General features: G+C 40.0%; 4 protein-coding genes and 1 long non-coding RNA gene across 37 annotated transcripts in view; 2 read left to right on the top strand and 3 right to left on the bottom strand.

Annotated features, from left to right (window-relative positions):
* Sox102F (transcription factor Sox102F) overlaps positions 1-42,906 on the top strand; it is a 43,028-nt gene extending 122 nt beyond the window's left edge. The window contains exons 1-6 of one of the 5 annotated variants that reach the window (XM_015188922.2): positions 1-735; positions 17,414-17,786; positions 17,841-18,355; positions 19,481-19,595; positions 39,398-40,315; positions 40,736-42,906. The exon at positions 1-735 is cut by the window's left edge and continues 122 nt beyond it. In XM_015188922.2, coding sequence (XP_015044408.1) covers positions 704-735; positions 17,414-17,786; positions 17,841-18,355; positions 19,481-19,595; positions 39,398-40,315; positions 40,736-41,632 — 2,850 coding nt within the window. In that variant the 5' untranslated portion in view covers positions 1-703 and the 3' untranslated portion in view covers positions 41,633-42,906. Of the gene's footprint in view, positions 736-10,169; positions 10,402-17,413; positions 17,787-17,840; positions 18,356-19,480; positions 19,596-37,976; positions 38,862-39,397; positions 40,316-40,735 lie in introns of those variants that run through there. The other 4 variants (XM_015188923.2, XM_001352320.4, XM_015188926.2 and 1 more) reach the window with 4 other exon arrangements.
* Positions 42,907-43,107: 201 nt separating this feature from the next.
* LOC26533272 (uncharacterized) lies at positions 43,108-46,993 on the bottom strand. 3 transcript variants are annotated; one of them, XR_004469622.1, is made up of 3 exons: positions 46,079-46,993; positions 44,722-46,008; positions 43,108-44,540 (listed from the first exon to the last, which is right to left on the bottom strand). It is a non-coding gene; the product is annotated as an uncharacterized lncRNA (long non-coding RNA). The 3 variants fall into 3 exon arrangements; XR_004469624.1 differs by having other exon boundaries at positions 44,722-45,914; positions 46,079-46,990; XR_004469623.1 differs by having other exon boundaries at positions 44,722-46,502; positions 46,593-46,607.
* Positions 46,994-62,192: 15,199 nt separating this feature from the next.
* On the top strand, positions 62,193-68,321 carry MED26 (mediator complex subunit 26). Of its 2 annotated transcripts, XM_001352339.4 has the most exons (6): positions 62,193-62,386; positions 62,727-62,898; positions 62,959-63,865; positions 64,027-64,719; positions 64,782-64,871; positions 65,081-68,321. In XM_001352339.4, the coding sequence occupies exons 2-6, from the start codon at positions 62,833-62,835 to the stop codon at positions 68,131-68,133; spliced, it is 4,809 nt and encodes a 1,602-aa protein (XP_001352375.2). In that variant the 5' UTR covers positions 62,193-62,386; positions 62,727-62,832; the 3' UTR covers positions 68,134-68,321. The 2 variants fall into 2 exon arrangements, with proteins under 2 accessions (XP_001352375.2, XP_033237200.1); XM_033381309.1 differs by lacking the exon at positions 62,193-62,386 and having other exon boundaries at positions 62,714-62,898.
* Positions 68,322-69,013: 692 nt separating this feature from the next.
* bt (projectin protein bent) lies at positions 69,014-123,515 on the bottom strand. Of its 19 annotated transcripts, XM_033381291.1 has the most exons (48): positions 123,376-123,496; positions 123,259-123,263; positions 119,958-120,320; positions 118,700-118,730; positions 118,224-118,386; positions 117,975-118,116; positions 116,860-117,001; positions 116,422-116,622; positions 116,045-116,346; positions 115,052-115,275; positions 114,569-114,971; positions 113,792-114,477; positions 113,513-113,731; positions 111,545-112,096; positions 111,244-111,288; positions 110,923-111,045; positions 110,770-110,829; positions 110,488-110,586; positions 109,452-109,766; positions 109,222-109,347; positions 109,037-109,075; positions 108,484-108,660; positions 107,862-108,086; positions 106,768-106,941; positions 105,687-105,722; positions 103,974-104,006; positions 101,536-101,683; positions 100,999-101,372; positions 98,958-99,083; positions 98,138-98,837; positions 97,703-98,056; positions 95,810-97,519; positions 90,735-91,634; positions 89,886-90,649; positions 89,639-89,774; positions 88,570-89,460; positions 85,785-88,457; positions 85,402-85,683; positions 85,043-85,342; positions 75,510-84,980; positions 74,442-75,420; positions 74,041-74,382; positions 72,936-73,978; positions 72,212-72,268; positions 71,409-71,503; positions 71,192-71,333; positions 70,814-71,116; positions 69,014-70,335 (listed from the first exon to the last, which is right to left on the bottom strand). In XM_033381291.1, the coding sequence occupies exons 3-48, from the start codon at positions 120,268-120,270 to the stop codon at positions 69,704-69,706; spliced, it is 27,252 nt and encodes a 9,083-aa protein (XP_033237182.1). In that variant the 5' UTR covers positions 120,271-120,320; positions 123,259-123,263; positions 123,376-123,496; the 3' UTR covers positions 69,014-69,703. The 19 variants fall into 19 exon arrangements, with proteins under 19 accessions (XP_033237182.1, XP_033237185.1, XP_033237181.1 ...); XM_033381294.1 differs by lacking the exons at positions 118,700-118,730; positions 123,259-123,263 and adding an exon at positions 119,575-119,596 and having other exon boundaries at positions 123,376-123,515; XM_033381290.1 differs by lacking the exon at positions 123,259-123,263 and having other exon boundaries at positions 123,376-123,515.
* Positions 123,516-125,795: 2,280 nt separating this feature from the next.
* Positions 125,796-140,287, bottom strand: ey (eyeless). 8 transcript variants are annotated; one of them, XM_015188708.2, is made up of 10 exons: positions 139,590-140,286; positions 139,407-139,523; positions 138,664-138,834; positions 135,528-135,693; positions 134,968-135,148; positions 132,692-133,349; positions 127,992-128,165; positions 127,312-127,581; positions 126,870-127,245; positions 126,012-126,597 (listed from the first exon to the last, which is right to left on the bottom strand). In XM_015188708.2, exons 2-10 carry the CDS (start codon positions 139,513-139,515, stop codon positions 126,012-126,014), a joined length of 2,691 nt encoding a protein of 896 aa, XP_015044194.1. In that variant the 5' UTR covers positions 139,516-139,523; positions 139,590-140,286. The 8 variants fall into 8 exon arrangements, with proteins under 8 accessions (XP_001352371.2, XP_015044194.1, XP_015044192.1 ...); XM_015188706.2 differs by having other exon boundaries at positions 139,599-140,286; XM_033381334.1 differs by having other exon boundaries at positions 139,629-140,286.
* Between the last annotated feature and the right edge of the window lie 3,892 nt (positions 140,288-144,179).

Below are 144,179 nucleotides of genomic sequence, written 5' to 3'. Positions count from 1 at the left end.
GTTACAGTTGTCGTTGGCTCATTGTGCGTGGTTTCGCGCGTGCGAGATCACTGAAATCTGAATTCAAAAATCCCTGACTAGCCCTCATACTTTAATTGGATATAGAAGGATAGAAAAAAATAAGCTCAGATAAATAACGAAATTATTCGTTTTATTTGGAGACGAGTAACTAGTGTTCTGTTAAAATGCAATAAATGAACAAATTTTGAGATACTGAATTGAACTGTCGAAATGCCTCGATCGATTACAAACAAAAACATGCACAAACAACTAAATTTGAACTGGCAATATAGAGGTCAAACACTTATCAATTAAAAAAAAAAATGAATAAACGTAGTGATTGGGAGCGCCGATTTTATTTGCTTATGTACATAAGTATAATTGCTGTCGTTGCTAATGATATTGACTGTCTCGACACAAATACATTCAAAGATATAGATAAAATAAATATTACCGAAAATAAATAAATATTCTCTACATACGGCTATCGTGATATTATTTATTTCCAATGCGTTCTAAAACTTATAGCAAAGAGTTAAATGTGACGCAATACCAATGTGAATATGCAAAAGTGCCATAAAACAACTGTACAATTAAATGTATGTATGCAAGTACTTATAGGAATATATAGGTATGATTGCATATATGTACTATGTACGACCAATGAACCTAGTCAGAGAAGGGATACTCATCACAATAATTAATGGAACTCTACCCTTTAGGTAGATTGCATAGGTGAGTGCTTTATACTTACTGTAACTAATCAAATGAAGCACACCTTTTTCTCATGCTTCCATAAGTTCCTTGAAATTTTAGCAAATCCGTCTTTAATCGAACGATGAAGACATTACGAAATATATAACCTTAAATATGAAAGCCGGTAAAAGTTTACTTCTCTGAACTCTTATAACATGCTAATTGTATCGGACCTGCAGTGCTAAAATCTGGTCTGGCTTCGTCTGGACTTTCTGCACACAAGCATTGGTCGCGACAGGTGCACTTGCCACGCGAGAAGATCTTTGATGGTGTTGCTGGGACTGGGGCTGGGACAGGGAACTGGAATTGAAGCTCGCGCTGTGGTGGCAAAGGGGCCAACAGATCTCGTCAGTAGCGGCTCCAAGGAGTTGCAGATCGTGTATTCGATGGTTCAGACTGGTTTGTTGCATATACATACATGCATACATATGTACCTCTGTAGGTATACATACATACATACTTATATATGTCCATAGATATATCAGTGTATGCATGCAATTGCAATCGCACGAAAATTGAGTACGATTTTTGAATTAATCGTTCACTGACATTGTGTGATTTGCGGTGTTATCGTTCTTAATTTCAGTTCCGTTCCTGTTTAGAGCGACACTGCGCATGCGCTTCATACGATTTTATGTTTAAGATCGAACCACGACGTATGTACATCTAAAATTTACCTGCTGTCAGCTCCAGCTCTTCCCATCCCCGTGTTGTTGAATTGATGCTAATGCTGCTAGTACTCTTAACTGTTCTGTTGCTCAAAGAGAGGCTTAATAATATTGGTACATCTGTCAAATTATTTGTTTTTGTTGCCGCTTGTCGATTGTTTGTTGGGTTTGTTTGTGTTGTCCAGGGGTGTCAGCGTGGAACGCCATAAATTCTGGCGACTCGCGACTGGAGGCACAGGCATAGCGTTTATAATAAGGTCCACTCCACGGTTACATCAAAGAGATAATCAAAGGCGAAACAATGATACAAGCAAACATTTAAGAAGAAATCCTCGATGGACTTCCAACTTCCCCTCCGCACAGTATTTCTACCGCATAATGATGCAACAACAAAGAGAATATGCGGCCATCTAAAAATGTCTTAGACAATTTGCTTACAGCCACGGGAAATACTCCCATATGTTATGTGGTGGGGAGCATATCCAAGGAACATCTCAACATCTACCTGACAGTGTAACAAGAAAGAACGCTATATAGTCAGCTATCCATATTTTTGGAGTTAAAAGGAAAGCGACCAAATATTCCTCTAAAATTTAGAGGGAAAAAGATTTCAATACTGTCGAAGTTTGGCTGGCAATAATAACGTATTTATGCTGGGTGTAATAGTTACCCGATCGCGACAATTCGAATTTGATTAATCGTAAACATAAATAAAAGTGGGCCGCAACGGAGTTTTCCCGTTTGCGGTAGGGATGTGAATGCGCATTATTTACTAAAAACATTTAAATGAATTAGATTTTGATTTAATCCTTAAAATCCATTTTTACCACTCTGAAATATTTTCTTTGTGCAATAAATTACTCTTTTCGTCTGTATCCAAAAACGTCATTCCGTCGAAGGTATACCCGTATGTAGATTCCAAAGAGGTGCACTCACACGATTGCACGCACTATCATTAGACTTAACTTGAAGAGTTCGTTCCGAGGCAGAATGACAGGTTTTTTATCCAGTTCCAAGCTCGGCTAGTTAATCGAGCCGACCGGAAAACCTGGCAGCATACGCAAAGAACTAGAAATTGAATAGTATAATTTTTCTGAATTTACTTACTCACGCATTTTCGTGCTTGCTTTAGTCGCGGAAATTTTGATTTCAAATAGAATTAGAAACGTGTAAGTTTTAAGACTGGCTAACTATTTCTATATTTCTATATAGGCAGCTAGTAGTAGGGTAACGTCTCGGAGTGAAATAACTTAGACGAAGATTTATTTAAGTATCTAAACTACGAGTAGAGTACTGCTTAATGTGATAACAGATTTGCATCGTACTGAAACATTTCTTATTTCTTTAGATTTGGTTTTTGCAAATGGTAAGGCGAAAATTTTAGTGATAAGTTGACTGGACTGGAGCCTGGTTTTGTTACGCATAATGCATAAATATCCGCGCATGTGTACAACTTCATACATAAACACACACTTGCATTTATACGTACAAACATTTATATGTACATAGCTAAATACTCGTATGCGAAAGAGCTTGGAGCTTGCATGTGTCAGTCTATTGAGAAAATGCAGCGAAAAACGTGTTTTGGGTTATATAGATAAAGTCCGAATCCGAATTGCGACGCCACGAACAGCGTCGATCCGCCGGGACGACATGAGACGACAGTCGACCGGAATGCACATGGAAAACTAGTTGTATTGTCGATGTTGATGCTGTTTTTTTCCGTCGACGCAAAAATAAACACACTCAAAATAACAACAGGTGAATGCGAATACAAGAAATCAATAAAATAAAACAAGAAAGACGGCATAGGTTCAGAGACACGAAGCCTGCACACCCTGGAAAACTAATGGGTATTTGCAGTTTTTCCAGGTAAACTACACAGGGAAGCTCCCATAGTATCTTATGGCGTACTACAGTCCCTCCAAGGGATAAAATGAATTGCAGAGTTTTTAACATTGCTGATTGCTAAGATTCAAGCACAAATTAATTACTTATGCACCTATGACGATTTGGCAAGTCCAATATACTCATAGGGCTACCTCCGATAAAAACTTACAATGTTGTTTCCTGTTTTTGCCGGACGAAGCCAAAGCCAAAGCTCAAACCATCTAGAGATTGAAGTATAGGTGTCTTTATCTTTCGAGAAATATCGGGCGCAGAAGCAAACGATGACGACAACCAGATCGAGGATGTTGTTCAATTTATGTCCAGACACAGACAGATCCACTTGTCTCTGTTTCTGTCCGCGCATATCTTTTTGTTGGCCTGTTTTTCTTATCAGAGTTATGCAAATGAGACTTAGTTTGAAGTAGGAATTAAAAACAGCGGTTCATAGTATTTCAGTTCCGGACCGTCTGGGTAGTTTCAAATAAAATAATGTTGTATCTATAGTATAGCAACGTACTATAATATAGCACTATGATCGGGTGGGGTGGGAAATTAGATACTATTAGAGCCTTAACGAAGAAAAAATTTCCATCCCACTAGACGTGTAGAATCGAGCGGTAACGTTGAGGGCCCCGGTCAGTGCAGCGACTCTACTTTTATATCAGATAGGCAGTCAGTATATATCTTATGTTATCTTATGATGAGGAATCACACATACACACCCATCACAAATGTAATATATCCCTACTCTTTGAGTATCGTATCGTATCGGATATAAAAGGTCAATATTTTTAACTACTGTATGGGACTAAGATGAAATATTTAAAGAATACAATTTCAAAGTTTCTAAAATACGAATGAACGTCCACCCTAGATTACTATCAAGTGAGTCAGTATTGCGTCGAGAACAAAAGCTGTATTGTTTGTTAAGATGAGAACTGCTTTACTTTAGGTTCGGTCTACAAACGATGCGTTTGTCTTGGTTTTCTACGAGTGCAGGAAAACAGCGACAGCGAAAGCGTTCAAAGAAACAATGACATTTGGCCTCTGAGTTTTGATATGAATATGGTTGATTAGTGCTTCAAAAGTACACTTATATATATATATATGTATATATATATATATAAATATATGTATCTTTATGTATGTATGTATGTATGTATGTATAGGGATCTTTAGTGAGTTCGCTACAAGTAAGTAAAAATCCGCTCTAGAAAGTCTGTAAGAAAATATACTAAAAGTCGTCGGATTACTTAATTGGTGGTAATGTTTATTCTTCGTGATTACTGTTTTTAACTAAAGTTTCTTCATTATTTTTTGCAACATGCACTCACACGTCGTCTCTCTTCCGAAGATCTAATTTGTGCTAATTGGAAAAAATACGTAGATATTAAAATAGACGGTTAGTTTATGATGATAACTAAACAAACTTTAGAGAATGAAATTTCATCTGGAGGTCTATAACTCAACAACAAATTGAATTGTATAAAAATACTATGACTATGTACATCTTAAAGCTGTTATATAGTCCTATGAATATAGTAAAATTCACTTCCCTTGTTATGTACATATGTATGTTGTTTTCTTATTTCAAATTATGTAGTATAGCATATGCATATAAAAAAAATATTAGTATTCAAATTATTTTTTTGTGCAGAAGCTTGAAACGCAGAAAAGGACATAAGTGTGGGGGGACTTGTACGAATCGCGTATACATAGTCCCGGATGAAGTAAGTTCGAAGCAGGGCGTCTCGCATTTATGTATATTTTTACTGGATGAATTTATTCAAATGGTTTTATTTATATTATTAAATTCAATCGTTTTATGTTTAGTGAACTTCGATCTTTCTCAATTTTTCCATTCTCTTCATGTTCTTTTATTTTGGCACAGAACACTCAGAATTGAACGCAAACGGCGATTACTCGATCCTCACTTAATTCGATTACTCGCTCATTTCATATTATGTTTGCAGGATTTGTACAATAATACCTTGCCTATATTCATACTGATGTACTGTCGATCCCTTAAAGTTAGTTTCGAAGCTATATGCCAAACTATTTTATATAATACTACAGGGAAAGCTCCTGTCCAAGTGCAACCCCACGACGACGACGATGACAGAAAACTTGTTTATATATATAATAGTGAGATTAAGGGCCAAGTACCAATGCCTATATATGAATAAATATATACGTTATATATGTACGTTAGGAACATAGCGGTAAGGGTATCTAAAGCTTCGGCCCCCAAGACGTGGTATTTTTTCTTGTGTTTGCTTTGTTCTTGTTCACATGGAATGCCGCAATACAATACAAAGAAACAAGTGAAAATCAGAAAACTGGCTTTGCGAAATTTCGCCCTGCGTCCTCGACTTCACACTTGTCCCAATCTTTAACTGGCCAAAGGCAACCGGTAACGCAGCATATCAATGGTTGCAAGGCAATTGATTATAACTAAGAGCATAGAACAAAATATTAATAATAATAATAATGGTGGGACAAAGATAACGATTTGTATGCATAAAAATATATAAATATGTACACGTATTGTAGATACATATGTATATTGGCACATCGTCGAGTACGCAAGCTTTCTGCTTACATACATAAACAAATACTATTCGTATGTGAACAAGTCACATATGTATGAACGTTCTCCTCGTTTTATGGCATGCCTATACATACATTCATATATATGTACATCTATACGTACATGCCGTATACATATGCAACGAAGAAAACACAAAACGAAAGAAGCGAAAAAATAACTGCAAGTCCAAGTCAACGACTTGCGACTGCGACTGCGACTTTGGCAAACGCAACATGATGTATTGCCATTGCCCAAACGAGAGGAAGAGAAGGGGAAAGGAAACCACTTTACGCTGGAGTCTCCGTCTCCATCTCAGCCGCAGTCTCAGTCACAGTCCTTGTCTCAATCTAGTTGCCGATCGTCACACGCTCTCCTTTGCTGCTTTTTGTTGTTTAGTTACATGCATACATACATACATATGTACGTACCATAACAACCTTACCAACGACCAGAGTTGGTGTTGCACGCACTTTTCACCAGCCAGTTCTTCTTAGCCATCTCAACTATTCTCTGAGTATTGCCTCTGATATTCTAGTAGGTATGATAGAACCGTACTTGATTTTCGGTGCTCTATTGTAGTTCTAATCATCTAAGACCTACCTACTACGTAGATTAAGATACAAAAAACCCTCCTGTGTGGCATCCAACAATTTAAAGATACAATAAGGCAGAATAAATAATGATCTTGTCTACTCGATTCCCAAAAATCCGCTTTCGATCGGATTATTATTGTAGTGGGAACTAGGAAATCAAGCTTTCAGGCACCGCTCTCTCTTTCACCTCTTTCTTCTGTCTAACTCTCGCTCATTTAGTGGGCCGATTTGTATCCAAATGGATTATATACATACATATCTACAAAAGAAACTTCAAGAAAAACGAATAAATGTGAAATGAACGCAATCGCAATTCACACTCTGATGCCTTGATATAATTTCAGCTTCAAAGCTCCTGTAGTACGATACCTGGTATCTCATTGTTGAGTCACTGGATTATAGGCTTCTCTGATATTTTTGCAGTGTATGCATCATATACAATTATATTTATGCCAGATGGACTCCAGATGCGCTTCAGATGTTGCTTGTATAATTACTTCATTGTCAAACGTTTTTATAGTATTCGTTTCTGCGGGAAAGAATAAGGTCTCAGTCACTTCCTTATATTTTCATTTCATTGTTTTATATTGTTTCAGACGGTAAAAAAGTTCCAAATATTAAAGTCAACTCAAGTCGTGGAAAGGAATTTATTCAAAACAAGAAACTCCGAAACATAACCGGATATAATATCGAAGTACTTCTCCTAGTATATACTGACCTGACTGGGAATTCAGTGCGAAGAGCAATTGGCCAGGCTACAAAATTTGCAAGGTCGCAATCGTATGTTGAAAGATCTTATCAATCGGCTGTATAGAGAACTAACAAACTCCCATTAAACGTCTGGAATCCAATCCACCCCCAATGTTTATTTAAAAAGACTACAATACTGAACTCATCTACGCACTGGGACTATATTTCGAGCTGGGCGCCTGAGACCAACAAAGGTTTTCATGATAAAGTTTCGATTTGTGGTCACTGATGTCGACATACCGAGACCTACAGCTACAATACACCCGAACTCGCATATAATATTTATTGACTGGGCAAGTGGTCATATTTCGAGTAATTTAAGAGCAATAAAAACCTGATTCGTTTTAGACGACACAGCACCATATGCGAGGTCTCATTCATAAGGCTCTGGGATTTAAATAAGTATACTGCCTGAATAAAAAAGGGTTTCTGCAAGTTTTCGTCCTTTCGTAAAGGATTTTATCGTTCGCTCACATTACATTTATAGGAAAACCTCTCTTTTATTCCATTGTATGAATGTTTTCGGATATAACCCTGTTTGAACTTTTCTATATGTACATAAATATAGGATTCAGCCAACTTGTTGTCGGTTTTTTCTTATCTTCAAAATTTGGGATGCTATAGATTTTCGCCGTTTGAGGTGACTTATTATGAGTTATGAGCTTGACAAAATTTTTAAAATATTTTAAGTTTTATGTATAGACGTACACAAAATTTGTTTGCTCTAGCACCTCGAGGTGCCTCCGATGACTAAATGTAAGCGGGACGGACAGATAGGCATGTACATAATATGTATGTATATATCCTATGAGTTCGGAAACGCTTCCTTCTGTCTGTTACAAATATCTACCCAATCTAATATACCCCTGTATTCTTTCAGTACCGTCCATAAAAATCATTTGATTCCCTAATTCTGTCAAATATGTCAGTACGATATTAGAAAAAGTCTTATCCTCCATCGTACAGTATTATATAGAATTGGATGAGAAAACCTGCAAAAATCATCAGACACCCATTACATACGCGTATTTCCGTCACGTTCTGTCCAACAATAAGTTGACATAATAAGTAGAGGAAAATTTAGGATGGGGTCTGCTGATGGCGGTCCGCCGCATTCCCAGAGGCTGCTAATGGACTGCTACAAGTAAACCGATGAGACTAAGCTCAATGTGCTGCGACAAGTGTAATAATCACCAGCGTATTTGATGGAGTGTGCCACAGGTCAGACTGACCCTTCGGATAACATGTATATTTTATTTCATTCATACATTTTTTGGTGGAGGTATTGGTATTCCATTTAAGGCTGAACGACCATTACATTTTATAAGGTTTAAATGTATGTACATATATCGAGGAAGGAATAATTATCGGTAATCCCTCCGTCTGATGTAATCTCTTCTGCAACAAAATTAAGTCAAATTTGTAAGAATTTAACGTTCTTACATTTTTGTTATATCTTTGTAAATTTCAAACTTCGCTTGAAAATATTTCATAAATATAACTTATTAGATGCATATTTAAATATGCATTTTCAGAGATAGACTCTGAAATCGATAGACCATTTGAGAAGTAAGTTTTCAAATTGTTATACCGTTTTTAAACTGGCGAAAAATATACAGAACTAACTGTAGTAGAAGCTTTATATAAGGATCGTCCATATGGGTGCTGTGTGATGTAGTGATAGGATCTTTATTTAATTCGAGTATTCAAGTTCAAGTTGTTGTGGCAAATAGTTACATTGACTCGGCTGTTCGGCTGATGATCTCCTTCATCAGAATGTACTCTGATTTCAGATTACTATGACAATATCATATATGAAAATAGCAGGAAAGTATTTCTCTGCTTGGGGCCCTTGCATTCATATTAAGTATATCATTGATATTTCTATGGAATTTCGACGTAAAATGTGTAAACGTAAGTTTTCCTGAGTTAAACTATAGATCACAATTTCACTATACTTAGTAATGTTTGGTTTCATTCCGTTCACTAACAAAATATTTTGTGTACATACTAGACTTGTAACTGCTGACTTGGCTTAATCGACTTAGCTTTCGTTCGACATTATAATAATCTCGTCACATCGAAACACACTTCCGAAAAGTCAGCATTGTATATTCAAATTGTCATCTGAATGGATCCTACATGCTTAAAAGATTTTTGATGCCCGGATAAGCCAACAGATAATTGTTTTGCTTTACCCAGAGCTTACTTCTAAGTCAGTACCAAATGTCCGCTGGAATTGAAATTCGACTGGGTCCGAGGAAATAGAGGGTGTGCTAAGCTTACAACGAAATATATACAAGTATTTGGACATAAAAGGGCATAAGAGGGCAATTGTTTAGCCTTTCTTTGAATAGCGAAACAAATTTGAGATGTGGCAAAGTGTAAGGCAAAAATGAACAAATATAAGCAGGCATAAATAATACATACATAGAGCCGTCGACAGACAGGGGTGACGTGACGGATGGCAAGTATAGACTGTTGTCCTTCGTAAGCTGAACGCGGTCCAGTCGGCTCTTTGTTTGCAGCTTTTTGACCAAACAAGTGCACCAGCAACAAACAACAAACAAATAACACTCACAAACACAAAGCGCATCCAACAAAAAAAAAAAAGCCAGTGATACAAAAGCAAAGCTCTCTTTGAACTACGATTGTAAGTGCCCGTTCACAGACCAGAGCAGAGCATAAGGGTCAGAGGAAGGGTCGTTGTCGGCCTATTGTGCGCCAAATATGCAAATGAAAGTCCCATTGCCTGCGTAAGTATGTATGTACATATGTAAATGTTCTTGTGAAACATATGTACGAGTACATTTATAAGTAAGTGTGAGCCAAAAGTAGTCTTTTCTAATGAGTTTGTGATATTTTTTTTATTTATTTAGACGTTCTTTAAAAAATACTAAACGCAATGTTGTTTAGATTTGGATTTGCGTTTTGATATGAAATTGATGGTAATTCGATCGGTACATCTCATCAGCACGAAGCAGGCGATCGGAAACGACTTATCATCCATTCGTTCTTTTTCTTCCAATTTGTAAAGTGGAAAGCACTTTTTTAACAGCCCCTCATTGGATTCCACCACCATAGTGTTGGTCCTTTTGGGTTCAACCAAATTCATTTTTAATGCCAGCACGTGCGTTTGCCGCATCAATTTAAGGTAAGGTACAAATACAATAAAAATACTATTAATAATTGCATAAAAACTTTTTTTTATATAAACTGTTTCGGAAGAAACCACTCTTCCTCATCAGCGATCTTTTATTTTCCAAATATGTATGGGAAATGTGGTTGATCGTACAGTGCTATATTTTTTTCCAGTCCTTACATATTCTGGTTTGCTATACATTTTTCTAGTCTTTACATATTATGGTTTGCTATAAATTTTCCAGTCTTTCCATATTCTGGTTAGTTATAAACTTTCCAGTCCTTACATATTCTGGTTAGTTATAAATTTTCCAGTATTTACATATTCTGGTGTAACATAAATTTTCCAGTCAATAAATGATCTGATGAACCATAAATGTTCTTTATATGTCGTGAAGAACATCTTCCACAATTTTTTGCAAACTCCTTTGGAGTATTTTTGCATACTGCTTCATTCTCCAGTCTCATCTTTGGCGACTTCCTTTCCGATCTACCACAGTACTAGCATTTCCGCGTGGGATTTGCTTGTCCCGGAACCAAGCCTTCAGGGGCGAGAAAGCCCGGTGGTGCCCGGTAAGTACGGGTGCCATCCGATAAATCATAAATACATTGCCTTGGCATTGAATTTGCGATTGGGTGTTTCTTGTTGGCATCCTGGATACCTACTGCAAGTCTGCGATTTCTACATTTCCCCAGCACACATGAGGTGTTAGGCTTTGTATATACGCGAGACAAATCGAGATTTGCTTTGCAATGCCTTTTCGATAATGACTCCTTTAGCTACCTCCAAAGCATAGTTTTCTTCGGCATGCTTCAGGAGTGCCTCTGCCACAGGCACAGAGTCTACATGGCCATATCGCAACTTTTCCATCGTTTTTATACCCGATACTCAAAATGAGTATTGGGGTATATTAGATTTGTGGTAAAAGTGGATGTGTGTAACGTCCAGAAGGAATCGTTTTCGACCCCATATTCTTGATCAGCATCAATAGCCGAGTCGATTGAGCCCTGACTGTCTGTCCGTCCGTCCGTCTGTCCGTCCCCTTCAGCGCCTAGTGCTCAAAGACTATAAGAGCTAGAGCAACGATGTTTCGGATCCAGACTTCTGTGATATGTCACTGCTACAAAAATATTTCAAACCTTCGCCCCGCCCACTTCCGCCCCCACAAAGGACGAAAATCTGTGGCATCCACAATTTCAAAGATACGAGAAAACCAAAAACCAGAATCGTAGAGAATGACCATATCTTCTAGACTGCAGAATCTGAATTGGATCGAATAATTATTATTGCCAGCATCAAGAAAACAAGTTCATTTTTTCTCGCCCTGTCTCTCTCAAACACACACTTAGCATAGCCGGCTTTGCTTAGAGTAAAACATTAGCGCCTAGATCTCAGAGACTATAAAAGCTAGAGCAACCAAATTTGGTATCCACTTTCCTAATATATCGGACCGAGACGAGTTTGTTTCAAAATTTAGCCACACCCCCTTCCGACCCCGCAAAGGACGAAAGTCTGGGGATATTCATAAATCTCAGAGACTAATAACGCTAGAGTAACCAAATTTGGTATTCACTCCTTTTAGATCTCACTATAAAACTTATATCTCAAAATTTCGTCCCACCCACTTCCGCCCCCACAAAGGACGAAAATCTGTGGCATCCACAATATTGAGCATACAAGAAAACTAAAAACGCAGAATCATCGATAATGACCATATCTATCAGATTGCACGCACTCTTTGTCGTGTCGTTTAATATTAGCGGCGTCTGCCGGAGGAGAGCCATACTGACTAAGTATCGGGTATAAATGTAAAGTTGCGGTTTCCGCAGCAACTCACAACGTTCCCCCTCGTTTAATTTCACTTTTATTCGCACTTGTTAATTAGCATATGTAAAACACATAAAATGGCGATCTTAGCCCATTCAACCCCTGTGAGCGCAACATTTAACCCATTGCAATGTAACATAAAAAATATTATTGTATATCATATATGTATATATATGATTTTATATACACCATCATATTCTTTCCATTCGTCCAAATATTCACCCTGATCTACCTTTTCTCAAAGAAACGTGGACAAAGTTATATAGTTTATATTAGGAGGTATAATTGATCATGAATTTGTAAGACAATCCACAGTCACACTATTTTCAAGGCTCTTAGAAATCGTCAATGGACAAATACATACATATATAAATTTTGAAAATGGTAAAATATAAGGCATGGAATACATATATGTATTTCAGTGTTGCCATGTCCTCCTGCCGATAGCAGGATACCTTGCATTGGTAATTAAAATATTTTGGGAGAATGATATGTTTGGGGAGTACCGATATCTAGCGGAGAAGTTGATTTTCTTAACTTTGCATAATTTAAGTAAAAAAACCTGATCTCACTGTCGCACACATACTGATAAAGTTTACCGTTCTACGTAATCGTGATCAATAGTGAACATAAGTGAGAACATAAGTGAGTTTATGAAGAAGTGAAATAATGGATGAAATACGCTATTTTTTTGCACTTCATGCTAAGTTATTGGATAGACAGGCAGACGTCCGTTCTGCCATGGCATTAATTGCAAAAGGCAATCAATTTTGCCAAGCAGTGTTATCAATGCCTGTATTGCTATACGCATTTAAAGAGAAACTTGTCCTCTAAATACGGCTTCACCAAGAAGATCCTCTTTAAAATTGACGAGGTATATAATTCTTTACAGGGAATACCTGGAAGCAGGCAATCGATGAAGCCAACTCCAGAGTAGGCAAGCGCAAGGGCACAACTGCAACAGAAGTGAAAGAACTTCAAAGCGTGTTTGGAAAATATATCGGCTTGTGCAACAATGATGAGCTGGAAATATTCGGCTGATTATTGAAGGTTCATGTGAGGAGTGCAACAAACATGATTATGGGGACAGGCAGTGACGCTGAGCAAGCTGTACAATTCATTACAAAATTTTTCGGTGCTTACATGCACCTACTAAATATAGAGAGCCAGATCCCTACTTGACTGGAAAATTTATAGCAAACCAGAATATGTAAAGACTGGAAAATTTATAACTAACCAGAATATGTAAAGACTGGAAAATTGATAACTAACCAGAATATGTAAAGACTGGAAAATGTATAGCAAACCAGAATATGTAAAGACTGGAGAAATGTATAGCAAACCATAATATGTAAAGACTGAACAAATTTAAAACACTGTACGATCTACCACATTTCCCATATTTGGAAAATAAAAGGTCGCTGATGAGGAAGAGTGGTTTCTTCCGAAACAGTTTATACTAAAAAAGTTTTTATGCAATTATTAATAGCATTTTTATGTTATTGTATTAGTAGTTTATTAATATGTTAAACAAAACTTAACGTATTGAAACAAAACGAGGGGAACGTTGTGAGTTGCTCTACTCTACGGTTATACCCGATACTAAGTCAGTATGGCTCTCCTCCGGCAGACGCCGCTAATATTAAGCGACACGACGAAGAGTGCGTGCGAGAGAGACAGAAAATCAGTCTGAGCGTGACGTCGGGCGCTGCGTAGCCAGTGCAAATTGATTTGTTCCCTTTGGCTATCTATTTGATCTGATCTGATCCAGATTCAGAAACCTGATAGATATGATCATTATCTATGATTCTGCGTTTTTAGTTTTCTCGTATCTTCAAAGTTGTGGATGCCACAGATTTTTGTCCTTTGGGGGGGCGGAAGGGGGTATGGCGAAATTTTGAGATATACGTTTTGTAGTGAGATCTAACAGGAGTGCGGATACCAAATTTGGTTACTCTAGCGTGAATAGTCTCTGAGATTTGTGAATATCCCCAGATTTTCGTCCTTTGCGGGGTCGGAAGGGGGTGTGGCTAAATTTTGAAACAAATTCGTCTCGGTCCGATATCTTAGGAGTGTGGATACCAAATTTGGTTGCTCTAGCTTTTGTAGTCTCTGAGATCTAGGCGCTAATGTTTTACTCTAAACAAAGCCGCCTATGCTACCTGTGTCTTAGAGAGGGACAGGGCGAGAAAAAATGAAATTGTTTTCTTGATGCTGGCTAAACTAATAATACTATCCAATTCAGATTCTGCAGTCTAGAAGATATGGTCATTCTCTACGATTCTGCGTTTTTGGTTTTCTCATATTTTTAAAATTGTGGATGCCACAGATTTTCGTCCTTTGTGGGGGCGGAAGTGGGCGGGGCGAAGTTTTGAAATATTTTTGTAGCAGTGAAATATCACAGAAATCTGGATCCAAAACATCGTTGCTCTAGCTCTTATAGTCTTTGAGCACTAGGCGCTGAAGGGGACGGACAGACCGACGGACGGACAGACAGTCAGGGCTCAATCGACTCGGCTATTGATGCTGATATATATACTTTATGGGGTCGCTTTATGGTCAGACGACAAACTTTCACAATGAATAAAAAAAAAAGTTTATTGGAACAAATTTTATTTAATTTTTTTTTACAGATTGTTGAACTAATCTCACGTAAACTATGTACATATTTTCGTCCGCTATTATCAATAAATGCAAAAGTTTTGACAACTTATGCTGTTTATCGGTCACTCACGCTACAAAAGAAGATCAGATTAAAGATTAGACCAAATATGGTTAATTCGTGCTCTGTTGTCTCTCTTTGTAATTTTTACCATAACTTCACTTATCTAAGTACAATTAAAGCAGAGAAGCTCTACGGTAAGAGAACTCTAAATGTAAAAAATATTTTAACGAAATAGGCCTATAGGCCTATAGGCCCAGTTAATTATACATACAAACTCAACTTCGCTTACAATTATTTGTTACAATGAACTTATATTCACTATTTTAACTCAAAAACATAAAATTTCAATACTTCTTCGGTACTTTTTTTTGCGACTCTTGGTTGACCTTTTCGCGAAGAAGCCCATATTGCTCTTTAAAAAATACTAAACGCAATGTTGTTTAGATTCGAATTTGCGTTCTGATATGAAATTGATGGTAATTCGATCGGTACTTCTCATCAGCACTGAGCAGGCGATCGGGAACGACTTATCATCCATCCATTCTTTTTCTTCCAATTTGTAAAGTGGAAAGCAGCCTTTTTTAACAAACCCTCGTTGGATTCCACCACCATAGTGTTGGTGGTGGTCATGTTGGTCCTTTCGGGTTCAACCAAATTCATTTTTAATGCCAGCACGTGCGTTGGCCGCCGCATTAAGGCTACTGCCGAAGGCTCGTAAACAATGCTGGCCGCAGTCAATAGAATTGAGCAGTAGCCGCATGTCCTTTGGAGTGGTTAGGACTTAGGACCCCAATTGAAAATTCATTATTGCGCCAGGCGCTTTTCTTTTTATTTCTTTTTACACCACACACACGGTGTCCTGTTTGCAGATGATGTTTTGCGGTGCTTAAAAAAGGAAAGAATAATATTTATTGTATGCACCTTGAAACACACGCTCACACACACCAACCAATCAACCACGTGCCTACTTAGTGGAATCAGACTCAATTGCCATCCAGAGGGATACGATACCATTAAGCTACAAGCGCCCGCCGTTGTCGCGCGCCCCCTGAATATTCTACATACTTATCGGAAAGCTAAGGTATGAAAAATTGAGCATCGGATCGGATGATAAATGGACCAGAGGAATGGGATCAATTCGGAAATCATTTGAAAACAACAAACAAACAATATCTATGTGACTGTGGATCTACGCAATTTTATATGACAGAAGCACACTGAAAACAAAGAAAATCTATTGGTAAAAGTTAGATTCTAAGGTATGTATGTTAAGCTACACTGAAATATAAATAAGTGGTGTATTTGATTATTGAAAACGCTGATTTAACTCTGAATCTTACGAGTACGAAAATAATAATGATAGATCACCGATTAGTGCGGAGTCCATTACATATATATGTACCAATGATATTGCGATTAGCCATTTTTCTCAGTGTCTGTTGGTTGGCTGGTACGGGAATTTCCTCATGACTTTGCGACTCCAATTCTTACATTGACAATACTCCAAGCAGTCGCACTCTATATTTTCTCACATCCGGCAGCCAGAGAGTCGCAAAGGTGGGGGGCGGGAAAGACGCTTTTATTTGGACATGGCTATTATTGTTTCGCTCATTTATATGTTTGTATGTTTAGGCACTCACTGTAACTAATTTATTTATTTATTTATTTCGTATTTTCGGTTTTCTGTCACCACTACTCACGCATTCAACCCCCCTTCCGTCCACACCACACCAGTGTGTATTTTCGGAAATACGAATGTACTTAAACATTTGTACAAACTCACAGATGCTTATAATACATACGCTTTATATAATGTGTTGTTCGGGTATATGTATACATGTATTCATATATAAATATTGATATTTAAATACAACAACAACGACCACAACCCACAATACAGCTAAACCGAAAGCCCGACAAAAAGGAGAGAAATCCATTGAAGTGAATTTGCGGAAGCTATTTGTAAGTGTGCAAGTCAATATTTGTATTTCCCTGCGACGGTATGTGTACATATGTATGTATGTGCACACGTGCATACATCCATGATATATCTGTACTCGTACGAGTTGCAGTTGCCGAAAAGCAAGGGGAGCGGAGCACAGTACATCCTCGTCTGTATTGGAGTCGCAGTAGAGCGGAAGTCATCATTATAAATAAAATTTCAGTTCAAAGCGAATCGGGAAAACAATCATTTCTTCTTATGTATGGACCAATACGATACGTAAAGGGGAAAATGGGCTGAAAGTGGTGCTTGACTTCGAGCTCGCAGTCCATTTACACTTAGACCAGAACTGTCCCAACTGTTCCTCTTTGCCGGTCAGTAGTTTTTAGTTTAGTTTTAGATATGATTATCAGCCTCTTGCGTTGTTTATTGAACACAGGTAATCGTATGCAATCCTATGTATGTATGTACATGCTATTAGTATTAGTAAAGATAAACATATGTATGTTATAAAACTAGTACATAAGATGGATAGATATACGTCGACTAATTTATATGATACTAAAAGGCTACTTTTTGAATTGTTTCAGCATGTCAGGAAAGCGAAAATCGCACCCAAACAAATTTGATGCCAAGTCCAAGAGAAGTGTTAAAGGATTGGAATATCTACAGACTGAAGGGCAGTGTGGTATCACAAAAAACAGCCCATCGACTATTGGTAAAATGCAGCAGCAGCTACTCAACAGCAATGGAAACGAAGGATCAGTATCAACCGTTACCATAAGAAGAGGCAATGGGGCGAATGCGAACACAGTGAATAGGGATACGGATACGGAAATGGAAATGTGCTCGAGTATGGTGTCAACAAGTGATTACGAAAATACTGACCAGGATACCGATTCAAAGAGTTCCAGTACAACGGACAGTTCGAACGAGTCAGATGTTAATAGAAGGAGTACTCACGTAAGTTCCTAACGCCGTGGGCCTAACTGCAATGAATAATAAGATATTTTACAGTCAACTCGATACATATTAGCAAAAAAGTCGGATTCATGCGCAAGATACACTAAGAAGGCGAAGAAAGCTCGTCCGAGGAATGGAACTGACGATACAAAAATTATTATATGCCGCAAAGAGCAGGTTAACCTTTCGAACGGCTCCGACAGTGTTGATGTTGATTCTCAGCTAAGAGATAGAGTTGAAGGTGGAGTTACGGGCACCGGCTCCATCCAGCTGCTTGAAAATCCGATGCGAAAAGGCGATGACGTCGTGGCACCACAGCATAGAAAAGTGATTAAGCAAGAACATAATGTTGATATTAGTCCTGCGTCCGAGCTGTTGATTCCTGCCCAACAAAAAGAAGCTATGGAGATGGAAAAGTTCAATAAAATTTCACCGAGCCGAGAAGCTATTTCAGAAGAGAGATGTCCGCCTACGTCCTCGTCCTCAGCAACAACCTCATATTTTTCAATTTATGGAAGAGATCCTTCTTTAGAATACTCTGCTATACCTAAGCTAGGTTTTTCACAAAGGTAGGTCCGAACCGCCCCAAGCTGCTCTTTAGAATAGGACACCTTTAGAGAGAAAATAATACAAAAAAACAAAAATTAAGAAGTTGAAATATTTATTCATAAATTTGGCATGAAAAAGAGGCCGACACTTTCCTTTCCTGTCATCCGGTAAGCCTCAAAGTGCAAAATTAGCCTTCAATGAATGCCAGATTTCAATAGCTTCCTTTTTGGGAAATTGGCAAATTTTCCATTAAAAATGCACACCAAAACTAGCAAATAATTTTAGGGCAAGGATGGCAAACTGTAGCTTAATCGAACGACCCGCCGGCACGTCCGCTCTGAACGGCCATTCCATCGCCGCCATTCCATATAAGCTTACTCACTTGAATTGTTGCTTAATAATTGAATACCATGAACGGAAATAGAGAATAAAGTTACAGCAGCAAATTGTGAGCCTGACCGCAGGATCAATATCCGCACTGACAATCCGACGAAATTATATGAGCGGTACGGTACGTACTAGAACATATGTATGTTTGTGTTTATCCCAAATTGCACTCACTCAAAGCTATGCCACTTGGATAGATAACAAGATGAACCGAACTGGTTAGATATCTCTGTAGGATTGCCTACCGCATTAATAATGTAGTCGTAGATTTTGTACATCCGGCTGGTATTGATTTTGACAAACATTTTTCAACGGAGACCCCAATAGTTTCTTGAGCCGCCATTTTTTACGTGTCATAAAAAATGCATACATATGTATGTATGTATACTAGTAGCTGCCAAAGGAATAATTGTGGAAGATAAATCTTTTGTGTTTTAGTTACATGTGCATTTTAGGGCCATACCATACTAATCTTTCTTTCTTGTTGTTGATGCCTCTCATACTATTTCCAAACAATTCGGGAACATTGACGTCAGTCGATGTGTTATTCATGTTTATAATTCTCATTTTATCCATATAAGTGAAAATCTGTAGTTGATGAATAATTTATGTCTTAGTTTCGGCGACATTGATTCCTTTACACTTGTGGTGATAGTTGGATAGAGATGAACGATTAAATTGTTATATAAAAATTGGGCTAAACGTGGCTTAAATATCTTTTCTAATGAGTACCTAAACCTTATATTCGATCGTTTCAGAGAACAACCAGTGCTGTCTGGCTGTATCCGGGAGGACCGTACATATGAAAAGGATCACACGGTCTCCGAAATGATACGACAACTTCAACTGATTAGAAGTCGCTTGCTTACACAGGCAAGTAACAGCGCGATTATATACTTTTGTCAATCAAAATCTTAGTTATGAATGTATTGAAACTGAACCCGTCTAACCCTATTGGTGGACTCATCGGACTGCCTCTAGTAAAAAGCAGAAACTAAACTATGTACATTTATGAAAAAGTCACACGATTACATTTATTTATCGCATAATTCTCTAATAGGTTTTTTAGGACTAAAAAAGACCCTACCACTATTTTTAAAAAAGATTGCTATTATAAATGTATTTGTTTCGTTGCGCAGGAATTGTCAAAGCTTTTGTAGCGTCAATATGCAGATGAAATTTAAGGTCTTTTTATGTGGCACTCAGCCCCAGCGGGCAAAGAGTGAATCACGTATCTCCACTTCCTTGCAGGTAACAATTGCAAATTTGCATATACTCATACAAATTTAGGTAAGTAGTCACGTATACAGACTCGATTCTAGCAAGAAATGTTTCAAAAGGGGCCAAAACATTACATACATCCTTCGCCACGACTGATTGTTCTGACGATTCAGTACTCCGATTCGATTCCCCATATCCTGTATTTTGGCAAAAAGAAGAGTTTGGCAAACTTTCAGTTAGATAATTTTAACCTGAGTGCCTAGTTTGCATCTAAAACTTACCATAGGCGTATGTGTGTATGTACATATATATATATATATATATATGTATATATTTACTTACGAGTATATTTTTAGTGTGCAAGCGAAACCATTTCTTTCTTTAGCTTTCCATTCCTTTCATTTTTTGAATTTCCCCGGCTGTTGCATACAAATTTGTATTATTCTTTCTTACTTCCTTTATTCACAGCTTGTTTCATTGTGAAGGAGAGGACCTTTCTGTGTACATTCATTTTACTTTTTGTATATCCTTTGCGATTTTCTGTGCTATGTTAAATTTTCTTTTGAATCGCTTTTGTACTGTGCTTTCCATTCAAGCCCGGAACAATAAGCTTTCCTTTATTCTGCGGCCTCTACCTTCTCCCCCCCCCCCCCCCCCCCCCCATTCGCGTTTATGTAATGGCCGGCCGGCCACATAGCCATTGCCGGGGCCATAGAAATAGCAATAGCACATAGCCACGATACCACCATACCTGAGGAACCTCCCATTCTCATAGCAGCTTTTCTTCAAAACTTATGGGGCTTGGCTTGTTAGCTGTCAGGACATATATACATATGTACATACATATGTATATATGTAAATACATATATATTTATGTATCCATCCACTAAAGTTATGCTATTGTGCATACTTACGAGTACACATAATAGAAAAAAAAGAGTGCTTCTTTTTAGTTGTTTCTGCGTATACATATGTACATACACAAGTGTTAACACTCGGTTTATCATCAAAAAACAAAACAGATATTCCGTGTTATGCTCTTGTTATCCTTTTTTTCTGTATCGTTCAAATTAGTACCATCTTACCCCTACTCTGAAAGATATGTACATACATATATTATACATACATTCTCGTACTCTATGAATGTGAAGCGCAGCGATAAAAGACCAAATCACTTGATAACTGTAGCGTAAGCGTGAGGCAGCAAATCTGTAACGTGACAATGATCGCGCAACTTCAGCTGGGCTTAGGCTCAGCTTGGTCTTGGGCTTGGCTAATCGGCTTGGAATCACGCTAATGTGATGTTTATCTGCCAAATATTTTGCTAAGGAAAAGGGGATGATTGACGATGATGACGAACCGAACACTGATGATTACCATTGTCATTGCCCAAAAAATCTGCATTTTCCAGTTTCGTTTTCAGGGGTAGTTATTTAGTTGCTTGCTGAACTGACAATCACATCGCCGCCGCAATACATAATTCCAATGAGAGATACTATCTCTCTGTTAAGTACACAGTTCAAAAGGTTCCCATTAAAAGCACATTATCACACATGTGCTCAGCCCCTTAGCCCCCTCCCTTAGCAAGACATTTCTCACAAGGAGTTGCTTCTTTGTATACCCCGTACTCGTAAAGTAAAAGGGTAAAAGTACAGTACATACGCTCGTTCGAGTCTCAAAATCCCAAATTAATTCGAATTAAGAGACGAGTCCAGTCCATTCAGGCTTTGTAAAGAAATGGAAGTCCGATTTGGTCATATGTACATAAATACATACACATGTACTTAGATATTATCTGGTGAAAAATAGTTTTCGGATCGGTTCGGTATAAAAATAATAATATAATTTCAGTAGGTCTAATTCTAATACATATAGAAATTTGATTTTCTACTGTAGCGGCGCGCCTCTTGCTTCTCTTTTCTTAGACGGACTTGAAGATGTACACACATACATATGTATGTATGTACATAAATATTATATGCCCTCCAGTGAGTATCATGAACACCCCAATATCTCTGATACTCTCACGTACATACACGAATACATGCACATAGAGATAACATTAATTAATATCAAAAGCACCCGCAGTGGACATACATACCACTGTTAAATTTGCCCACACGAAGCATCTTCGATCTGTGTTGATGTCGATCTAGTCGTGGCAACTCAAGTTAATTAAAATCCCAAAGTGAAATTTACAAACATCTAAAGTATTTACGTATATATTTACGTATGTACGTATTTATGTATGTAAATACATACTTAGCACATATATGTAAATAAATACGAAAATGTGCCATCATACGGGCTGTCTCTACTTGCACTCCATGTGCATTGCAAATCACACCGGAAATGCATTTGAAAATTTGCCTGCAAATATTCTTATATTAATCAAAACGCGCTAACCTTGCAAAGCCACTGCATCATCATAGCATGACAGCCTCAACGCTCAACGTTGCACCAGCCTGACGTACAAATACGAAATGGAAGGAGAGGAGATATACGAGTATGTATGCATTTGCAGAAGGAGGCGGAATAAAAAGTAGCAAAAGACAGAGAGTTCTATTTTTAAAATAAAAATTTATGAATGAAAACAGAAATTCATACGATACATAGGATGTGTTTCATCCATTGCAAACTTTCTTCATCGGTTGCGCCACATTAAGCAGGGAAATATGTATGTACATATGTACATATACCTAGTATGTACAAATTTTACTTGATCGAGTCGTCGTTTCGCTTTCCTAATCAATTGCAAATGTCAATTATTTATAACATATAGTATACATATATACTTACACATATGTATATTTACATTATATGCATATATGATCGCATGCGTTATGAGAATGACCATTGGAGGGGTAGAATAGAATATACTATTTTCGATAAATTAATTCCATAAGGGAGTCGACGAATCGTATTGTCTATACGGTGAAAAATAAAATATACATATGAACATAATCGAGTATGTACATATGTATACTTCTATGTACATTTAGAAGAGAACACATAAAATATGAACAATATGCTGTTGAAATGTTTCATATTCTGTATAAATACATGTGTATTTATATACGTACAATCTGTGCATTTTGTTCCGTAGAGCCATTCCTTCCCCCATTCTCATCGCCATCCCATCCCATCCACGAGCCCATTCATGGTGTGAGTGTGGGTGGTGGCTGTGAGTGCGAGTGTAGCATATAGTGTGCGGCCGAGAACGCGGAACATCTCTCATATAAATTGATCGGCCAGTTCATATTTTATCCGCACGACAACGTCGAAATGCTCAACTCATCCATAAATGTCGTAAAATTCATAAATATTGCTGTAAAATGTTCATTGTCTCCTCCGACGATAAGAGTGATTTAGGTCATTTTAAATTTTGAATTCTTGCGTGGGTTCTGCGTAGTTTCACCCATAGCATAATTTCTCTCTGATCGTTCCCCCAAACGCCAAAATCAAACCTATCATACATACATTCATATGAATATATGCTGATATATGCATACATAAATTAATAAATATGTATGTATGTACGTGTGGATGGATTTGGTCAACTGAGCTATTGAATCACTGTTGATTGCCTCGCGCCTGAAAGAGGGATTATAAAAATAATATTTTAAGAAAAGATGTTCGTTAAAATTAGATATTAAATATTACATACATATGTGTTTAAAATTAACGTAAGGTAGAGCAATACCAATCCGAAATGGAATAATATTAATCTTTGCAACTTAGCATAACTCACTAGAACCATTTCTAGATGGCACATCTAACTTCTTTTAAATTATGATTTACGATACATCATACGATTCTCTTATTAGGTTGAGGCTAATTCATATTATCGATTAACTCCAGCTGTGGCTCCTCTATGGCTTCAGCAAGCCGTGTCCACCCATCAACTTTGTCACAGCCACATACGGGTCACGCGTATGCCACACGCCATACCTCAGATATCTCTCTCATCTCATATCCCCTCTCCTCTCCTTCGCTACCCCATCCGTGTGGCAAGTCTGATATTTATAAGACGTCTTAATGAAGTGAGAAATGTTTTAACAAAGAAAAACAGGAGCCGTCAATTCTTTGGCAGGCAGAGTCACCCATTCGTCGATGTCGATCATATCAATGAGTGGAAAAGCGGAAGATGTGGAGTGTAAGCTAGACAGAATGTGCACAAGTGTCCTATTTTTAGATCTCAAAAGAAGAAGAAACATAACTAAGTGCTGCATTTCTACATTATGGCATTTGATGTTGACGGGATCGGAATCGGATCTGTAGATTTCTACATCGGCCCAGAATCTATAACGAGTACTGTAACACGATTTCTGATAGCTGAGCAAGCAGCTCAAAGAACAACCCAATAAGGAATGCTATCCGGTATTCCAGCTAAATGATCAAAAAGTTAACCGAATGATTATTTTCGGCTTGAAAACCAATTGAAACTACTACAATCCTCCAATTACTATAATCCTCCTAGTTTTGGCTTAATTACTTTCAGAAAAAAATATTTTTCGCACAGATCACATATCAAAACAAGGGGGAACGATGTGAGTTGCTGCGGCGACCGCAACTCTACATTTATACCCGATACTTAGTCAGTATGGCTCTCCTCCGGCAGACGCCGCTAATATTAAATGACACGACAAATAGGAAATGGAAGTTTTGAAATATACTTGTAACAGTGACATATCACAGAAGTCCGGATATAAAAGGTCGTTGCTCTAGCTCTTATAGTCCTTGAGCACTAGGCACTAATAGGGACGGACAGACAGACAGTGCTAAATGAACTCGGCTATTGATGCTGATCAAGAATATATATACTTTATGGGGTCGAAAACGATTCCTTTTGGAATCATCCATTTTCACCACAAATCTAATATACCTTTATACTCATTTTGAGTATCGGGTATAATTAGATTTTACTTGGGGGACCAGATTTTTATTAGACTTGGGATATTCATTTGAATTGTAGAACGTATATTTAGATTTGTACTATTGCAACATAACGATGCACATCTGTAAAGAGGATATTGTAACTCAGCCAAGCTGCTTAAGGGTGTCGGTGTCGAATGGCTAAATTAACTTCTGCTGCTACCGCTCGTGTTGCTCCTTAGATGGAGCAATAGCACGTTCGATGACCCAACGGCCTGCCCAACATGATTGCAATTATTAGCAAATGGTTTTTAAGGCCTCGGGATAATGATTCTATAAGGATACGGTTCTACAGACGTCTTACCATGAAGCATGAGCATGTTCTTAATATAGGCAAAGTTTTTATGACATGACAAAATACAGAGCAAGGATTAGTGTTACGATAAGGGTGTGTAGCAAACGAAGTGGTCATGGGCTTTAGCTTTGGTCATCCATAGGCGGATAATTAGCCACCGAACTCACTCAAAAGCCGCTTCCGGACTAGAGCCGCAGGCTTTCAAGGCCTTCCTCATGCGCTGCGTGAGCAAGGGGAGGCAAAGGCGAGTTGGGGGTGGTGTAGATGTCCTTTACCTTTGCGTACTTAATGACTCCTAAAATGGCAAATAAATCTGTGGTTAAGTGCGTGTGAGTGTGTTCGCAAACAGCCTGAACAATGTGAGTGCATGCCATTGGCTCCTATATACATATGTATGTACTATACTCGTAAATTACATTGCAAATAGCTCCCACTTTAAACTTCTAGCTTGCCTGGACCGAATTCGGCCCTCTTACATTTACTTACGCACCTAAAGTATTTCGATACATCGGTTTAAGAAAATTGAAGTAGAATCGAAATTCCCCTTCCACTAACCTATGAACTTGCTGTCCATTTAATAGATCGATAATATAAACACTATACAAATTTACCCACATATCACATTTTTGGATGTACATACATACTTACATATAGTATGTACGTAATTATGGACCCGTGCGTATTTTAGACAACACATTACCTTATGAATTCGTTTCTGTTATACTTTTCATTTCCTATACTATCCCATCATAATGGTGGGATATTTTGTCAAAAAGTGTATAAATGATTTCTAGGGTGGAAATCATAAATGTTATATTTAGACATGAAGAAAATTTATAGTGGCATATTCTATGGCCAGGGAGCCACATGGAAACCAAAGTCAAAGTCGTCAGTGGATTTAAAGGTGAACTCGTGTTCATTCGTGACACAATAAAAGTTGAGAAATGTTTACTTCGCAGCCGATGGACAGTCAACTTTTCTGAAATTGATGTTTACATGGAACTTTGATCTACTTAATTCGTATTCTTACATATGGGGTGATGGTGATGCTAGCATCTCAGAAATCTAATCAGAATCGAATTATAGTTCCATCACGTTCGCAGTACATCTGACACATATGTAGATTTAAGCACTTGATTATGTTAGGTTGAATCGTAATAATAATAATACCATAATAATAATTTGTACAAATCATGTTTTCAAACTAAAAAGTGAACTAAACGGGTTTAATTGATTTTATTTATACTATATACCTCGGTACTACCATTCTGTCAGCAGTGCAGCAGCAGTACATACATTGGTTTTGTAACAGAAGGCGAGCAGCCAGCAGGTTTTCAGAAATGGCATTTAAAGATAGAAAAGAAACGGTCAGATGAAAATGCCTACAGCTACATATTTAAAGTACATCGAATCGACTGTCTAAGGTGATCAACAACATAATTATAAGTCGACAATGTTAATGCATGAGATCGGAAATGCACACAGTTGCTCATAATCATAATACACGAAAACAAAAAATTGTGAAATAGTAAGTTTCTCAGCTGTGAGAACTGTGAAATTTGATTGGGAACTGTTCGACCTGTGGAAACTTATTCCTGAATTTGTGAAACTAATCAGTCGTTTGTCCTTAGAAATCCTTCAGAAGGCTTCACTTCACAAAATCCTCCCCAATAGAAGCGAAGAAGTGGGAGTTAGGGATGGGGTTGGGACTGGGGCTGGGAGTGCGTTGCTCAATGCCTTCTAAATTTGTCTGGATCTACTTTTGCCGGGAAAAGTTTCTGTTCATGTCCCGTGTTAGAATTATTAGACATCATTGTTGTACTTGGTGGTAATGGATGAAGATTGATGATGGCGATTGATGATCGTTATTATCCATATCATTGGCGGGGATGAACATGGTCATACGTGTTGACAGACCGTGTCACACGCCATATGCATTGCTATAGTAGCCGTAACCGAAAGCCCTGGATCTGTGGCACCACTGATAGCTTATGTGGATGCAACCCCGCTCTTCATTTGTGACCCCATTGTCTGGCTGGAACAAAGGGCCTTGGCCGCCTGGCTCAATACATTCGCATTGGCGCTACTTTGGCAACAAAACATCGACAATGAGCTTCTAATTTGAATGCTATTTTTCCCTTTGTTGTCACAGATTTAATCATCTCCTTCTAGATTGCGTATAGCCGTCTGGCGATTTCCCATCATTAGAGCCCCCATTGTTTTCGACTATAAATACGTCGCTTTATTCTTATTGTGGATGATGGGCTCGCCAAAGATGGGACACACATATTTTAATATTGTAGCTACAAATATGACAACCAAAACGTCACAAAGGCAAAGCTAACATTGTATACATTATGAACTGTACTGCAACCCAGAATCGGATTTACGCTTAAAAGCTTACAAGCGTTTATCGGGCAAACTAACCGAACTGGCAATATGCGCATAGGCATAGAAAATAAGCTAAGATCACTCCGGAATACTACATTCCGCACCGCAACCGTAGAGTTGTTTTGTGTTCAGGATGTCGCTACTACATATAACCATAATAATAATTTGTACAAATCATGTTTTCAATTTGAATTTCAATTTCCCCAATCTATTTCTGAATTTCCTGAGCAAGAGTGGGGCGAAATGCGAACGACATGTGGATGGTTCGTGCGTGTACCGCTCGCAGTTTGAACGTGAAATAACTTGTAATTGAATTGACGCCGACGCAGGATGCAGGATGCAGTAGGATGCTAAGGGAAGAGTGGCAGAGTGGCAGAGGAGAATTACGAATTGTCGTGCAAAGAAAGAAAAAACAATTACCTTAAACACGCTGGGCGGTCCGGTACAAATTTCGATGTTTAGGCATGGCATGGGAAAAAGTGACTGCTCCTCACAGGCTCTTCTGTCACATGTCGCGACCTTAGCCTGCCCAAGAACAAGACCTTTGCACTTGACACAAGCCGTGCGGGTGGGCGTGGGCTGAGGGTTGTTTGAGGGTAATCGTAATTAGAATAAAGCCAGAAGTCGAGTGGCAGAGTCTCTGCAGCGTCGCGACGCCGCCTTTCCACCCCAACAAAGCTAAAATCATTTATTTATATTTCTCAACCCTGGTCATTCAATGACCTGCACGTGCTGCAGCAGCCTGGTTAGGACCGTGTAGATCAGAGCCAGCGAGTACAAGCATCTCCAGAGTGTTTTCCCTTTTTCTGTGCAGTTATTCGAGAGCCATCAGAGACTGGCGTTCAAGTTTTTATCCGCATGCCTTTTTTAAATCCAATTCATAGAGTTTGTGTTTTATAATAAAAGACAGGTGGATGTGAATATGAATGTGATTGGACAGCCGCAAGGCCAAATGACATTGCGGGAGTTATAAGGTCAATGAGTTAAACTTGGCTACGCAGAGAAAGAGCAATTCCGATCATAATAGGTCCTTCTGTATCTTGATATTTATACCCGATACTCAAAATGAGTATTGGGGTATATTAGATTTGTAGTGAAAATGGATGTGTGTAACATCCTGAAGGAATCGTTTCCGACACCATAAAGTATATATATTCTTGATCAGCATCAATAGCCGAGTCGATTGAGCCCTGTCTGTCTCTCCGTCTGTCCGTCCGTCCCCTTCAGCGCCTAGTGCTCAAAGACTATAAGAGCTAGAGCAACGATGTTTTAAATCCAAGCTTCTGTGATATGTCACTGCTACAAGAATATTTCAAAACTTCGCCCCGCCCACTTTCGCCCCCACAAAGGACGAAAATCTGTGGCATCCACATTTTTAAAGATACGATAAAACCAAAAACGCAGAATCGTAGAGGATGACTATATGTTCTAGATTGTAAAATCTTAACCAGATCGTATAATTATTATAGCCAGAAACAAGAAAACAATTTCATTCTTTCTCGCTCTGTCTCTCTCTAACACTCAGGTTTCATGGTCGGTTTTGCCAATTGAAAAATATGAGTTCAAGGATCTCAGAACCTATAAGAGCCAGAGCAACCAAATTTGGTATCCACACTCCTGTGATATCGGACCTTGACCGTTTCGTGTCCAAATTTCGCCACACCCCCTTCCGCCCTCGCAAAGGACGAAAATCTGGGGTATCCACAAATCTCAGAGACTATTAAGGCTAGAGTAACCAAATTTGGTATCCGCACTTCTGTTAGATCTCACTATAAAACGTATATCTCAAAATTTCGCCACACCCCCTTCCGCCCCCACAAAGGACGAAAATCTGTTGCATCCACAATATTGCAGATTCGAGAAAACTAAAAACGCAGAATCATAGATAGCGACCATATCTATCAGATTGCTGAATCTGGATCAGATCAGATCATTTTTATAGCGAAAGGAAACAAATCAATTTGCAGTGGCTACGCAGCGCGTTACGTCACGCTCAGACTGATTTTCTGTCTCTCTCGCACGCACTCTTTGTCGTGTCGTTTAATATTAGCGGCGTCTGCCGGAGGAGAGCCATACTGACTTAGTATCGGGTATAACCGTAGAGTTGCGGTGTCCGCAGCAACTCACAACGTTCCCCCTCGTTCTATATCTTTCACTGGGACCTGTACTGCAATAACTTTCCGTCGTCTAAACAGATATTTGTTTCACTTTGAAAGTTCCATTCTCCACTGTAAAGAAACTGTACAGGGAAGCTTCAATGATCGGCGCAATAGTCGATCTTGGGTGTCTTCAGTCATCAATAGCCGAGTCGATTGAGCCCTGTCTGTCTGTCCGTCTGTCCGTCCCCTTCAGCGCCTAGTGCTCAAAGATTATAAGAGCTAGAGCAACGATGTTTTGGATCCAGACTTCTGTGATATTTCACTGCTACAAAAATATTTCAAAACTTCGCCTCGCCCACTTCCGCCCCACAAAGGACGAAAATCTGTGGCATCCACATTTTTAAAGATACGATAAAACTAAAAACGCAGAATCGTAGAAAATGACTATATCTTCTAGAGTGCAAAATCTCAACCAGATCGTATAATTATTATAGCCAGAATCAGAAAAACAATTTCATTCTTTCTCGCTCTGTCTCTCTCTAACACACAGGTTTCATGGTCGGTTTTGCCAATTGCAAAATATGTGTTCAAGGATCTCAGAACCTATAAGAGCCAGAGCAACCAAATTCGGTATCCACACTCCTCTGATATCGGACCTTGACCGTTTTGTGTCAAAATTTCGCCACACCCCCTTCCGCCCACGCAAAGTACGAAAATCTGGGGCATCCACAAATCTCAGAGACTATTAACGCTAGAGTAACCAAATTTAGTATCCGCACTTCTGTTAGATCTCACTATAAAACATATATCTCAGAATTTTGCCCCACCCCCTTCCGCCCCCACAAAGGACGAAAATCTGTTGCTTCCACAATATTGCAGATTCGAGAAAACTAAAAACGCAGAATAGATAATGATCATATCTATCAGATTGCTGAATGTGGATCAGATCAGATAATTTTTATAGCCAAAGGGAACAAATCAATTTGCACTGGCTACGCAGCGTCTGATTTTCCGTCTCTCTCGCACGCACTCTTTGTCGTGTCGTTTAATTTTAGCGGCGTCTGCCGGAGGAGAGCCTACTGACTTAGTATCGGGTATAACTGTAGAGTTGCGGTGTCCGCAGCAACTCACAACGTTCCCCCTCGTTTTTTGTTTTAAACTGCGATGTAATTTTGATGAAGACTCCCACTTATAAAACTCCAGATGCGAGACTTTTTAAAGATATATAATGATTTCTCTATTACTGGAAGGATAGAAAAATGTGATGAATGCGTTACTAATTCTGTTTCTTAGCTCTTGTCGGATGTTTGGCGTTTAAGGATTAATTTTTAATAGGGGACCAAATTATTAACAAAATGAATATACCCAGCTTTGATTCAAAGTACGGCATACAAAACAAGAGTAACAACAATATGGCGACAGCGAAAGCAACAGCAGCAACATAAAACGAGCAGTTTATTATTATAATTGAGTTGAACTCATTTGAATTTCACGGCACTTTGGGTCTGAATGAAAATAAGAATAATAAGAATCAGAGTAATCAGTTTTATATTACATTTTATTATATTATTTCGTTTGAGGACACTGCGTCAGAACCGTGATTTGGATGGTAGGGATGGGGATTGGAATGGGACGGGACAGGATGGTGATTAATTACAATTGATGCCAAATGGGAGTATGGAGATAAAAACTTATTTTTGTGCTCAGAAAAAGTTTCTAACTGTCCAAGGAAACCACCCGTTGTGCCTAATTTCATAGAAATTGGTTTCCTATGGGTCCAAGAGTTTAAATATCCATTTTCGTGCTATCTCTACGGTAGATCTAATCTCAGATGCTTTACAGTAGGTATATTTTCAAGGCTATTGATTTTTCCCAAGTAGCGCAAAAAATCTGGAAGAATTCTGTTCGCCCTTCAAATACGTTATTGATAGCCACAGGCTCAGGCTTTGACAGCAACAACAAAAGGGCTACGAAACGCATTTTTTACAATGCCAAATTATTTAATAAAACGAGAGGAAAAAGTTGGTCAGAGAGCACGGAACTTTCCGGCAGTCATCCCCATCCCACTGCCTACACCTCGCTCACTGACAACTTGCGCCCAAGCCCAAGCCCAACCCGCCAACCACCACGTCGTAGTCACTCGAGCAAGTCAATGATGCGATGACACAGCGTGTCATCGGTGTAATTTGCAGCCCACAGCCTCTTTTCGATGGATTTGGCGTCTACTCCTACTTCTCATTCGTACTCGTACATGTACTTGTACCGAAGCTGATGCTGATTCTGATGCCACAGGGATTGTTGTAATATTAACGGTTTTTGTTACAGCTTTCGGGGACTGTAGCGGCCGTTTGGGAATTGGAATTTGACAACTACAGGTCTGAATGTCTCAGCTGGTGGTTGCGGTATTGTGGCATTGCGGTTTCCCTAAACCTTATCGGATTTGGCCTAGTTGGGAGTCGACAAACGAAGCGTGCCAATGAATTTTAATGGCAATCGCAATTTCAATCACAATCGCAATCTGAACGAAATCTTTTCTTTTCCCAATGTTGACAACTTGATACTAACAGACGCAATGCAATGAAATTTAAACAGTAAATGCCATATAAGTCCGATTTTGATTTGACGGTTTCGGAATATACTGATGGGGAATATTATTTTCATATGTAAGAAATAATTTATGTACCTGTACACATGTAAATGTTTATTGCGCACAAAATCGTTTAGGATTAATAAACAAATATGCGGCAGTCACTCAATGGCTATATATTCATAGACACACCCGTATCTCTGCAAATTCATACTTATGTTATGTACATTGTGCAAGCATTTTCGTTCATATTCATCATGTGGTTGGATGGTAAAGATGCGCACTACGTACACACGTCGATAAGTCCTGCTCTACGCTTGATTATGAATTTGGCGAAGCGTTCTCATCTCCATGGTTTGGGTCCCACGCCACGCTTCTATCAACCCGCTTTGATGTCTAGGCGCTAAGAAGCACTCTACAGACGCGAAATTACGGAAGCGTGTTTATACCCGGTATCTGGAGTGTACAAGCGTACATTTACCCTTGAAGAGGGTATATCGATTTAAGCAAGATGTTTGAAACTCACGAAGGGAAGACTCTCGAACCCGAATAAGATTTGTCTCTAGTCTCTCAGCCCTTAAGCTTTAACCTGTCATAGACCCTTCTCTTTGCTGCCAACAGTTTTGAAGTCAATATTTTAAGTCATAAGCTACAAATAGGTATGTATGTACATACGTAAGCTAGAATATGCTATTCGATATGTTTCGATTCATAACTATGTCAAAATTACAGCTGCTCTGTGGGAAATTTCAAATTATCTGGTTAAACTAACTTATATCTATCATAAATAGTAACAAAGACCAACGAAATTGTGCATTGAAAAGTAAAAACCATATGAGGGCTCCTTTCACCTGACAGAAGTCAAATCGCAATCGTCCATAGGCTTTTGTTCCTTGCTGATTCTTAGAAAGGTTTCTGTCTAAAGCGTAGTTTATTGAGATTTTCATGCTATACTTTGCTGTCAACACACCAATATATTGATGCAATATATATACACAACTAACTCTACAATACTATACATAGTGTATAAAAGAATGTTCCAGAATAGCTGCTTAGCTGTCCCTCAGTTGGAGTAATCGTAATCGTCCATTTAACCTTATGTCACACCGCTGCTTCATACTTTTCGCCAAGTACGCTTGTGTAGGTGTTGGCTTCTTTTATATTCGTTATTTATTTATCTGCTGGGCAGACGCTGTGACAATAATAATAAAAATAGAGAATTGCTGCTTGGCGCACCATCGGTCTTAAAAAAGAGCCTGGCCTGCGACAACGACAAAGATACCTCTTCCTCGACTGAAGTCCCTTTACTTGACGCTTAAATATTCTTCAGTGCTTAAGTGGCGTTGCGGTTGCGGTAGTAATCGCACATTAACAAAAGGAAGGCGCCGTGCCCTCTAGATTTATATCCTTATCCTTTGAGTTGGACTGATAGACTGATACGCAACCCAGTTATTCAGCCATTTTGTTTGGTTTGTTTACTACAAGCTCATTCTAAATTAATGTACACTTGGAGGGGGCATAGTTTTTTCTTCAAAAACAACGCATCGCAGAGAGGAACGCATATAAGCCATACAGATTCATGATTATTGGAATCCGAGTCGATCGTCAGAGCTAGAATTTGGATAGTGGTGCAGACCAATTTTCCTTTGGCAGTCTGTAAACTGTTACTTTTATCTGTTATATTATTTAAATTCTAGTTTAGTGGAGCTAGCAAAAAAGCCTTTGTCCCCAGCTCGTCATTTTACTCTCCCTGTGGTTCCTCAGTATGTAAATAAAATGTGAAAAAGTTATTGTTCTCTCGAGTCGTTACTCGTGCAAAGACAGACGTAAGGCGGCAGAAATTGCATTCTGCGGAAATTTACAGTTGCTCTGCGGATAAACCGAAATACGAGTAACTCGTCCCACTTGTCAGTGAATTTGGCATGAGCTGCTCTTAGGTCTCAGGGCTCGGGCTCCGGACGCCACAGAGACTTCAGTGGGGTTGCAACAATTGTTTATGAGAACACGAATTTGCAACAAAACAGACTCGACCCACACCTTTTCTCGATGAGCTGAGAAGTGAGTATCACTTGAAAGGTCGCTATTGTGTGAATTCGTTTCGTTGCGTTAATGAGGTGCCTGTGCCCGTGCGCCTGGGTATGCTCGTATTCTGGGATGGAAGCAGGAGAGCTCGAGAGCTGGAGCGCTGGAGAGCACATCTTGTCAGTGCGATCTGGGCCCCGTGCACTTTTAATTTTAATTGAAACAGAAGGTTTATCTAAAAGCCCTTTCACTCATGTTTTCTTTAGCCTCGCTTACCACACAGACAACGACAACCCTCCACCATCCACCACGCACTTTACGAGCATCTCAGCGTGGACCTGCCACATCTGGCGGCAATTACAAACACCAGCGGGATCATCATCATTACCTATAAGCACTTAATCAATTAAGAATCTGCTTTGAAGGCAGCAAATCCTAGTCTCTGTCGGGATCGTGATCAGGGATCCCTTCTTCAGTATCGCCTTTCCTCTGTACCATTTCAGAGGTGTACGAGTAGGTTTCCCTAACGCAAGCAAACGAGATGAAACAAAACGGAATATACAAATGAAGTACAATTTAATAATGAAAACAAACAAATAAATAAGTCTGACCCATGGTGGTGAGTGGTGGATGGTATATAACAAGGTTGGAACTGGAGGCTGGATGGGGGCGTTTGGGACTGAGTGACGGCGCCTGACAAAGTAAACGAATAGGATAAATAAGCAAAGACAACATACATACGTCCAAAAATCAACAAGAACAAAAAAATCCTACCTAGAACACAACGAATCGGAACGGAAAAGAACAGAACGCAAACCAAATAAAATAACGGAATAAAACAATCAGGAAATTGTCCTTTGATCTTTTTCCTCCCATGCCCATGCACCATACCCAATGAACCCCAGCTAACTATGCCAGCGTAATTTTCTACTGCTTATTTTCCGCTTTTGATGACATAACCAAAATAACAAGATATACAAATAAAAACACACAAACAGTGTCTATGTCACTTTCGATTACGGTGGCTCGTCAAAAGTTAAACACGCCTTCAATCAATACGAATGCAATGCCCAATAAAACGCTAGACACAAATATCTCTTTTGCTTGGTAGGATATTGCGCATGCCAAATAATGATTCCTAAACGGTGCTAACACTTGGAAGTTTGCAGTTTCAACTTAACAGTTTAACTGCACTGTTCGGAGAGTTAAGCTTTCAAAAACCAGTGCAGATAGAAAAACCGTCATCTTTTAAGGTTCGTTGGCTGACTGTACACTGGAGTACTTAAACTGCTGTCTCCGATTTTCATGTAGGAGACTGGGTTTGTTTCGACTTGTCTTTCATATAGAAGCTATATGATATAGAGGTCCAATACAGATAAAGTATCCGATGCTGCCGAGTTTAACGAATTATTGAAGACTATGTTTTATTATTGGTCATTTTATATATGATATAAAGCTTCGGTATCAAACATTATATTGAATTATCTTTAGAAACAAAACAGTACACATAGACGAACATGGCCATGGCTGTTAACGAATGAAAAACGAGGGGGAACGCTGTGAGTTTCTGCTGCGACCGCCACTCTACATTTATACCCGATACTTAGTCAGTATGGCTCTCCCCCCGGCAGACGGCACGTACATTGAACGACAAAAAGTGTGTGCGAGAAAGACAGAAAATTAGTCTGAACGTGTCGTCGGGCGCCGCGTAGCGACCGAAAATGAAAATCTTCAAAATTGTGGTGTGGATACCAAATTTGGTTGGTCTAGCTTTAATAGTCTCTGAGATCTGTGGATGCCACAGATGTTCGTCCTTTGTGGGGGCTGAACGGGCTAAACTTGTAACAGTGACATATTACAGAAGTCTGGATACAAAATGTCGTTCTAGCTTTTATAGTCTCTGAAATCGAGGCGCTCATAGGGACAGACATAAGGACGGACGGACAGACGGATAGCCGAAGAGACAGATAGATAGACATGGCTCTATCGACTCGGCTATTGATACTGATCAAGAATATACATACATATGTATATCCATCCACACATCCATTCTCATCACAAATCTAAAATACCCCTATACTCATTGTGAGTATCGGACTTACTTCCTATGCTACATCTAAGTACGTCTGAGCCTGCAAGCTGGGTCTTGCTCATAATTAAATCTAAAACTAATGCGATTCAAAAATAGCCCAAGTGTGTCCCGAGCTTTTTAAGTTTTTATTTTTGTACATACGAGTCCATGCAAGAAAGGATTTCGTCATGGATTTCTTCAACCTTCAATTCATTGTACGTACATATCACATATGTATGTATGCACATAATCCTACTTCTCAGCTCGCGATTAAAAGCATTAAATGGTGGAAGTTTATTATACAATTTATTAACAAAACGGCTTACACATTATTCTTTTTAGACGATTACGATAGTCTGAAACATAATAGTTTCTCAGTCGTCCACAGGTATCCAAGCTAAAATTGTTTCTTTTCTAGATATTGCGACGATTGAAAGGCGCGAACTATCGAAGAGCCCCATGCATTTCGTTTGCATTTCCGGCAATAGTAGTTGCATTTCACATTCATTAATATTCTCACTTTGTCTTAAAGTCTTAAGCTCTCACATGAACTGCCGAAACCGCAGCTGCACCCGCACACAGCGATGCGCACCAGTTTTGCATTGGGATCGTAGCATCGGCGATCCTCCACTTATTTTTTTGCTAGACTGCTTTTCCTGTGAGTCGAGCTAGTCGAAAATTCTAGAACCAACCGCACGCATGATTTTGAACTGCCGCCTAATGTACGATAAAACACGAGATCAAATATGGACCTATAGACCAGGAATATTAATTAGAAATAATATCGATATATTAAAAAGATATTACAGTCTACGCATTCGCAACCAATAATGCTCAAATAATGGTAGAACATACATACATACATATGTACATATGTACATGGTGGTGGTTGTGGTGTGGGTTTTATTCAAGACGCTTTTGTTCAAAAACATTCGTGTGCTTATGACTAGGTACATATTTATAAGTATGTACTATATGTACCCTCATGAACATAGTATTTATGTATCGAAATCATAAAGATGAACTGTAACTGTACGAACGTACATATGTACATTTGCTACGAAGGGACAAACAATCAAGAGGACGACATGTCTTATATTTGTACATACGTACAGGTGCATATCTGTATGTACATTTGTATGTGCATATACACATGTGGACTTACATATGTATGCCAGTCGTTACCGTCCGCCAACCGAAACGCAATACAGCAGTTACCTCATACAATGGCAAATAATTGACGAGACAATTGGCTAAGGCAAGCAGGCCGTGCATTAACCACCCACCACTACTGGCTTCGCTTCGTCCCTGAACGATAAGGGGAGGAGCTTCAAGTTTATACTCAGCTTCGTGTTCGTTACGTTTCGTATTCTTATTGTGTTGCACAATCAATTCAGTGCCCTTTTCCGTTTGCGTTGGCGTTGGCGTTGCCCTGTGTCTGGCTATCGATTTTTGTTTGAGCCATGCAAAAACAAAAAGGTTTTTGTTTTTCATCATTTATGTATATATCAGTACACATACATACCTATGTACTTATATATGTATAACATATACACAGATTTATATGTATATATGTATGTATGTATATATACGCCAGAGACAGATAGAGAGAGAGATAGAGAGAGAAATGCTTACCAATGGACGGATAGAAGCTGAAAAAAGACTACGAGTGTGTAAGAGAGAAAGATATGGAAAGAGCGAGAAAGACAATGCTTGTAATTCGTGCACAATATGTATGTGCAGAACAATTGAATACACGCCCACATCCACATCAATTCCCAGCCAACCCAACCGCTCTGTCTGTCGTGCTTTGCGACTAGGGGTGGGAGAGTAGAGGACAAAAAGCTGCGCGGCAGTGGAGAGAGCAAACGAATCGCAATATAGAGAAGCTAAAGAGAAGAGACGAACAAAACAAACCGATGGTGCTATACTGTGCTCTTAGCCGCTCTCGCAGCAATTCAATTGTTAGATTTTAAGCTCTTCTAATAAGAGAGCCAGTACTGCTTCGGGTCCAACCAAAGCCAGCGATGCGACAGTGACAGCGACGTCAACAGCGGTCGGCGTCTGTTTGAACGGGAAAATAGAAAAAAGTACTTCTACCTCAATCTTTCGGGCGCCGCGGACAAGGAAACAACAAAATAGTGTAGAATTTGTTTCTGAATTCAGAAAAGTCCGTTGAATATCCCATAAAAATATCCATATTAGCAGCAAAGAATTTATACATACATATAATGACGTTTGAAACAGTAAAAGGAAAGTGGAATATTGGTGCATGCCAATAACGGTCGCATGGAAATGCCAGCAAGCAATCAGTCCTGTTCGTTGGAATTCACATACTCACACGGATACGCGTCTCGTTGCGATTTGTCATTGTGTAAGGCAAGAAAAGGTGTCTGTTCCGCAACGCAGTGCCTCAGCCAATCAGGCAAAAAACATTTTTTGGCCATCCCACTCATTTCATATACACACCGACAGAATTGGCATTCAGCTTTCTTGCAGTGCAGTAATGGCAGTAATGGTGAGCCACCTGTCATTTTAAGTACAAATCCGAAACGATACACGTGCTTGCTGAGCCTGAGCTTGCTAAAAGCCTGAGGACTTTAAAAAATTATACTTCAGTATAGTGCTAAATGAGCTAACATGAAATGTAACTCTTCTTAGTGAAGAAAGTGCTTCATTTTCGATAGTTTTGCGGACAAAAGAACTAGCGTCAAAACAGAAAAAATATATTATTATTTCCAGGAAATGGAAGAAAGATGAAAATTCTAACAGTGGAAAAATTCTGAAATTGCTGATCACAGTCACAAACACTTAACACTGTACACTGTCGTAACACGTAACACGTAATACTGTCAACGACCGAAAAATTTTAAAATACTTGAATAATACTGGTCTGGCCAATATAGTTCATTTTTCTTTATCTTAAAAAAGTCCTTTCTGTCGTTTCGATTTGGAATGTTAAACAAGTACAAGTCAAAGTATAAACACTTAGCTTTTAAGTCAAATTATAGATCATTCGATTCTCAGAAATTTCGTTCTTTCATTTCGTTACAGACTCAGTTCGATAGCATGACTGACATTGATGCAAGTATTCAGCAGCAGCAGCAACTCCAAAATGTGCAGAGGCTGCAGCAAGAGAGTAGCCTGCAGGAGCTGCATCATCAGCTGAATACACAGTTCGGGGCAGGACGTTTTACAGCGCCGAATCCCCATCATCAACATCAAGCAACTGCTGTTAGTCCCGGCAATTTGGTACCGTTTCTTCCAGCTTTTCTGCGTCCACCAGTACCTGCACAGCAGCTGATACAACTAATGCCTGGCCATGCGAGTTCGCAGTCACAGCACAGTCATACTCATCATGGACCAACGAGCGCACACAAAATGGCTATGCAACCAATGTGGCCGACAGCTGCGGTCGCGGCGGCACACATTCAGGCCGCTTTGGCGGCAGCAGCAGTGGCCGCTTCCAATAATAATAACCACAGTTCTAGCAACAATAATCTTCTCGCAATATCGGCAAGTGTGAATAAGCCGACGGATAGCTCCGGTACACTACCAACGCTTGAGATTGGAGCTTTGAGAGGAAGCTGCAAGTCAAGACCAGAGTCTCCCGTTCAGGAGTGTCATAGCTATTCAATGCTTTCCTACAGCCACACGCCACCAGAGTCACCCCACGGTCGAACAGCCTTAGTCCAGAGTCAAAGTGTCCCAGAAGAGTGCTCCCTAACCTTCCCATCCTCGCCGGCCGATCATAGCGTAGCAAGTCTTTCGGAAGCAGTTCAAGACTCCGAAATGGAGGTTCCACTAAATCTAACCAAGCCGAAAGGATCGCCGGGTTCTTCTCCAACCAGTTGTTGCCCAAGAGACCAACGTGAAAGTCTTACTCCTGTCGTATCCAGTCCGCCATTAGGCTGGCATCATACAGTCCAACATCATTACACAGACATGGAAGCCCCACTTTTAAAAACTCGTGTAAGTAACATTTTTTTAAGGGTTGTCTTATAATTATAATCATAAGAGCTGTGACTTATGTCTGCCAGTTAAACTTTAAAACTGCCGGCGAATTCAGCATCGAGTCTCATATTGTACGTATATGGTATACGTATGTAATTTTAAAGGTTTGAAAAGCTCTATTCTGTTCGTTGCCAACATCTGGCAAGATAAACCTCAGGACACTGAGCACTCACCTCACACAACGCTTTTGAGAGAAAACCATCACTTCGGCCCACCACACCCCATACAGATGTCTAGGCGCGTATGTATGTACCTTATGCTGTGCGCAGAGGAATCAGTCGGAAAAACTATGTGTGCATGTAGAAATGCGAAATACTAAAGAGTACCAAAATCAATACAACACATTTATTTAGATTTTCTTTGTATTTTTATTTCAAGGGCCAAATATGGAATTCTGCTGGCGTTACGGGTGATTGTCCAACATTATGCCCCTCTGGTATTGGAGTTGGCGTATCACGGGCGGCACGGATCAGTCGCGATTCCACAAACAGTTGCGGCACGAATTCAGAACGCTCCGCAGCATTGGACCCAGACTGTTTTAACAAAAATCAAGTTAGCCCAGGTGCTCAGCCACCGTCATCAACTCATCCGCAGAGACATGGTAATGGACACGGACATGGCCATGGTCACAGTCATAGCAAGCCACACATCAAAAGACCCATGAACGCTTTCATGGTATGGGCAAAAGATGAGCGTAGGAAGATTTTAAAAGCTTGCCCTGACATGCATAATTCAAATATTTCGAAAATTTTGGGCGCCCGCTGGAAGGCTATGTCGAATGCAGACAAACAGCCGTACTATGAAGAGCAATCGCGTCTCTCAAAGCTCCACATGGAGCAGCATCCAGACTACCGCTACCGGCCGCGTCCCAAACGAACGTGTATCGTGGATGGAAAGAAGATGCGCATATCAGAGTATAAAGTATTGATGCGCAATCGCCGAGCAGAGATGAGGCAGCTCTGGTGCCGCACTGGTGGAGCTAGTACTGCGGGTCCGGGAAGTGCCTCTGCTGACTCCTGCTTAAATGGACAGGATGGTCCACCTCATGTGCACGCTGCGGCTGCCGCAGCTGTCTATCATTTGCAGGACATGACACAGGCTGTAGCAGCCGCCGCCGCGGCTGCAGCTCATGGGGATGAATGTGGAACTCCTCCTTCACAACCGTTGGGCTGTGCGACTTCTGGCACTTTCTATTATCCTGCAGAGAGCTTATCGCCCTCTGGCTTCTCATCAGAGGAAATGGAGATTTCATCCCAGCGTGAATTAGACGACTAAGATAGCCATCAGCAGACTTAAGCAAGGCATGCCATACAAACCAGCCACAGAATATCTAGTTATATGTATGACTTCTTGCCCTGCCCTATATGCCTATATAACGTAAGCCTCCATGTATGAAAATAAGAGAAAAGAAGATAATGCAACGCACCTTGGGGTTGTAAATAGAAAAAAATTCTAGGATAGTCCTTGTATAGTCATATAAGTTTCAGTTCAAGTGCCATTACATATGTATATTTTAAATAATTATTAACTAATATGTGAATCAATTGTTCGCAGGATGCTCCGTCTGAGTCGGCGAACCGGGACCAGCAGAGCATTCATGGGAACGTTGCAATTTTTGTGCCATTCATGCACCAATGCCGTAGCTATAGAAAAATATCCCAATTCACGCGTACATAAATAGATAGCTAGTAACGTTTAATATTTGTAAAATATGAATAACATAAATGCATACATACATAGTACATAATATATACAAATTATGAATGATGTTACTCGGGCATTGACGATTAGAACCCACTTATGCATTGGGACACATTCAACATAATATACATATACGCATATCTGTACGTTAACATTCACGTTGTTAAGATCATATGCTCTATATACATTCTCGTACGTACGAGTATATACGCCATAATCACACATAAGTATTCCTATTTTTTACCGGTACTTAGGCGAGCTGAACGGTTTTATGTAAGATTGTTCATCATTCTTTGTGCATATTATTGATTTTCTAAGATTCAATTTAAACTAATCAATAAACCATGCACATACGGAAATACATATATATATGTATGTATATTACAGTGTATGAAAATCTGACATGCATCCTACCAATCAGCCTGTATACCCATCCCACAAAAACAAAAGTAATAGTAGCGCATTAAGTAATAGACCAATTAAAAATTTATATTTGTCTAATATTATTTGCCTTTCATAGCATTGTCAAAACCAATCAAGAATGTAAATCTATAATTTGTATAAACTCATCAAGCCAGATAATCGCCATTTAAATGTCTTTTGCTGATCCAAAATTCATACCTAAACTACAAATTGAAATGTTAAAAAATCAGCTCATAATATACGTACACTCAAGTACAAGCTAAACGATTATTTAGACACTATATATGTACATGTAATTAATGGCAATATGATATGTTAGTGGACTACTCTCTTAGCTTTCTTTTGGCTATAAGCAAAGAGCACAAGCTATCCTTGTCTAGGTGTAGGCTACATAAAATACATACATAATTAAACACACACAAGCATACACATAAATCTAGTTTCTACATACACGTGCAATAAAATTTTACATTTCAGTTGGACAGTACCAAAAATATATAATAATTTTCTAAAAACAGCAGGGAATATAGAAAACATGTGGATGTACATGTACATACATATATACATATATACGTCCATATAACTTGAAAGTAAAATAGCAACCGTATTCTACTTGACTGGACTGAAAAACTAGACTGAGAGGACAGAGAACATATGCTTGGAGGTAGTTATTTTCAGAATCACCAACACGAAGAGTTGTCGTACAATTCTATTGCTTCTCTGCCACTGCAGAACCACAGAACCCTAGAGCTCTCTCTCTCTCCCTCTTTCAATCCGCCAGAGTGCGCCACACTGAACAAAGAAGAGAGAGAGAGAACGAGTCATCATTATAGTAAGTATGATAATTCTGTACATTAATCATTCCGGTATCTCATATATTCAAATTATGTATGCCACAGGAAAAAACATTTAATATCTACAGGTGTATAAACTAATACATATGTACATAAATATATGTAGAAGAGTTATTCAGGGTGGTGATGCGCGCCGGCCGCGGAGCGACCTCAGATCTCTCCAATTCCTGCCATCACCATTTGGACTAGTGTGTTTGAACCTTTTTTCATATACTATAGAACAATAAGTGAATATAATATGTAGTTGCTTATATTAAATAAGAAAATTACAGATTCACAACAAGACGAGGTAACGTTGTGAGTCGCAGCTGCGACCGCGACTCTACCACTTACCACTTACCACTTACTACCACCACTTATACCTGACACTCGATGAGTGTTTGAGAGATAGACAGAAAAAAAGTAAGCGCGTGGACGGCGTTGTGTAGCCACTACAAACTGATTTGTTCCTTCTCGCCATATTAATAATTTGAGCTTATATAGATTCGGCACCCTGGTGATCGACAATATATATATACACACACATATATGTATATATATATATATATATATATACTTTATGAGGTCGAAAACGCTTTCTTCTGGGCATTAGTTCAAGTCAAATTTGTATCGGCTGTGCTTTATAATGAAGCAAGACATGTAAAAAGTTATCGTCACTGTCAGCTGAGCTAATAGCCATTCATAGGGCTATTACCTTTGCCACTTCCGCAAACATTCGTATTAGCCGTTTATAAAATTGGTTTATTGATTTATACAAATCAATTGGGTTCTAAGTGGTCTTGGAATAGTCAAGTTTCGCTGGCTAGAATGAAAGTAACTTATGAAGAGAAAATTCTTCACATCTGATTTTCAAATGTCGCGATACCGATATCTACCGATTCTTTAAGAACGAACCTATCGAATTCTACAAATACATTTTTGACTTCATACACACCGCAAATGTTAATATAAATCAAGCACGGGCTAACAAAAAAAAAACATATATATATATATATATATATAACTATATAAAATATAACTAAAACAACCAATGAATATTAAAACAAGAAAATATAAGCCACCCTAAAATAACTTGTATATACTCGTACTTATACATATATATTAATATCGTATAGATTATACTGCTGATTTGCGAGGGTCCCTAAAAATTTCCGTTGGTGTCGACCAGCTCTAGTAGATGCAAATATTTTCATTTACTGCCGTTACTGGGGATATAAAGAATAGGATTAGTTATATGTATTAGTAAGGGAAAAGGGGATAAATAGGAGTGAAAATATTAGAAAACGTGGAGTGGATTGTGGAAATCGTAGAGCGATTAAAACAGAAATTTTGAAGTGAATACAAGAAAAAGGCAGGCGAGCAAATAATGCAAGAAATTTTACTCACAGCCGGAAGGGATATAGCCACCAGAACCGGGCCAGAAGGTTTCTGGAGAGGAACACTGGAGTTCGAGAAAGTCGACTGCAGAGAAGAAGACTGTCCAACGTGAACCTGAGTGAGTTTGTGCCAGTTGCGCGTGTGTGAACCAAGAAGCGCGAGACATGTGATGGGGGCGGACGACGATTTAGCTGGCAGGGCGATCCTAGCCACATCGCACGTTCGTTGCATCGCCTTCCAGTGCGTGCCACACATTTGGTCTCATGCACCACGTAAAAACCCCCAAACCCTATTCACACAGCTAGCCGGCGTTGCCCTCTGGGAAACAAGCCAAGTGTAACACATTTCTTTTCATTGTTTTTCGGGAAGAGTTTAGGATAGTGTGGCCGCGGTAATATTTTATAGTATTTTTCCGTAAAGTAAATATATATACCATACTATTTGGTATATTTCCGGAAAACGTTCGCAGCTCCGTTCTATTGTTAGGGTGCAGGTCGATGACGATTTTTCGTCCAATAATTTTCTCATTTCATTTTTGACTATTTTCATTGGCCGAAATGCATTGGTATCATGCATGCGCTTGACAATAGTGGGACCCAGGCAAACCAAGGCAGAGCCCTGCAGATTGACTACCAGCAACGCCATGTTCGGCGATGGGAAATGCTCCATAGCCAGCTGCACGAGCTTTTACGCCTGGTCCACTTGTTGGCTAACTCTGGCGTGAACAGACCATCTGCCAATATCTGCTCACACGACATTTCCATTAATTTCAGAACGTAAGCGTCGAACAGTTCAGTGCGAGAAGCCTCGTCCGCCTGCCTGTGGGCATATTTAATGGCGAACAGTAGCGGCAGCATATGGAAGAGGATTAACTGATTATAAAACGTCACGCGTTCCTGCTGGATGATGATCTCCTTGGGGGCACGATCGCCAGCTTCTTCCAAAGTATATGATGCAGTTCGGCCATTTTCACAAAGCCGTGCACATGCGTCTGTTGCAGAACGTACGAAAGCAGATCCAATTTGGCCGAGATCTTGGGCAACAGCTCATTGTCATCCACATTGATGTGAATGTGTGAGTGTGATCGTTATTCGATTCTCATGAATGCCAGACCCATACTGAAGCAAGCCACGGACTTCATCAGCCGTATTCCTCCGAGTTTGATTGACGGACAGTCTTCCGACTGCAGGAATCTGATGGTTCTGCAAGATAATTGCAGGAGATGGTTTAGAACGGAGCCAGTTATAGAGACTCGTTGGACGACAAGTAGCTGGAGAGCACATATGTACACATTCTCTGTGGTGGCAGGCACAATTAGATCTTTGATTAGTGGATAGTACATAAAGAAACACGCTCTCGCCCTCACCCTTAGCCTTTAGGTGCGTTAAAAGCTTCTCAATGTATCGCGCAGAAATATATTCAAGATCTGCCCAAGGAGCGATAGGACTTCTCTTGCTTAAAAATTTTGTTTTTTATGTAAACTGTTCGCGAATAATATGCTCGACGGATTTGATTTTAGTGGACTGTATTTATTTTGTTCTCGTACAGTTCAATGTCTATTTGGTAATGAAAAATTCCGTCGCAGCGGCGGTAAGAATACATATGTGTTTATACAAATTTTCGTCTCTTCCATTCTCTTCTTGTTCTCTTTTGGCGATGGTTCTTCGCTTAGCGATGGACTTGTTATACGTTCCTCAACATAAACTAATTATGTTTCTGAATATTTCCAGTACATACTTATCACGGCAAAGAATAATTGTTTTTGTACTTAGTGTTGGATAGCGCAGTTGCTGGTATATTTTGAAGACGTTGAAGGATTTATAATATATTTTGAAAATGAGATTAATTTTACACAATCAGTAATATTTGCCGCCATTTACCTCAAGTCGTTGAACTGTTTAAATAAAGGGGGCTTAAGTGGGCTAAGTAGGATTTCGTATCGATGTACGAGACGAAAATTGAGGCAAAAACAATCAAAGTAATCATATAGCAGGAAAACAAGCCAGTCATGTAGAAAACAGCTAAGATAAAACAGTATATTTATATAATATTCACGAAATATTTGATAAAAATACGTCCGCAAATACCAGCAATATTGACGTCACAACACTGCGACGGTTTTTTTTGTCGAAACCTTTTTTTTGTCAAAATATAATCCATGCTAGTACTTAAAAGTAGTTAATCTTGAACAAAATGAATTGGTCAATTAATTAGCGTTAAATGTAACCCACCGAACACCAATTTTGTTGTATATTTGCTTCATTGTTAATGAATCAAGAAACACGTATTCAAAGGTTAATTTTTTTTATATAAATTTACAGACGAGGGGGAACGTTGTGAGTTGCTGCGGACACCGCAACTCTACATTTATACCCGATACTTAGTCAGTATGGCTCTCCTCCGGCATACTCCGCGAATATTAAACAACACGACAAAGAGTGCGAGCGAGAGAGACAGGAAATCAGTCTGAGCGTGACGTCGGGCGCTGCGTAGCCACTGCAAATTGATTTGTTGCTTTTAGCCATAAAAATTATCCGATCTGATCCAGATTCCGCAACCGGATATATATGGTCATTCTCTATGATTGTGCGTTTTAGTTAGTTTAGTTTTCTCGAATCTGCAATATTGTGGATGCAACAGATTTTCTTCTTTTGTGGGGGCGGAAGGGGGTAGCGCGAAATTTAGAGATATACGTTTTATAGTGAGATCTAACAGGAGTGCGGATACTAAATTTGGTTACTCTAGCCTTAATAGTCTCTGAGATTTGTGGATGCCCCAGATTTTCGTCCTTTGCGGGGGCGGAAGGGGGTGTGTCGATTTTGACACAAAACGGTCAAGGTCCGATATCACAGGAGTGTGGATACCAAATTTGGTTGCTCTAGCTCTTATGGGTTCTCAGATCCTTGAACTCATATTTTGCAATTGGCAAAACCGACAATGAAACCTGTGTGTTAGAGTGAGACAGAGCGAGAAAGAGTGAAATTGTTTTCGTGATTCTGGCTGTAATAATTATACGATCTGGTTCAGATTTTGCACTCTAGAAGTTATAGTCATCTTCTACGATTCTGCGTTTTTAGTTTTCTCGTATCGTCGAAATTGTGGATGCCACAGATTTTCGCCCTTTGTGGGGGCGGAAGTGGGCGGGGCAAAGTTTTGAATAATTTTTGGACGGACGGACAGACGGACGGACGGACGGACAGACGGACGGACGGACAGACAGACATGGCTCAATCGACTCGGCTATTGATGCTGATCAAGAATATATATACTTTATGGGGTCGGAAACGATTCCTTCTGGACGTTACACACATCCACTTTTACCAAAAATCTAATATACCCCAAAACTCATTTTGAAATTGGTATTTACTCATTCCACACAACCCAAGAGGTAGAGTTTTTGGTGCGTTTTTTTTAGAGTTGTGTTCCCAATGGGCCTAATACACTATATTTGGGGTCCCCTCAATTTGTATTTACGAGCGTAAAGATACCAGAACTCCGACTATTGCCTACAATGAGTATGGCTATGGTTCTATCAACGCTTCGGGATGAGTAAGATTTAATTCTTTAATCACTTCCGCCAAATCCACTTTCAGGGATTTTCCGGCGGCCTCCAAAGCGTTGATTTTTCAATGTTTAAATGAAAATTGTCATTTATTGGTTTGAAATTTTCTTACCAGCACCGCATTTTACATCGCATTCAACTTCTTCTCGTAAGCAGCGCTTAAGTTTTTGGGAGGATTCACTTCCTCAATGATTGCGAACTGCATTAAACATGGTGTCGTAAGCTGTGTTCAGAATATTATCGTCATCAGGATAATATTTCTTGAACACATCTACCGCATGGCTATAATCCCATAGGACGGGTGTGTACGAGAGAGACGTGTCGTCGGGCGCTGCGTAGCGCCCGAAAATTGACCAAATTAATTTTCTTGTATCTTACAAATTGTGGACCAAATTGACCAAATTAATTTTCTTGTATCTTACAAATTGTGGATGCACAGATTATCGTCTCTTGTGGGCTCAATCGACTCGGCCATTGATATTCTTTATGAGGTCTGAAACGCTTCCTTCTGGACGTTGCACACAACCCATTCTTCCCACAAATCTAATATAACGGATGTAAAAATGTTCCTGCTATATTGGTCATTTCACCCACTGTGCTGGTTGTTCTTCTTCTCACACGCAAGTATTTATGAAAATAGGTACATATACATATTATACATACATATATGTATATATATCAGGATAAAATATATATCTTTATAAAATACATACATACGTAATATTTAACTTACCAGCACAAGTGTTCCGTCCACGCGCTGGACCTTGCTCACTGGCCTGAAATTTATGAAATATTTATTTGTATGGCAAAAACCCTCTAGCTGAACCCTCCACGAGGGTGCCGGCTGGGCAATGGACAGTGCATTATCCCGGGCGAGGATAATGCACTGTCGCTTGCCCTGCCCGGGGTAATGCAGTGTCTAGCTAAGGCTAGACTAAGGCTATGGTCCATCGTCTTCCCGATCTAAAGTCGGGGGAACTGAACCAAGGCCATGGCTAGAGGTGCCTGGCGGCCAGGCATAAAACGCTAGGGGGTGGTCCCCCCGAAAAACATTAACCGGTATGGACCTTCGAGCCAAATATGTAGGCAGATAAGGAGCAAGCACGGGTTGGGAAGTCAACCCAAACGTCGGTGGCCACCCCCCAGCCAAAGACGAGGATGCCGAGACAGAAGGCCATGAGCGAGGTGTCCAAGAGACATCTCATTGTGGCCTTGATCGATCGCAGCGACGAGAACGGGAAGATGACGGCGGCGCAGTGGAAGTTAGTCCACGCGCAGCTCGTCGAGGCACTGTTCTCGCGAATGGAGGAGGACCCTAGCGCTCCCATGCCCACATTCGATGGAGCGGGATGGCTGGACGAACCTCAAGGAATTCATCAAGATCGCCAAACAAGCGAACGAAGAGATTGTCAATGAGGAATATAAAATCCTACTTAGGAGCTACAAGAAGGAAATACGTAAGGCACAAAGGAACTCGTGGAGAAACTTCTGCTCCAACATTGAGAAAGTGCCCGAAACCGCTAGGCTCCGGAAGCTGCTCTGAAAGCAGCCCACAGTACAGAGCCAACTAAAACTAGACAACGGAGAGTAGACAGAGGGCAATAAAGAAGCCCTAACAGCACTAATGGAGGCGCACTTCCCTGGATGCACCGAGGTCACTGACGCCAAGGAGCATTAGGACATAGCAACTGAGTAACAGCACCCCCCAATAGGTCTGTTAACCACTAAGAGAATCCACTGGGCCATAGACTCCTTCGCGGGCATAAAAGCACCAGGACTGGACGGGATATAGACCCCCCCGAAAATTAACCAAACTAGGCTGACTCCAAAATCACAGGTGAAATACCTAGGCACAGTACTGGACAGCAAGCTGGCATGGAGGCCCAATGTAGTGGAAAGGATGAAGAAGGCTACCATTGCGCTTTATGCATCCAAGAAGATGCTCAGCAGCACATGGGGCCTGTCACCTGCTCTAATGCACTGGATCTACATCTCGGTGGTGCGACCAACTCTGCTGTATGGAGACTTAGTGTGGTGGCAGGCTACTGAAAAGAAGACATACCATAAGCTTATGGAAAAGACTCAGCGACAGGCTCTGCTCTCTATTACAGGGGCGCTGAGGTCAACCCCAACAAAAGCACTCGAAACTGTACTCGGAATCGACCCCCTAGACATTCACGCTCGCCTGATTGCGGGAAAGGCAGCACAACGCCTTATAGCATCAGGAAACCTATCGATACAAGGATACGGGCACAGTTCAATTGGCAGGGACATGACCAGATCAACTGATTACATGACCCCCTTGCCTTGACGTCAAAATAACCACATCTTTGGGGCCTGAAGATTGGAAAATTGGAAGGGACCAAACTGAGCACCTCAATATATACACAGACGGCTCCAAGATGGACGGAGGAGTAGGAGCGGGCCTATACTGTACAGACCCTGAGATAAGGCTGTCTTCCCGGCAGAAGTTTTTTCCATCGTTTTTTCCATTCCATTCCATGCAATGTATTGCACACAATATATCATTAAGGGACAAAGCATATAACAAATGGAAACGCTACAGAACGTCTGTTCAGTATCAAGAATTTAAAACTTTAAGGAAAAAAACCAACCTATTAATACTGACAGCTAAAAAATCTTTTTATTCTGTAAGGTTTCAAAGTGCAATATTAACAAGAAGGACATGGAGGGAGCTCAAAGACTTGGGAATAGGGAAGAGGACAAATAACACCAAAATTGATGTAGACATAGATGAATTAAATAGAAAATTTGTGATAAACGGGGTACCTGAAGTAGCATATAATCATTATCTTGACAATATACCGAATAGTTCCTGTGATAATAACTTTAGCTTCATGTGTGCCAGTCAGTGTGATGTCCTTGAATCTGTGCTTAAAATTAAGTCAAATGCAATCGGACTGGATGAAATACATCCAAAATTTCTAAAAATCTTACTTCCAAAAATATTACCACATGTGACTTATATTTGCAATACTGTCTTAACAAAATCAATATTTCCAAGTACATGGAAGCTTGCGAAAATAACACCGGTCCCTAAAGGAAAAAATGAATATAGACCTATATCAATTCTATCGTTTTTATCAAAAGTCCTTGAACAAGTAATGTCACAACAAATTCTAACTTTTCTAGATAACAATGCACTACTAAGTGACAAACAGTCAGGTTACAGAAGACAAAGAAGCTGTACTACGGCAATAGTAAATATAACGGAAGACATTAGATTAACACAAGATGAAGGAAATGTGACGCTATTAGTACTACTTGACTTCAGTAAAGCATTTGACACGGTTAACCACGAAATCTTATTAAGTAAATTAGTTAACTTTTTCAATTTTAGTAAGGTAGCTATAAAGCTATTAAAATCGTATTTAACGGATAGAAGACAGGTAGTGGTAAGTGGAAGTAGAATTTCTTCAATGATGAGCACTGCACGTGGTGTGCCTCAAGGTTCAGTTCTTGGGCCGCTTTTGTTCTCATTATATGTGAATGACCTGCCAGACGTCCTGTTAAATTGTAAAAGTCATATGTATGCGGATGACGTCCAAATGTATGTTAGTCGTCCATTGAGTAAAATTGATGAGTGTATAAGTGTGTGTAACAGTGATTTGCTCAATGTGAGTAGCTGGGCGAAGCGTAATGGTCTGGCACTTAATCCAGATAAATGTAAATGTGTAATTATATACAAGAAGCAACTAAATACGATGGCCTATCCAAAACTTGAAATTGAAGGAAAACAAATTAATTACGTAGATCAGGTGGAAAACTTAGGATTAAAATTTAACAATACGCTTTCTTGGAGTAGCCAAGTAGTGAAAGCTACTGGTAGAACATATAGTCTACTAAGAAAACTCGCACCAACACAAAAATACCTGCCAGATAAACTCAAACTAATGATAGCTAAGACATATTTGACACCCACCTTATTCTATGGTATTGAAATATTTGGAAATTGTGACGCTGAATCTCAAAAAAAACTAAAAGTAACATTTAACAACATTGCCCGCTACATATATAATAAGAGACGAACCGATCATATCTCAATCTTAGCAAGACAAATATTCAAAATGGATTTAAAGACATGGATACGGTACAGAACACTTATTTTTCTACATCGAATAATCTATACCAGACAGCCGAGCTACTTATATGATAAATTAACCTTTGCTTCATCAAATAGAACGTTGAATCTGGTAACCATAAGGTACAAACTTGCCAATTCAGGAAAACAATTTTTAACAAATGCTATTCGGTTATGGAATGAGTTACCTTTCAATATTAAAAATATTAGTAGAGCAACGCAATTTAGGGATAAACTAGAAAAACACTTGATAAACCCATAAAAAAAAAAAAAAATAAATAAATAAATAAATAAGTAAATAAAAATAAATAATAAAAATAATAATTAAAAAAATAAATAAATAAAAAAAAAAAAAAATAGGAAAAAAAACAACAAAAAAAAATTAGAATTAGTATTAGTATTAATAATACAAATATTAGTCATAATAATAAAAATATTAGTCATACCAAAAATGTTAGAATAAGAAAATCATTCTGCTTAAAGCATACAACTACATACATATGTGAACTCCATGTGACTAGCGCTTTAACATAAAGTAGGAATACTGTTGCGTTAGGAATATATATACAAATAAATACAAAATACAATTGGCAGGGACATGACCAGATCAACTGATTACATGACCCCCTTGCCTTGACGTCAAAATAACCACATCTTTGGGGCCTGAAGATTGGAAAATTGGAAGGGACCAAACTGAGCACCTCAATATATACACAGACGGCTCCAAGATGGACGGAGGAGTAGGAGCGGGCCTATACTGTACAGACCCTGAGATAAGGCTGTCTTCCCGGCAGAAGTTTTTTCCATCGGGAAAGCAGCGGAGGTCGCTCTCCTAACAGAACGAGCACACGATGCGGTCAACCTATTCGTCGACAGCCAAGCGGCGATAAGATCCATGCAGTCGTCCGCGGTCAGTTCCAAAAGTGTCTTGGCAGGGAGGCATTAGACATCCTAAGCACGACAAAGACAGTGCGGATCTATTGGGTTCCCAGCCACCAGGGCATCGAAGGAAACGAAGCGGCGGACGTACTAGCTAAGAAAGGCTGGAGGGCTGGAGAATAGGAGAACCGAGAACGTGCCTGTCTCCCTTAGAACGCTGCAATGCGATCTAGAGAAGCAGGCTAGAATACAGACTGAAAGCAGGTGGAACAGTACCACCACCTGCAGAACCTCGAAGATAATGTGCAAGGAACGCAACGAGAAACTTAGAAACTACCTACTGCACCTACCACGAAAGGACTGTAGATTGCTAGTGGGAATACTTACAGGTCACTGTCTGGCTGCTGCACATGCAGCTAAGCTAGGCATCACCAACAGAGATAGTTATAGGAAATGTGCTGAACCTGGGGCTATCGAAACCCTGAAACATTTCTTCTGCTACTGTCCGGCTCTCTCAAGGGCAAGGAGGAGAAACATGGGCGCCCCAGTGCTGGCATAACTGGAAGAAGCCTCCAAAAGGACTCCACAGGAACTGCTGGCCTATGCTAAAAACACCTCGATTCTCGGGGACTTTAAAACCACCTAAACACTCCCGCGACGGTTCATACATCCCCACTATCCGGATAACTAAGGGCCAGATTGGCCTATGCGTGGCCCCGCTGAGGGACGTCCGGGTTAACCTAACCTAACCTAACCTATTAATTTTGTGTATAATGATTATAAATATGCAGAACAGCTCTTTCTCATAGTATTTTAAATTCCCCATGAGGTTCACTTCTTCAAGCTTTAGACGCTCGGCGTAGACGTCCCGCTCGACGTATCTTAATTTTTCTCTTAAACGGCTCGCCTTCTTTCCATACTCTAAAATATATTTCTCAAATAAATTAATAATATTAGGCATTGTCATTGTCAAAAATATAATTACACTTATCCGCAAGATGGGTTTAACTTAAAATTTCTGCATTTGAAACTAGTAAGAAACTGTTAATATATAATGAATAGAATATATATTTTATTAACATTTATTCGCATTTTATTTATTCGCAGGCCTTGGGATCGCAAGATGGTCATGGGCAGGGATGCAATCTACAAAAGTGTCTCCATGGTGCTGGACAACATTGAGGCATATGGATATGGCCCGAGATTGATGGCCATCATCTCTGACGGATGCCCCACCAATTTGTTTGCAAAGATGGACGTCGCCTAGAAGTACCCTGTGCTCTGGGACGTCGCTCACCTGCTCAAACTTTTGGCGAAGGAAAAGGTTGTGAATTGGCGTTGCTCCTTCAAATGTCCAATAGTTCCAAATAAAGAAATTCAATATTTTTTCTTATTTTTGTTTCTTTTATTAAAAATATACGTAAAAGTCATAACATTTACAGCACAATCCAAAGAAAATACGAATTTGATTTTCTATTAAATCTTTATACAGTTTGGCTAAATTTTTAGAAAAACTAATGGTAATATTCATAAAAAGAGAGTAAGGAATCAAATTCAATTGAAATAACTCAAATTTCCGCTCTTCAAAAAAGCGACACTTGAATACAATACTCAGAATGCGGACATCGAAAAAATGTTAAAAATCAAAAAATCATCGAATTGAAATCCCAATTAAAAGAAAATAAATATGGCTTGAGATAAGTCCTGTTCAAAGGATGAAGCATTAAGGTATGTAGGTTCATTAATAGGTGAGTGCGCTTTCTGTCAAGGTGTACCTAAATTCCATTGCTCATAGTGCTGCTATGCATCCTGTCCCAAAAAAAATCCGTTCTCTTTCGTAGTGATCAGACGTGTTTTTGTTTTGCGCTCCGCATTTTTTCCTTTTGTTTTGAATAAACAGCCGGTGTTTTCCTAACTAAATTCTAATTATACTTCCTAACCAGACAACAATCTGGAAACCTATTCTATTACGCGAGTGCATGCCTTTTGATTTGTGTTAAAACATTATTTAACTTTTTATTTTTCGGCGTCGGCTTGTGTTTGTGTTGCAGTGAGTGAGTATTGCATTGCAGTCCGCTCTCGTCTGGTAGCTTTTGTTGTTTTATCACTCTCTCGCTATCACCTCAACTTCAATAACTGTTCTTTCTCTCTCGCTCTTTAAACTTTCTGAGCAATAGCGCTCTCTGTTTAGTAGCTCTCGCTATAACCGCTCTCCACTCTGCTCTCTTTTTTTTACCAATTCCGCTTTGAGCGTTCTCTGGCACATTGGTCTGATACCAATTTGTTTTGGAAATTTTAATTTTTTTTTCGTAAATTTTCTTGAGCAAATATATAAATAATAACGAGGGGGAACGTTGTGAGTTGCTGCGGACACCGCAACTCTACGGTTATACCCGATACTAAGTCAGTATGGCTATCCTCCGGCAGACGCCGCTAATATTAAACGACACGACAAAGAGTGCGTGCGAGAGAGACAGAAAATCAGTCTGAGCGTGACGTAACGCGCTGCGTAGCCACTGCAAATTGATTTGTTTCCTTTCGCTATAAAAATGATCTGATCTGATCCAGATTCAGCAATCTGATAGATATGGTCGCTATCTATGATTCTGCGTTTTTAGTTTTCTCGAATCTGCAATATTGTGGATGCAACAGATTTTCGTCCTTTGTGGGGGCGGAAGGGGGTGTGGCGAAATTTTGAGATATACGTTTTATAGTGAGATCTAACAGAAGTGCGGATACCAAATTTGGTTACTCTAGCTTTAATAGTCTCTGAGATTTGTGAATATCCCCAGATTTGCATCCTTTGCGGGGGCGGAAGGGGGTGTGGCGAAATTTTGAAACAAACTCGTCTCGGTCCGATATATTAGGAGTGTGGATACCAAATTTGGTTGCTCTAGCTTTTATAGTCTCTGAGATCTAGGCGCTAATGTTTTACTCTAAGCAAAGCCGCCTATGCTACCTGTGTGTTAGAGAGAGACAGGGCGAGAAAAAATGAAATTGTTTTCTTGTTGCTGGCTATAATAGTAATACGATCTAATTCAGATTCTGCCGTCTAAAAGATATGGTCATTCTCTACGATTCTGCGTTTTTGGTTTTCTTGTATCTTTAAAATTGTGGATGCCACAGATTTTCGCCCTTTGTGGGGGCGGAGGTGGGCGGGGCAAAGTTTTGAAATATTTTTGTAGCAGTGACATATCACAGAAGTCTGGATCCAAAACATCGTTGCTCTAGCTCTTATAGTCTTTGAGCATTAGGCGCTGAAGGGGACGGACAGACGGACAGACGGACGGACGGACAGACGGACAGACGGACAGACAGACATGGCTCAATCGACTCGGCTATTGATGCTGATCAAGAATATATATACTTTATGGGGTCGGAAACGATTCCTTCTGGACGTTACACACATCCACTTTTACCACAAATCTAATATACCCCAATACTCATTTTGAGTATCGGGTATAAAAATGGAATACGCTGTGGTCTGCGCAAAAAAAAACCTGTAAGAAGCAGATCACTCACGATCAGCCGAATGTCCCCTGCTGGCTCTGCGACAGCGTAGTCCACGCAAAATGCGCTGGATTTTCTGGCCTCGTGAATGATTCTATAGCCAAACGTAATGGCTTGCATTATAGTTGCGAGGCATGCCGTGCGGTGGAGAAGGACATGGTATCTTTCATGAGGCAGACGCGGAGTGGCTTTAAGGAGCTGACCGTTGGTTTCAAAAACCAATACGATCGGCTCCTAGCCATGGAGGCTCAGTTTAGCGGTTTAAAACTGCTGAATGAGTCTCCGAGGCGCAAAAAGGTCACTCCGCGGGAACTTCAAGTGCCAACCGTCACTCAGCCGTGCGCCGCCGAAAAACTGACTCCGACCACTCCAAGTGTGCAGCAGTTGATCTCGTTTGCCACTCCAAAGGCAACGACAGCTGCTGGCGATGCAGATTCGGTAGCCGAATTCATCGCCTCGGAGAATGTGCAGCCAAGTACGTCTGCAGCGTCCGTGTCCGTGGTGTCCGCAAGTTCACTAGTTGTCCCGTCCATCCCGATCCCACCAGTAAATAGACGTTCCGGACCTCCGGATAATGCCACCACAGGTACTAGACCTCCTCTTGGCACATTTTTTGATTCTTGTGTCCCGCTTTCTTATCCGATTAGATCTGGAAAACCCCCTTGGTTTACCAAAGAGTTATCCAGTCTAAAAAACTTAAAATCAAGACTTTATAAAAAATTTCAAGAAGTGGGCTCTCCTACTTCTCACTCTCGTTATGTAATAGCTCGGTCAAACTTTTCAGTTCTTAATGCTCAATGCGAGGAGAACTACCTATCTCGTTGCAGGATAGGTTTTTCTCAGGACCCTAAACAGTTTTACTGCTTCGTAAACAGTAAGCGTAGAACGTCCGCACACCCATTCTCGCTATCATTTTGTAATACGTCGGCAAATAATGATCAGGCAATTGCCGATCTTTTTGCCCAGTTTTTCCAAACCAACTATTCTGAGGAACGCTACTCTGGTCAACCGTACCCATACGGATTACCGAGGTCGAACGGCATTTTCAGTCCCTTGTTAAATTAATATTTCCTACTTCATGATCTTCGACTAGTTAAGCCGGTGTTTTCACCGGGTCCAGACGGGGTTCCAGGTTGTGTACTCAGGTACTGCGCCGAGGCTCTGTGTGGACCATTGCTTAAACTATTCACCCTGTCCATTGATTCCTCTTGCTTCCCCCCAATCTTTTATAATTCCTCTCCATAAAAAGGTAGCAAGTCTGATGCAAAAAATTATAGAGGTATAGCAAAGTAATCCGCTATTCCCAAATTGTTTGAGAAGGTTTTAACTCCGCACTTGCAACATCTCTGCAAGTCACTTATATCTCCAACTCAGCATGGATTTATAAGGCGACGATCAACCACCACGAACTTTTTAGAGTTTACCTCTTTCATTATTAAAGGCTTTCAAGGTAACTTACAGACGGATGTTATTTACACCGACTTTAGTAAAGCATTCGACTCTGTAAACCATTCCCTTTTAGCACATAAACTTGACCTTTTAGGGTTTCCGCCCAACCTCCTGAGATGGATTTCTAGCTATCTTTGTTCTAGGTCTCAAAGAGTCCTCTTCAAAAACTCCCTCTCTTTACCAGTAAAGGTTTCTTCGGGAGTACCACAGGGCAGCCATCTAGGCCCCTTACTCTTCACACTCTTTATTAATGACTTGCCTTCAGTATTAACATACTCTCGAGTACTTATGTATGCGGATGATGTTAAACTCTGTGTCCAGTACAAGGACATTTCATTTCATTCTCGCTTGCAATCCGATCTCAATACTTTCAGTCATGGTGTTGTGCAAACTTGTTACACCTTAATGCCTCGAAATGCAAAGTTATGACATTTCATCGTTCTAGCCCTTTGTTGGCTCCCTACACCCTATTTGGGGGTTCTCTTGAGAGAATTACCCTGGTGGATGATCTGGGTGTTATGTTAGACCGCAAGTTAAAGTTTTCCGAACACATTTCTACCATAATAAATAAGGCCATGGGCGTGCTTGGGTTTATAAAGAGGTGGTCAAAGGAATTTGACGACCCCTATATAACAAAGACTCTCTATACCTCGCTTGTTCGTCCGATCTTAGAATACGGCTCCTGTGTATGGTGCCCTCAGTACAAAGTACACCAGGACCGTATAGAATCAGTACAGAAAAACTTTTTACTCTTTGCTCTGCGGGGCCTTAACTGGGATGCGGGTGTAAGACTCCCATGTTACCCTAGTAGACTATTATTAGTAAACCTCCCATCCTTAGTTAACCGTAGAAAAATGCTTGGTGTGATATTTATGCACAACTTGATCAGGGGTGACATAGACAGCCCTGATCTGTTGAGCCGCAAAAACTTCACGATTCCTATTAGACTGACTAGAAATTTTATACCGTTGTTCCTTCCACTTTGTAGATCGAATTATTCCTTGCATGAACCGTTTAGGGTCTTATGCTCGGATTATAATTCCCTCTACCATATTATATCCAACACTAATTCTCTTCCTCTTATTAAATTATTAATCCTTACACACGTTTCTATTAATTAGTAAGTGTAGTGGTATTTGTATTTTGATTGCATGCTTAGTTTCTTAGTAAGTTTAGTGCTAATTTTCCTCGAATGTCTATGTCTAATGTCTAATATCTATCTTTCTTGCATGTTCGCGTTTGGTTCGGCTACGCACCGCGCGTCATGCGGCAGCGCCCCTCGGTCGGTTGGGCGGGAGGAGGGCTGCGTTTTGCCTGGGATCCGCGCGTAACAGCCTTCTGCTGGTGTCACACGGGCCACTTGACGGTGCAGTAACTGCATCGCCTCTTGAAAGATGCAGTCATTGCATGTCAACGTCCAAGAAAAAACGAGGGGGAACGTTGTGAGTTGCTGCGGACACCGCAACTCTACAGTTATACCCGATACTAAGTCAGTATGGCTCTCCTCCGGCAGACGCCGCTAATATTAAACGACACGACAAAGACAATGCAAATTGATTTGTTCCTTTTGGCTACAAAAATTATCTGATCCAAATTCAGCAACCGGATAGATATAGTCATTCTCTATGATTCTGAGTTTTTAGTTTTCTCGAATCTGCAATATTGTGGATGCAACAGATTTTCGTCCTTTGTGGGGGCGGATGGGGATGGGGCGAAATTCTGAGATATACGTTTTATAGTGACATCTAAAAGGAGTGTGTGTACCAAATTTGGTTACTCTAGCCTTAATAGTCTCTGAGATTTGTGGTTGCCTCAGATTTTCGTCCTTTGCGGGGGCGGAAGGGGGTGTGGCGAAATTTTGACACAAAACGGTCAAGGTCCGATATCACAAGAGTGTGGATACCAAATTTGGTTGCTCTAGCTCTTATGGGTTCTGAGATCCTTGAACTCATATTTTGCAATTGGCAAAACCGACTATGAAACCTGTGTGTTAGAGTGAGACAGAGCGAGAAAGAGTGAAATTGTTTTCGTGATTCTGGCTGTAATAATTATACGATCTGGTTCAGATTTTGCACTCTAGAAGATATAGTCATCTTCTACGATTCTGCGTTTTTAGTTTTCTCGTATCGTCGAAATTGTGGATGCCACAGATTTTCGCCCTTTGTGGGGGCGGAAGTGGGCGGGGCAAAGTTTTGAATAATTTTTGGACGGACGGACAGACGGACGGACGTACAGACGGACTGACGGACAGACGGACGGACGGACAGACAGACATGGCTCAATCGACTCGGCTATTGATGCTGATCAAGAATATATATACTTTATGGGGTCGGAAACGATTCCTTCTGGACGTTACACACATACACTTTTACCACAAATCTAATATACCCCAATACTCATTTTGAGTGTCGGGTACAAAAATCTCTTCAAAATACACTAGGCTAGGAAATCTTTTCCGCAGGCCATGGCACGGGCAACACCACCGCCAACACCAACCGTCTGGGCCTTGCTGCCCTTGCCAGCAGGAAGAGGCGCTCAGGTGAGCCACGATGAACGGTAGACATTCAACGAACATTGTAGCTGACACTATTGTAATTTCAGCTCCATAATTATCGACGAGGAGGCGAAAAGCGCGCGGAAATCGAATTCTATTCTATTCCTCTATTCCGCCCTCCCTGACCACAACTCTAGTCGTGCTACGATAACAGCCACAGTTACAGCCACCGGCATGTGCAATGGCAGCCTTGGTCGCGCAGTGCAGCGCAATGAGGCGAAGTTGGAGGAGCAGCAGCAAGGCCAGAAGGTGAGTTCTGGTTGAAAACTAACGAGTTGCCTTACTATTGGCGATCAGGAGATCATGTACCGCAAAGACCTATTCGACAAGCAGCGGCAAAAGGAAATATTACTTGCGCCAGAGCAGGGGCAGCTCGAAAAAGAGCGCCAAAAGATCAGGGCTAAAAGGGATTATCTTCGGCAATTGACATTTCAATGCATAGGAACACCTCCAGAAGAAGAGAAATCCTTAATTCCTCTAATCCCTAAGAGGACCTATGAAGTACCAGCCGACAACAGCAGCTCTATTACAAGTAACCAGCCTAACCGGTCCCCATGTCTAACAGACTATTGTACGGTGGACTCAATAAACATGTAGAACAAAAATTAAATTTCTTGTATTTTATTTACATATATTTATAATTGGGAACAGTAAAAAATAAAAATACAATACAATTAATAATACAAATATTTTTCCATTCTTCCTTCAAACGTAAACAAACTTATTCCATTTGTTCTCCTCAAGCTCATATGTGTATGTATGAGTAAGTAAGGACAAAGTACAAAGCAAAATGCAAAATTTTCAAAAATTTTAAATTTTTGTATCGATTTCTAAATACAATTTTGTTACCTCTAATCACTAACCATACAGTATACATACTGTATGGTTAGTGCTCTAATAGATAAGAAATACCGCAAATGTACTGACGAATTCAAGGTATTTTATACATATGAAGGCCTTTTGGTATATTATTATGTCAAAAATAAAATTAAGGTATATTTGTTTCCGTATTATTTAATATATTTGCCAAAAATATTATCTCATATTTATCTCATATAGAACATTATTATTTACATTTTCCCTTCAGATTACGCTTTTTGTAATAACATAAAAATGTAGTTAATATGTAGCAAGTGTTTTTAGCGTGTATTTACAATGTAAAGAAATTATGATTGTTGACTTGACATTTTTTTATTTAAACCCTATTTTACCCTATTTATAAACAATTCCAATAAAGGTGGTACTTAAAATTAGCCATTTTTATATAAAATTGATCAGATTATCGGGTAAAACTATGTGTTCAGGGCTGAGAGTCCGAATATCAAAAACGAGAAACATGATGCAACTTGAATAAAAATAGTTCTTCAGTATATTTACAGTATATTTTAAAATTTGTTACGTATTTCGCTATATTTTCGTCAGACCGTATATTTGATCCGCGATAAGTCCGCGGCCACACTGGTCACACTGCTGTCAAAGAAAATGGCGAAGGAATTTTTCGGAGGGATTGAAAATTATTAATTTATTTTATTTTGTGACGGATAAAAACATTTTAGTACTCAACAAGTGTGCCTAAAGAAACTCGTGATTTAATGTTTCAATCATATAATTTAAATATGTAAGAATAGGGCGAAAAGCATGCGTTTGCATGTACCCTTGTGCATTTTACAGCCATACATGTGTATACGTGCATATGTATATATTTTATTTAATGCTATATCTTCTTTGAAATTGTAAATGTAGTTGTGCATATCTAACAGTACAACTAATTATATATCTTCTGTTAACATTAATAACCAAAAAACCCCGACTCCACGTAGTTGACGTTTTCACCAACATATGTGTACATATACAACAACCATTATGAAGAGACTGATGTGAAGTTTTAACGAAAAATATCTATTTCCAGAATTAATAATTGAATATGATATGTCTTACTCTTTTTACATGAATACTAGCTCAAGTCAAGTGTGTTTTAACTGCGCGCGTGGTTCAGATATCTAAATAATTGTTTGCCGTTCCTTCACTCTGGATCAGGCAGGCTTGATTATCCGGGATCTATAAATGAACCAAAATCAAATCCAGCAACTTACCTCTCACCTATCACAGGCTCTTGATCAAAACTACGATGTAAGATTACTAATTATACAGCATGATATGAATGCTTACAGGACAATAATTTAATTACAGGTCGTCAATATGGATGCTGTTCTCTCTGTCATATGTGCTCTGGAAGGCACAACGATCACTAAGGAGCAACTGGAGGCCACCAGATTGGCAAAGTATATAAACCAACTTAGACGGAGAACCAAAAACGAACATCTTGCCCGACGTGCGAAATCCCTACTGAAGATGTGGCGAGAAATGGTGGGGATTCAGCAAACGGCTAATGATTCTCAGCACCATCACAGTCAGCCCACATCCCTTCCGACTCCGCCATCAGCACATTTTTATAAGTATACTGCGGGATCGGCAGACAGCAACTTGACCGAAACAGTTGTTCATCTGCCCGTTTCACCTTCGGTACCGTCACACCGAACAATTTCAGATTTGCATTCAAATATCGACTCCTCTGAACCGCCGCCTGCTGTCCTGCCTTCCCAACACCAATCAAACTTCTTAAACCTTATTAACAATATAAGCAAATGTGAACGCGAAGAAAGCAACTCTAGCATGTTAATACAAGCTCATAAGCAGCCGCAATCGCAGCAATTCCAAAATAGGCCTCTTGGACTGCCACTTCCTTTTATCAGTGAACAGTCATTGAATTCGGTATCAATCTCATCCGATGTCGGAAATGATAAAAAAGGTGAAGCTTCAATTGTGATCGATATAGTAACCGATTCTGACGAAAACGACAATGAGAGTGCAAGTACAATACAGGGAAAACCCACAGCGGCGGCGTCAGCACCATTTACAATATCGCCTGCTCCATGCCCACGTCCCAAAAAGTTTAAAAAGGATAAAAAGCATAAAGAAAGGGACAGGTCTAAGTCTTCGTTACTGGCCCAGAACGAGTTGATTGGACAACACTCCAGCAGATACAGCGCGAAAGTAAAGGAAGGCCAATCACAAACAGCTCAGGCAACAGACTCTGGTATGAGAAAATCAATTAATATTTTTTCAAAAAAGCGTTTTACCTTGTACTGTCTTGATATGATTGATAAGAATATTATTCAAATTCTGATCTCATAACGAAAATGATTTGTATGTCACTAATTTAGTTTTATATTAATCATTGGTTTTATTTTCTTTTAGAAATTTTTTCTCTGTCTAATAGCTCGATGAGTTCAATCTTATCTGGGGATGCAGCTTTATTGAACCCACAGCATAAATTTCGAGCAAATGCATCCGAGCTTACATTCACCGGCAGATTTAAGCCAGTAAACCATTTGGATAGTGCAAATCAGGATAATTCCGCTCTGCCGATAGGGCAGAATATCGTATTCCGACAAAATGAATCTGAGAGACCAATATTTGAGGATTCAATTACAAACGACTCGAGTACGTCTTGCAGTCGGCTCTCTCCTCCGACTGTCGAAGAACGCCGAAAATCCGATAAAATCGATGATTCTATTAGGCAGCAAATTGCAACATCTATACAAATGCCAATGCCTTCGATTGGGTTGGGCCACGAGTCAAATAGTAGGACTGAATATTTGGAAAATTCATCGAAGTCTCAAGTTCCTAAAAAACGTGGTCGGAAGAAAGGCTCAAAAGGCGTGGATGCTGTAATTGCTAAGGAATCGTCGAGCCTTTCTCAGCAAATTTTTTTTGGCGTTGGCTCTACGGTGAAAAAGGTAAAGACCACCAAAGAACTTTTCAGTGAAATTCAGAGCAGGAAATTAATCACTGCCGTGCAGTCGCCCACAAGTAATATCTCCAATTCCTCCATATCTCGAGAGCTGACAACCCGTGCTCTAATGCCAAGACCAACTTCGTCTTGTTCTGGTTAGTGACCTATTTATATTGGTATTTCGATATTCTATCTCTTTATCTATGAATATTCCTAGACACGTCGATCCACTCGCCACAAATCATGGAAACTTATTCAGGAAATGTTACCCTAATGGGTGTTGACAAATTTTCAAATAAAAATGAAGGTGAGTTCCTAATCGGTGACTGTATATGTGTCTAGATGTACGCGTCGGTTCTCAAAACTGTGCCTTAAGATAGGTGTCAGATCATCACAGCTATTAGCTTAGCGTCAAATCAAAAACATTTTTACTAAATAAATAGATATTGGTTATGTTGACACATGTAACACAAACCATTTTTAGAGAAAGCTTATTAGAAAAATTATGTTTTGCAGATGCCGGTAATACGGATAGTGATACCATCACTTCAGAGCCATCTCAAGATAGCAACAAATCGCAGGAAATTAAGGAATGTACTTCATTGGACAGCAATAGCAATTCTCTCCAGACTTTATCTCTGGCGAAAAAATCAATGCACACTTCAAAGTCGGAGAACTATAGCGATGTAACCACACAACTAATGCATCTTATTCACAGCATAAAAGGCCCATTGAGTGTCTATGAAGTTGAAAAGTTATACCGAGCTCAGATTGTGCCGTGCACCTGCCTAGTTATAGAAGAAATATGCAACCCCTTTGGCGAGCCAATCAATTTAAGTTCAGACAACGGTGTGGGTGATCCGAAGAGCGATTCAAATAATGATAACGTTTCTCGCCATAAAAAACAAGAAGAGCAATTGCCTAAACTTGAAAGATTGAGTGACAATGATTTTTCTATGGACACTCCACAGAAACCAGTTAAGTCCATATTTGATTTGGATTTTGATGAGGACGAAGACCCCTTGCAATCAATAATCAATGATATTCGGATGCCGCCAACTAAACTTGAAGAGACCAAAGAAAACGCAGATTTAAAAAACGCCCTTGCTCATTTACCAATGAATATTTCTTCACTGGATGTTGCTAGTGTTAATGCGGATACAGTACAAAATCAAATCAACAGCCATAACCAGGAGGGCGAGACAAGTGAAGAACAGAATGTCGCTATTCCTGTTTTCACTTGTCACGAGGATCCCGATTGCGTTGCAAAGCAAAGGTTTCATGTGCAAACCAACAAAGTGAATAATTTTCATATAAATGCGTTACACAACTTTTATATACCAAATATAAATGGCAATTGGGATAGCATCGACTCATCTATTGTCTCAGAATCTACAATAACCGACTTTCTCAATACCCTGGGGTCCTATACAGTCACGGATGGAGCTGACGTTGTTCCCAAATATGGCTCTCTTACATACGACCGAATTAGAAAGGATCTGAGTTCTATTAAATTTACAAGCTCTTTTAAAACCAGACCCTTAAAATCATTTATGCCACCGTTTCTTGGAGTGGCAAAGTGTTTGCCCACGTGTCGTCTCGCTAGAAGCAGTTTTAAGAAAAAACAAATTCAGTCACCGCCGCCCCCACTCATAGTGATTCCAAGTACAATAGAAGGCTTGGACCCGGACATCATGCAGAAGGATTATAATGGTGGCAGTCCACTGAAAGTGGATGTTGATGTATTAGTTTCTGGCCATGATAACAACGAAAGCAATGTGCAAATGCAAGTTAATTTACAGACCAAGAGTGACCCAACTCTTAGTTACAACTTACTAAAGCTCGCCAATGACGAATTACCTTTTGAGGAAACTGAGCCGAACGATAAAGGCAGTGAATACGAGAATCAGGATAACGGTCGCTTTAGTAGTAGTAGTAACAGTAGCTGCAGCAACTCTAGCAATTCCAGTTTGAAAAAAACACAGGATTCAATTAATGAAAAGCTGAGAAATCAGAGGTCTCAGCGATACAGAGTCCAATCTGTAGAAGAGGAGACCAATAGAAAACGTCGCGGGAAAAATAGAAAAAAGAGAAATATTAAAGAAAATCCACCCATTAAGCGCATTAAGATTTCTTTGAATGGAACAATTTCAAACCTTAGTAGTAGTAACAACAGCAGTTCAAGTGAAAGTGAAACTGAAACCGGCCTAGAGAACGAAAATGAAGTTGAGAATGACTATGAAAATAATAATGATGAGGAATATGCCGTTGTTCAACGACCCACGTGTGGCGATGGCGCTAGCAACAACCACATTGTGATGACAATAAAGAAAACACCAAGTAAAATCAATTCTCCAGCCAACTCAATGTCTGCTACTTCACCTATTAATGCATCCGAGACAAGAAACGTAAAAAATGCATTTTCCGACTCTAATCGGCCCAATCTGCTGACATCAAGTACTTCGATCGCACCCCTGTATCAAATCGACGGTGGCAGAAGATTGTTATTGTCCAAAAAGTTCAGTCGACGCCCTCATCGTCGGCGTCGTTATCGTCAATGTCGTCGAAAATCGGATTTGCAACGCAAAGCTATCGATTTAGAGCTTAAACATTTGTTCACCTACAAAACCAAGCCAGATCTAGATATCGGGTCCGCAATAAAGCTTCATAAAAAGCTATTTTTCAGTCATGAATTATGTAAACAGAATACTGCAGGCAGGAAAGAGAGAATTTTAAACTACAGCAGTAGTAGCAGTTCAAACTATGATGATGACGAAAGCGATCTGGACGGTCTTTCTTCAGAAGAGACAGCAGCAGACCTTAAGGAAAATGTTAATACTTTTAATAAATACAACTTAAATATTGAGACTGATAATACAAGTGCCGAGCGAACGGTATCTGAAGATCCACTTAAAATTGAAGAGGATCCTTATTTAACGTCGTCCAGCAATGATGTTACCGATAGCGATAACGAGAGCGATAATCATGAAGTATTCGATGAAGTTGCTAAAAGAGTCGAAGCTGACGAATTCAACGAACTGCATAACAATGGTATGCTGACATCCTTTAATTCGATATCTGTTGAGAATCAGTTAATAAACGAACCGACGTTGATGGCGGTCTCGGGCAGTGTCGACACACCCGCACCCCAATCCAATGCATCGCTGGCGTCACTACAAAATGAGAATTGTGATGATGTTAATAATCTATGCTATAATAATAACAATTTAGATGTAATTAAACATAGTCTAGCTGCTAGCCCCATACTGAATGATATCAATTATAAAAACGTCATAAGTAATACTTCTCCAAGAGTCTTAGCCAACAAATTCAGCGATTGTATTCCACAGAATATCGGAAATTCTGAACTAAGCCCCCCGATACCGTTACCCTGCGCTGAGTACCAAACTGGTATTCGACCAGCCCCCCTGACAGACCTTGCGTTATCCAGCTACGCTGATTTCAGGTGTACCCGAATTCAACAATTTAAGGAATGGCACCAAGTTCTTCAATTGCAATCATATAATAATGAGCCCTTAATAGTTCTGCCATATGTTGTGCTTGAATAATTTATACATTTCCCTAACGGGAAACTATGGAGAAAACGAAAGTAAATTTGGCCAATTATATTAAATGCTTATGTTGTGTATTCTTTAAATTATGTTAAGATCCAATCAGAGCTATTTTTTGTTAGTTGAATTTATATTTTTCATGATTACAAAAAAAATATACACAATTTAAGAATGTGGCTACCATACCAGAAATATTACTTTCGCTTGCATAATCATGTGGATTTCTGTTAAATTCTATTGTTAAAAATTATTTTACATGTTTATATTTTGAAATATTTAAGTAAATATTTAAACATAAGTAACAAATCAAATGTACATTAACTGTAAATAAATTAGCTGTACACTAAAGTAACAGGGTGCCATTTTTATACCCATACTCAAAGAGTGCAGAGCTAAATATGGCTGTAACGATGGATGTAACAGCCATAAGCCAGCGTTTTCCACTGCAGGAATGTACTGAATTTTAACCAGTATGGAAGCTGTCTCTCTAAAGTTGGAATAGGACATTTGGGAATATACGGCTTGCATACGATAAAACGAATTAAAAGTAAGTATACAATCATCAGATGAACACTTCAGAACAAGTGGAGGGATCCAACAAACGTTTGAAAGTAAATAGGTTGGATCCTGTTTATCAATGGATGGAAAGTGATCTTCAACAAAGCTGCCCAAGGGAACCATTTTACGTAGTTTTTGTATTGGATTTTCAGGATAAAAATGGTTTCGAATGCATTTAATGTTTCTCTCCCGAAGATTTGATGCAATATCCAACATTAGAGACGCTGTCGTCTGTTTCGTGCATCGTCTTCCATGATAGATTTGCTACTGACATGTCCATATATTGTCAATTGAAAGTAAAAAAAATAAATAACTCAAATATTTAAATATTCTGACTTTTATTTTCATTTCACAATTGTTATGTTTATTTTTGTGTCAATAACCGTCCGCATTTCTTTTTGTCGTGGGTTATGCTAGTACAGATCTGTGGCTGCAGACAAGAAGCCTCAACTATTTTATTGACTATTTGAGTTTTTGATGTTTATTGAGGATGCCCAAAAGTCACTAAACTAGCGAGGCCCTTTGTTTGCTATTTTGCCGTTCAGTTTATATAAGTTCATGGTCATCATTATATTAGGTCATAGAAATGTGAAAATATTAAATTATTTTAAATTTTGCTTAAACGTACGCGTAGACAATATTGGTTCGATTTAAAATATAATATCAATATTTAATGTGGGAGTTATGGTTTGTACATAAGAGCACAATTCAAGAGTAGTGTGATATTGCCGGAGTACGGATGAGATGAAATGGATGAAATGCAAGTGTATAGCATACTACATATGCATAGATAAACATATTTGTACATATATACTGTATATATATATATGTACACGTATGAATAATGAAAGCGACGTTGTATGAGCAGTCTAATAATTTCTGTGAACGCACATTCATAACTTATACTGCTACATACTCGTACTGGTAGTATTTATGCAAGTATGAGGCTATGAATATGTATACATGTAGATATTATATAGTTATTTGAATGGATCATATTTCTTCTATCTTAGCCTTCGGTGCTGTGAACGTTTACCGAAAATGCACATATGCTTTCACTCTTTTTGGCGACTGCCTTGGCCTGGTATTGACCAACATCGTCCATGATACATCCGTTCACTGTAAAAGCATATCGGTTTTCGTCTTTCGTAAATGAGTATCGAGTACGGGTTTCATCAATAGGTTTGCCATCCTTTAGCCAAACCAGATTTAGAGGCGTTGAGTCTAGTTCGCATTCGAAGGTGGCATTTTCGCCCTCAGTCACTGAAACTGAAATGGGGAACTTTACAAAGGTCGGGTGCTTCGCTTCATCCCCAGGTACGTTGACGTTGATTGTACAGGTGCTAAACGACTCGCCAGCATCATTGAACGCCTCACAAGTGTAGGTTCCGCCGTCTTCAGGGAAAATCTCGGCAATTTGCAATCGGTATATGTTGGCTTCATTAGTGTATTGGAAGTCCTTGCTGGGCTTGATCTCCTTGTTGTTGTGCAGCCAGACCACATCGAAATGCTCGGCTCCAATAATACGACAGGCCAATGTTACTGCATCGCCATCTTTGACAAACCGCGATTCTAAGTGACTGACTATTTTTGGTGGTTTGTCGCTGCCAACCACATGCCGTTTAGAGTTCTTATCTAGCGCTAAAAATATATCAACCAAAATATTTGTATTTAATTTTTGTGTAAGCGAAAAAAAGGAAGAAAGGAGAGTTAATTCCGGAGACCTAAGCTTTTAACATGTTTAAACTGTTATCAAAAACTCGTAGCCATCAATCGTTCCTATGGTAGCTATTTGGAGAATAATCTGTTTATTAATAAAAGGAGAAGGCAATTTACAAAACTTCGTTTAGATGGCTTCTGAGATAAGTTTGCAGAAAAATAGGCAAACGGACTTCGTTAGATCGACTGGTCTATTCAAGGCTCCCTTATTAAAAAGAGATGCTTTCTTCTGATGTGCGTTCAAAAATGTTGATAAATTTTAATATATGTACCTCCTATGGCGTTCAATTTTTTAAAATTCAGACTGTAACTGGACTAGGATATGTTGAGCAGATCTAATCTTCATTAGAGTCGTCCTTACAAAGGGGTTGGACAAATTATAATTGTTGAGTTTTCTTACGTTTAACGGTTAGCTTGCATTTGGTTTCCTGTGCGCTAATCGAGTTTGTAGCCGTGCATATGAACACTCCCTCGTCTTCAGGAAAAACTTCATTGATAGTTAAAGTTGCAACGCCGTTTTTGTATTTCAAGTCGATAATGTCAGACGATGAAATGGACTTTCCGTTTTTGGACCACGTGATCTGGGGTTCTGGGTCACCTTTCACATGGCAAGTCAATACCAACTGTTCACCATCACGAATAGTTAAGTCGTGAAGGGGCTTCGTAAACTCAGGCTTGCACATTAAGGAATCATCTGGCGGAACTAGCAGGAAATAGCAGTTGTAAGCGAAATTATTATTTGTCAGCCTACAATATTTAATATGTATTTTTTACGTACGTATTAACTCTTTGGTGGCACTACGTGACCTTGAGGGGCTTCCGGGAGCCTGAAGGCTATTAGCCGCATATTTCTTTTTGCCTGAAATGCTATTCTGTATGGTAGAGGAACTAGTTGAGCTTGATGTGGTAGTACTGTCAGTCTGTAATTCAACCAATTCCAAAAATAAACGCATACACTATTGCAAAAAGATAGTTTTGTCCATTGGACTACTTACCTTAGTTTCTGACGAGTTATGTGTTGAAGTAAACTGGCGGGATGTTATAATTGGTGGTGGGGCAGGTTTAATCGGCTGCTCTATATACTTGCGATCTGTTGGGAACGTTGTAAATCAAGTAAGAGCAAATAAATATTAATACAGAAATATTGAGTTGAAATCAACGTAAGTTTGATGTAGCAATGTAACCTCTGGGGGGGGGGGGGGGGGTTCAGTTGGATACAATTAGATCTACCGTTCATTATTATAAACGAACTCTACGATTAAGTTAAGTTTGTGCCACTAAAAATAATTATTTTACACAGAGATATCGTAGGTGCGTAAGTAAATACATAATAGGATAAGATCCAGTTATTTTGGGTAATAGATGGATTTAGTTTCAATATAACTCTACAAATATCGTTCACCCTGTTCCGGCTGTCACTTTTTCTAAACAGTTTGAATTTTATTTATTTGATTTTCTCCGGATTGATAAAAACGAGATGTTTGTTTTCTCAAATTCAAGTGGCTATGAAATATATATATATTTTCTATAAAAGTGGCCAGCGTTACGTTAAGAAATTTACGAATTATGTAATTTTTGAACTAAAAGTAAACTTTGGACAGACATATTCGTTAATCGAAATATCGAAATATTCAAATTACTCAAAATCAGAGCAACAGAGATAAAGATTAGAGAGTATCCTTATTATCATTACATAAAAGACTAAAATATTTTGTATTGGTTCTATGTTCTAAGTTAAGTATTAAATGCATGCTGAGGGAAAAACGTTATACATTCAGTTCAATTGATTATAAATTACCTCCTGAGTAAAGGAAATTGTGGGCAAGCTCTGCCTGCTCAGGCGTAACCCATTCTCCTGAGAAAATTTAAATTAGAAAATAAAGTAGAAAGCAAATTTTGTTAACAATAGATTCTCGCATAAATCGACAACGCCAACCCCACCATACAAATTATTGGAAAATAAAAATTGTCAACATTATATGGTAAATAAGTCGGGAAATATATACATACATACATATATCTAAATGTTTACACCCTTTCGCCGCACATCCTTAAACAATGTATCTATTTGTACATTCTAATTATTGAAAAGAGATAAACAATGGTCGATGATCATAAAATAGCACGAGTGCTACGTAATGAAAACGAGCTTGAATACTTTGATAAGTTCAAATGTATGTATGTTGTAGTTCCCGAAATAGTTTCGGAGCATTTTTATAATATTTGCTTAAAAGTTAATATTTTAACACTTGAAAATAAATTTCCTTTGATGATAGACAAAACAGAGGATACAAAATACACCTAATTTATCTCTATGATAAACTGTGTTAGCGTAATTCGCATAATCAGCAAAGACATCTGAAGCTTCGGCTTGTCGAATGAATGCTCCAATCCAGTATTACTTGTAAGTACGCTAACTAGGAATGTTTCACTAGTTTATAGTTTTGTATTTTGATAAGTCTTATATCTCCATAAAATTTTTAATTTCTTGCGATCGTGTTCGATTTAGAGAACTAATTTACCTTCAACGATAACGACGCAATCGGTCTCATCTGTTCCATGGCAATTGGATGCTTTGCAGGTGTATTTTCCAGAATCGGAGGGTTTACAGTCAATTATTTCCATAGTGACAACTCCATCAGAGTGGGTCATTGCGTATTCGTATTTGCTAAGCTCGCGACCTTCCTTGTACCACTTTACGGATGGTACTGGCTTGCCACTTAAACAACAAAGCAGCTTGCAAGTATCGCGGGCCTGCATGACGCGTGGCCGCAAAAGGAATGTAAAACTGGGTGCCGACTCGGACTCTTCTTGCCAGAATGTGTAAGGTAATGGTTCACGCCTTCGAACCGGAGTCGATTCCGTTCGATACCTGGGCTGTTCTTTTGGCAGTGGTTGGACATTTAGGAAAACGACCTCTTCTCTGGATCCATAGTGGTTCTCGGCACGTACTATATACTCTCCCCTGTCATCTAACTTCACACGGTTAATGATGAAATAGTAGTCGTCCCCAACGTAGCGTTTCATAAATTTTACACTCTGTCGCAGCTCGATATTATTGTGTGACCAGGTGAGTGTGGGTGTAGCAGTTGCAATGCATCGGCAGTAGAACTTTACACTTTGGCCCTCATAGCAAAATTGGGAAGACGGACGAATGACGAATCGCGGCGCTGCTTGTCGTCGATCGAAAACGGCATCGTGAATTTTATATTTCTCCATTAGCAATTTTCTCAGAGAGGAATATTCTGATAGACGGCCCATCGGCAACAAATATTTTTCAAAGTCCTCGTATTTTTTCCTCAATTTTTCGCGATAGGCTAGGTAACGATCGCGTGCAATCTTTTGCGTCAAACCGCTGTGATCTCCAGTGAGCCAAGGATGCAAAAGGCATTCGTGTGCCGTCATTCGTTTTTCTTTGTTGGCTAAAAGCAACTTCCGTATAAAATCTTTTCCTTCTTCAGATATGTGTCTGAAGGATTCAACATCGAAATCCCAGTCACATGCTTTAACGTTCTTAAGTGTTTGAACGTCGTTTTCTCCAGCGAATGGGGAAAGTCCACTCAATCTAAATAGAATACACATTTATTATATTATGTCTAGTACTCGCATTAGTATAATGATACTTACAGAACATAGGTCAGAACTCCTGTAGCCCACATGTCCGTATAGAAACCAACTGGTTCTCTGTTAACTATTTCTGGGGCAGCGAACTCAGCTGTTCCAGTTGTGATTTTAACGACTTCGTTGGGATCCAATCGGGTGGCCAAACCAAAGTCAATTAGCTTGACATTCGTACTGGAGCGGGTTTGGCACATAATATTCTCAGGCTTGATATCCAAGTGAATAATATTCTTCTCGTGCATGTGCCTGATGCCTTCGCAAATTTGTCTCATGTAGTTAATAACTTCGGCTTCTGTCATAACATAGCCCTCAGCTGTAATGCGCTCGAATAGTTCGCCCCCAGATAAGCTATTGAAAGATAGAATTAGAGTATGTAGAATGGGAATCATAGAATGGGGTTTGCTTACAATTCTAGTATTAGAACCATTTCGTCGTCGTCTTCGAAGGCATCGTGCAGATTGATAAGTTTTTGATGGTGCAGCTGGTTCATAATATCTATTTCTCGACGAATAAGGTCCTTCTCAACAGCATGCGACACAGGAATGAATTTGGCCGCAAAAATATTTCCTGTGCTTCGTTCCCGGCATCGATGTACCACACCGAAAGCCCCGGTACCAATTTCCTCGAGGATATCATACTTATCGTATACACTTTGCTGGGAAATTTCAACAGGTTGTGGTACGAATTTCGAATAAATATCGAAGACGTATGAGTCATAATCCTTGATTGGCCCATCAGCTTTACCGCGTATCTTCTTGCCACTCTCGTCGAGCTCCCATTTACGCTCTGTCGTCTTCTTTTTGATAGACTCTTTCGTCTTAATCAATGTGCTAATATCTGAGGGTTCAGAGCGTCCATAGACGTTATCCGCGAAAATGCGGAAGTCGTACTCTTTTCCAGGTGTCAGTCCAGTGACTGCCATTGAAGTAAAGCGGGTGTTTCCTACACGTATCCACGAAGATAGCGGATGTTCACGTCGCTCAACAAAATAGTTTGTTATATCACTGCCTCCATCCCAGATAGGTGATTTCCAGCTGAGGGACAAGGAGTCAGTGCCAATGCTTTCGATTATCGGGAAGCGTGGAGGATCCGGACGATCACTGATTTGCACTTGAATGATTGCCGTATCTGAGCCAAGCTCATTTTCAGCCGTAATCCTATATGGTCCCGAGTCCAGGCGTGAACCATCCCGTATTGTTAAAACGGCGTGTCTCTCCTTGACCTCCACATGGTAATGACCACCAGATTCAATATTCTCTCCTTCCCTAACCCAATTAATACGAGGTTTCGGGAAGCCAGTGAATGGTATTTTAATTATAACATTCTCGCCCTTATCGAAGTAGGCAGTGTCTCTGAATCGAGGTGGAACATTCAATTTCGGAGCAGCTGCAAATTAATAATTATGGTTTTAATATATCATACTCGTATTGGAATAGCAGCCGAATTCAATTTCTTAGATGGATTCTGATACTTACTCATAATAGCCAGTGCGGCCCGAGTTGACTTTGCTCCGGCTTTGTTGACAGCGCGACAAACGTACTCATCAGCGTCTTCTCCGAATATGTCGTTAATATGAAGGTAATGATCGTCACCCTCTGAGTAGATGTGGTAACGGGCCCCATTGGTTATCTCGCGGGCCCCCTTGTACCAGGTAATTGTTGGTTTTGGTACGCCACTTATTGTACATGTGAATTGAGCATTGTGGTTTTGAATACAATTGGCATCGCGTAGCGGTTTCACAATCAAAGGAGGCGAAGCCGCCTTCGGATCTATGATCTTAACAGCCTGGGAGGCGGTCGATTCTTTCGATAGCCCTGCCACATTCTGAGCGAAAACTCGGAATTCATACTGACGACCTTCAATCAGATTGGAACAGTTTAATTGGTTGGCAGCAGAGATGATTGCGTTCACACGCTGCCATGTGTCGCTACCAACCTCTCGTTTATCGACCAAGTAGCCTTGAATGTGAGCACCGCCATCCGACTCCGGTTTGCTCCATTCCAAATGCACAAAATCACCTCCAATCTCAGTGATTTGAGGAATACCTGGGGGTGAGGGAGGATCAATTGGGGCCTTTGCGCGAATTGGGTTCAGTCCTTCCAGGGGTGGACCCATGCCGTTCTCATTTACAGCCATCACGCGGAATATGTACTCTTGGTTTTCAATTAAACCCTGCACATTAAAGGACGTATCTTTGCAGCTGCTTGACACTGTTATCCAATGCGGTGAGGCCATATCCTTCCTCTCGACGACATAATGAGTCACTCTCAGACCACCATCGTAAGAGGGCGCACGCCAGGCCAGAGTGCACGAGTGTTTGTTGATGTGGGATACTCCCATTGGACCTGTGGGAGCCGACGGCAGGCCAGTGATACGTACATCAAATTGTCCGGTTGCACTTCCGGAATCATTGGAGAATTCAATTTGATATAGGCCTGCGTCGCTCTTCACTATGTCTCGAATGAAGATCGCAACATAATCGTCGAATAGGGTAAACTTAAAGTGAGATTCATCTGGGTTGTCTGAAATAACTTCGTTATTCCTCGTGATTTTCACAGCTAGTGGCTGATCTCCAGAATAGTAGACTTTTATCTTTGTATTGTCTCCTTCTGGCAGGTACAGTTCGCTGGGACACCTGTTGATGATCGGGGGAGATCCGATTTTCAGATAGCCCGATGTATGAACAAATCCAAGTGAATTGATCGCTTCACATGTATAGTCGCCATCGTCTCCGGCTTGCACATTTGATATATGCAGGCGGAAGACGCCATCCTTACTATCGCATGTGATTCGTCCGCCGCCCATCTGAATTTCCTTGCCATTGCGAAGCCATCTGGCCGTGGGAATGGGCTTGCCAGAAGCGGCACATTGGACTGTAAAGTCCTTTCCGCACGGAGCGATTCTGTCCTGCAATCGTGTGATCCATTCTGGCTTTTCTCCACCCAAGACTTCACAAACTCTGATTGGCATTGTACATAAACTGGACTCCGAACGACCGGCTGCATTCACAGCAAAGATGCGGAACTCATAATCGCCCATCTCAATTAAGTTGATGACTGTGTACTCGGTGTCTAGGACATTGTAGTCATTACATTTTACCCATACGGCCCCACCAATATCCCTTCGTTCAATGATATATCCGGTAATGCGAGAGCCACCGTCACTTACAGGCTTCTCCCACTTCAGGTCGACATAGTTCTTACCGACTCTAGTGACTTGCGGGGTTCCTGGTGGTGATGGAACATTGAATTTTCCCTTGAGCTTGAATCTAAGCGACGGCAGGGAAGGCTTGCTCATTCCAGCAGCATTCTTGGCCTTAATGCGGAACTCATACTCGCTGCCATTGGTTAGGTTATATAGTTGATATTTAGAGTCCTTAATTAGATATTCGTATGTATTCCAGGAAGTGTCATTGAGGATATCTCGGTACTCAATTTGATATCCCTGGATACGAGAGCCCCCATCACTGGCTGGACGAGTCCAGATCAATGTGACATTTCCGGAATCCCAGTCGATTACCTTTGGCTGGCCAGGCTCATCCGGTACTGTAAATTGGTGCTTGGCCACAATGGAATTGGGCATGTCGAGTGGATCAGACAAACCATATTGATTCTCTGCTCTGACGCGGAAGTCATACTTGTGTTGTGGCTCAAGACCCATGACATCGTAGTGCGTATTGCGTACAAAACTGCTCACCTTCACCCATGTACCACTGGCGTCCAGTTTCTCAACCACATAGTTCGTGATTGGTGACCCTCCATCGTCGAGTGGTGTTTTCCATGCCAGGGTACATGTGTCCGGAGTAATATCGTAAGCATTCAACGGCCCTTGAGGTGGGCCTGGTCTATCTACCACAGTGACATGGCATGAGGCGGTATCGGAACCTTTCGTGTTATTCAGTGTAATTGTATAAGAACCGGTTTCTGATCGCTTCGCCGATTTATTGTAGTACACTGAGGTATAGTCATCGGTGTCAAATCGAATTCGTTCGTCTGGAACCACATCGATACCATTTATGTTCCATGATGGGATTGGTCGGGGGTTGGCATGGTATGGCACAGTAATGTGGAACTCTTCTCCTGCAATAACTGTCATATCGCGAATCGATAAGTCAGAAGTGATCTTAGGAGCGTGTGGTGGTCGGCGGCAGTAGATAAGGTCGCTGGATGCACTGAATACCGATTGTCCGGCTGCATTGATAGCAGCTACCCTAAACTCATATTCTGCATTTTCAATCAAGTTGGGTATCTTGCAGGTTAGATCTGGACACAGCGCGTGAACGGCCTTGGTCCATTTGTCCTCGCTCAGCAAACGTTTCTCAATGACGTAGCCAGCGATGGGAGAACCTCCATCGTGTTTTGGTTTCGCCCAAGCGATCGTAATGCTGTCTTCTGTTGAATCGATGCCACGTGGTATTCCAGGAGCGTTTGGAACATCAAACGGATGCCTGGCTCGTATGGGCTCTGATGTACTGGCTGGATCCGACTGTCCATACTTATTCTCAGCTATTACGCGAAAATCGTACTCCTTGTTAATGGTTAGATTTCGCACACGAACAAATGGAACTGTGCAGAAGCTGCTTACTTTGGTCCATGTAGAAGAGCGAACTTCTTTTTTCTCTATAATATAGTTCTGCACGGGTGAGCCGCCATCGTCCTTGGGTGGATTCCAGTACAAGGTAAGTGCGTCTCCGGCAAACTCGTCCGCGCGCAAGTTGATTGGCGGACTCGGCCTATCCAGAACCCGAACATTAATGGTCGCCGTATCAAACCCGGACGGATTCTTTAGTTGAAGTCGGTACTGACCGGAGTCAGAGCGCTTTGAGTTTTTGACTACAAAAGACGCTGCGTCATCAGTCAAATGCTGGTGCACACGATTGTCATCATCTATGACGCTATCATTAGAATACCAAAAGGCAGTGGGCTTGGGGAAAGCCACATAAGGCACATGAATGCTGAAATCATCTCCTGCTCTGCAAATTATATCGCGCACTCCTCCCAAGTCCATACATGGCTTATTAGGCTGTTCTTCGATTGTAATTGGCTGCGAAGGCTTGGATGGATTCGAACGACCAACATCGTTTTCAGCAATAATGCGGAACGAGTATTCCTCCCCTTCTTTCAGGTTTGGTACTGTATATACGGTTGAGTTGATGGCTGTGTCGTTGACTGGTACCCAATCCTTTGTATTTTTCGGTCGCACTTCAATATAATAACCCTTGATTCTTGATTTTCCATCGTTGCGAGGTGGCCTCCAAGACAACGTGACACTATCTCTTGTAATGCGGTCTGGCTTTGGTGGCTCAGGAGCATCTGGACGATAGCGCTGAAGTTCGGCAGTCATGGAATCCGATGGCTTAGATGGCTGACCTGGACCTGCTTCATTTACCGCGATCACCCGGAATTCATAACGAGCTCCTTCCCTCAGGTCTGGCACTGTATAACTGGTATTTGGTGTTGGGTAATTATTACATTTTATCCATTCACCCCCACGCTCTCTGCGCTCGACAATGTATCCTGTTATTGGTTTGCCACCACAGTAGTCTGGCGGATGCCATTCTAAGCTGGCCGAGTTTGGTGAATAGGCTTCAATAGTTGGTTGCGATGGTGCACCTGGTGGGTCAAATGGAGACTTCGCTATGACAGGCTTTCCGTCGAGAGCGTCGGATACACCATAAATATTTTCAGCTCTAACACGGAAAATATATTTTTTCCCTTCGGTTAGTCCCTTTACGGTATAGCTCGACTTAGGGCAATAGCCCGGCACCGGCTTCCAGTCGTCAACACCGAACTCAGTGAATTCGATAACGTATCCAGTTATATCACTGCCACCGTCGTCCTTTGGAGGATTCCATTGCAGGGTAATGTGGTCCGGTGCAATCTCAGTATATGCCAATGGTCCCTCTGGTGGTGCAGGTTTGTCCACGACAATAATCTCAATGTCTGCCGAATCCTTTCCAAATTCGTTGCCTGCTGTCACTGTATATTTGCCTGCATCTTGCCTGTTTGAATCGTCTATGCGGAAAATGGTGCGCTCCGAATTCGTTTCGTAGGAGACTCGCTTACCCTCGGGTATTTTGATATCGCTGCGCTTCCATTCAATTGTAGGCGTTGGCGCACCGGATATTGGTATATTTATATTAACAGGTTCGCCAGCACGAACTTTCACACGTCTGCCCACCAATCCATCGAAATGTAGTCTCGGCTTTTCCCGCATCGGGCGGGCATCGAAGGTGGCGGACGGTTCTGAGAGCTTGCTGTTACCAGCTGCATTAACGGCCGATATTCTATATTGATATTGGTGGTTTGGTGTTACTCTATCATCATTATATTCGGTGGTCGGCACTGGTTCGCCATTTATTTTAATCCATCGGCCTGTGTTAACATCACGTCGCTCTATGTCGTAACCCAAAATGGGAGATCCACCGTTACTGATTGGCTGCTTCCATTTAATCGAAATGTGATCTTTGTCGCTGTCCACCAGTTCGGGTTTACCAGGGACGCCTGGTACTGTATATTGGTTTTTAGCCACAACAGGTTGCTCGCAGTTCAATGGATCAGACCGTCCCTGAAGGTTTTCAGCCATCACTCTGAACTCATATTTTGTACCCTCCAAGAGTCTGGGCACAACTGCATGGTTGTACTTTGCATTTACATAATTAACAGCTGGTACCCATCCACCACCATGAGCTAGGTCCCGTTTTTCTATAACATATGCTGATATCTCAGAGCCGCCATTGTCTTTTGGCGGCTTCCATGATATGGTTACAGAATTCGATGTTATTTCTTCATACTCCATTGGACCGTCCGGCGGTCCAGGCCGGTCCAGTACTATAAGTTCAAAGCTTCCTTCATCGATTCCGGAATCATTACGCAGGAGTAAATGGTAAATTCCAGAGTCGGAGCGTTTGCAATTAACGGTGTGCACAACGGTGTGATGTCCGATCGATGTAATTGTCGATCTGTCATTTGACTTCAGTGGATTGTTGTTAAGTGTCCAAATCGCTTCAGGAGCTGGTTCGCCAATGAAATCGATGTCCACATGAAATATGAGCCCAGCTTTAATACGTACTTCGTGGAGTGGTGTTATTATTTTTGGTGGTAAGTAGCGAGGCTTTGCCATAATCATATCGGACGGCTCCGATGGCTCTGACTGTCCGGCTTGATTAACGGCTATCACCCTGAACTCATACTCTTGTCCCTCAGTCAACTCTGGAACAGTGGCAGTATTTTTGTTCGGTGGAACGTGCAGAACGTTAGTCCAGTAGGGACTGCCCTTTTCCTTTTTCTGAATAATGTATTCCGTAAGAGGTGCTCCACCATCTGCCTTTGGCGCAGCCCATTGCAAATCGACGTGGTCACGATCCCAATCAGTAATATTTGGTTTACCAGGTGCATCGGGCTCATCAAATTCGTTCTTGGCAATAATGCTTTTCGAAGCTTCTAATGGTTCTGATTCACCAATCGCGTTGACGGCCTTTACCCGGAACAAATACTCCTTACGGTGAACAAGTCGAGTTAAGTCATGGACCGGATGTGTGCTCATGCCGGCATCAGACCAGGTGCCTCGAGAAAGATCCATTTTCTCAATAATATAATGCAATATTGGCGAGCCTCCATCATCATCTGGAACATGCCAACCCAAATGGCAGCCATCTCTGCTTATCTTTGAAATATCCAGAGGGCCTTTAGGGGGAGACGGCCGATCCAAAACAGTGGCGTGCGCTGATGCATCAAATGAGCCGTGTTCGTTCTTTAGTACAAGTGTGTAGCGGCCCTCGTCACTTCGCAGTGCCGAAGGAATTTCAAAAGTGAGTTCGTTTTGGAAAAGATTCGATTCTACACGTGAAGTTGGACCTATTTCCTTGCCATTATACAACCATTGAATAGATGGTTTTGGCGAGGCCTCTATGGGCAAAGTCCAGCCTAAACGTTTTCCTGCATGAACTGTGATATCATTCAAAAGGGACTTGTCGAAGTATGGAGCTAAGAAGCGAGGCTTGCAAATTACTGTGCTGGATGGATCAGACGGATCGCTCGGACCACCTCGGTTAACTGCAATAACGCGGAATTGGTATTCCCCACCATCGGTCAAGTCGGGTATATGGGCCTTCAGTTCATCGCCAGGAACCACTGCAGCACGTTCCCATTGTCCAAACTTGGGTCTTTTTTCCACAGTGTACGATATAATAGGCGATCCGCCATCCCGCTTTGGTGCTCCCCACTCCAGGTCGACAAAATCTTTGCCCCAATCCACAGCCTGCGGTTGACCGGGCTTGTCTGGATGTGAGTATGGATCTTTTGCTGTTATTGGCTGGATGGTCCCCAATGGTTGCGATTGGCCCTGCTTATTAACAGCACGGACCCTGAAGCTGTAGTCATGATTTTCGATCAGATTATCGGCTCGGATTTCGGTGCCGGCGCATTCTCCGACTGGCACCCACCGCATTGCATCGTTGTCCATTTTTTCAACAATATAATGCGTTATTTCTGAGCCACCGTCGTCCTTGGGAGGCCTCCAACGCAAGCCTATTGAGTTTTTAGTGACTTCATCCGGACGCAATGGACCTTCGGGTGTACTTGGTACGTCCAGAACGATGACTTTAACGGTGTGCCTATCAACACCATTTGCATTGCGGGCTAGTAATGTGTAGGCTCCTGAGTCGGATCGTTTGGCATCCAGAATACGCAACTTTGTGCGCTCATCATTATTGGAAATCTTTACTCTGTCTGAGTTTATGACCATGCTATCTTCATGCGTCCATTCCTTGCTTGGAGTCGGCTCACCAATAACTGGTACATTGAATTCGAACACATTTCCAGCCTTGATTTTTATATCTGACATAAAGTTGCGATCTATCTTCGGTGGCAGGTTCTTGGGGCGAGCCACATGTGGTTCAGTTGCATCACTCGGAATGCCTGGGCCAGCTTTGTTGACAGCCCTAACACGGAATTCGTATTTGACACCCTCAATTAAGTCGGGAACGTGCCCATTGGGTACGTCGCCGCTGACCTCCGCACACTTCTCCCAGTCGGGTGAGTACTTATCACGCTTTTCAATGATGTACCCACTAATAGGAGAGCCTCCATCGCTTTCTGGTCTAGCCCATTCTAAATCAACGAAATCTTTATCGAAGTCCTTGATTGTTGGTGTGCCAGGCTTTGTAGGTTCATCGTAGGGGTTCTTGGCTTCAGTTGCATGAGGTGTTGTAAGCGGATCTGAAGTTCCTTGACGGTTTTTGGCACGTACTCGGAACTTATACTTATGTCCAGGTGTTAAGCCCTTAACCTTGAAGTTGGTGGTTGGCCCGTCTGTCTCTCCTGCTGGCACCCAACGCCCCGTGACTTCATCGAGTTTTTCCACCAAGTAGTTTTCAATTGGCTGGCCACCATCGTCATCAGGCGGGTTCCAATGCAGAGTGCAACCCTCGGCATGAACATCATCAACTTTAAGAGGACCATTGGGCGGAGAAGGTTTGTCGATCACAGTGACCTTTACGTCAGCACTGTCCTCGCCGTTTATGTTCTCCGCGTATACGGTATATAGGCCTGAATCGGCCCGTGTGGCACTGGTGACTTTAAGCTTAGTATTGTAGTCAACATGGGACACCTTAACGTTTTCTTTCGTGCAGACTTCCTTTTTCTTGAGAAGCCATTTGGTCTTTGGTGCTGGCTCTCCGGAAACTTTACAGTCAAATGTGAATGCCTGTCCAGCCTTAATACGCACTTCGATAAGGTTAGATCGGTCAATGATCGGTGGCTTGTTCCGTGATTTTGCAACAATTGGTGGTGTTGCGTCCGATGGATCTCCTGGGCCTGCAGCATTTACTGCGCTAACTCTGAATTCATAGGCTTGTCCTTCGATGAGGTCAGGAACAGTGGCATTACATTGATCTGCTGGTATTTCTAGAGTTTTTTCCCATTGTCCGTATTTATCTTTCTTCTCGATCAAGTACCCGGTAATTGGTGATCCCCCATCAGAAATTGGTGGAGTCCAGGCCAAGTCAATGTGGTCCTTGTCCCAATCAGTGGCTCTCAAATTTTCTGGCCTGCCAGGCTCGTCGAATGGATTCTTGGCTATAATCGATTCCTCACCAACTAACGGCTGCGACTCTCCCTCTGAGTTTACAGCAGACACTCGGAACTTATACTCGTTGCCAGGAGTTAGACCAGTAATATCCGCTTGTGGTTCAGTTGAACGAGTGCAAGGAATCCAGCAACCTGTTTCGGGATCCAATTTATCAATCTGGAAGTACTCTATTGGAGTTCCGCCATCGTCGCTTGGCCGCTTCCATTTCAGGTGACAACCCTCCTTGTGTACATCCGAAATTTGAAGAGGTCCGTTTGGAGGAGTGGGCTTGTCAGTGATAACAACATTTATAAGGACACTATCCTTTCCAGAGCTATTCGTCGCAGTGACCAAATATTCTCCCGAATCACCCCGTTCAGTTGGTCGGATAACCAGTTTGGTGTAGTAGTCAGGGGTCTCGATAGTAGCATTCTTTCCAGATTGTAATGGATAGTTTGAAAACTTCCAATCGACTTTAGGAGCGGGTTCGCCGGTAACGTTCGCATCTAATTTAAGAGCGGTTCCAGCAGAAATAACTACATCGCGCAAATTTCTGCGGTCTATCTTGGGAGCCAGATAACGAGGCTTGGCAATAAACGTTTTGCTTGCATCAGATGGCTCTGACTGTCCACCTTTGTTTAGAGCAATAACTCGGAACTGGTACTCATTTCCTTCGATGAGTCCATTAACAGTAGCCAATGGAGCTAGGGAGTCTGTTTCCAGCGCCTTTTCCCAGAGTGGACTATATTTATCTTTCACCTCAATTATATACCCAGTAATAGGCGATCCTCCGTCACTGGCTGGCTCTGGCCAAGCAAGATCCACCTTGTTCGCAGTCCAGTCGGTGGGTTCTGGAACTCCTGGCTTCGATGGTGCAGCTGGAGATAATTGTTTTTTTTCAAATAAAATGTGTTAATAAAGGGTGCATTTTACTACTTACTGAATGGATCTTTAGCAATAATCGAACCCAAAGTCTCAAGAGGTTCAGATTCTCCCTCCTTGTTAACGGCCTTTACTCGGAACTTATATTCGTGTCCAGGCACAAGACCATCGACTGTATACTCTGGTACATCGGATTTGCCTACAGGCAGCCAAATGCCCGTGTCTGGATCGAACTTTTCAACCAAATAGCTCTCTATTGGCTCGCCCCCGTCGTCCTTTGGTTTTTTCCATTTTAGTTTACAGCCGTCCTTATGTATATCTGATACTTCCAAGGGGCCTTCAGGCTTGCCAGGCTTACCTAATTTTCAAAAATACAAAGATTATTTGATTTATTTATGTTTCCCTCAAAGAACTTACTTATAATATTTATTTGGAACTCCACTTGGTCCTGGCCATAGAGGTTATGAGCAGTAATCTTATAGAGTCCGGTATCCTTTCGTTCGGGGTTGTTATTGATATATTTCGTGTTGTATGGTACATTCTCTATACGGCTGGATGTTGTCGACTGTACAGATTTATTATTCTGTGTCCAAGTAACCTCGGGTGCCGGTTCTCCGGACACGTTAATGTCCAAAAAGATTGGTTCTCCAGCCTTGACGTTGTAAGTCCGAATGTTTCTACCGTCAATCTTGGGCGCCACTGTTTAATATAAAAAAATGTATACATATGAATACGTTTCCCATACATATAAAAAATAAAATAAATCAGTGGCATAAGAATGAGAATAAGAAACTACTTACACTTTCTTGGCTTAGTAATGATAGTCTTGCTAGTGTCAGATGGTTCACCGGGCCCGGCCGCATTAACGGCCTTGATTCGGAACTCATACTCGCAGTTTTCGTTTAGGTTCGGCACTGTCGCCTTGCACTCATCCCCGAAAGCTGGAGCAGCAACCTCAGCTCCTTTGATCCACTTGTCGGTGCCTTTTTCGCGTTTTTCAACAACGTAACTGGTGACGGGTGAGCCACCATCGTTGAGTGGTGGGCGCCATACCAAATCTACATGATCCTTATCCCAGTCCACTGCTTCTGGAGTACCGGGCTTGCCCGGCTCATCAAATGGATTTTTCGCAATAATAGATTGCTCCCCAGCCAACGGTTCGGACTCGCCCTCAGTATTTACAGCTAACACCCGGAATTTGTATTCATGTCCAGGCTCCAAATTATTCAGTTCAGCGAATGGCTCCTTGAAGCGACCAGATGGCATCCAACGTCCAGTCTCCACGTCCATTTTTTCCACAACGTAATGCTCTATTGGCAGACCACCATCATCTAGGGGAGCATTCCATTTAAGTTTGCAGCCCTCTTTGTGCACATCAGTAACACGCAGTGGCCCCTCTGGGGCACCCGGCTTGTCCAGCACAGAGACTTCAAATGAAGCTTCGTCGTGGCCAGATTCATTATCGGCCTTTATGGTATATTTTCCCGTATGCAGTCTCTTAGCAAATGGCACAGCCAGCTTGGTGCGATATGATTCCATATCAATATTGTAGTCGCTGTCGTCGTTCTCAAGGCGAGCCTTATTATGGAACCAGGTTTTGGTCGCTGGTGGTTCTCCAGATACCTTGATGTCGTACCGAATGTGTTGGCCTGCTTTAATGGTGATATCCTTAATATTGGTTCTATCAATTTTGGGTGGTGCAAATCGGTCCTTTGCGGTCATTTGATCTGATGGTTCGGAAGGCTTGCTTTGGCCTGCCTTGTTGACGGCTTTAACTCTAAATTGGTATTTTTTGCCTTCAATGAGGTCATTAACGCGTGCCTTGCAGTCAGGCGTATTTGTTTCCAGCACCTTTTGCCACTTTCCGGTGTTGTTGTCCTTCTTTTCTACAATATAACCAGTAACTGGGGCTCCACCATCGTCGTCAGGGGCCCTCCACTTAAGATCGCAATAGTTGGAAGACCAGTCGGAGATTTGAGGCTTACCGGGAGTGTCAGCTGCGTCAAATGGATTTTTAGCTGTAGTCGGTGTGTCAGTTACTAGGGGTTCCGACTCTCCTTCACTATTGACAGCTTTGACGCGGAAAAGGTATTCCTTGCCTTCTGTCAGACCTGTAACGTCGGCTTCTGGCGATTTGGTTGTGAGAACTGGAACCCATCGACCTGTTTCCGTGTCCATGCGTTCAACAACATAATGATCAATGGGTTCTCCTCCATCATCTTCAGGCTTATCCCATTTCAGGTGAACGCTTTCGGCAGTTACGTCCGAGACGGCTAAAGGACCCTTTGGCTTGCTGGGCTTGCAAAGCACATCCAGCTCCACTTCAACTGTATCGGTGCCTGAATCGTTTTTGGCTGTCACGATGTACGTTCCTCGATCAGCTCGCCTTACCTTTGGCATAATAAAAGTAGTCTTGTATTCCTCATTTTCGATTTTGATTGTGTCGCTAGATTTGATTTCCGCACCATTGTATGTCCATGTAATTTTTGCGGGGGGTTCTGCCTTCACTGCAGCGTCCATATGCAACATTTGTCCACTGCGCATGATTTTCTTTTGCAGGTTCTTTCGATCGATATGAGGCTTCAGGAAGCGCGGCTTGGCCACCACAGATTTGGAAACATCACTGGGGTCGCTAGGTCCAGCTCTATTAACTGCCACAATACGAAACTCGTATTCATGGCCCTCTTCGACACCGGTAACGGTACCCTTTGTCTTGTCACCAGGAACTGTGCCGGCATCCACCCAGGCCCGTCCCGATTTATCACGCATTTGAATGATATATTTCTGAATTGGAGCGCCGCCGTCGCTCTTGGGCGCGTCCCAGGCCAAGTCCACAAAATCTTTGTCCCAGTTAGTAGGCTCTGGCCTGCCAGGCTTGTCTGGCTCGTCAAACGGATTCTTTGCAATAATTGGCTTTTCCGTTTCCAAATCCTCTGACTCTCCCTCCTTATTGACAGCCCTTACGCGGAACTTATATGGTTTTCCCTCATGAAGACCAATCACCTTCGCCTCGGGCTCTGTACTCTTTCCGCATGGAAGCCACTGGCCAGTATGCGGATCGAGTTTTTCTATTTCATAATAGTCAATTGGCGCACCGCCGTCATCTTCCGGCTTTTCCCATTTGAGCTTGCAACTATGTTTGGTTATATCATTGACTTGCAAGGGACCCTTCGGCTTTCCTGGCTTACCCAACACTGTCACTTCCAATTCAGCTTCATCCTCACCGACTTCGTTTGCAGCTTTAATTGTGTATTTTCCGCTTTGTGGTCGCTTGGCGCGCATTACAAAGAACTTGGTGTTGTAGTCAATGTTATCAATTTTGATGCCCTCCTCGTCGCTGACTAAAGGAGCTCCATTGAAGAGCCACTCCACCTTCGGTGCGGGCTCACCCCTTATGTTGATGTCCAAGCTGATTGATAGGCCAGCTTTCACAATTACAGGTGAAAGATTTGTGCGGTCAATGTGGGGTTTCACTGTATAGAGAATAAGAGATTAGAGAATTATATAGAATAATTATAGAGAATAAGAGATAGGCTTTTATACATTGTATACGTATAGAAATATTCAGAGACTGCAAAAACTTACAAAATCGAGGTTTGGCTGTGTGCCAATTGGTTTGCTCGGATGGATCAGATGGGCCGGCCTTGTTAACGGCACGAACGCGGAATTTATATTGTTGTCCCTCCTCCAATTTCTTAACGACGCCTTTGCAAATCGGACCATCTGTTTCAAGAGCTTTAACAAACTCTCCAGAGTCTTTGTCCATAACTTCCACTATATACCCAGTAATGGGAGAGCCGCCATCTCGAATTGGTCGCTCCCATTTCAGTTTAACATGATGCTCATCCCAGTCCTCGAGCTCCGGTAGTCCAGGTGGAGCTGATACATCATACGGATTTTTGGCAGTGATAGCCGAGTCAGTTTCAAGGGGTTCAGATTCGCCCTCTTCATTTACTGCCTTCACTCTGAACTGGTATCGGTGGTTTGGATCCAAGCCCTTTACATCAATATCTGTCTTTTCAGGATCTACCGATCCTGCTGGCACCCATTTGCCTGTTGCGGTATCCATCTTTTCTACTACATAGCCTGTAATGGGTACGCCTCCGTCATCCTTGGGCTTCTTCCATTTAAGTTTGCAGCCTTCCTTGTGAATATCTGAGACCTCCAACGGACCTTCGGGCTTAGAGGGCTTGTCAATGATTATTACCTCTACCTCAGCTTCGTCCAGGCCGTTTATGTTTTCAGCACGTAGCTTGTACATGCCGCTCTCTTTTCGAGATGTATCCAACAATGTTAGTTTAGTATTATAGTCTTCGTTATCCAACCGTACTTGACCGCTGGCAGTTAAATCCTTTTCTTTGAAAATCCATGTTAGAGTAGGTGCTGGCTCTCCCTTGACGTCCACATCGAACTTAACTGTTTGGCCAGCTCGAACTTTGATGGGCTTCATTTTCTCGCGGTTAATAGATGGCTTAACTAGAAATTATAAATGAATAAATATGAGTCAATTGAAAATCAAAAGGTCTGGGAATGCATTATCAAATGAATAAATCTGTTTGTGCCTTTGGCTTAACATTAGCGCAGTTCAGAGATATTTTAAAGCTGTGGAACAGAGTTAGTTTTCCATTTTTACTCGCGCAAAAAACAGTCTTACGATTCCTTGGCTTGGCCAAATGTGGTTCTGTTGCATCGCTGGGCTCACTGGGACCAGCTTTGTTTATTGCGCGAACACGGAATTGATACACATTGCCTTCAGTGAGGCCATCGACGGTTGCTTCAGGTGCAGGTGTCTTAAAGAATGCATATTTTACGAAATCGTTAGAATGGTATAAATTATAATTAGCTTTATACGAGTATACTATTCTGGTTATGACAAATTTTGCGTCTATATCATTACTTACATTGGTTGTGAGTACTTCATCCCAAATGGGTGAGAACTTATCTTTCTTTTCGATAACGTAACCAACAATCGGAGCACCACCATCATCTTTAGGGGCCTCCCACTTCAACTTGACCATATGCTCATTATAGTCATCAATTTTGGGTGTACCTGGCTTGCTGGCAGCATCATATGGATTCTTTGCTATAATGCTGCCATCGGTCTCCAGGGGATCCGATTCCCCTTCCTCATTAATGGCCTTAACCCGAAACTGATATTCATGACCTTCTTGAAGACCCTTGACATCAAGTTCGGTATCATTGCCAGAGGTTCGACCCACAGGTACCCAACGGCCTTGATTTTTATCGAACTTTTCCACTTGGTAAGCCGTGATGGGCTTGCCACCATCATCCTCAGGTTTCTTCCATTTGAGCTTGCAACTGTCTTTAGTAACGTCCTTCACATCCAATGGTCCCTTTGGCTTACCCGGCGGGCCAAGGATATTTACTTCAACTGTGGCTTCATCCTCGCCATGCTCATTAACGGCACGGATTTTATAGATGCCTGTATGCTTTCTGACTGTGTCAATAATTGAAATTTTTGTATTGTAAGGTATGTTTTTAATTTCACTATTGCTTGGTAGTTCCGTTGGCTTGAGCTCGGTATCATTTTGATACCATGTTATTGTTGGCGCAGGTTCACCACGAACATTAACATCATACTTGATGGGTTTACCCGCGCGAACCAACAGTGGCTTCAGGTTTGTTCGATCAATGCGCGGTTTCACTGTAGGAAGGAACAAAAAAACCGTGAATAATTGAAATAGCAGAATTTAAATTTGTTTTAATGGAGCCACAGTCTATTGACTTACATTTTTTATACTTCACAATCTGAGGTACACTTGCATCTGATGGGGGCGACGGTCCGGCTTTGTTAACGGCCACAATACGGAACTGATATTCTCCATATTCCTGAAGACCAGCGACTGTAGCTTCCAATTGGTCACCTGGTATTTCCAAAGCCTTTTCCCACTCGGGTTTATTTTTGTCTTTCTTTTCAATGATATATTTCTGGATTGGGGCACCTCCATCATTGTTAGGCGGAGTCCATTTTAAGCTTACACTTTGATTATCATAATCGGTAACCTCGGGAGTGCCCGGCTTGTTGGGCTCATCGAAGGGATCTTTTGCCACGACGCCGACCAAAGTAGTCAACGGCTCGGACTCACCTTCTTCGTTGACAGCAGAAACGCGGAACATATACTCTGATCCGGGATTCAGCCCAGTCACATCGAAGCTAGGCGGCTCTTTTTCACCTGGTGACCGCCCAACTCGCACCCATTTGCCCGTAGCTGTGTCCATTTTCTCAACCACGTACTCCTTGATAGGAACTCCCCCATCGTCTTCGGGTTTTTTCCATTGCAATGTGCAGCCCGTTGCTGTTACGTCACTAACGGCAAGAGGTCCTTTCGGAGAGCTGGGCTTTCCTAGCACAACCAATTCCACGGTCTCGCGGTCCACGCCATTACGATTTTCTGCTTTCAGAGTGTAGAAACCACTGTCCTTGCGCAGGGCATTACTGATGACAAAATCGGTGTGATAGTCGATATTTTCGATCTTGATCCGATCCCCATTAGTCAGTGGGATATCGTCTCTCCAGCTCCAATGCAGTTCGGGTACTGGCTCCCCAATGACGTCCACTGACCATTTGTGGGTGCGACCACTTTTGATAGTTACGCGTTTAAACGTAGATCTATCAATCTTTGGTTTGACTATAAATTGAATGGAGATAAGTTCACAACAAGAGTTAATTTAAGTTCCACTGTAAAACATTGGAGGGATGCACAACTACATACATGTGTACATACTACGCAATAGAAGCGTTGTCAGTAGGCAAAGCTGGTGCATTTTGCTGTGAATTATTATGATTACTATGATCAGCGTGTCACATATGCAAATGAGCATAAAAACACAATAAGCAAAAAATAATACTTAATAATATGTTCTTTTATTCCTTTGTAGTTTCCAGTAGATTACCTTTGGGAAAATGTATAATTGGAAATTATTAGCTGTTACTAACATGCAATCAGCGTGCGTCCTCTCTCCCCAGTCTGGGTGACGACTGTTCCAAAAGTATATTTTGCATTGGTTCGCTATGCTATAACATATTCTTTATTTCAGCGTTGATACCGTTGATTGATATGTATACTATGTATGCTTGTACATCGCATACATATGTATGTGGTCAAACATAGACTAGACTAGACTGTATAGTTTCTTTTATTATTATTATACCCGATACTCAAAATGAGTATTGGGGTATATTAGATTTGTGGTAAAAGTGGATGTGTGTAACGCCCAGAAGGAATCGTTTCCGACCCCATAAAGTATATATATTCTTGATCAGCATCAATAGCCGAGTCGATTGAGCCATGTCTGTCTGTCCGTCCGTCCGTCTGTCCGTCTGTCCGTCCGTCCGTCTGTCCGTCTGTCCGTCCCCTTCAGCGCCTAATGCTCAAAGACTATAAGAGCTAGAGCAACGATGTTTTGGATCCAGACTTCTGTGATATGTCACTGCTACAAAAATATTTCAAAACTTTGCCCCGCCCACTTCCGCCCCCACAAAGGTCAAAAATCTGTGGCATCCACAATTTTAAAGATACGAGAAAACAAAAAACGCAGAATCGTAGAGAATGACCATATCTTTTAGACTGCAGAATCTGAATTGGATCGTATTACTATTATAGCCAGCATCAAGAAAACAATTTCATTTTTTCTCGCCCTGTCTCTCTCTAACACACAGGTAGCATAGGCGGCTTTGCTTAGAGTAAAACATTAGCGCCTAGATCTCAGAGACTATAAAAGCTAGTGCAACCAAATTTGGTATCCACACTCCTAATATATCGGACCGAGACGAGTTTGTTTTAAAATTTTGCCACACCCCCTTCCGCCCCCGCAAAGGATGCAAGTCTGGGGATATTCACAAATCTCAGAGACTATTATGGCTAGAGTAACCAAGTTTAGTATCCGCACTCCTGTTAGATCTCACTAGAAAAAGTATATCTCAAAATTTCGCCCCACCCCCTTCCGCCCCCGCAAAAGACGAAAATCTGTTGCATCCACAATATTGAGGATACGAGAAAACTAAAAACGCAGAATCATAGATAATGACCATATCTATCAGATTGGTGAATCTGGATCAGATCAGATCATTTTTATAGCCAAAAGGAACAAATCAATTTGCAGTGGCTACGCAGCGCCCGACGTCACGCTCAGACTGATTTTCTGTCTCTCTCGCACGCACTCTTTGTCGTGTTGTTAAATATTAGCGGCGTCTGCCGGAGGAGAGCCATACTGACTTAGTATCGGGTATAACCGTAGAGTTGCGGTGTCCGCAGCAACTCACAACGTTCCCCCTCGTTTTTAATTAATTTGTCTAATTTTCGCACTATTATTTTAGCATTTCGAAATAATATTGGGCAAAAGCAAAAAAAAACGAGGGGGAACGTTGTGAGTTGCTGCGGACACCGCAACTCTACGGTTATACCCGATACTAAGTCAGTATGGCTCTCCTCCGGCAGACGCCGCTAATATTTAACAACACGACAAAGAGTGCGTGCGAGAGAGACAGAAAATCAGTCTGAGCGTGACGTCGGGCGCTGCGTAGCCACTGCAAATTGATTTGTTCCTTTTGGCTATAAAAATGATCTGATCTGATCCAGATTCACCAATCTGATAGATATGGTCATTATCTATGATTCTGCGTTTTTAGTTTTCTCGTATCCTCAATATTGTGGATGCAACAGATTTTCGTCTTTTGCGGGGGCGGAAGGGGGTGGGGCGAAATTTTGAGATATACTTTTTCTAGTGAGATCTAACAGGAGTGCGGATACTAAACTTGGTTACTCTAGCCATAATAGTCTCTGAGATTTGTGAATATCCCCAGACTTGCATCCTTTGCGGGGGCGGAAGGGGGTGTGGCAAAATTTTAAAACAAACTCGTCTCGGTCCGATATATTAGGAGTGTGGATACCAAATTTGGTTGCACTAGCTTTTATAGTCTCTGAGATCTAGGCGCTAATGTTTTACTCTAAGCAAAGCCGCCTATGCTACCTGTGTGTTAGAGAGAGACAGGGCGAGAAAAAATGAAATTGTTTTCTTGATGCTGGCTATAATAGTAATACGATCCAATTCAGATTCTGCAGTCTAAAAGATATGGTCATTCTCTACGATTCTGCGTTTTTTGTTTTCTCGTATCTTTAAAATTGTGGATGCCACAGATTTTTGACCTTTGTGGGGGCGGAAGTGGGCGGGGCAAAGTTTTGAAATATTTTTGTAGCAGTGACATATCACAGAAGTCTGGATCCAAAACATCGTTGCTCTAGCTCTTATAGTCTTTGAGCATTAGGCGCTGAAGGGGACGGACAGACGGACAGACGGACGGACGGACAGACGGACAGACGGACGGACGGACAGACAGACATGGCTCAATCGACTCGGCTATTGATGCTGATCAAGAATATATATACTTTATGGGGTCGGAAACGATTCCTTCTGGGCGTTACACACATCCACTTTTACCACAAATCTAATATACCCCAATACTCATTTTGAGTATCGGGTATAACGAGGTGGAACGTTGTGAGTTGCTGCGGACACCGCAACTCTACGGTTATACCCGATACTAAGTCAGTATGGCTCTCCTCCGGCAGACGCCGCTAATATTAAACGACACGACAAAGAGAGCGTGCGAGAGAGACAGAAAATCAGTCTGAGCGTGACGTCGGGCGCTGCGTAGCCAATGCAAATTGATTTGTTCCTTTTGGCTACAAAAATTATCTGATCTGATCCAGATTCAGCAATCTGATATATATGGTCATTATCTATGATTCTGCGTTCTTAGTTTTCTCAAATCTGCAATATTGTGGATGCAACAGATTTTCGTCCTTTGTGGGGGCGGAAGGGGGTGGGGCGAAATTTTGAGATTTACGTTTTATAGTGACATCTAACAGGAGTGCGGATACTAAATTTGGTTACTCTAGCTTTAATAGTCTCTGAGATTTGTGAATATCCCCAGATTTGCATCCTTTGCGGGGGCGGAAGGGGATGTGGCGAAATTTTGAAACAAACTCGTCTCGGTCCGATATATTAGGAGTGTGGATGCCAAATTTGGCTGCTCTAGCTTTTATAGTCTCTGAGATCTAGGCGCTAATGTTTTACTCTAAGCATAGCTGCCTATGCTACGTGTGTGTTAGAGAGAGACAGGGCGAGAAAAAATGAAATTGTATTCTTGATGCTGGCTATAATAATAATACGATCGATTTCAGATTCTGCAGTCTAAAAGATATGGTCATTCTCTACGATTCTGCGTTTTTAGTTTTCTCGTATCTTCAAAATTGTGGATGCCACAGATTTTCGCTCTTTGTGGGGGCGGAAGTGGGCGTGGCAAAGTTTTGAAATATTTTTGTAGCAGTGACATATCACAGAAGTCTGGATCCAAAACATCGTTGCTCTAGCTCTTATAGTCTTTGAGCATTAGGCGCTGAAGGGGACGGACAGACGGACAGACGGACGGACGGACAGACAGACAGGGCTCAATCGACTCGGCTATTGATGCTGATCAAGAATATATATACTTTATAGGGTCGGAAACGATTCCTTCTGGACGTTACACACATCCACTTTTACCACAAATCTAATATACCCCAATACTCATTTTGAGTATCGGGTATAAAAATAAAAGCGAATTAAGATGATAATGGTTAAAATGGGTATGATATTTAATGGTTTGAACTGAAAGCAAAATAAGTTCATTAGAGGCATATAAAATATGTTTCTGCTTGCTAAATGTATGCTAAATGTTAAGCCAAAGCTAGAATAACAGAATGGGGCTTAAGAAAATAAAGTAAGATTAGATAGAATGGACATGGACTTTCGCATGACTTACGGTTTCTGTGTTTGCAAAGGTGATTGTCAGTTGGCTGCGATGGCTCGGATGGACCAGCCTTATTAACTGCACGTACTCTGAACTGATAGACCATTTTTTCCTTGAGGCCCTCCACCTGGCATTCCGGAGTGGGGTCCTCTGTTTTCGCTACCTCGCTCCAAGTTGGTGAGAACTTGTCTTTGATTTCGATGACATAGTGAGTAATGGGTCGGCCACCATCTGATGGTGGTCGCTTCCATTTAAGCAATACACTCTTGTTGTCGTAGTCATCGATAACTGGCTGACTGGGTGGACTTGGGGGATCGTAGGGATTCTTGGCCACGATAGCGTCCGTTGTCTCGAGCGGCTCTGATTCGCCTTCTTTATTAATGGCTTTAACGCGGAATTTATATTTCTTGTTGGGAGTTAGTCCCTTGAAATCAAAAGAGGTCTCATCTGGACCCACTTCGCCCGCAGGTATCCAACGTCCTGTCTCTTCGTCCATCCGTTCTAAGGCATAACCCGTTATTTCGCAGCCACCGTCGTCTTGTGGACGCTTCCATTTCATTTTGATATGGTTAGCCCTAACCTCATCTGGCTCGAAAGGACCACCCGGAGCCAATGGCCGGTCTAGAACTACAACTTGGGCCTCGGACTCAATAGTGCCAGAGCTGTTTGTGAGCACCAGCTTATATTTTCCTGTGTCCTTGCGGACGGATTTCTTAATGGTTATTGAGGAATTTCTCTCCAGCTGCTCAAGACAAATTCGATTATCGAACTTGAGGTTTTCAGTTTCCTTTAGCCAAGTTGCTGTTGGTTCCGGCTCACCATCGTACTTAACGTCAAAGCGAACGGTTTGCCCTTTCTTAACAGTAATATTCTTAAGACCATCACCCACAAGAAACGGCTTAACGAAACGGCACTTGGCAATTATGGATTTAGTCTTGTCGCTAGGCTCACCAGGACCTGCCCGATTAACAGCACGGACTCGGAATTCGTACTGTTGACCCTCCTTGAGGCCATCCACTGTTGCAATTCTTGCATCGCCGTCTACCTCTTTGCCGGCAACCCAATCGTTTGAGAATTTTTCCTTATACTCGACAATGTACGCAGTGATGGGGTCACCACCATCACTATCTGGTGCTTCCCATTTGAGATCAGCATGATCCTTATCCCAGTCGGTAAGATCAACCGCCTTGGGTTTTCCAGGCTCATCCCATGGATCTTTAGCGAGTATTGTGTTTTTAAATGTGGCTGGATCTGATGGGCCAATCTTGTTTATAGCACGAATACGGAATCTGTACTGCTTCTTTGGCACTAAGTCATCGATTTTCTTTTTACACGGTTCACCAGGTGACACTTCAGCGACAGGCTCCCAACCTTGCTTCTTACTCAAGTCCTGCCTTTCGATCACATATTTAGATATTGGAGTGCCTCCATCATCTTCAGGTGGTGAGAAGTTTACAACACACGATGTCTGATACACATCTGTAACATCGACATTCAGCGGTGGCTGTGGAACGTCCTGGCAGATAATGTGTACATCCTTTGTATCTTCACCTTGACCATTAGAAATTTTAATTTGATACGGCCCTGATAAATCTCTGGAAGGCTTCTTTATTTTGAACGTGACTTTGTCATCGGTCACGGCGACTTCCACATCCTTTACAGGCAAGGGCTTGCCGTCCTTAAATAATTTTGCCTCAACTGGGGATTGTTTTGTACCGCTAACTACATTGGGTGGGAGGGGGGTGGAGTTGGAAAACAGAATGACTTGAAAAATGTGTTTTTTAATTGTAGCTTTAAAAAAGTAAGGAGTAAGGAGGCCCCTTAAAGTCGCTATGATATAGTGTATGCAAGTTAATATGTGTACATATATTTACATACATATTAGAAGGGGAAATTCCGACCTACCTTTGAATGGTACTTCTACCACTACAGGTGAACTAATAGGTCCGGCAAACTCATCAGGGCAATCAATGTTCGGTCTACTTTCTCCCTTTCGCACCGAAAGCTTGCACTTTGAGCTGAGTTGCCCAGATTCGCATGTGATTTCGCCCTCATCAGACAGGTCTAGGCCATTAAAAATGAGCTGATGCTTTCCGCCACCTAAATTTTTGATCTCAATACGTTCATTGGGTACAATTGGTTCCCCATTGAATTTCCAATCACAAGGCGCTGTCTGGTCCTGCAGTTCGACATCCAGCACTAGCTTCTCTCGTTCTACGGCATCTGTGTCTTTAAGTTTCTTATTGAAACGATTTTGGTCTTAAATAGAAAACGGCAAAACAACAATAATTGAAATACAAATATATATATAATCATTTTCAGCAACAATTATGCACTTACAATTAATAATTATTTCCGCCTCGGTCTTGTCCGCATTCGTAGTACATTTGAATTGGCCGGCATCAGTAACTTTACAATCCTTGATGACCAACTTACGCTTCCGACCTTCCTTTACAATTTGTATACGCTTGTCGGGCTTTATTTCCTCATCGTTGCGGAACCATTGGACATCCCCTTGAGCATCATCGATTTCACAGGCGAGTGTCACGGTATCCTTCTCGATGCACTGCTGAGATTTCAAAACCTTGACGAACTTGTATGGGTACTCAACGACTTTCAGAGTACACTCAGTCTTATCGGGTTGTTTGTCCAGTTGGCATCGGTAGTGGCCAGAGTCCTCCAGTAGCGAGTCTTTAATGATAAGCTTAAGGTTGCCATTTATGTCTTTAGATATCAGGAAGCGAGGATCATCCGACTCGATCTTTGTATTATCCTTGTACCAATGTACATTTGCCATACTGCTGCTGACAGAACACTCTAATGTAGTTTCATGCTGTGTGAAGCCCTCCAGTTTCTTTTTGAGTGGCTTCGTAAATGTATATGTAGGATCTGCTTCTTCGACATTCAAGAAAGCCGTGCTTGAAACACCGCCAATTTCGATGGTGTACTTTCCAGTATCTTCCACTTTTGGTTGCGTAATTATCAACTGATATGTATCATTTTCCTGCTTGAATTTAAATTTGCTGCCCGTAAAAACCTCCTACAATTTGGGGGGGAAAAATTTGGTTTGATTTGATTGCATACAATTTATTGAAGTTTTCATTGAAATGTTCCAGCTGGGACTTGGATAAGCACGGTCCAGTCCAGCTGTCATACTTACATCCTTGCGGAATAGCCACTTTGGCTTGCAGTTTGGTTTGCTGAACCTGGCCTCAAACACAACCTTTTTATCCTTTCCCTCCTTTGCAAACTGGTCAATCAATGGACTAAGGAACGACTCCACCTTCTGTGCTCATACATCGCGAGGTTTGTGTTGTCAAAAATGGGTAAAGTTTTGTAAATTGGATATACGATTACTAAGCGCTCTTTAGTGTTCCATTGTGTTCATTGGATTAATACAAATAATGTAAACACACAACGTACGTACATATGCCTGTGTGTATGTACTATAGACTCCCCCTCACCGTCAAAAAACTGTCATCGAATCAAACGAGTCAATCGCACATTACACACATCATATGTATTATGTGTGTATAACATTATTTTGATTTGTTAGCTTATATCCAATTCATGCTTACGCTTAATCAAATGCTCAAAAAACAAAGAATATTTCTGTTTTATCAGTCATAAGAGCATAAGCATATGATTAGCTATTTCAGTAATATGATATTGCGTATTGTATTCCATGCAACAATAGCAACACTGCCCAAGTATACTACACTGCCCAATCAATAGGTTCTAAAAACACAGAATAAAAAGCCCTAGCTCTCCAGCGTTATGATATATTATATTCATATATTCAAAAATCTAAATATTGGTTATATAATACTAGATTATAGCCAAATTTAAAAATTATGTTCAAAAAAAATATTAGGCAGAGTACATAGTACCTATCGATTGGATGTAATATATAAGCACAATTTATATTTAATTGGGATAGTGTACTTGGTAAAATTGTTGAACATTTTCTCACTTCTGAAAAATGTTTTGTACCAAGTATGCTTAGTGTGAATTTTTTGTTGATACTTATCGTATATCGAATTTTTAGTTAGATTGGTCGATCTGTCAATTGTTTTGGTCTTATTATAATATGTATGCAAGTAAGTAGAATATTTCCAAAAAATAAGCAGTAAAGATGCGTATGTGCGAAGTTGATATACTTAATGTGGAAGCTGTTAGACGAAATAGAATAGCCAGCCAGAATACATATCCAGCGAAGCAAAATACAAATGGCTGAATGCCGAAAACATCAAATTATATTGGAAAACTCGTATATCTAAAAAAAATGTTAGCTATTGGCTTTAGCAAAAAACTTGCCACAGCCGCGTTACGGGAGGCCGTACTGTTCTACCATTCATGTCGGTAAAAATAAAACAAAATTCACATTTACAAGTATATGTACATATACATATATTCCATATATGTAGGGAAATGCGTTGATTTGTAGAACGGATTACGCTCCAAAAAGAGGCTTCAAAAAGCAACATTTGTTGTCTCACCTCTGCAACGTTAGGTAATACAAGTAATTATAATCACAATAATAATTCATTTTGAGTATTAAAACTAGAATAGTGACAGAGCGCACCTCCTCTCGTCGAAACGGATGCAGCGTCGGCCAATCGGGGATCAATTCAGCTAAAGATGGCCTACGTGATGATGGCCCCTATATTGCAGTTATAATAATCAGATAGTAATATATGCATATAATCAAATCTATCTATGTCTTATTAAAGTTCCCTGAGTTTTTCAAATGTATATATCACATATACAAGATCTTATTCCCTTGAAATGGTGCATATGTACATACTACGTATGAAAATTTTCACTGAAGAATGCTACTTTTGCAATGCAATTTTTGTTCACTATTCGGTAAATACTATGACTATGTGATTGAGCGCTAAAGCAAATTGATGTGTATCTTCGTTTGACTGGGGTTTAGTAAATTCAACTCAAGCTAGAGCAAACGATTGGTTAGACTCCGAGTTGGCACAATGATTGAGTTCGTTTTATTTAAAACGAGTATAAAGAAATTCTTTGAAAACACTTCATGTTTCGAAAGACTTTAACATATGTAGTTATAATCAAGGTGCCAACTCAGAATGAAATTCATCTCAGCATCGTCAGTAATTTGCATTGATTGGTATCATATATGATACACACATATAGAATGCACGTATTTATGCAATCCGATCGCTCCTTACCCTTTCAACTTTTTTAAGGGCCGGTAATGGTTTTTCGGTCTCTTTGAGATCACCCCAATTGGGGTCCTGTTCTTCTTTGTCCCATTTTTGATAACGACGTTTTTTGAGCATGGCACGGAAATCCATACCACTTGAATCAGACACATATAACTGCATCTCGGCCGAATCCTCTCCATGAATATTGGACACCACAACCTTATATTTGCTCTCATCGTTGGGCTTGCACTTACGCATACACAAAGTGATTGTGTTTGTTTGCCCATCCGTGAGGAACTTATACCGACCGCCCTCTAGGATTTCCGTAACACCTTTGTAAAATTTGAATGTGGGTGCCGGACTGCCCTCGACGCCAACCGTAAGGTAAGCTGTCGAGTCTATAAGACAAAGAACACGAAATAAACAGATACATATGTTAGTCAGACTTAATTATTTGAATACATAATACACAAGACACGAAAGGTAGAATGTTGATTTTTAAAATTCTGCTCAAACGACAGCTATATACATATGTACATAGATATGAAATATAGTACATACCTTCCACCACTGAGTATGACTCTTGGACATCAACAATAGAGGGGGGACCGCCATCGCCGACATCGCGTAGTGGTGTGGATGGCTTGTTAATAAGATCTTCTAGATCTTGGACGCTGGGACGGCGAACATCGATCGAGGGTCGTCTCCGCTGTTAGCCACAAACATTTAGTAAAACATTTGGACAGTAGACAAAAACATACATATAAATAAGAGAGTCTGTTATTAATTTCACAATTTGGCGATATTAGATAGAAATCTGGATAACATTCAAGACATCCAACTTTAAATTGTCCATAACATGAAATATAATACGTGTAATGTATGTAATTTCTGTTTTCAAAGTTCCGATTATAATTATGTACATAAATTCAAAATCAAAATGCATACTGCGGGACGGGGTAAGGATGGGTAAACCAACTGCAAAGTAACATTAATCTATAACTACAATCATTCTACAAAATAGATATGAAATGATTCTACTTTAACAAGGAATGAAACTCGAAATACATATGAAATGATTCTACTTTAACAAGGAATGAAACTCGAAATACATATGAAATGATTCTACTTTAACAAGGAATGAAACTTGAATTCTGGTTAAATACGTACATACATATGTACATGGTAAATGAAAATGGAATAACTTGCTGCTTGCACTGATTTGAAGCTTTTCAAATATATAAATATTAAAAAAATTAATTTTTAATTCTAACTTGTAACGTAATTGCAAAAATATTATATAATTTTGATTATCATTATCTAAATAACTGGTATTAATGACATTTGTAGATTAGATATACGTATCTTAAGTTTGAACATTTACACGCACAAGATTAGCCCCCCCTACTCTTTTAGCTACATACATACATATGTATCTATATATTTTCTACACTTTACTTTGTTGACATAAAGAAAAAAAAAAAATTTTGTAAAATTAATATTTTTTCCAGATGTGTGAGGTGCGATCCGACAGTTGAACAGGGAAGCATTATTTCAACACGGATGGAAGATTGGCAAGCTGGCCATACCTTTAACCATATCCACCAAATTCTAATATACTCGTTGGTGCTATACAAATACAAATATTTATTTTCTCAATGATTTCATGGATATGTACAGGTACAGTGTCTGTAGAGGGGTAATAATGCTGAGCTTCCAACTGATGTTCCCTATATTGATACTGGTAAAGTTCTTTCTAAGTAATATATTCTAAAAGTATGTACAGTACATCAAATTAACGTTTAGGATTACATTCGTGGTGCGTCAACAGCTCACGCCCATGACCACATTCCAATGGAATTTTCAGAGTGCATTGTCGTTTGCGAATGTTGCAAACATAAGGAGACTATCTCTATTCACTCTTTTCCCATTCTCTTTATATTTATACACTTAGTCGGGATTGTGCTTGAAATAAAAAAAACTATGGGTATTTACAAAGTTTGAGTACGGAATGTTACATACGTCCTTCTAAGTACAGATATGTATAAAATAGTAAACTTTCATTCATGTCAGTGGCCAACGAAAAGCAAGCGAACAGACAATAAAAGAATATATGTATGTGTGATCATTTGACCACAATTTTAAGACCTGTTTCGTGTCCCCCATTTCTCCAGGTCGCTGTTGCTTTTGCTAACATGATCAAGAAAAATAAATGTGTTAAATTAAAGTTAAAGACATTACAAAAAATTATAAAATTTGATTGTTGCTAAATATTTCACTGCTCATACTTATCCGCATTGTTCTTTCACCATTTTTCGAGGTTCTATTAATTACTTTATTATCTTTCTGTACATACAACAATGCCGAGACGTAACAAGAATTTACGAAGTCATTCTTTTACTTTGAAAACCAAGACTTGTTGTGCCGACTTACAGTAGACTTACAATACTTAAAACGCATTAATTGAATAAGAAATGGAACATGCACTAAACTCTGCTTCCAAACACGACACGGAATCCAGGTTCATACTTAATCCGATCAGCATAAAAAAGTTCAACGACTACTGTTAATACCATGGTGGGTGCTATTAGTTATTTGGACAACAGATGTCGGTTTTAAAATTTGTACTAAGTAGGACCTGAACTTAGTATCGACTGTGCTTCTGAGCAATACTTAATGGTAGCAAGTACTCGAAGTTTCCACTGCACACAGCTGTTCGTACAGGTTTAGGTTGTGGGTGTGGTGTGAGCATGGACAGCCGACATAAAATAGTATGTATGTATGTTTGTTTGGAACTCATGGAATTGAAGTAACTTTATTTGAGTATCCAGTGAATTTTTAACAAAAACTACGCTGTGTGTGTGTGTGGTTTTATGTAAGTTTCTTTGTTATAAAGTGTGTGTGTGTGTCGAGGTGGATGGCAATGGCAGTTCACCAAATGTTAACAAGGAATGCGACCAAGACTACTTATGGAAAAATAAAACGCAGCTAACTCTCACCTGTCCTTCACCGACCTCGCCTGGCCTCAACAACTGTAATATTACGAGTATGTTTGAATTGTATTATATTGCTAAACAACATATGTACATACTACATCATTTCATTGAATCGATTCGACTGGGCTGGTACGAGTGTGTATTTATGTATGTTAATATGTAATGTACCAGTACTTATGTGCAGGACTGAGTTTTAAAAATCAGTGGGGTTATGGATAGTATTAAGGATGTCTCAGGATTCTTTATACCCGTTATAGTAGTAGACGGCATTTAGGTCCCTTTTAGCTCCCCACTCTACCCCTTACATCTGTACATCTCTTAAATACATATGTAGTAAACATATCTATTCTTTAAATTATAAGTCTATAAAGAAATCTAAAAAATACTAGAATGCCAAAAAAAAATGTAATTGCACCTTAAATACTTATCAATCCATAATTTCAAACGAACTTGGATGAATCAGATTTAGAAATGCTGGATCTAGAAGCTGTCTTTTCACACGCGACACTATTAATTGAACAATATTCTTCAATTGCATATACCGTTATGAATCTGAACTGTAGGATATACGTATATTCATAGCCACATAGTAGCTTTGAGGCTGCATCGTTAAATGGAAACAGCTAGCTCATCTACACGAAAATATGAGTGCCTCTTGCACATAAATATGCATATAAATATGAGAATATATACATAATTCATATTGGCAAGAATTTTAATATATACATACGCGTAGTTTATGTACTCATCGGCTGACACAGTGGCCACTCGAGCATCCAACATAAGCCACTCACACTAGCCTAGCCGATCTCAAATGATAATAGGGCTACGCGCAAAGGAAGGGCTACATACTCGTTGCTTTTAAACATTTTCAAAAGCCATTGCTTTGATATTTGTTCTTGTTGGCTACCTTTTGTTGTAACTTCACTGTACTATATAAATAGGAGGATACATATGTTTGCTATATCTAGGGACGAAAAATTTGTTCTATTTTTAGACTATGCAAGTTTATTCGTTTGGGTCTTTTTTAAAAATTTTTTATTGCTTAGAACTACAGCGAGGGAGAATACGACACGATATAATTAGACGTGTTGGAAGGCCACCCTGTTTAGGTAGGCACAGAATATCAAAACAGTATTAATATAATATGAAAACGAATATAGAATACATATACACATCCATATGTGCATACATACAATAAATATGTAGAGAGAATGCTTCATGGCCAAGGCGGAAATTTTAGTTTCATCGTTTGAACATACGTATTTTCCGCAGAATTTTGAATTAAAAACAGTTAAGAACTTCGTAATTTATTTCGTTTGATTTTGTTTTTTGGTAAGATACTGATACTGAACTGATTTGAAAACTTTACATTCTCTTGGCCATGCGGATCGTGCGAGAATCGCCACGTCAGTTTAATTTTTAAGGGTCGACTCAGATTACGCTGTAATAGTCCAATACCCAATTACCCCGAAAGCACCTCATATGAAATTTTAATTGACTTCCGCAATTGGGTCATACATACATTTCGTATTTGTTCGGATGCGTTTTTTGCCAATAACCAGAAATAAATAATGATTTTGACGTGATCAAAGGTACGAGTACCAGATTTTCCCAAAAAAATACTTTAGAATTCTTAAAAGAACTAATCACTTGGCTAGAGCTCGCATTGCTTATTGTGTTAAGAAATTGAGAAAAATGTCGGAGGTTTCTTACCCGTGCGTCCAATACTTCTCCCGGCCGGAGTTTCTTCTATGGTTGTTGGTGTTTGTTGATTGTGTTGAGTTGAGTTGAGGGGGGATTGGCAGTGTAGTAAGTGTGTACGAGTGTTGTTGTTGAATGCAAAGGGTATGCGTTGGAAGATTGTTTTGTTTGTTTGTTGTTGATATTGTTGAAGAACATTGTTTTGTTGGTTTGTTATTTAATGGAGTGTTTTGGTTTATAGGTTCATTGATTGGATTGAATGTTGTTTAGTTTTGAGGACAATTTGCATAGATACATAGAAGGGAACACAGGAAATACATATATAAATTAGCTACTTTCAATTTATCACTAAATACTATTCGTAAGGCGTTAACAAAGTCCACAAAGTTAAGAACAGTTAATCGAGAAAGCAATTTACGAGTACATATAAGCATACCATACATATTTTTTATTTTTTACGAGCATAATACATATATGCTTCTGTACTCTTAATAACTAAAGCTCCATACGTACATAAATACACATAGAATTATAAAAAAATTGGAAGCTCTCAGGCACTAATTCAGTGTCCCTCCATCACAGAAACCTAGACTGGTTAACCATCAAAATGGAATTTTACACACAGCATAGTTTAAGACTAGCCGTTTCCCTTTAAACGACTGAGATGCGAAATTAATGCAATTCTAGCACGCTAAGAGTGGAATTCATGTTGATTTGACAAGCGTACGGGTATTATAAATTTCTGATGAAACTTATTTAGCGTATATACAGCAGCTAAAAAAAACTGACTATTCAAGCAAACTGAAAAATAGGCCCTACATATGTATGTATTCAATTTACATATGCACATATGTGTGTAGTCAGGCCCAAGATGTATTTAATTGGAGTGAATTAATTTAGATTGACATTTATTTGTTTCTCAGGTTACTTGCACAATTATATGTGCCTACGAGTAGCATTGAAATACCTAACGTATCGATACGACAAGATTATCGTTGTCTTATGTAAATAGCATAGTGAAAGGTGATAATTGTAAATGTATATGTATATGTATACGTTTGTTATCACATTTAGATATAAATGGCAAATTTACCTCATCATTGATAATTAGTGATGGTCGGCGACCCGTATCGGCTGGAGGGATAAGAGAGCCGCGTCGACTTGGTGGCTCTGGTGCTAAGGATGGACGCTTCTCCCGTATCACCTCGATCTTTGGTGGATCTCCAGGTGCTGGCGGCTGCATTTTGGGCACCTTTGGCCTTTCCTCCTATTTCAAAAAATATATAAATAAATATGGAAAAACGTGGTTTTTGTTACTCGATCTACACATTCTACAAATTTATGTAAATCATTTGCCTAGATAGTATAGTCTTTATTATAATAATTGGTGGAAATGGTTAGCAGATTTTTCGGAACTCGCTGGTGGGTTGGAGTAATTATTAGTTTACCGCAGTTATTGTAAAGTTGAAGGATGCCATTTTAAATTGCTTTCGAGGAATTCTTTAGAAATAAAAGAATTTTATCACAGATTCCAACCAATGGTACGAGCGTTCATGTTAGTAGTACATTGTGAGTTAAGCTTGTTTTCTGTTTGCACTTTTTTGAATCACTCAAAAATAAAAGCGTGATAATTTCCAATTTTTCAACCGTTTGGCAAGAGCGTCAAGCGGAGACAGACATCGAACAGACAATTTTGACAAAAGATTTTTCAACACATTAAATATATAAATATAAGATATATTTATACATAATAACATAATATACTACCTACGTACATATATATTTATTATAAAAATATGTTGATATTTTCAGAAACATTCCTATTAAACCAACTTGCCTAGTGATATTCAACGGAACACAACGCTTAGCAAAGCCGTTCGGCGAATATTTAACTCTAATACTTTGCTTTTTTATTAAGAGTATGTATACATATTCACATGTACAAGCAATGAACACATTAATTCTTAACTAGACTCAATTACGAATCAAATATTAAACAAAATACAGGAGAACAAACGAATAAACCGTACGGGTGGCTTTGATCAATGATCATTTGTAGTCATGGAAATAGTTTCTTGACCAATTGGTTTGATCGGTTTCAGTTTCCAAGTTTCACTTTTTCACAAACCATTCGGTTATATAGTATTTATAGATGTTATGGATAAGTATAGCTAACTCCATGCTTACCTTGGATGGCTCTGAAGGCAATTGTACTTCTGGAGGCCTAATGTCCGGGGTGATAATGGATGGTGTAGGTTTCTCTGATTTAGTTTTATCAATGTCAACATGTTCATATTTTTCTAGGCTGGGACGCTCATAGTCATCCAAAACGGCTAGAGCCTCGGGCTTTTTCAATACGGATATTTTTGCCTTTGAAGCTTTTGTAGGACTAAACTGCTCCATTGCATTTGCCTTTGACCATTAACAAAATTAAAATGAAGGAAGTATTAAAGTGGATATAAGGAGTGTTCGAGTATATGTATTTACGTATGTATATGTATATAGTTACATAAGACGCATTATAAAATAGTGAGAGATACAATGAGAGAGATAGAAATTAACAGAAAAAAGGATAGAGAGCGAGCGGAAGAAAAAGTATAGTATAAAAGGTCAGAGTGAAGTACAGAGGAATACAGATCTTCAGCAGCTCAGTTGATTTGAGTAAAAAGTATATATCTGATCGTGAACAAACAGCTTCAAAGTCAAAGAATCAGGTGAAAATCAGCGAAAAGTAGAAGAACAGGAGAGCGAGAGAGCGCACTGATTCTGCTCCCGACAGGGACAGGTACAGGTAGTGCCATATTGTTACCTTTGTTAATTGTTTGGCTTGCTGTGGTGCAGTTTGCTCATTAGCTTCCTTTATTACTGGTTTCAAAATTACTCCAAGGAATGATTCGTTTTGAATTGGTTCTTTGGTCATCATGTTTCTGATAGAAGATCGACGTCGCTGCTTTATAATATCTATCACTGATGGTTTATCGGCCTGCTAGTAGTAGGTGTATTTCCATTTAAAAATGGTTTTCGTTTTTGTTGAAATTAGTATGTTGGTGATCTTCCTCATCTTATTTACATAGTACATATGTATATGTATTTATACGTACAATCTCCAATAATACATTAAATACATGTGTATGCATGCTCAAAGTAAATTTATTTTCTGATCTCAGAACTGTACCCCTAAAGTTGCACGTACTGATTACTGATAAATAAATAAACGATATTCTTATCGTTTTATCTGCATATGTATATATTTTTTTAGCATATTTGGAAATGGTAAGTACACGCCGGCTTGCCGAAATAATACACATGTGCATATGTAAGTAGTCTCGGTTGGTATGGTTGGTTTCCTAAATTCGACTTACCTCGGGAAGTTTTTCATTTCCAGCTTTAGGTTTTTCCTTCTGAAATTTTACGCCAGACCGAGAGGAGCATAGATTGGATTGGGGTATAGCAACAAAAACAAGATGCAGGGGTTTGAAATTAGTTTCTATACGAGTATGTCATACATGGGTAAGTCCAGAGCATGTATTCAATATACGAGTCTTACCTCTGGTTCGATTATGACCGGCTTAAGTGTTGCGCCATCCCGACTATCTTCGTCATCGGGAAGTTTACCTTTGCCAATTTTGAGACGTTTTGGCTCTTCCGCAGGAGTCTCAACGATTTCTGCCTTCTGTACGCATAGACGACACATTTAACAATAATACGAGTATTTAACAGTGAGAAAAACGTATAATAATGCATATTTGAGTAGAAAAATCTTAAGATAGATGTTACCTTTGGCATGCCATTCTTCTGGACGGGTAGCTCTGCTTCTTTTTTGCCAGTTTCTAATACGGGCTTTTCCATTTTGTTTGGAATATCTAACTCACGAGTAAAGTCCGATGGGCTAAACTCAGATTTTTCATACTTCTCTAGTACCGGACGCTCGTAGTCTGGGATATCTGGTAGTTCTTCGTAACTTTTCTTTGCTTTTGGCTTGGCCTTGGCTTTCGGCTTTGCCGCTTCTGGTTTCTGTTCCTCCTTTGGCTGTGCAATGGATGCTTTTCGCAGCTTTGGCAGCACTTCGGCTGGCTTTTGTTCCTCAATGGTCTAACCGAAACATCAAGATGAGCACACAACATAAAGACATAATAAAAAACATTGTGGGCGAAACATTAATTAGAGGAGGAAATAGATTCAAGGCAGGAATTACTGAGAATTAGGATACGTAGATAGAATGCGAATTTTTTAGTTGAACTAAGGCAGTTAGTAAATCGCACAGATTAAGACATTTTTCATTTCTTTGGAGATATACAATAAAATATTCTGATGGAGCTTCAGTCATTTAAAAAATGTATAGCTAATTTAAAAAACAGTTAGAGGTACAAATGAACTGGATTATACAATCCAGAAAAGAATGATTTACGTTTGTACGCCAGACAAAATCAATATAGTACATATGTACATATATTTCAAATGCATCGCTGATAGCAGAAAAAGAAATAACTTTGCAAGCAGTAGTTTCAGATTTCTTTCCTTTTTCCAGAAAGACTTGGACTTCCATATTTCAGCTACATATATTTGCCAAAAGAACAGTAGATGCTCAAGGAAAATACATATGCAATCAATTAAATGGAAAAAAGGCAATATATTTTTAAGCTTATGAGAATACAAGGTTAATAATAATTCACACACATTCTTCTTGAAAGGAGAGCTTAAAGAGCTTAAGATTAGAAAGACAGAAAAGACACAGATAGAAAGATAGAAAATAGTACGGAACTATTTTAAAGTCGTAGGTGAGTAGCATAGATAGATGTTCCACTTCGCTCACCTTTGGGGTACGTCGCTTTTCTGCTGGTTTCAGTTTGGGAATCTCTTCCTTTAAAGCTTGTGGATTTTTGTTAGCATCTAGTTTTTTAATATCAGTCTGCTGCAGGGAATATATGTATTTTCTTATGGGTGTAAATATGTGAAGGTTTCAACTAAAGATTTATTCTAGCTAGATTTTATTGATGGATTGATATTCTCGTACGCAAGACCGCAGTTTTGTGAACCTCAACTATTTCTGTATATGATATGTATACACCATATGGATATACATAAGAGTACTTACCTCTAAGGCCTTCTTGTCAACTACCGATGAGCGCCTGGATTCTGCCCGAGACTCTTCCACCTTTGTGTTACAAATAAAACGTAGGGACAAAAACGGACATGGAAAATTATACAAATAGTTCTTAAAGAAAATACTCCATTAAGTCCAACCTACCGCCAAGGAAGATCTCCGTGAAGACACTTTGATATCTTCAACTAAAGTTTCTTCATGTGTTTTAATAATCGATTGTCGACGTACCTCAGACGTAGTCTCATCCTTGATGGATACAACACTTGCCTGATCAACATCAACATTAAACAAGTAACGTATACATACATATAGCATATAATATAGAAGATATAGAACATATATTAAAGAATATTAATATTTTTTTCTATATACATATCTATGTATCTATGTATTTATGTACATGCATATGTAGATCTTAAGGAGCCTTAACTTAGACTAAAAACAACCTAGCCTAGCCTTCCATACCTTGCGGTCAACCTTCTTGAGGGCGATCTGTTCCGTTGACTGTTTCTGTGGGTAAAAGATAGAACAATGAGAATCATTTTCTGTTTCCTTCCTGTATGCAAACATAAAGAACTAGCAAAACAATTTTATTAATATATTTACGTGCATTTACATAAGTACATATGTACTAACATATATATTTCTGTACATAAAGATAGGGCTGTTCTGTTTAAATTGTTTGTTCTTTCAATAGAAGATGGCATTTTATGTTTGGCCTAAATTTGTCTAGATATGCGGAGAGAGAAAACGGTTTCAACATTACCTCTTCAGAGTGTGTTTTATTGTCACTCTCAAGCGCAGGGTCTGGTGTCGAAATAATATCTTCTTTTTTCCCTTTAGCTTTTGGTTCGGATTGAGGTTTCTTGGCCTTTTCTCCGGAGCTCTTCTTTTTCTGTTCTTCTATTATGGGTTTTTCATCTAAAACGTTTGGCTCAGGTTTGTCCGGACCAGTACCATTTTTAACTTTACCTAGGTCGGCTTCTTTCGGCTTCTTTAGATTTTGTTTTTTTTTCTCATCGACCGATTTTGGTTGGGCTTCGTCTTTTTTCACAATATCGTTTTTCTTTGCTGGCTCAGCTTCAGGTGTTTGCATTTTTCCCATTATCTTCACGTCTTCACGGTCTTCTTTTTTTTTTGGTGGTTCACCTAATGGATCTTCCTTTGAGACTTCTATTCCTACAGATTCTTCGGGAGTAATTTCGTCCTTTTTCTCTGTATCAATATTTTTATTTTTGTCAGCCTCAATAACTTTCGGAAGATTTTTCTTTTCCTTTTCTTCAATAACTTTCTCTTCGGCAACCTTTTGTTCCTCTTCCTTCATTTTTAGTGTGTTTTGTTTTGTGAGTATAAATTTGTGTGTATTGTGTTCGCGTTGTTAATGACAAAAAGGGAAATCCATGGACACAAAATTAGCATAAAAAAACAAAATTGATTAAATACGAACATTTACTTAAGTATATTTAAATCTGAAGATAAATTTCAAAATTCAAAGAAACGGTGTCTGATCAGAAGTGCGAAGATTAAAAGTTCACTGGAGAAACATGCTACATTCTCAAATAATTTGCATAAATTCTTATAAGATATACACAATGAAAAGAGTGTCACTAGTCGGAAAAATATAGAATCAGTAGAAGAGGAGAGATGCTCTTCCAGAAAAATAGTTCAGTTCATAGTTGGAAGAGGATGAGATACTAGAAGTATGCAGAAATATAGTAGATGTGGCATTACAGATGTAGAGAAAAATCTCCTTCAGTTATGCAAAACTATTGCAAACCTCATTGCTCGCAGACTGGCTGACAGGTTTTAATGTTACACCAAATATATCCTTAGGATCCTTAGACTGAGAAATTTCCAATAGAACGTGCGCCACATTTCTCCTGTTTATTTTCGGCCTTTGATATAATGTCACGCCTGACTGCATTAAAAAACAAAGTAAAATTGTGTACTTCCAAAGACTACTTCCCGTCCACAGAGATACGAGCACTAGTTCAACCCAATCGTATACAAAAAAATTTCTGAAAGTTTTTAGTTTTTTCGTGTGTCATGATAGACGGAATTTTACCTTCCGTATTCAGCACTATTTTGATACGTTTAGAACAAGAAAAACACCACTGTTTATATTCTCATTAGGAGGTGGTTAGAGCACCCACCTAGCTCAGTCTAAGCTCGTAAGTGCTAGAACTTGAGTAGGCTTGATGGGTCAAAATTGATAATATTAGGATCATTCCCTCAAAAGAATCTTTATATACCTATATGTAACTAATAATTGTTCTGGTTGAGAATTATCATACGTATCATACGAGTATGTACCTACGTTATTAATACTGAGACAAGAAAGGAAGACTAACTTTTTCTGTATCCGTAGCCCTTACTGCTCGAGCATGCCATACCAGTTATACATAATTATTAAATCAAGTCAGACAGATATGCAGCCTCAAAACAGATGGGCTAGTATTCTAAGCAGCAGATCAAACTGACGCACAAGGCTAATCAAGAATCATAGGTACTTTTGAAAAATATGAGCAGAAGCCTACTCGGACGTATAAAATAATTTTAGCTATAAAACAATTTGAATAAAACATAGAATAGAATGGCAACGATGCTGATTGAGCCCGTGACTTTTGGCGGTTATAACCATTATCGCATTTTGATACTCGTACTCAAACTCAAAACTCTGTAATAAGGTAGCATGTGGGCACTGAAAACGAAAAACGGAGGTGCTTTTACTAACCGTTGTCCGTGACGCAAACATCTGTGATGATGCTTGATGCTGTGTACGTTCTTCTTGTATGTTCATATCAGAATATTGATATACTTCATACTTTTCTTCGCTATGGGAGAAACTCATTTGCTGGACCTGCTCTAGCTTGACCCTCTCTACAACCTCGCCTTTGACATTTTCTTGTCTTCGTGTTACTTTCTCCGCCTGTTGTAATCCTAGGTTTGTCAACTGCTCCTCTTCTACTATTAGAGCTGGTACATTTTCAGATGGTTTTTTACAATCAATTACCTTTTGTTTTTTATCGGTTTCATTTCTCTCCTTTTCCTTTTCCTTCTCCTTCTCCTTTTCCAATTCATCTTTCTTTTTGTCTTTCTTCTCCACAGTGATTTTACATGATGATTCATCCTTGCCGACCTCGTTAATCACAACGACTTTGTAATTTGAAGTGTGTTCTGACCTAGCGCTACTGAATGTGAGCCGCGCGGTGGTGCCATCAAAAGTTGTAGTTATATCTTTGGTTTCTCGTACTAATGTACTTCCCTTGTACCATTCCAATTTGCACTTGCGGTCAGACTGTGCCAGGGTGATTAGGAGTTCAAAGGTTCTCGACTCAGTGACCTTTTGATCGACGAGCTTTCTTGCAATTTCTGGCTTGCACGGCTTACGCTCCTCTTCAGGAATGTCAATCAGGTTGACAATCTGAGACACAGCCTCTCCCTTTTCGTTGCTGGCTACCAGCTTGTATGCGCCCTTATCACTTTCCTCAACTTCGTTGATTTCCAGTTTGACCGCAAACTCGCCATCTTTGGTTTGCTCTACTAGATAAACATGACGCTTGCTGTCCTTTACCGTGTTTGTTTCCTTATACCATGTACACTTGGGCTCGAATTTCGATGCCACTATACACTCGATCACCACAGTTCGTTTTTTGATGATCTTGATAATTTTTGGTTTGTCTTTGATAACAGGAACAACTTGGAACAAAACATGGTAGTAAAGAAAATAAATAACGAGAATGTTTAAAATAAGCCAATTAAAGTGGTATTTAGCTATACTGATACTTACTTTCTATATTGAGTGTCAGGTTCGCGTTCAGCTCGCCCAGCGTGTTCTTTATGTTGCACTTGTATAGGCCAGAGTCCTCTAGTTGAGGATCCACCAATTCCAGCTTAATATAGTACTGGTCCCCACGCTGTTCCATTGACATTTTTATTTTGTTGCTTTCCTTTATCACCTCGCCATTGCGGAACCAAACGATGTCTGGCTTTGGATCTGCTTTCACTTTGCACTCCATGATCACAAGCTTGCCGTTGTTTTCGGATATAATGCGAGGCTTTTCGATGAACGTGGGCCCTTCACCCTCGGGCTCGGGTTCAGCTTCAATATTTAGGTTTAGATTAGCGTTTGATTCTCCATATTCGTTTTTAACGTTGCATCTGTATGTTCCACCATCAGTCGCCCCGGGATCCTATCCGCATAGAGAACAAATTGATTGAAAATTATGTTAAAACCAGTCTTTCCTGTTGTAGCGTAGCTTTAGACTTGAACCTTTATTTCCAGCGTCAGTTCGTAAGTGTCCTCCGCAATAACAGTCGTATTTATTTTGATCTTTTTGCTCTTCTCCACTACTTCCTGGCCCCTATACCACGTGACAGTGGGCTCTGGCTTGGCCTTACACTTGCACTTCATGGTTATCAATGTGCCCGACTCATTCGGTATTATTCTCGGCTTCTCAATGAAAGACGGCGCGAACCCGTTGGCATCGCTAGCACCTGAATGAAAGGAATGACATTAAAATATTTTGCGGTACGTTTCATAAATAATTTAGGTATATACGTCTTGCAACATGAGTGAATACATAGATATGGAAAGAGTGAATCTTAGTGAAAATCAAGCTAAGAAGTTAGGGGATATATTAAGATTAATAATAAGATTATATGTAATTATATTAGGCATTTTTATCCAGCAGTCAGTTTGTAGTAGTCACACGATTCGTAGGTGCTTAACACGGATTACGGATCCAATCCGTATCCAATCCTATAAGGAAAGACTTTTATAGGTAAATCATGGGCAACTCTAGTTCTAATCAGACCCAGGTAGGTTAAACATTAAAAACCTTATGCAAGAACAATACGTTTTATGCAGGCTATAGATTAAATGAGGATTGAAGGCATTATTAGGCATCAGACTTAAGTTTCTACTGGGACAAATTGACAAAGATACAATTATTAGCGTGCATTACAAAAAAGCGTTAGCATGGAGAGGTAGATTGGAGGATTTCTTTAAGATGTTCTCTTGATGATAAGAAAGCTTTTGGGACGCGATGCAAGAATTCATAATGATAAAAACATAATGCAATATTATGTATTATTGGTACACATTTCATTCTTGAATTTTTCCTTCTTTTTCCTTTTTTCTTTGGGTTACACTATGGTAAAGTACATACAGTTTTGGTTGTACAAGGAGGTTGTATATATTGTAATTGTAATTGTAATTGTAGGAAATAAGTATTTTAGAAGATGTAATACGAATAAGTAGTACCTTGGAAGTTAAGCGCTATGTTTGCATTGCTTTCTCCATACATATTTATGGCGTTACAGCGATAGTTGCCTCCGTCCTCTTTTGTGGGATTTTGGATCTCCAGAGTAAGAATGTAACTATCTTTGCTTATGGCCTTGCGGGTCATTTTGGTTCTTTTATTATCAGAGATTTCCTTATCAGAACAATACCAGATAATGTCCGGAACTGGATGTGCTTCCAATATGCATTCCATGATGAGTATGTCCTCCTCTTGGCGGATTGTTGGTTTTTTTGGAAATCGTGGCGACTTGCCATCAGGGATTCTGCATAGAGTTAGAAGTAGTAGTAGAAGAACTATCGATCGATACATTTGATTATCTACAATTGTTGAGGCTTACTTTTTTGAGCCGCTTTCAAAATTTAAATTTATTGTAGCGACGCCAAGGCCGTGTTTATTCTTCGCCTGCGCCCGATATTCACCCTGGTCCGAGGAGACAACACTACTAATCTCAAGACATGCCATATGATAAAGTTTCTGATCCATTGTTAATGACATTTTGTAGCGTTTGCCCTCACTCAGCACAGTTTCTCCATGGGACCTTTGTGCACATTAAGAAAATAGTTGAATATAAACAAAGGATTCTGATATAATTGAGTATTTAATTCAGTTTGCAATTGTGTTAGGATCATCTACCACACAAAAATGGCTAATATCAAATGGAGTTCGGTTCCATGTTCAATCAGTTCCATAGTTTAGTTTACGTAATACGTATTCCTGTGTGTGTGTGCGTGTGCTTGTGTGTGCAAACATGAATATTATTCACTTATATCCGTACCATGTCACTGTAGGCGTGGGATCTCCGACACATCTACACTCAAATGTTACATTTCCCCCATCTTCGCTTTGACGGATTACAGGTCGTTCGGTAAAGGTTGGCTTTATGCCTTCGGCACTTGCGGGTACGGGTGCTTCGTCGCCTATGAAGTTGAAGTTGAAGTTTCCGTGTTACATAATTTACATATGATAAGTAGACCAAGCTCCAATAAATACGAGTATACGAGTAGTCTACTGGTCAGTGCAGGGCTGGTCAGGTGTTAATTATTACTTAATTCATCGTTCAAATATCCAAAAGGATACCTTCTTTTTTGTTCGAACTTTCACTGTTTTTTCAGCAAGCTCCATTCTGGCCATATGAGTACAATAAAAATAGATTATTCATAGTAATTTCTTTATACGAGTTAAAATACGAGTAGTACGAGATTTGAATTCAACGTGAATTCAACGTCTTGGCATTCATACGTCCCTAAAAGAATTTCTGAACTTCAATTCTTTTTTGTTTTAAAATATATACATATGTATGTACATACATATATGGTATGTACTTTATTTGGAAAGGCACACGAAAATACCGCTCTAAATAGATACGAACTCTAATTCGATTAGTAATAAAATAAATAGCTGCAGCTTAAACAAAACTCAGTAACAAAAAACATTTGATGTTCCAAATCCAGTAAAAATAATTTGAATGAGTATCAAATTATAAAATTAGCAAAGCGAGCTCAGAACGATTAAAAATAATTGCTATGGTGTGTTTGAGCATTGCCATCTGCAATTGCACATTAATATATTTATACAATTATATATGTAAGCCCGTTGGGAAACGAATAAGATCTTATGAAATGAAACTACTTGATAATATGCCGAACACATATTCGATGTACGATATGATTGATATCGACATGTAAGATCACTTTCGATTGTGCACTTTCCCCAATTGTATAGTAAGTAAGTATGTATGTATGCAAATGTATTGTATGTATCGCGAAATATTGAAAATAGCGAATTACTTATGGCAAAAGGTACTCGTTGCAATTAGTGTGAACAAATTAAATGGAATAATGGAGAAAAGATGAATTCACTGTGTCGTGGCTTATGATAACAACCACTTACTGTCGAAGTTGAGGCTTATTGTTGCATTGCTTTCACCCAATTCGTTTTTTGCATTCACTTTGTATTTGCCAGCATCCTCAACTGTAACATTTTGTATCTCAAGTGTTGCAAAATATGAGTGGACGTCCTTGTCAATAGTGAGCTTTATAAATGGTAAAAAGGGAGTGTATTGAATATGGGTTCTGCTCTTGCTATCCGGCGAGGTTTTGTTTCTTCAATTGAAATACTAAGTACTCAATTCTGCCATACCTTGTGCCGTGGCGATTCCTTGACTTCTGCTCCATTGTGGAACCAAGTAATGTTTGGCAAGGGATCTGCATTGACGCGGCACTCAAATAAGAGGCGTTTGCCATCTTCTTCCTGTCGTATGGCGGGTTTTTTCGCGAATGTCGGCGCGAAACCGTCGATTTGTCTGCAGAGTAAGGAAATGTCCAATTGAATTAAGTTTGTAAAACGATTACGATAACAATACAAAATATGCAAAAAAGCGAGCAATTAGAAGATGGAGAAGGGAAGAACATTAGACACAAATATCTTACACAGAGATCAAGAGAGAGATTGACCAGATTAGTAAATGATGTTCACAGACCTACACAGTGGGATAGGCAACCGGGCTCAGATGGAAATGGAAATGAATGATCTGAAACCTAGATTTTACAGACTAGACTTCCACTTTTTAACTCTACTTTAGTCACAATTCAATCTAATGATGGTTTTTTACTCACCCTTCGTTTTCAAGTAGTGAAAACTTACCCACTTGTTAACATAGACCGAACGAAACCCCCCAATTAGTATATTGAGCATTATAGAAAGGAAAAAATAAAGAAAAGTTCATAATTTGAGGCATTCTGTCATGCAAAAATCTGTCGAAAATGTAAGCCTTTATTGAAAATGCCTCGTATAGCTGCATGCAAAAAATTCCAGCTTTCTGTACCTCGAAGTTTACTGCAACTGATCCTCTCTGGGCGATTATTCCTGACCTTTTGGATTCAACAATTAGTTTTATGTCGAGGTACAGAAAAGGATACATTTTTCCGAGACACTTTGTCAAAATTTTTTAAGTCAGTGGTCCCCACAAATACCTACTTAATTATGATGCTGTTTTTTTAACACTTGTGCATAGACTGGCACGTTCTATTTCCCATACATCATATCCTATGCCTTCAATGCAAAGTGGGCAAGGATCATTTGCAGCCAATATTTAAAGCTTAAATCACAGCTTAAAATAATTCAATACAAATATGATGAAAGTCTAAATATTCGAAATAAATGAATTTTTTTTATTTGACTTTTACTTTTCCAGCTCCTTATTGATAGTAAAGAAATTATGTTAATTTATTCGTGCGTGAGGATCAACCTATTTGCATTAAATATATCATAACAGACTCATGGGCACCACTGACTTAATTCATTTGTATGTCGTATAGCTGACGACAGGATTACTTTTATGATTCGGTTAAAACTGAACTACTCGTGTTACTTGAATTCTGAAATGATTTTGAGATTAAAGTTTCTGAGGGGGGCAGCGTAAGCGTAGCAACAATTTATGATCATTAGGCAGCAAAGGCAGACTATTGATAGTTCATTAAGCTTGGCTTACTTTTCTTTAGGTTCGTCGGCAGCTAAATAGAGTAAGACCGCCAGAAAATAAAAAAAAGTGAATTATTCAAAAACAATTCAAGTAAAGAATTAATAAATCTCTCATCTAATTGTATTTTGGTATTTATTTAGCTTGATGTCTTGTCTGAGTATGGGTTATACATAAAGTATACTACTCGTACAGTACATACATACATATGTATGTGTGCTTCCTTTTTGGGGTGCAGAAATATTCATACAATGAATCTGCACTGTGTAGCTGTGAGCTGTGTATGCCACTCTCACCGGAAATTGGTTTGTTTTGTTTTATGAAAGAAGTCTTTGTAGATATCTCCGCATCATATCTATGATACGATTATGTTTACTATCTAAAGTACTACTTACGCGTAAAATTTAAGTTAATTGATGCAGATACTTCGCCCGACTTGTTCTTGGCCTTGACTTTATAAAGGCCCGCATCGGTTTCTACTACATCGTCGAGCTCTAATACTACCGTAAATTTATTATCTCCAACGGGTTGAATTTTGAATTTGGTCCGGCCATCTTCTACTAATTTGTTGTCACTACGAAACCAATCAATGTCCGGTTTCGGAGATGACAATAACTGGCACTCAAATATCAATCGATTGCCATCATCTTCCTGATGCAGCTGTGGCTTTTTGACAAAGCTGGGAGCGAAATCTTCAGCCACCCCCATGCTGAGGGTTTTCGTTATGCTTCGTCTTCAACGGCTTTGGCTCTTAAGCTCTGGAGAAATTAATACAAAATATACTTATCAATATACCGTAAAAAATATACTCTTACTGTTAGAGAAAATTAAATAATATATTATATTTTTATTAATGCTTTCGTCTCAAAGCCTCTTATAGCGTTCCTATGGCTATCCACTCATGGTGTTGTTATATGGATATTGCGAAAATGGAAATATAATTGTGTGCTAGTACTGATCAAGAATGTATAGATTTGATCAGATCGGAATAGCTACAGTAAGAAAATTAGCCGCAAGCCACAATTATAGCGGCTAATATAGAAGTACTCCCTTCTGATCTTTTAGTTATCAATTATAAGGAAACCGTATCCAAATCAACTCTACATTTATACCCGAACCCGATACTTCGATATGAACATTCTCTATGATTTTGCGTTTCGTCCTTTGGGGGCCGAAGTGGGCGTAACATCTGTGAGATATCACCGAAGTGGATACAAAATTTCGTTGCTTATAAACAGCTCTTATATGTAGCTCTATCGACTCGGGGACGTTCTGAGTCGCAGCTACGGCCACGACTCGACTTTACATTTATACCCGATACTCAGTCAGTATGGCCTGTGTGAGAGGGAGAGAGGATGCGTAGCCACTACAAAGACGGACAGACAGACAGACAGCTCACGCCGAACAACTTGATCGAGGTGACTGCGTAGGTGCGAGCGCCGAAGGAACGAGAGTGGCTAGGAGGAACCATGGCCCCTGCGAAGCATTGCTTTGCGGCCGTCCCTCAGAGACCCGGAACTTCCTGCCGTTCGCCACAACTCAGCTCACAGCTTCCTTTCTAGCACAGCTTAGTATTACCAATCAGCTATAGTTAAGTCCTAGGCTTATAAAATTTCATTAAATTAAGGAGTTAATACAGAATAAAAAAATAAAAAAAAAACGGACAGACAGACTTGTCTTTATCGCCTTTATATTGATGCTTATCAAGAATCTATATACCTTATGGGCTCGAAAACGCTTCCTTCTTGGCGTTACACACATCCATTTTGTTCACAAATCTTATATACCTTATGGGCTCGAAAACGCTTCCTTCTTGGCGTTACACACATCCATTTTGTTCACAAATCTTATATACCCATATAGTCTTTTTGAGAATGGGGTGTCCTAGATCTCAGAGACTATAAAAGCTAGAGCAACCACATTTGGTATTCACACTCCTGTGATATCGGACTTTGACAAGTTTGTTTCAAAATTTCGCCCGACTCCCATCTGCCCCCACAAAAGACGATAATCTCAGACTGACTTTCTGTCTCTCTCGTACGCATTCTTTGACTAAGTATCGGGTATAAATGTATAGTTGCGGTCGCCGTTCCCCATCGTTCTTATTGATTTCATACGAATATCATCCTTTCTAGCTAATGGCATATTCTCACTGGCCACCATTCACCATCAATTTCTGGAATGGTCCGTAAGGTTTTGTAACACGCATTTGGTATTTGTTAATCTGCACGTTTTTATGCGATAGTTAGCATATACATAGTTTACAAATGCAACCCTCGAATCGCCTATTACCACGCTATGACAGATTTAGGAAAAGTATAAAGTGGTAAAAAATGAAATAAACTCAATTCTTCAGCGCTCCCAGTATTGGAGCGAATGCTGCAGTTTGAGAAATCAGTCGGTTAAGCAGAGTTCTTTATACATATGTATGTACGTATGTACATATGTTGTTTGAAAACAAATTGACGGACTGGATATATTCAGATAACTTCTAGAGTTTCGAATAAGATTTAATTGGCAAAATTGAACATACAGTTTAATTTATGCTTAAACCAACCACTGCTATATACATACATACATTTATTATATAAATATGTGTGTATGTAAAAATTTAAATCTGTATAGTGCATATCGTGAGAATGAGAATTCCGTGCAGCTTCGCATCTCTTGATATCGCCAGGCAAACGAACGTTGCGTTATTCTGTTGCGCACGTCTCACCATATTTTGGAAAATGGAAATTCGATCGCCTTTCACTCATTCAGCATAAATGTTGTTAATGGAAAAAATTTGACTGAACAAACGAAAATCCATGTATTGCACGTTTATTTTTAGTCATTCGCAGTCACCGGCTGTATGTACATACATACATACACATAGATTATATCTATCTATTTCTATGTGAAGAAATGTTCGAGTGTATATATATATGTACATATATATAGGCAAAAGTAGAAATATTTATAAAGGAAAATACAGAATCTGCGATATTCACACACACACAAACTCACGCACACACAAAATAAGAAAATATACATAAAGAATGCAGGAACAGAAACTTTTCGAATTGTTTAAGTGATATATTCGAAGACACACAATCTAATTTTGTATGGCAATTGGATTGGATTGGCTTTAGTTTATATTTTTCGCTCTCTCTGGCCTTTTTTTATTTTATTTCATTGCCATTGGGATTGCTAATACAATCAAGCATATGCATAAGCAGGACTATGAACTAATTCTTATTTTTCTTTACATTTTGGGGAATTGGATTTTTTCCTTTGGTCTATTTTTAAGATCGACAACACACCGTTACACAATGCTACCAACAGACACTGCTTTAAAATTAACATATGTATATGTATATTTATGTGCACATATGTATGTATAATTGGAATTAAGAATACACATCACATGCATATATTAATATATATAAGAATGCATATATATGCACACATATGCGGGTATCGGTATGCACTGGCCAACACACTAACAGGGTAGACGACCTGTGATCTTTTTGCGTTTAGTTTTCAGTTTAGTTAACCTCCGTCTCGAATTAGAGGACCTTTTTTTATGATCACTTTTCTTAAACAAGTTCCGACATTTTCTAAAATTCTATAGTCTAATTATACACAATGGGATATCCATTCGTAACGGGCATTTTATACGGTTTTAGGAACAAAAATTGGATTGCTACAAACCTACACTACATATATATGCATACATACAGGATGAGCGAATGCATAAAAATCAAATTAAATTTGTTATAAGTATGTAGCAATGTACTAAACGATGTATTTATGTATGTAAGTACGTACAACTAGACTACAGATAACACAGTACGAGCGCAGCACGAATTTATTCCTTCTGAGGAAACGAAGCGAACTCCACGGGCGTTAGTCTATTACTATCTGCTCCGAATAATTTGTGCTGTGCTCTTGATCTGCATCAGACATATACGTCGGATCTGCCAGCCAGCAGTGGCAGTGGGTGCAGAGCGCAGGCGCCAAAAGCTTTAGCCAAACACTCGTAAATATGAAGGCATTCCCATTTCCCAAAAGAATGGGGTATTCTCGTTGTAGCGGTGAAGGGGGTATATGGATTTTGACCAGATGTTTGCAACATACCGAAGGTATCATTTTTGAATTCATAAATTGAATATATATGTATATTCCTGAGTGGTCAGATCACTGTATCCTGCACAGCTGTACAGGAATCGGAACGATCGAATTTCAAGGCCATTAAAACGTTGGCCCCATCCTTAGGCCAACACCCCGAGCTTGTTTCCAGTTTACCATTATGATTAGTCATCTGTCGCGTTCAGACTATACAGATATGTATAAATGGTTAGGGAAGAGTGTGAATAGTACAGTAAATGTTCGAGGGTGTAAAACGTATTTCATACTGTTTTAAAGTTCTCCTCATGGCGATTTGTGGAATCTGGTGGGCTTTAAGCCAGCGAGAAATAGAAAATCAAATCTATTTCATTTAAAAAGAAAAAATACATATATGTACATACATATGTAACTATGTACGTGCGCGCAGTGTGTCTACACATTTGAATGTTTGTACCTATTTATGTTCAAATTAGTACGTACATATGTACATAAAATATGTGTGATAATATTGCATACATACCCATTGTATGGGTCATACAAATATCACAAGTACTTACCGCACTATAGAACTAAGTCATAGAATAGATTTAGAAACAAATACTTAAGGAGGAGGAATAATTATAGAAATACGTTTTTATATTTATGACACTAAAATGTGCTATTTTTAAACGACTAATGGTTGCAAAGATTCTATTTTGAGCGGCTGTAAATAAAATCACCCTCCCAACGCATATACATATTAAAAAGAAAAATACTTGGCACTTGTGTTAGCTTTCCCCAAATGATTTAGTAAATAATAAGGTTTAGTATTTTATTTAAAGCGCTGAAATTCAACCAAACAACCCATGTAACATTTATATCCTTGGGGTATACATCTGTACGCCTGTCCATCTATGTATATCTTTTTCGGGTTCACTCACCTCTCAGTTATTTTATGCCCTTATTAACCTTCTGCACAGACTTTTATTAGCTCTTACCTCTAATCACCAAAATCCAACTAAACTATCTTTGACTTACTTACTTTTCTTACTCGTCCTAAATAAAAGGCTGCTGAAAGGAGGGACACTTCAATTCCTGCACTGAAATCAAATTCGAAATTTCCATCAAATTTACCCATTTACAGACACAAGATCAAGCAATCTCTTCAAGTGATACTCCATACATGATTCTTCTTTCGTAAGTTATTTATAATTTTGATGAATTGTAAGTACGCTTGAAAAGCATTCTTCGCTGAGCAATCAATAATAAGGGTAAAAGAGCATGAAACAAATTATATTTGAAAATATTTACCCTGTACACTCAATGCTCAATGACGTTCTCTTAGCAACCACTTTGAAATATTGTTCTTGAGTACGAGGTATTCCAATTGCTTAAACGGCTCGCCCCAAACAGAAAATTTTTCTTCACTATACAGCCCATGGAATACAACTTCATTAAAATGTTTGCTAAACTTCACTTAAACAAGGGTTCTTGTGCTAAACAAATGAAATTAAATTGGACACAATAATTGCGCAATTGAAAAGTCAATAAAAAAAAGAGAAGTACTCAGGGGTTCCGACTTCAATAAAAAATTATATATGTATAATGAATGTTTGCAAAGCAATAGATAAAATCTAAATGGACTATAAATTGACTTATAAAACATTAAAACAGTGCTTATACAAAAATACGAGGAGAATGTGGATTAAATGCACAATATCATAAGTTGAGACATTTCAGTTTGAGGAATATTTTCAGACATATCTAAGCACACATTAGGTAAACACACATACCTACATATGTCAACTCAACTATGAGTATGTATTATACCAATTCCTACAAAATATTTCTTTCTGTAAAATATCAAATGTTCAGTTTATTCTTTTAAAAATGTTCCATCATAGAAAATTTTTTTCGTCAGGAAAATTATTTCTGATACTGATAAACAGAAAATTAAATAATTATCTAGTCTAGTCTTACCAAAATAACTTTTAAGATCAAACTATTTTTTTTATTTACCACTTTTGAAAAATATAGTTTGGGTTCCGTGTTGTATTTTTTGACTACTTACTCCATTGTAAGAATATTTCCCGACTAAGGATGGATTAATGAGGGCATAAGTAGTTACAAAAGATTTGATATTCATTTGTTAAAATTAGATCATTTAATCACACCAATTATTCTACGCGTATAAGTTAGAATCCTTGGCCGGAACTATGTAATAAATACATTTTTCTACAACCTCCATAAATTTGTTAGAGATATGTAAATTCGATTTATTTTAGGGAGCCCTTAAGGATAATCAAAAAATCTATTTGTCTTTATCTCTTTCTAAATCTCCCTACATGCGTCTAGCTCTAGACCCAAGGTGAATAGAAACAAGAGGCAAAAAACTGTTGCTTTCCACTGGCTCCATGTGAATTGAGACCAGGTACTGGGTTGCCACCGCCAGAGGGAGGCACATTATTGGCAGCCGTCGCATAGTTATAGCTCATGTGCGCGTATGAAGGAACAGCGCTCGAAATTGCCTCGGTAGCAAATCCAGAACTGTGAATAGAAGCTCCCAAATGCTGTGGACTGCAAGGGGACTGACGTGGCTCCATAATTTGATGAGAAGAAACGGCGATATTGGCGGTGGCGGACGAACTGCCATCAGCTGCACCACCAGATGGCAGCGGCGGTGGTGCTAAGCCATATGAGGAGATTACCTCGTATCCGGTTCCATTGTTGCTTGCTCCCAAATTCGATGAATGTACATTAGCGCTGTTTCCAGCATCATTCGGAGATAGGTGATGATGTGGCCCAGCTATCGGTGGTGGTCGCAGGGTCATGTGGCACGGATACAGCGAAGGGGGCGTAAGGTCGCGTTGCTGTGATAAGGGCGATGGAGGGGCCAGAGGTCCCACCGATGAATGGCTGAAGCTTGGCATTGGTGTAATAGAACTGCAAAAGAAAAATAATATATGAAGTTACCGATACCACAAAGTAAACACAAATAGTATTAGGTTGGTAGATTAGATTGGTAAATTAGGTGACCGCTTGAAGGATATTACAGTCTACAAATATAATGATGCTGATCCATCATTCGCTATGAAATATATACATTTCTGTGGCAAGCAAGACCTAGATCAGCTTGCATTTCAAAGAAGTCTTTAAACGGTAGCTCCTCTAGGCAGTATTTAAACTAAACACAGATTTAATTAATGTACTCGTACCCGTAACTATCTCCCATCGACAATGCGGGATGGTGCATATTCGAGTACATCGCACTCATAGAGCTGCTGAAACTTCCGCTATTGAAATTTAGGCGCGGCGAAATGGCAGGAAGAGCGTGCGAGTGAGTGTGCGTATGCGGATGCGAATGTGCATGGGCATGGGCATGTGCAAGGTGATGATGGGTACTATGTTGCCCGGAGATCGCTAGGCCAGGCGAACAAGCGTCGCTGCCATCTTCTTGTGGTTGCCCACCAGCACTGTCGGAGTTTCCAACGGATCTTAGATGCAGCGTTGGTGTGGGACTGTCAGTGCTTTCAACACCACCCACGGCCGGCGTAGACAGCGTGTTTGGCGACGCTAACCCGTTGATTGTGTCTGGATAAATAGGATTGATTTTTATTCAATATACTCGTATTTGTAGTGCACTTAAAACGGACTTACTTCCTGAGGGACAATTGCCCGATAGCAACGAGGAGCAAGCCCCGAGACTATTAGGACTGTCGGTTAAAGACGCATTTGCTGAAGTTGAAGACGAAGTTCCACTTGTTCCCGTAGAATTTGGTGTCCTGCGCTGATTTCGTAACTTCTCTTCGCGGCGCCACTTAGCACGACGGTTTGAAAACCAAACCTGTATTCTTGCCTCCGGCAAACCGATCTTACCAGCCAAGCGTTCCCTAGCAAAAACATCCGGATAATGTGTGCGTTCAAACTCTGAGAAATAAGAAAAATACACTATGAACTATTTGCACGCGTTTTCATCAACCTATAACTCAAACACTTGCGATAAATTTGTATAGTGTAATCCCCCTAGCAACACATTACAAACTGTGGCAACATTGTATTTTTACCGGTATTAAGCCCCAAATTTTAGAGATTAGTTTGATAATCTTCAAAGTCAAGCAGCACCTTTTCAAAAGACGTATTTTTTACCGTTTGTTTCATCTGCAACTTTTTTCTGTAAAACTTGTAAGAGCATACATATGTACATATGTATTATAGCAAGTACTCTTCGAGAATCAGGCTTATTAAATGGGTCAAAGTCCATACCCTGAAGTCGTTTGAATTGCGAAATGTGCTTTAGAACAATGAGCTATATTTAGAATGAGTGTAACTGCGCTTACCTTTTTCTAGGCTATCTATCTGCTCATTTGTAAAGGAAGTGCGGTTACGCTGCAGTTTCCGTTTAAGTATTAGGCGAGCCTGATCATCCTCGCTGTTTCCAATATTGGAGGCGCCGCCATTGGAGTTTTCCCCTTCACCGGAACCCGTTTCATCCGACTGATGTCCGTCAAGCTCTGCCAAATTCATAAAGTAAAGATATATATAGTATACAACTACAGGCTTACATAAAATATGAAAAGATATACATATGTACATAGTTACAACATAGGCATAGCATTCCTTAGGAGACAAATACCTTCAAGTTTGAACCGGCTGAGAAAAAATATTCCATCTTAAAGTAATAAGAACGCCCACGTCTTTAATAAATAAATAAATAATGACTATGATTGCTAAGAGTCTCATAGCCACTCATAATTTGGTTGTGCAACTCGGTGGGAAGGACGATAAACTAAGAAGCGTCCTTCCTATATTTATAAATTCCTATCTACTCATCTATGCACCTATCGGTAGCAGCTCGATGTAGGTGCTTCCCATTCGCTAAACAATTCTCACAGTTATGGACTCGCCCCTGAGCTCTCTATTGCCTCTGATCCAAACCCCGAAAAGGTAAGCTAATTAAAAGATACACTAATCTATGTATGATAGTACAAAACAGTTGGCTCTCCATCTTCGATTAGTTACAGGAAAAGCTGAACAATTGGTCGGTCCGGCAATCACTGTGCACTCTAAGCACAAAATCAGAAAGTAATAATGCAATATTGCAGATGGGCATCCGAGTGTAAAGCAGGCGATAAGTTTGTACAAAATGTTCATACATATGTATGTATACATAGTATATGCGTCAGATACGCCATCCTGTCATTCATTTGTGTAAATGTATTGTTTTCTCTACCTATTTATGTGCAACTATTGTTGAGTTTAGATTGAGTTGAAATATAAACGAGGGGGAACGTTGTGAGTTGCTGCGGATACCGCAACTCTACAGTTATACCCGATACTAAGTCAGTATGGCTTTCCTCCGGCAGACGCCGCTAATATTAAACGACACGACAAAGAGTGCGTGCGAGAGAGACAGAAAATCAGTCTGAGCGTGACGTCACGCGCTGCGTAGCCACTGCAAATTGATTTGTTTCCTTTGGCTATAAAAATGATCTGATCTGATTCAGATTCAGCAATCTGATAGATATGGTCGTTATCTATGATTCTGCGTTTTTAGTTTTCTCAAATCTGCAATATTGTGGATGCAACAGATTTTCGTCCTTTGTGTGGGCGGAAGGGGGTGGGGCGAAATTTTGAGATAAAGGTTTTATAGTGAGATCTAACAGAAGTGCGGATACCAAATTTGGTTACTCTAGCTTTAATAGTCTCTGAGATTTGTGAATATCCCCAGATTTGCATCCTTTGCGGGGGCGGAAGTGGGTGTGGCGAAATTTTGAAACAAACTCGTCTCGGTCCGATATATTAGGAGTGTGGATACCAAATTTGGTTGCTCTAGCTTTTATAGTCTCTGAGAACTAGGCGCTAATGTTTTACTCTAAGCAAAGCCGCCTATGCTACCTGTGTGTTAGAGAGAGACAGGGCGAGAAAAAATGAAATTGTTTTCTTGATGCTGGCTATAATAGTAATACGATCCAATTCAGATTCTGCAGTCTAAAAGATATGGTCATTCTCTGCGTTTTTTGTTTTCTCGTATCTTTAAAATTGTGGATGCCACAGATTTTCGCCCTTTGTGGGGGCGGAAGTGGGCGGGGCAAAGTTTTGAAATATTTTTGTAGCAGTGACATATCACAGAAGTCTGGATCCAAAACATTGTTGCTCTAGCTCTTATAGTCTTTGAGCATTAGGCGCTGAAGGGGACGGACAGACGGACAGACGGACGGACGGACAGATGGACAGACAGACATGGCTCAATCGACTCGGCTATTGATGCTGATCAAGAATATATATACTTTATGGGGTCGGAAACGATTCCTTCTGGACGTCACACACATCCACTTTTACCACAAATCTAATATACCCCAATACTCATTTTGAGTATCGGGTATAATAATTAAACTATCGATTAATTATAAATGTATAAAATATCTAAAGAATAAACATTTTTACATTTTAGTTGAATTCTCTGCAGGTAAAAGAAAAGTTTTTCTTCGAACGAAGCAGCTATATACATATGTATACAGTCTTGGCTCTGACTTATACATATGTACATATATATATAGTCTATGAATTTTGATTGATGAGGATTCTTTAGGCGTATCAAGAATTTAGTCAAAATCACAACACCCTTTGCAAGCGTATAGGTAAGGACAGGCATTGTTGTGTCGAGCAGTTCTATTTCGAGCCGCATTAGTGGTCACATCAAAGAGGCCGCTAACATTTGAAGGGGCTCTCGGCTTGTCACATTTTATATGACCAATTCAATGTAAAAGGTCTAAGGGTATATGTATTTGTATGTAGATACGTCAATGGCTCGTGTGTAATTGGCGCTTAATGTTACTGAATGTGACAGTGCAAATAGATGCTGATAGCCAACAGACTTGCCGCTGGATATGGTCGGGCCAGCGCCAAAGGCTGGCCTGCTCTGGATCACTCCAGAGCACATGTCACTTGCCTATAAAGTTGCAATGTTCTGACAGGCAGCAACAGAGCAACAATGACAGACGACGGTAGATGTCGAGCGATGTCGAGCAACTCGGGATTTAAACACTGCGACGGCTACGACGGTGAAGGGAAACGGTGCAAAGGGGATGGATACCGGGACTGATGTGGGAAGAGGATGAGTTCGAGTTTGGGCTCGAGTTGGAGGACAACGAAGTGACACTCAAACAGCTAAATACATTAAAGACAAAACTTGATAAGGCAAGAGCTCTAGTATGAGGATTTCAAATACGATTTTATAAATATGTATTTTCTGTTTTCTATTTATGCACCCCATCATCAGCAACAGCATCACCTTAGAACCAACCAAAACCCCACCCCAATCACGACCCTGAACCCATCTCCATCTCCAACCACAGCCACAGCCACCCTCACGGTTTCCCGTTTAATGAAGTGTCATCGCCTGTAAAATGAGTCTGTAAATCGCATTAAAGCAAACTACACGGTTAAGGGTAAACCTGTCAAGCACGGCAGCGGCAACGTCAGCGGTTGCCCGATAGCTACGGATTATACTTGCTCTGCAAGGGGGGTTAAGGAGGAGCAGGAGTAAGAGTAACTCACGCTACAGTTACAGCTTTGACACACTGTCTGCGGTTGGTCTGTGTTGTGTTTTGTTATCAAAACTGGATTCATTCTATTAAGCAAAATAGTATTCTCGGTCGAAGTACTCGTATAGTCTAGGTATAGTCAAAGCTCTGATTATCAGATTACAGCTAATCAAAAGCATTTGTATCCAACTACACAGATCTCATCCAATTGGAAATCAATAGTGTGAACCATAGGAACAGCAGTCGATCAATAAGTCCGAATACGAGTATGATGGGCGTCATCAGTCGGTGCCACTTATGTTAATTATGTATAATATTCAAGTACCAATATCTTCAATAGTCAAAATGTTAAACGTTTTGTCTTTCAACTTATTTGTTAATATTTTATTTAATAATTAACAGATGATTTATAATTAAATGAATAAATAAGAGTAAGAACCAGGAATCAGGAAGCTAACTTCGGAGCCCTGAAGTTGATGTACCCTTGAAGGGTATCTTTAAAGTATTCTGCGCACACAAATCGCGTACAAATCGCACGGTCCTATCTGGTGGGATTGTTGTGCTGATGAAGTGCCGCTACACGTACAATGTACAATACTTATCGGCACTAATACAATAACATTTTCCGTCGCGTACGCGACGATCTCTGGTATTCAAAGAATGGGAATTCAGAAGATGCCAGTTACCAGCCGCAGTGATGTATATTCATACCTCAGTTACGCTCGTTAAAGTTAAAGAAACGATCGATGCGCACACAAATCGGAAACACCAGAAGATTGACTTACTTTCTTGTTACACAATACCATAAAACTAAGCAAAAGATTAAAAAATCATACAATAAAATTTTAATTTTTAACATTTTATTTTGGGATATTAACCGAAAATTTTGTAATCTCTGGTCGTTTTCGATACGGTTCATTCTCGATATTGATAATATACACTGGATGGTAGATGGTAGAACGCATTTCCACATCCCATGCGTGTGTAGACAGAAACAATTGTCTGTCACGTGTCTCAGGTTTTTACGCACGACACGACACGCCTAAGACATTGTCAATCGCCAAGTTTTGGACAATCACGGCACGGAAATAAAACGGGTCATACTCGTATGAAGCATCGCATATCTGCAAAAGCAAATATGTAAATGTCTTCCCAATGCAATCGGTAGTTATTTCAGCTCGTTCGTGCGCATTTTCAGTTAAATTTAGTTTCGCCGCTTTTTGTCTGGTTCAAAGAAAGGTATATACATATGTACATAACGGCATGAATTGTATATAACACATTTTCATTTTCAACTATCACTGCATTATATTCTCATTTTCCATTGGAAGAATCGGCTAAACAACTGTATTATAGTATATAGTCTATAGTCGCATTACTACATACATACATATGTATGTATATCACAACTTTATGAGTTACTACATTCCATCATAACGTACCTTCTATATGACTATACTACATAAAGTATGTGAATATTAAGTAAAGCTCACCTTTTTTTAGAAGAATGTCGTCAGTGGTCATGGGGCAGTTGCTCAAGTGGTTGTGGTTCCCACCGCCGGCTAAATTGGGTGGACTCAAGGGCTGAGATGTCGTTGAACCTGGGGCATATACAGCCACTGAAGTCATACTGGAGCCGGATGACACTGGGATCGGTATTTCACTGCCGTTTAGAGGGGAGGTGTACCAGGATCCAGTTGAATAATGGCGTGGAGGCCAGCTTGCCTGTTGAAGCTGCGATGCCTGTTGGTGCTGTTGGCTGTGCACCAGCTGGGGATGACTGGAATGGGGATTGGTTCCAAAATGGTTCGGTGACGAGATGGCTATGGCTGGATCCAACGATCCACCTGCATGCTGAGTATTGAGGAGACGGAGCTTCTCATAAATAGACTCCTGTTCGCTGCCTTCGCCAGAATTGCTGGCTCCGCCGCTTTCGGAAGAGTTTAAAGGCGTGGCTGTTTGCATCAAGTCGCCTCCCGAGCTCAGTGTGGTTCTAGTTCCACTCTGGCTCTGCGCACTGGTAGCAGTACCATTTACATTTACTGTAGGATTGGCGCTGGTGCTAGTGTTTGTACTTGAATTACTCGTTCCGGAATTTTGTTGCTCCTTTTGTGCCGCCAAGTTTCTTAATACTCGATTTATCGATGAAACCTAAAGTGATATATAGAGTTTGATTTGTTTGTTTTGGGAATATTGAAATGATACTGATATAATACCGAATAATATTGTAATAAAGTAATGGAAATATAGTAAAATGGTTTGTGTTACATTAACATCTGTGTCCATATTTGTTCATTAGGTACAGTTTGTACATTGTACATATGTATGTACATACGAGTAAAATCTGCGGAGTTGACTTTGGGTTAGAGTCAGATTACGACTCGAAGAACTCTAGTGAGTCAGTACCAGAAAAAGCTTTAACTTTACCTTTTTCAGTTGGCAGCAGCAGCTGACATTTGGCTGGGGGTTTAGGAATATTTTTTCGTCCTTATTATTTTAAGGCTGTGCCTGCGCTTGACAACGCTTTTCAAACGAATTCAAAAGGAAAGGAAAAATACGAAAGAAACGAAAGAACAAACGAGCAAACATATAAATGAGCGAGCGAGTGAGAAAGAACAACAGGGGAAAGTGCAGTTGAGTGGAAAAATTAGGCAGAATGTCCTTTCAGGGGGTACAACGCTCGCAGTGAACGTTCGCATAAAAACTTATTTTTAAAATGAGCACCGTCCCCGAATCCGTACGTACTCGCATACATACATATGTATGTATGTATATGCATCGGTACATATACATACATATATGCACATAAGTATATTGTACATCCTTCTACCTACTTCGGACATATTTACTTCTGTATACACCATAACAACTTTGCTACTTTGGAGCTTTCTGCATCCCATATCTATGATGCAGTGCAACTTAAAATATCTGGGCTTAAAGCTAAGTAATCTCTAGCAGTCATTTCTTTGGACAACAAGTGCAGCGCAGCAAGGAAATGGAAGATTTAACGCTCGTCGGAGAACAACAGCCGTCAACAGAAAGGAGCTGTATCCTGTGGATGGGGGGGAGAGAAGTGGCAAGGGCCTTTCAGCCGTTCCGTGTCCAAGCGAAACTGCTTGCGTTTTCACCCCCCGACGATTTTGCTATTCGAATCCGAACTCGTATTTGGCCAATCGGCCGTTTCTCGCCCCGATTCCGAACGCCGAACACCGAGCATGGACGTGATTCAGCAACGTGATTCCGATTCCGGTTCCCCCTCGCACTGGCGCGTGAATTTCAACGCTTAACGGTTTGTGGTGGCGGCGGGCCGTATTTATTTAATATTGTATTTTTTCGTACATTTTTCTAGCACTGATTTCCCTTTTTGTCGTTTAATGTGCATAAAAGATTTTCCCTTCCATTTGAACGAGCACATTTTCCACACAACTGTCAATGGGGAAAAGTACAAGGCAGGCAAGGCAGGACATCACCATCAGCGGCCATCGGCATCGCTGTCACAATTCATTTTGCCTTTCTTTCTTCTTTTTTCTGGCATACTTAATAAACAATAAAAAAAAATACGAATGGAAAATGTTAATGCCAGAGAACAGCAAATGGCGTCGGAAATCGAAAATAAAAAGAAATCCAAGTGATACAAATTGTCATAGTCATACCGAGAATATAAAGCCTTAATAACTAAAGCAATTACAGTAACTACCATAACATTATGCAGTAGTTGCTGTAGCATCTACACGCATGTATATACATACATTAGATTTAGTACACTTACACTTGGAATATTGTCGTTGGTGCAAACGTTCTCCTGCAGTAATCTATCTCGAATTTCCCAGGCAAAAATGCTCGGGCACTCGCGTTTGTATTGCGAAATTTTGCTAACGACTTCAGCCGTAGCGACCCGTGGCTTGGATCCACCGATGGCGCGTGGTCGAATGCTTCCGGTTTCATAATATCTGAAATAAAACAATCAAAATCTTTATCCCATTATCCATAATAGTTAATCTTGAATATAGCTTGAACTGCACTAAATTAGATCAAACCAAAACGTGCCATCCGACTCGGCAATTTTCGACTCAAAATCTCCACTTTTGTGTCATAGTTGTAATAAAATACAACAATTTAACAAATATTAATATATTCTAACTGGAATTAATCATTATTAGTATTAGATGATGGTTGAATGATGGAGAATAAATTGCAAAAATGAGTCAAAATTAATAATTGACCATATTACATAGTATAATTAATCGTTTTTAATGATAAGAACTTACGAACTGATGGGAAAAGAAACTGCCATGAAGAAAAATCTCTCGAGGTTTGCATATCACCTACCTGCCTAGAATTTTGCTAACGCATCCATTAGAAACTTGTAGAATCCGAGAAATATCACATGGCCGAGCTCCGGAATGCGCGAGCTCAACAATTTTCTGGCGCGTTGAATCAGGCAATGGTCGTCCACCAACAAAAACACCGCCCAGCTGGTTTACTCCACTGTGACCTGTAAATATAGAAGAAGATACATACATACTTTTGGATGCACTTGCTGGTTAAAGAACTGAAGGACCGCACACCAATCCACGGAACAGACCATCACGGAACACAACGAATACAAGCCTTTAATTAATTTGAACTCTGCTGCAGTTTACAGCCTAATCAAATCACATACTGTTTATTTAGACGTAGATCCAGGTGCTCCTACAGACATATTGATGTTTAATAATATTTCTACTTTTCATCTTCTGTCAGTTTCGCACTACACTAAATCATAACTTAATTCGTAACTTCACAGGTTGTACAGTAATGTGTACCATATATTTTATATATGTACATATTTGTATATGTATGTGTATGTATGTATATGTATATGTGAAAAAGAATCTTACCTATATACATATATATGTATAACTAACTAACGACCTCATAGCCTCGACCTACGAAGGCAACTTTTCTTTCCTTTCCGCCGTTGCCCGCAATCGGATGCGATGCTTAGATATGGCCGCATGTATATACATATGTAAAGTATGATGCAGATAATGTGGCAATGAAGCAGATAATTCGGTTTGGCACACTTTAGAAAACGTCAACATACTCGGACGTCGGGTCCACCTGATTTCGGTCCACTTCGATGTTAAAGCACTTCAGAAACTTTTTGTGCCAATATATCGGTTTTTAGCATCTCAATTTGTATTCGATGGCCTGAATTCTTAAGTTTTGACAATTCATTTTGAACGAGGACAACCCTTTGTGAAGACCTGAGACAAGGCAAGAATATGCATACACCCAAAAAGCAACAAAATAAAAATCAAAAGGCAAAAAAAGGTCCCACTTGGGGTTCAAGCCAAGCATAAGAATGGATTTCAAACAAATTTCCGAGTACTGATTGATAGAAAATCCCCTAAATCTGCGTATCAATTTACTACTTTATTGGTAACGAAAGAAACGAAACCAGCCAAGCAGTAAATGCATGGCATAGCTGGGCTGGTCGAGTAAGAAGGACAGCAGGCTAAAAATTGACAAGGGGCTAATCCGAGAGCCTTTCTTGTTTCTTTTACGAGTTATATGCATAATATTGTATTGTACCTTTATATACATACAAATATACCTATTTATGTTTGATAGATAACCGATAAGCACCGCTGTATCGATCTTCAATAAAATTTCGATGTCTTTAAGAAACTCTTTATACGATTTAAATGTTACAATCCCCATTTTTCCCCCTCTAAAAGACCACTTTCCTATGTATTGACTGTGGGTCATTTTGTGGAGCAATGTACGGACTACCGACGACGAACCCATGTCGAAGATTAGAGTGAATTCGTGGGAAACTCTAAGCGGTTTAAGTGCACACGGAGGATGCTTTATCGGCTGTCGTCTGCCACTTCGAAATACATACTGCACAGAAATAATAGTGAGGTGATATTATATATATGTATATTTTTAAATTATATTTTAGCCTAGAAATTGTTTGCAAGTTATCCACGTACAAACTTGAGATACACTATGCAAATTCAATCAAACGAAACGTTTTAGTTAAGAGTATTTTCCAAAAATAGAAACCTCTGCTGCATCAGCATCAGCCGTGTGTGCAATGAATGTAAAAAATATGAATTACCAAAGTGACAAGCTACACAATAGCCGAGAAAATCTTGCCAATGGGATTAACAATGTAATTGCAACACAAATCAGTCGGCAAACAAAACAATGGCAGACCAGACCAGTAGTTTGCAGACCAGTACTCTCTAGGGGACTCTGGACCGATTAGGGAGACTTCCCCTTGTCGCAAAAGAATGGACAGGGTCAGGAGCATGAGCAGCAGCAGCAGCAGTAGCAGAAGGCCTGGGATCCGGACCCGAATCCGACAGCCGCTAAAGAGGCTCATTTGGTTCTATGTTTGTGTGTTGTGAATGTGTGAATACGAGTGTGTGAATACGAGTGTGTGTCCGACATGAGTAGAACAAAATGCCAAGGCTTTTGTTTGTTTTTATTCGACTTCGGCTTTCAACATCAATAATTGTTTTCATTTGTAACGACATGACACGAAACGGTCGTCGAACACGAATACACACTTCAAGATCATTAAAGGTGGAAAATGATTGTATTGATTCACAACACAACAATAGCGTAGACCCAACTGCGAGTACTTAGCAGCTCGGCGGGATAGGGATGGGATAGGATCCAGCAGGACATCACCATCATTGATGAATGCAGCCCAGCTACTACGAGTATTGCTGTGCGCTCGTCATCGTCTTAAAAGCCGATATAGATCCTCATCGCGTTCCTAACTATTCACTTTGATCAGCTCTCGCCATTGTGGTCTATAATTGGCAGCATGTGCCCGTTTCGTTTCCAAGTCACCTATGAAACAATGACCGTAGCCATGGGATATTTGGCAATTTTCACACCAATGACAATTTTATCATGCCATTTATAAAGTTGTATAAGTAATCCCTTTAGTTGATGAAATGTCTCAATTATAAGTGTAATTTCCTGCATATGGCAACTCATTCTCAGAGTTTGTACTATTCAATCGATACTTAAAATAAGTTTACATGGAACAGAGTCCACTCCAGTTCCTCATCTTGACTTTGAACTATGCTATTTAAGTAGCTCTGCCTTTGTATCGGCATCTACAGCTATGTACATATGCACCTGCAGCTGCCTCTCTTTACCTACTTATCTGTATCTGTACCTAAATCTGTATCTAATTCAGTACATGATGTTACTCAAAATTATAGACATCCATCCCACATATGAGCCTTCCACATACACATACGCGTTAAGAGTCCACGCGCCAAAATCTGGTTAACCAGCAAAGGCAAAGAGCTTAACTTCTGCTCCTGCTCCTGCTGCTGTGTAAACTTAAATAATTGAAGAGGAAGTGTAATGGGGAATGTGGATTTAAATTGGTGTGCGATGGGGGGCTAGGTGGAAATGGTGTACGGGTATGGAGTTGGAGCCGGAAACATACATTCGTCATCAGTTAAGTGGTAGTAAGTTGTGGTAAAATACGACGATGTCGAATGGGGTTGCGCCCCTGTGGTCGCATCCACGGCTTCCATCGCAGTAGCAGATTTTCCGCCTAGTCCACTACCACTTGCGGTACTTAAACAAGGCAGATTTCTCATCGCAATCACATTGTCTATAAAAGAAGAGCAGAGCAAAGGAAAAATATTCACATCAACAAGTTACTATAAGCTAGTTATTGGAATGTTCTTCAGATGATAGTTACGATCCTAAGTAATCAACTATGTACATATGTTTTTGAGTCCTCCGTCCAAATACACTATAGGTACACATGAACTTATAATTCTCATGCCGAAAACGTCTAGGGCTGTTGTTTTGTACAAATTTGAGTACAATATGCACAATGCAACAATGAATAAGTATAATTATTTGATGATCACTAAAAACGCTTCTTTTAGGCCGACCGTCTATTTGTATTTTTATGGTATGTATGCATGTATGTACATACATATGTCGGACTAAGCAGCAGACTATGTACTATATCAGATGGTGATGACCGTTGCATTCAACCGATCTAGGAAATCGAAACAATAATTTCAAATCATCAGAATGGGAATGAGATTGCATACATGAATCTAGGTTCGGTTCGGTTCGGGTCGGTTCGGAGCTTAGGCACGGACCCGCAAGGCACCTGTAACTTGACTTGACCGTGTAAAGTGTCCAAAGCCAATTACCAATTATTCTTACCCTTGTGAGCCATTTCCTCGAGAGATGGTAGGCGCTCAATGAGAGTTCCCGCAGACCATGGGGGCACTACAGTACTGATCGCCGTCGGTGTTGGTTGCAACGTAAACATAATTGATTCTGGATATGTAGATGGTTTGACGCTTTATTGATTCCACTGAATGTGATGTAATCAGATGTACATACAATACATACACAGGTAGGTATGCATGTGCCAATGCTCACATTTAAAATGCCTACACAGAAATTTTTCGAGAATAGCGCAGTTTGCCGACTTTTGACTTCACGCTCACGCTGCGTCCACACCACGGGAAACAGACTAAGCTCAAGAATCTGTGCAGATGTTAACTGTGAATTGAAGGGGGATCCCTTTTGTTGGCGATGTCATGGGGACTCGAACTGCACAAACATAAATGAAGCTGAGCATCCGCCTTTGTTTTAATTCACTTGTTCATTTCGTATTCGCCGCTTTCAATTCCTCATATGTATGTATTGGCCAACACTTTTGCACATTTTCACTTTGCGCAATGCGCGGAATATTTGTTAATTATGACAAGTGAACGTGAACGGAACGGAACGCGATAAACTTAGATAAACTTATTTACATAAATATGTAGGGGAATCTCGGTTGCTGCTCCACTTGGAGAAATAACACTACGCGATACCTTAGAACTTCTAATAACAGTAGCAGTAGCAGTACCAATACCAGTACCGATTCCGATACCGACGTTTGCGTTACAATGCCGATTAGGCTCTCATTAACGATTCGTAGCCTGGAGCATCTAACAACAGACCGGACCGCGCCGCTCTATAGTTACCTTTGCTACGCGGGTCACAATAAGAATGCAACTGCTTGGTTGTGTACCATTAACCGACTAGACGGCTTCTCCTCTCCTCCTGTGCTAATTTGTGCTGTGGTAGGAAGGCTCCTCTGATTTGATTGGTTCGTAAAGCCGGTTCACGCACCACCACTTGCCACATGGAATCAATGTGGTTGGCTCGAGATGGCACAAGAGCTATCCCGCTCTTGCAGGCTTGAAACATGCTTTTGTGTGAGGAGTGCAGAAATCGCGGCCGGAGCCCGGGGGTTGAAAATGAATAGTCAGCAGACTTACAGTCAAATAATTGAAAATGTACTATACACACGAATGCGACAATGTACATGCATATAGTATTTAAATATGAACGAATTTATTTTGAAATGATGAAATAATTTCCAACCTTTAAAACTCGTTTTAGCATCACCTAGGTGGTGTAGGGATATGTAAAGGACGTAAAATTGAAACGAAAACTTTAGCCCGAGGAAGGCTACCAAAAGCCCATCCGTTGTTGACTTTAATCTTTTCATGGTTAGCGGTACTTATGTATCTATAATTTTACTCGTATATTTACATATTTACACCCCCCGCCCAGAACATCTGATAGAATTTGAATATTCCGAACAAACAGGAAAATCGTGGCAGTGGCAGAGGCACTGGCAGTGGCAGTGGCAGTGGCAGCGCCCAATCGAATTGTTTCATTTCATTCCGATACAATAACCGCTACACTCTTCCATTAACTACCCGCACGTTTCCGCTGCAGCCACGGCAAGCTCATGCACGGCACGCCGCGCTCAATCTTCAAGGGGCGTGGGCGTGGGCGTGCGGTTGTTTTGCAAAATGTCGACAAGTCTGAACATGGTCACACCCACAGCAGCCTCATGTGAGGAGGCTGGAATTTAATAATCGTTGGTCCTGTTTTCGCGTTTGGGTTTGGCCAGTTTTTACTGGATAGAAAGAGACGGCCAGAGTGCTCACTGAATGATGAAAGTGTACTCATTTCGAAAATATGCGTGGAATGTTTACAAAGTTCTTCCTCGAGAGCACACACAAAATCAGTAAAAAAAAAAATAATAATACCATAACAAGCCCAAATTAGAAAACATATGACCCGGATATAGTCAGACCAAACATTCAGTAACCACGTTACTATTTATTTTGTTTACCTAATGCTATTATTTCCCATTCATATAGCAATCATTTGTACTTAGTACAAACACACATACTCGTTTGGTTTATCCCCTCTTAACGTGTATGTTTCCACATCAATATCTATGGATCATTGCTACTCTCTTCGTACTTATATATATTCGATATACTACTATGTAGCTTTCGGGAAAACCGTACTTCTTACATATTTTAATTTTGCTAAAGTTTTGATAACCTGGTGTGATGATAGACAGCTTGAGAAACGATCGGATAAAAGTTATTACCGTCTAAAGAATACTTTATCTGTATAAAGACCGATCCTAGCCAGATGGCTTTTACAATATTTGAGATTTTAATATGCGCAGATTAGATCAAAAACTCTGTACGGTGCGGGGGTGGAAGTTGCGAAATTTCTTATTGTATTGTATGGGAGCGACTGAAAGTAAATCCATCGGCAGGAAGTAGAAACCAGTCCTGCAATCTGCACATTAAGTTCAGGCTAACTTCAGTACTGGAGCTGGAGCGCAATTGCGATGTGCCACGTGCCAGCGACACGGTACATCCTCGTGCTTTGAAAAGTTTTCCGCTCTGCCTTTGCGTTTGAGCACTGTTTCTATTTCTATCGGTGAAGGAGTATGGGAGAGTCTAGCGGAGTCCAAGTCCGCCTCCCCGGAGTTTGAACCAATATTAATAAGTGAGATCTTAATAATCTCAGCAGATACTGTTGGTACGTACATATGCGCAGCCAAAGGATATGGAAGGAAGCGCACGCTCCTGCACGAGCTCCGAATTCACGGAGCAACAGTGCGGCAGCTGCACTGCATCTTGACATAACCTATGAATAGCCACACCCCACAGCCTGCCTACTGTTGAGAGTAAATCCTTTAGCTCTGACAACGTATGCGAAATATGACGTGTACTGATATGTGCACGCGTTTTTGCGTGGATTCTTGATGCGGTAAGAAAGCATTTCAACTTGCATTTATCTTGTTGCTTGTCGTTTACATACAAATGTAATCAAAAATCTCAGCTCTCGGGGCAAAATAAAATATAAGAGTATTCGTTTTAAATAATCATTTGATGGGGTAGGTCCTTACCGATCACTTCGGACTTCCGCGATTTTATGGATTACCGTTAATGAAAACTAGCTTTAATTCACCAATTATTCGTCTGCTGAAATCTATATTTAAAGAGTTTCCTGCTTTCATATTCGCATATTGATATTGGGAGGGTAAAGGCGGTTAGCATGACCAACTCTTGTCACTTTCCGTTTTGTTTCCCTGGCCCCTGGCAGCGTGCGCCTTACTGATATCACAAGACGCCCATTTTCCACTCCTTTTCTTCTCAGTGTGAAGTCTTGCGTGCAGGCGATAAGCGGAACGACGCTATTTTTTTATATTTTATTTTTTCTACTAAGCACTAGAGCAACGCAACTGTTGCCGGGACAGACACACACTCCCACACACTGGCAGCATGACACGGACTCTAGAATGGAGAAGGAGAATGGCTCATGTTAAAGTTGAATTAACAATGTCTACGACTATAACCATATCCGAGTTGTTGGATTTTGGGAGGTACAATAGCATCTGCTGAGCTCGAAGTGCGGATAGATACAGATTTCACATTTTGTATAAGTTATGAACAGGGAACTGAAAAATATTGGTTTACCTCCAAGATAAGTAATATGGTTTATACGGTGGTATTATACTAGTGAAGTGTTAAATATAGTACATACATGTACTACCGTTTAGTAAGAATACAAAAACCAATATTTTTATACATAGCTGAATATGAAAGTAGTAAGTTTTCGATAAGACTATTTAGTGTTTTTAGGGCGCACAACGAAATGGAATGGGTGCAGTCTGCTCAAAGTTCTGGTTGAAGATAGTACGTAGGATTTTGTTTTGAAATCTTTGCAGGATTTGAATGTTTCCATGTACAATAATTATACAATTATTAAAAATATTCAACCTGAATCAAATGTAGCTAATCTATAAAAAATCTTGCGGACACCGCAACTCTACGGTTATACCCGATACTAAGTCAGTATGGCTCTCCTCCGGCAGACGCCGCTAATATTTAACGACACGACAAAGAGTGCGTGCGAGAGAGACAGAAAATCAGTCTGAGCGTGACGTCGGGCGCTGCGTAGCCACTGCAAATTGATTTGTTCCTTTTGGCTATAAAAATGATCTGATCTGATCCAGATTCAGCAATCTAATAGATATGGTCATTATCTATGATTCTGCGTTTTTAGTTTTCTCAAATCTGCAATATTGTGGATGCAACAGATTTTCGTCCTTTGTGGGGGCGGAAGGGGGTGGGGCGAAATTCTGAGATATACGTTTTATAGTGACATCTTAAAGGAGTGTGTGCACCAAATTTGGTTACTCTAGCCTTAATAGTCTCTGAGATTTGTGGTTGCCTCAGATTTTCGTCCTTTGCGGGGGCGGAAGGGGGTGTGGCGAAATTTGGACAGGAAACGGTCAAGGTCCGATATCACAGGAGTGTGGATACCAAATTTGGTTGCTCTGGCTTTTATAGGTTCTGAGATCCTTGAACTCATATTTTGCAATTGGCAAAACCGACCATGAAACCTGTGTGTTAGAGTGAGACAGAGCGAGAAAGAGTGAAATTTTTTTCGTGATTCTGGCTGTAATAATTATACGATCTGGTTCAGATTTGGCACTCTAGAAGATATAGTCATCTTCTACGATTGCGTTTTTAGTTTTCTCGTATCGTCGAAATTGTGGATGCCACAGATTTTCGCCCTTTGTGGGGGCGGAAGTGGGCGGGGCAAAGTTTTGAA

Source organism: Drosophila pseudoobscura, chromosome 5, assembly GCF_009870125.1.
Source record: "Drosophila pseudoobscura strain MV-25-SWS-2005 chromosome 5, UCI_Dpse_MV25, whole genome shotgun sequence".
Classification (NCBI taxonomy): domain Eukaryota; kingdom Metazoa; phylum Arthropoda; class Insecta; order Diptera; family Drosophilidae; genus Drosophila; species Drosophila pseudoobscura.
This window is presented reverse-complemented; position numbering and strand designations above follow the sequence as displayed.

Bases quoted from the DNA above. Each gene is read 5' to 3' on its own strand.
- ey (XM_001352335.4), bottom strand. From the start codon at position 139,515: ATGTTTACGTTGCAACCAACACCGACGGCGATCAGTACTGTAGTGCCC. The intron at 128,166-132,691 runs GTGAGCTTTACT...TGAATTTGGCAG, and splicing joins CGACATTCTTCTAAAAAAAG to AGCTTGACGGACATCAGTCG. The intron at 126,598-126,869 runs GTACGAGTACAT...TTTCTTTTGCAG, and splicing joins TCGATGGGAGATAGTTACGG to TTCTATTACACCAATGCCAA.
- bt (XM_033381290.1), bottom strand. From the start codon at position 120,270: ATGGGGGTGGCTGAAGATTTCGCTCCCAGCTTTGTCAAAAAGCCACAG. The intron at 118,731-119,957 runs GTAAGTAGTACT...TATGTTAACAAG, and splicing joins AATTAACTTAAATTTTACGC to TGGGTAAGTTTTCACTACTT. The intron at 71,504-72,211 runs GTAATTTATAAT...CGTTCCCAACAG, and splicing joins CAATTTCCTTTACTCAGGAG to ATCGCAAGTATATAGAGCAG.
- MED26 (XM_001352339.4), top strand. From the start codon at position 62,833: ATGAACCAAAATCAAATCCAGCAACTTACCTCTCACCTATCACAGGCT. The intron at 62,899-62,958 runs GTAAGATTACTA...ATTTAATTACAG, and splicing joins CTCTTGATCAAAACTACGAT to GTCGTCAATATGGATGCTGT. The intron at 64,720-64,781 runs GTTAGTGACCTA...GAATATTCCTAG, and splicing joins ACCAACTTCGTCTTGTTCTG to ACACGTCGATCCACTCGCCA.